General features: G+C 40.5%; 8 protein-coding genes across 19 annotated transcripts; 3 read left to right on the forward strand and 5 right to left on the reverse strand.

The window, feature by feature from the left end:
• Positions 1-1,837: 1,837 nt before the first annotated feature.
• Positions 1,838-27,744, reverse strand: RHOT1 (ras homolog family member T1). 3 transcript variants are annotated; one of them, XM_042032324.1, is made up of 21 exons: positions 27,576-27,744; positions 23,921-23,979; positions 21,991-22,072; positions 21,028-21,071; positions 20,174-20,227; positions 19,762-19,814; positions 19,112-19,220; positions 18,419-18,520; positions 16,934-17,032; positions 16,428-16,536; positions 15,751-15,871; positions 14,968-15,052; positions 14,456-14,601; positions 13,749-13,849; positions 13,400-13,530; positions 12,964-13,047; positions 12,094-12,213; positions 11,549-11,751; positions 10,058-10,180; positions 4,432-4,575; positions 1,838-2,974 (listed from the first exon to the last, which is right to left on the reverse strand). In XM_042032324.1, exons 1-21 carry the CDS (start codon positions 27,610-27,612, stop codon positions 2,857-2,859), a joined length of 2,124 nt encoding a protein of 707 aa, XP_041888258.1. In that variant the 5' UTR covers positions 27,613-27,744; the 3' UTR covers positions 1,838-2,856. The 3 variants fall into 3 exon arrangements, with proteins under 3 accessions (XP_041888258.1, XP_041888256.1, XP_041888257.1); XM_042032322.1 differs by lacking the exon at positions 4,432-4,575 and having other exon boundaries at positions 27,576-27,742; XM_042032323.1 differs by lacking the exons at positions 4,432-4,575; positions 10,058-10,180 and having other exon boundaries at positions 27,576-27,740.
• A 756-nt stretch (positions 27,745-28,500) lies between these two features.
• On the reverse strand, positions 28,501-36,008 carry RNF135 (ring finger protein 135). Its single transcript, XM_042032325.1, has 6 exons — positions 34,388-36,008; positions 33,421-33,507; positions 32,701-32,871; positions 31,322-31,481; positions 30,782-30,883; positions 28,501-29,979 (listed from the first exon to the last, which is right to left on the reverse strand). Exons 1-6 carry the CDS (start codon positions 34,730-34,732, stop codon positions 29,444-29,446), a joined length of 1,401 nt encoding a protein of 466 aa, XP_041888259.1. The 5' UTR covers positions 34,733-36,008; the 3' UTR covers positions 28,501-29,443.
• A 98-nt stretch (positions 36,009-36,106) lies between these two features.
• ADAP2 (ArfGAP with dual PH domains 2) lies at positions 36,107-43,302 on the reverse strand. 7 transcript variants are annotated; one of them, XM_042032329.1, is made up of 10 exons: positions 43,069-43,296; positions 41,864-41,994; positions 41,104-41,195; positions 40,896-40,981; positions 40,448-40,557; positions 39,664-39,756; positions 38,869-38,952; positions 38,399-38,461; positions 37,085-37,162; positions 36,107-36,467 (listed from the first exon to the last, which is right to left on the reverse strand). In XM_042032329.1, the coding sequence occupies exons 1-10, from the start codon at positions 43,157-43,159 to the stop codon at positions 36,258-36,260; spliced, it is 1,038 nt and encodes a 345-aa protein (XP_041888263.1). In that variant the 5' UTR covers positions 43,160-43,296; the 3' UTR covers positions 36,107-36,257. The 7 variants fall into 7 exon arrangements, with proteins under 7 accessions (XP_041888263.1, XP_041888261.1, XP_041888267.1 ...); XM_042032327.1 differs by having other exon boundaries at positions 39,664-39,810; positions 43,069-43,294; XM_042032328.1 differs by having other exon boundaries at positions 36,263-36,467; positions 36,873-37,162; positions 39,664-39,810; positions 43,069-43,302.
• Positions 43,303-45,342: 2,040 nt separating this feature from the next.
• Positions 45,343-61,167, reverse strand: ATAD5 (ATPase family AAA domain containing 5). 2 transcript variants are annotated; one of them, XM_042032334.1, is made up of 23 exons: positions 60,981-61,164; positions 58,363-60,140; positions 57,930-58,017; positions 57,069-57,230; positions 56,746-56,884; positions 56,220-56,304; positions 55,576-55,757; positions 54,993-55,150; positions 54,563-54,716; positions 54,043-54,336; positions 53,774-53,870; positions 53,176-53,258; positions 52,940-53,085; positions 52,672-52,819; positions 52,033-52,203; positions 51,736-51,851; positions 51,560-51,653; positions 51,264-51,328; positions 50,162-50,342; positions 49,282-49,472; positions 48,160-48,986; positions 46,897-47,061; positions 45,343-46,708 (listed from the first exon to the last, which is right to left on the reverse strand). In XM_042032334.1, exons 1-23 carry the CDS (start codon positions 61,050-61,052, stop codon positions 46,630-46,632), a joined length of 5,475 nt encoding a protein of 1,824 aa, XP_041888268.1. In that variant the 5' UTR covers positions 61,053-61,164; the 3' UTR covers positions 45,343-46,629. The 2 variants fall into 2 exon arrangements, with proteins under 2 accessions (XP_041888268.1, XP_041888269.1); XM_042032335.1 differs by lacking the exons at positions 45,343-46,708; positions 46,897-47,061 and having other exon boundaries at positions 48,391-48,871; positions 60,981-61,167.
• Positions 61,168-61,612: 445 nt separating this feature from the next.
• Positions 61,613-75,580, forward strand: CRLF3 (cytokine receptor like factor 3). 2 transcript variants are annotated; one of them, XM_042032339.1, is made up of 8 exons: positions 61,613-61,784; positions 64,337-64,544; positions 66,337-66,424; positions 66,890-67,067; positions 68,144-68,366; positions 69,016-69,148; positions 72,150-72,262; positions 72,550-75,580. In XM_042032339.1, exons 1-8 carry the CDS (start codon positions 61,653-61,655, stop codon positions 72,801-72,803), a joined length of 1,329 nt encoding a protein of 442 aa, XP_041888273.1. In that variant the 5' UTR covers positions 61,613-61,652; the 3' UTR covers positions 72,804-75,580. The 2 variants fall into 2 exon arrangements, with proteins under 2 accessions (XP_041888273.1, XP_041888274.1); XM_042032340.1 differs by lacking the exon at positions 61,613-61,784 and adding an exon at positions 63,447-63,590.
• Positions 75,581-77,504: 1,924 nt separating this feature from the next.
• SUZ12 (SUZ12 polycomb repressive complex 2 subunit) lies at positions 77,505-101,807 on the reverse strand. Its single transcript, XM_042032337.1, has 16 exons — positions 101,358-101,807; positions 98,523-98,569; positions 98,368-98,432; positions 93,534-93,602; positions 91,923-91,972; positions 90,599-90,684; positions 89,020-89,251; positions 88,171-88,273; positions 86,738-86,843; positions 85,833-86,010; positions 82,882-82,973; positions 82,285-82,428; positions 81,534-81,691; positions 80,730-80,928; positions 80,147-80,226; positions 77,505-79,822 (listed from the first exon to the last, which is right to left on the reverse strand). Exons 1-16 carry the CDS (start codon positions 101,653-101,655, stop codon positions 79,477-79,479), a joined length of 2,253 nt encoding a protein of 750 aa, XP_041888271.1. The 5' UTR covers positions 101,656-101,807; the 3' UTR covers positions 77,505-79,476.
• Positions 101,808-112,966: 11,159 nt separating this feature from the next.
• Positions 112,967-123,383, forward strand: UTP6 (UTP6 small subunit processome component). Its single transcript, XM_042032338.1, has 19 exons — positions 112,967-113,152; positions 113,245-113,329; positions 113,739-113,780; positions 113,864-113,956; positions 114,100-114,147; positions 114,948-115,011; positions 115,443-115,561; positions 116,054-116,131; positions 116,555-116,636; positions 117,630-117,711; positions 118,348-118,529; positions 119,168-119,247; positions 119,935-120,012; positions 120,156-120,335; positions 121,121-121,201; positions 121,920-122,029; positions 122,113-122,179; positions 122,463-122,535; positions 123,108-123,383. The coding sequence occupies exons 1-19, from the start codon at positions 113,061-113,063 to the stop codon at positions 123,263-123,265; spliced, it is 1,794 nt and encodes a 597-aa protein (XP_041888272.1). The 5' UTR covers positions 112,967-113,060; the 3' UTR covers positions 123,266-123,383.
• A 1,596-nt stretch (positions 123,384-124,979) lies between these two features.
• On the forward strand, positions 124,980-129,668 carry COPRS (coordinator of PRMT5 and differentiation stimulator). Of its 2 annotated transcripts, none has more exons than XM_042032342.1 (4): positions 124,980-125,289; positions 125,623-125,710; positions 126,311-126,481; positions 128,483-129,668. In XM_042032342.1, exons 2-4 carry the CDS (start codon positions 125,626-125,628, stop codon positions 128,650-128,652), a joined length of 426 nt encoding a protein of 141 aa, XP_041888276.1. In that variant the 5' UTR covers positions 124,980-125,289; positions 125,623-125,625; the 3' UTR covers positions 128,653-129,668. The 2 variants fall into 2 exon arrangements, with proteins under 2 accessions (XP_041888276.1, XP_041888275.1); XM_042032341.1 differs by having other exon boundaries at positions 124,981-125,289; positions 126,230-126,481.
• Positions 129,669-141,066: the final 11,398 nt, after the last annotated feature.

The following is a 141,066-nucleotide window of genomic DNA, read 5'->3' on the forward strand; positions in this document are numbered from 1 at the left end:
GGTCAGGCAATTCACGCATCAGACTGAGCAGCAAGAAATGGAGTCTGGTTGTGAAAAATAAAATGAAAGAAGTTGTTAGAAAACTGACAGCACCAGAGGAAAGAAAACAAATCACTGTTGAGAGTAAGTGGACTGGAGTGCTGCACCTTCTTCCCAGCACTTAACTGCAGTAGCTAACTTTTGGACATTCTTCATCATATACTTCATGAGAAAAATAATTTCCCCTCACGGTAACTCTAATCCTCACGGATTCAGGAGGGCTTGGCCAGTGGTAGGGGGACATCATGACTCTTATCTGGTGGCACCGCGGCTCCCTCAGAGAACACCGACCACCCACCCGGATGGGGCCACAACAGAGCTGGATACTAGGACTTGAGTGCTCTTCCCTAAGAAAATTCCTGTCCGCAAACCACTGTGGAAGGCCTGTTTTATATAAGCAGGCAGTGATCCGCTCCGTCCCTCACCTGCGCTGGCCGCTTCGGGCCGTGAGGGCGGGCGGGCAGCGCCTTAGAGCAGGGGCGCCTCCCTCAGCGGTGCAGCAGAACCCGCTCCCCGCCGCTGCTGGGCTGATGGGGCCGTTCCACCCGGGAACACCGCACCCGCCGGTTCGGGCTGACAGGGCCGTTCCGTGCAGGCTCTCTCGATCCCGCCGGTTCGGGCTGACGGGGCCGTTTCCCGCTCCCGCTGGTCCCGGGCTCAGCGCGGCCCCGTGAGCTCGGTGCCAGCGGCCCCTGGCGGCCGCTCCCGGCCGGGCCGGTGGTCCCTCGAGGGCTGCCCTCAGGAGGATCCCAGGACTCCTCACAGCTCCTCGGGAACGCCGCACTGCTGGAGCTTGTTTAATCAACACGGCAATATTCACCAATTCACTGCCCACAACTCCCTAACCCCACTGAACTATTTGATCTTTTCTCCCACTCTTTGTCCTTGACAATAATAACAAAGTTCATTCTTGACTACTTGCATTTCAGCTTTAAAGTATCATCTGTAGGTTACTGGTGGGTTCGGTCGGGAGATCTCTATAAGCAGATCTTGGGACACAGGCGGTTTATTGCAAAGGGCGTGGGTATAGGGGCACTGCTCAGAGCTGCCAGACTCAGCTCTGAGCAGGCCCAAGAGAGCAAGCGGGTAAGAGAGAGAGAGAGAGAGAGTGTAAGAGCAAGGAGAGTGAAGAAGAAGTAGTAAGAGTAAGAGCAAGAGTGTCTGAAGTCCTGGTTACAATACAATAAATCATCTTCTGTACTGAATATTCTAATTGTCACTAACCAATCTAATACAAGATACAAATCCTATAGCATTTACATACAGCCTATAAGAGTTCTTATATTACCATAGAGTGTTACATCTTAACTTCTAAAAACTACTCTTTGGACCTCTTCTGCTGAGCTAGTAGGGTCTGCTCTGACCCTTGGACCTGCCTGCAAGCAGAGGGTATTGTTCAATCAAGAGGGGATTATCTTCAGTCGGCCATACCATTGTTTTCCAGTTGTTCAGTAACTAAGACTTGGTATTTCAAAAGTGGCTTTCATTTCAATGTTGCCTGTAGTTTTCATATTCCCAAAATCTTTTGTCAGGCAATCATATTTATAAAGCTTTCCTGTTTCATCTTCCCCAACAATCATCGAAGGCACTTCGGTTTTCTGATAGAAATCAGAAATAAACGCCAACTGGAGGCAATGCAGTCATGAGAGAGATCAGAGAAACGGCAACACCAAGGTATGTAACCTCCAACAAGTGAGGGCACCGAAAGCATCCTTTGACATAAAGGACAAAGTTTTGTTAAACTCCACCTTGCAGGGCACAGGCAGGGAAATAAAAAGAAGAAAAAGATAAACACAGACACAGTACACAGTTATTTTATTGAAATACTTGAAAAGGCCAGCAATGGAAAAATAGGTTTGTCATGAGGAATTTAATGTTTGGTTTACCTGATCTTTAAAAAAGCTGTGTCTATAGGTAATTCTAGCCCATTACAGAATGCACTGTGATCCATGCAACTAATATACTACAGTAGAATAGGCACTGTGTACTATTGTAGTTTTCTCTTATACACAGCTTTCAATGGGTATGATTGACAGATGTGAGAAATTAAATTGCAACACTTTCCAAATTATAATATACAAATTTTCTTGTCTGGTTCATGAACAACATAGTGAAAAATGAAAAACAGGGGTTACACACAGCATATAAAGTTGATCTGGCAGTTTTTGAAGTTTACTTTTTTCCTTTTAAAAGAAAGACCAGACTCTAAATATATCACTGGTCATGTAAAATACAAAATCAAAGGCCAGGACAGCAAAGGTGACTCTTTCCTGAAATACATTATTAGAGGGGCAAATTTGTTCATCAGTTAAAAATATGAATGAAAACCACAAATTCTGCCTGGTATAGCTTACAGTCCAAAAAGATGAAGTCACTTCAGATGAATGTGAAATAAATAAGCAGTCCTTGAGGAAGTATGATCCTTGAGTTGAGTCTACGCTACTGAAAATTAATTTCACCTATACACTAGAATGTCACCATGGTGAACATCTAAGAACAGTATTTTGAATAGGTTTTTGGCAAGCAATGTCTTACTTGCTTAAATATGTACAGGTTATTTACAACAAATTCCCTTTTGGCCTCACAAGTTAAGCCATTTCAGCTGGCTGTTAAGATGCAATTCCTTTTTTTCCACACATTATGCAATACTGTAGTTAGAGCTATAATTTAAAATAATCTTATGCATGAATTACAAATATTAATAAAGTAACTCTGCATATATAAATATTTCTAGCAGAATTTAAAGCATTCAGAATGTACATAAAAGTGTTTTATTTATTTATTTATTTGGTAGGGCCAGATGTGCTTCTTCTCAGATCATCGCTGCTTTAGTAGTGCTTTGTACATGGCAAAACCCAACACTGCAAACACAGTAGCACCAAAACTTGCTCGGAGCCAGAATGTTGAGGTCTTGAGGTCTGCTTGTGTCACATGCCTGAAATTTAACACATATACAAAACCAGGTTAATTCCATGACAGGAACTCCAGACAACCTGTGCTAAACTACTCTGCTTTTGGAAATTCATCACTACACTTGTCACAGCTAAACAGTGAACAATTCAGCCTTACGAGCACTTTACAGTCATTTTGCTTTTCTTAAAGCTCTGGATTTGATCTGCAGCCCCTGCTCACATCTGATCTCCTTGAAGTCAGAGCACTCAGACGGCTGAGGAGAAATGCAGGAGCAGATCATTACTCATGGATGTGAGGATGTGTCTCCTTTGAGAGTACCAGCAAGCATTCAGGAAAGGCACACAAAAATAGCTACAAATAATTAATGACTCATAGTGGGAACAACTCTGTCCAGCAAAATCCAGGTTTTTTTTCCTTTTTTTCTAAATGTTGAGTTTAGTATTTCTGCTTTTCCATGAAAAACTTCCCAGTCCTGTTGAATATCTACTTATTCTATCCCTCCCCAAAAAGTTTACTGACAAGTAGCAAGTAATATTTTTCCAAAAGCTAGAATCAAACCATTTGTAAATCCCTTTCTTCCCAGCAGTCACAAGAACAGCAACAGAAACAGTCATCCAACACCAAGCTGAAAGCTAAGAGAGAGTGCGAGTGAAACAAGCAGTGACCATGGCACCAACAGAAAGAGACAGTATGGAGTGACTGTATGACAGAAAAAGCCACATCTCACATGACAGTGGAGACAGGCAATGACCCAACTCTCCCAAATATTGCAAAAGTCTGTGAACATGCTCAGTTAAACATGGCTGGCCACCCTTGACAGCAGTCTCAAGTATGACAGCTTACCAGGAAGCAGGAGCTACCATTTAAAACAAGTTATCATAAATGCCATAATTCAAAGCACAGGAAATTCCTAAACAATAGTAAAGTTGATTTTTTTGTTTGCTTGGTTTAAAGATAGAACTTAGAACAGAACTTCACTAGTCTACATAGTTTAGCCTGTGTTAATCACCACGGGTTACCCAATGAAGCTGCAGGAGGGCTAAGTAAAGGAGCACAGAGATCCTAAGCACACACAGGAGTTCATAGAGTGAGAACTGCAGAGCTGTAGCTCGAGCTGTTTACTGAGAGCTGGAATTGCTACTTGCTATCAAAACACACAAAACCAGTTTTGGATATGCTTTAGTAGACACTTGCAGGAGCCGTATCAGCCACATAGTTAACCAGTGCTCTGTCATACCACATGCTGAAGAACAGGCTCTTTGGTGCACACACAGCTGCTCTTTAGCCTAAAAAATCCTGATCGTATTTAAGAATGTCTTGCTGGGTTATGGAACACACCAAATCCAAGAATTCCTGCAAGCATTAGTTTTTCTACAGCTAGTTTTGACAAAATCTCTGCAAACTAGATGTCAAGTGGCTTGCTGAGGGGAAGACAGGGAAAAGGCAATGGCAAGGTCACCTGGGTTTGGCTGTTGTTACCTGTCTTCAAGCAAACGTGGGCCAAGAGATGACTCCATGAAGATGGAATCTTCTACAGAGTGGACGGCGTGCACCTGCTGCATAATCCTGCTCTCCTCGTCTGCTAACAGCATGGCCCCCACCTCAGCTAGGTAGACTCTTAACCTTTTCACACACATGCACAATGCAGTTCATTGCATGGCTCAACAACAGCAACCCTCTCAAATCACAAAGCCCAGAGAATTTCTGATTTTTAGCCTTCTAGCCCCTGATTCTTGTGCAGTTGTTAAAAACTTAGTGCTTGGGGAAACCAGAAACAAATCGAGTTTGTGCTTTTAATAAGCTAAGCAAAATGTATGATTTCATGTAGCTAAATGCCATTGATTTAAGGACAAAGAAACCTTCTTAAGAAACTGGATTTTTCTCCCCACTTCACCTCCACAGCCTCAGCTTCCATATGTCTGTCTACAGGACACTGCAATACTCCTGCACCATATACAGGAGCACTTGTGCTAAACACTCTGGAATGACTCCAACACATCAACCCTAAAACTGATGAGATCCCACTACTGTTGAGAACTCAAAGACTGTATTTTATCACTACAGTGGTAGTTGGGGTTACTTCTTAGTACAAGGCTATAAAATCCTTGTCTTCTGATCTGTAAATTATAAAACTGATCTGTGTATGCAAAATAAATCACTTGAAGGTAACATGATTTTAACAGATTACATGACAAGCTGTGTTGGATGAGTATTTGTATAACTAACAAGTCTCCAGTTTAATTTGGTTAATTCAAATGCCCAACTATTTGTACAATTTTAAACTCCATTCCTTTAAATATGGAAATCAATGTTTAAGTTGCAAATTAATGCTTATGCATTGCCTCATAAAGCACTATCTCTCACATCTAGATTTTCTGATTCCTATCTATAATTTGCCTTGTTTTGCACATGTCCATATTTAATGGTATGCAGAAACTTGCTGAGCACTGCTTCATTCTTCTAAAAACAATTAATACGTTCTCAGCCATGATAAAATCCTCTTGTAATGTCTAAAGGGAGACTAAATTGGCTTTGATCCCTTTTCTAAGCCTAACAATAGCAGACTCTTTCATTTAAATAAGGAACTAATTTGAGACAGGGACTTACAGCCTCAAGGAAATCTACTCTGAATGTCTCAGCCTGAAAATCTGAAGTTCAAAAATGCTTACTGAAATTCAGAACATTATGGATGTCTAACTGCTTTACAACTTTGTAAAACACCCAATTTTTCTTCTTTCAATGTTCCTTATGCTATCATAAAATCAATTTTTACAACTTTAATCTCTGATATTGTTTAGCTACCATTAACAGAACAAAAAAAATCTGAGATAATAAAAAGATCGATATTTGATTCTAGCACAGGTTCTTTGACATGAAGGTGGCGATAATGCACAAGAAGTTTTTTCAATACACACTGAAAATTTCTACCTTTTCAAAAAATAACATTCGAATTTTATTTCAGTCTAGTTGTGCTTATGGAACTAATTTTCACCAGTGGTGGAAATTATTACTGCCTTGTTATAGACTGCCTTGTTATATACTGCCTTGTAAGAGAGTAACCCTGAATTAGAAAAAAAATTTTCTCCAAGGGTAAAATATCTGTATAAATGTGCACTTATACACACACAGAGCAGAAGTCAGGACTCCATAAATGAAGCTGTATTTGAAATGAAGCCATAATTGGAACTCTTGCTTATTAGTAATAAAAATGATGTTTCAAACTTTCCAGACAGGCTGCGCTGTTTATTTAATCATACAATTAGTTCCACAAATATATGAAAGTCTAGAAATTTTACCTTTGGCACAAAATTCAGATTTTAATGCACATTTTGGGAAAAAAAAGGGGCATATTTTAATTCAACCTACCTTTAAAAGTGAGTCAAGTATCTTGTCACTTTTTGAATAAGATCTTTGAAATCTGAACAGTCTTTTTTTCAAGAGACTTTAACAACTCTCAAGAAGTTAATCACACGCACTTACTAAGAGGTTAACTGAGCATGCCTGCCATGGGTACACACAGAAAACTGCTGAGTTACAGACCAATGCTGACACTTTTCCCTAGGTCAGCAGCAGAATAATTCCCAGGTCTGGGAAGGTTTATCCTTAAATACAGAAGTTCAAAAACATTCTTACAGTAACTTCCAAAGCATTTAAAAAGCACAGTGGTGAGGCCAACAGGCTGCTCACATGGCTACTCACACCAGAACTCTAAGCAAATTCATGCAGCAGCAGCAGCCACCTGCTCTGACAAAGATTCTAACCATTAAATATAAGCAACTGAATTCCGAAAGCATCACGTAACCTGCACGAGCTGCTGCAGCTTCCTTTCAGGCACGTATTTTCCCAGGATGCAAACTAAGTCCAGCAGTTAGAATTTTCTGCCATGCATTAGTCATCTAAAATGTGCAAAGCTCCAAATGCATCTTAGTATCCATAAAACCTAAAAATGCCCACGTAAAATGCCATATGAATATACTCTATTTAGAAAGAAATCAGGCACCACAGCTTTGCAAATTCCTATGCAGTTTGGAGTGTTGAACAGCTTAGAGGAGGCAAATAAATTAGCAATTTCTAATGCCCTAATGTAATGACATTGGGATGTCATTTAGCAATGCCCTAATTTGAGGGACACTTAAGTGTAGAGATAGATTTCTGCAATTAGGTTTAATAGCAATACACAAGTTTTGAAAAGTAAACTGCATACCCTGCACATCCTGGATTACTCTTAGAACTTTCCCATTATTACAGGAAAATCTACTAATAATGTATTGTCTTATCTTTAATTTCACAGAAGGAAGGTTTTCACAGAAAGCAAAACCTTACTAACAATTCCTGAAACAACCAGGTTTCATATGGAACTAGAATTTCACTTCAGTTCTACAATGTTTTAAAAGCTTTAGAAGAAAACCATCCTCTGAGAAGTCTCCTTGCTGAACAACAGAATTCTCATGCATTAGAAGCGTCTTATTTTGAAATTAACTTAGCCAGAAAAATGCCACTACTGTACAAGAAAAAGGTAACATGGATGATTTGAAACCAAGGGGGGAAAAAAGCGCCAAAAAATCCAAGCTCATCATTAAAGAAAGGGTTAGAATGACAAAAGCAGAAATCCTGCTTTTGGTAAAACAATGTAGCAAAAAGAGATTAGGTGCCACCTAGACAAATACAAGTGAACACCTGAAGGAAAGAACAAATTAAAAGTATAAAAATACTTCAGGATATTAGCAAGTCTCATACATGCATGTCCAGTGCTTTGAATGCTGTCCCTCCTTCCTCAAAGAACCACTGAAGTGTGACCCTGGGTAGCTCAAATCAACACAGCAATCTCCAAGCTGAACTTGCCTTTCTGACAGCCTGCAACCCTCAGGGGAGCCTCTGAAGTTTGTCCACAGACGAGAAACTGAGGGGGGGGCATGAACAGGTTTCTCAGTTGCACAGAGGCAGTGTTCTTCCTTTAATTACTATGGTGGGAATATTCAAACATCATTTTATATTATGCCTTGGTAACAGTGTTTAGGTCTTAGGTAGCAACATATTGCACTGCGAGTCCAGTGTGAAAAATTTCAATTTACCTGAAAAGCTTCCACAGCCTAAAGAAATAGGAGGGGATCAGGACAATAAAGTACTCTCAAGAAACCTCCTTCCTTCATCAGTTATCTAACTTTAGCCCAACTATCTAACCTAACGGTAAGCACTTGTGAAGGCAAAATAAGAAAAGTTATAGAAACTAACTGAATCAGAAAGTCCTTCTTGATCCAAATGCTTTCTCTAATCTAATCACCTATCATTAGATGTATGATTTTTATACAAGAAATCCATCTCTACCCTCCTACACCTACAACTGGGAGCTATGCCCTCTTGTTTATAGGTATCCCAGCTCTACCATTTGTGCAGTTATGTAGCAGCTCATGTGCTGAATGGTAAATAACCTGCAGCAAGGTGTTTGGTTAGGGAGTTGGTGAGATGAAGTGAGCATGCTGGAAACCTGCAACAAACCCCAGTGACTGAGAGACAAACGGATTCTAGCGAATAATTCCTCTTTCTGGAGGGAAGTGTCTATGAGGAATTCTTCTTACCCTGAATTAGAGACTTTTTAGTCAGTAGTGGATTCCTATGTTTGTTCCACACTCCCTAGTGATAAGGTGTGGAATGACAGCATCCCAAACCTCATTAAAAGATTTCAGTACCCTGAGACCCTGACAATATTTCAGAGGAATGAAGTTCAATGTCTAATGCACGACTCAAAAAAACCAATACAAGAGAGAAACAAGCCACAACAGCGAATGGAGCAACCCAAAACCATTCCAAAAAATGAAGATGTGTTACAGATGATTTCAGCCTCCATAATGAAGAGCTGGGATCTTCTAGTAGTGACTGCTTAATGAAGTTTTAGAGTGACAATATGCAAGGAGATTGCTGTTTCAAAGGATTTCTGTCTATGGGATGACTGCTGTAGAAGAGATGCAACATGAAGAGCCTCACTCATTCAGTTTTTTCCTAAGCTAGTGAGTTTTTCACCCTTCCTTGAATTCTCACTCTGTGGTTAACACTTGTATCTTGGATTAAAGTGGTATTTCACAAGGAGAATGCTCAGTCCTGTAGGTGGGTGTATCAGCAGACCTCCTACGTGTGTGTAACTTGCATTTAGAGGAGACAGACACTCTTACATGGAGCAGCTAAATCTGAAACCTCTAACAAGTAGTAACATACATGGACCAGCAGCATGTCAGGATATTCCAACCATGGCCTTCAAATAAACACATTTACCATCTAAACCTCCAAGAAGGCTGTGGATGATGGAACCACTGCACTGCAACAGTTGTTTGGTTTGAACTCCCATTTGCTTGTGTGTGATGACAAGCGCTGAAGTGTTAGTAAATCCTGTGTGTCAAAACCAGTGCAGTACACACAGGACAAGCTAGAGTACTGTTTTCAAGGCTGAAAACCAGTTATCTCTCTTTACCAATTGTTTTTCCAAAAGTGTCTGGAAATGCAAATGTTTAAGCATTTACCACTTCAGAGAGGAACTGGACGTTAAAAGATCTGGATTATTTTTTTTAACACAAAACGCTCACTCTTTGTGTAAACCAAGCATAACATACACACACAGAAATTTTAAGAACTCCCAAATGTCCAACTAGCAATTATAAACATGTAATATGTTGCATGATGCTGCTGTAAGTCAAGCTGTGCCTTTATGAAAGTATCTCTGTAACTGATATCTCAAAGGCACTACCTCTAATCAATACTAAACAACCCTGTAATGTCTCAAGTGAGAAACATTACACAGATTTGTAGACACTACTTAATGTCTATTAGCAGTTCCCTAAAAACATAGTCCTAATTCCCGCACAGTATTTCTGCAATCACAAAGAGCCTGAATCAACAACCAAATTGGTAATGTTTCAGAAAAATGACTGAACTAAGCTCAAAAGAATCTTCAAGTTAAACCAAGTTTGATAATTCTATGACAGTTATTAAAGTATCAGCCTATTTAGTGGATATGGAGTGAAAAATCTGCAGTATATAAGGTTACCAATTGCTTTTTCAAAGACACCCTTTATTTTAAAAGCACACCTGGTACCTAGTAAATAAAGTTAAGGACCTGTTAAGAACTGCAGTGAAGAGTTTGTTCTTTACAGATTGCAGCAAGTCTGAGTTGAGGAAGTTCTGACAGATGCAAAATGTACACCTGTTGCAGGCGCACATACAGCGTAACCGGGCATGGCTGCGAAAACACACAGAAGGACAGGAGTTGAAATCTTGCTCATCAAATCAGGTGCACATTAGGACTGTGCCACAACCAAGAGAGAGATTTAGGAATAAAAGGTACATTTGAATGAGTAAGGAGAGGAGAAAAAAAATACACTGGGGAAGAAAGGGTACAACTACAGCTGTGCAGAATTTAAAGGTTAGAGGTTCTATGTCTTTTGGCATTACCACCATATACAGATCTTAACAGCAAAGCACAAACATGAATGAAAATGTTTGTTGAATTTATACAAGTTCCCATAAAAGGGAAGCATTTAAAGGCTTCTGAGTATGTCTGCACAGCAATAGATAACACCCCTTTTTCAAAGGAAAGGAAGCCACATTTTCTACCACTTCGAATGCCCTCTTTACAGGGTGAGCGTTGCCTCTATTTTTCCCACCCTACCAAACACACATGCTTGAAAACTAAAGGAGAAGCGGGAATATTGATATGACAGACATTTGGTCAGTGCTACAGTTTAGTGGTTTCCCAGTATTCCAGTGCTACAAAATGAACAGAAGAGGAAAAAAAAAATCAAAACCAAAACTAAAGCTTTACAGATGTAATTCAGTAAATTCAGTTTCAAATAATTAAAAATACCCTATTATTTTGGGTGAAAGTGACATTAGTTCTATTTATTTTAAAGCAAATGTCAGCTGTCATACTAGACTCCATCTGCTGTAATATTAGTGTAGTTCATCACCATATTAAATAGCTTCACCCACCAAAAAAAGAGATGCAAGGTGAGTTTAGCAACAGTGAGATGTGTAGTGAAGAGGAATCTGAGCTTAACTGTATTGCACCTGAAGTCCAAAGGTGTTTATACAAAAATTCTATTTAAATTATAAGATTTATTAGATGAATGAACTAAAGCACATAGTAATAAACACCCTGAAAACAAAAAGTACTTTGAGCAGTACATTTGGGGAACTGTTGTGCGCTAAGGTGCCATTGCTTGTAATCAGCTGTCAAGTTGAGCTATCAACAACGATTACAGTACAGCTCACTCATGAATATCTCAAAAACACCAAGATATGAAAATTGATACACTTTTTGTATCCCCAATAAGGACCAAACAGAACCCTATTCACTGGAATTTGCATCTTGAGCTGGATGAACTAGGGTATTCTTTAAAAAACACCTTAGCAACAACAGCTGAGACTGATTTCTGTGTTGGATATATGCCAAGTTCCTCAATTTGAAATCAAGATTCTACTCAGGTCATTCATGTCTCTCTGTTGCTAAAGCTCGGTGAGGCACTTCCATCCTGTGGCTAACGATGGCATGCAGTGAGTGGTGCTGTAAGACCATGCACACGGAAAACAGAACAGCTCCGGTACTTACGGATACATTGCCATAGTTGTCAGCTTAACAAAGATATCCTTACTCGGCACATCAGCAGTATTACAAGTAAAGGCTTGGGGTGGAGGCATTTTGTGTTTTTTGCAGAATTCAGCAGGAGAAATACTATATTCCTGTCTAACTTCATGCAAGTCGGACTTGGCAGCTACCACTAAACATGGTATTCTGCTGTCCATGAAGTGCTGCTGCAAATTAAAAGAAAAAAAAAAAGTGAAAGAAACAGTATATGACACATTCAACCTGGAACAGGCTGTACTGAACTGGTTGCAGCAGCATTAAGATATATTCATGGCACTGAAGTCAGGCATTTCTAGAAGCAGAGTAGTTTACATAGGAAAGTAGATGTTTGCTTTGTATGAGTAACAGAACTGCATCACTGCTACTGCATCATGATATATAACCAGCATTTAGAAATAAAATGTCTTTTAAGCACTAGAACCAGTGTACAGGTCAGGTAACTGACACTGCCTATTTAGTCAGTGAGAAGAAATATATTGTAAAGGTTTGTAAATATAAACTCTACAAACCTTAAAAATCCTGGCACAGTATTCAAAGGATTTAGGATTACTGACATCATATACCAGGCAGACAGCATCACATATGGTCTCAGCATCAGTTAAAAACTCTGAGTCACTGACGTCGTGTAGCTGGAAAAGAAGATGGTTGCAGAGGAAGAAAAGCTTGTCATTATGCAGTTAAAGGAATTTAAAACTTGTCTCATAATTTTTATGGCTCATTTTTATGTATCCTTCAAACTAATGGACTGACAATAGGCAGAATTAATGAAAAAGAATAGTAGGAATTTACCATGCAGCCAGCATATGTGAGCTGTTAACATCACATCTGCAGGCAATCACCACCTCAGCATAAAAAGGTGGTATTTACTTTGAAACAAAGGTTTAGACACCCACAGAAATGGGCATTCATCCTACAGAGAAAAACCAGAGCAGAGGACTAGATCTCAGAAAACAAAAAAAGAGATCATATTATCATAAAGGAAAACTAGAATGGAACAAGCCTTAAAGAACTGATTTCTCCCACTGAATACTAATTGTAGCCATTCTAATCACCTCATGTGACAGAAGCTTCTTACTGAATAGGTAGACTGACTTCTGATCATTTATCCCATGTTACAACTTGATACCCTGCAGTGTGATCATAAAAAGACTAGGTTTTGCACAACTCAGGACAAGGTTTCAAAAATAACGGGTCCTGAACAGGTTCAGCTAAATTATCTACATAAAAAACCGGAAGGTATCTGGGACAGAAAATAATTGGGGGGAATTCCCATTAAGAAGAAGAGAGAATTAAAACCAGTTTGTTGCAGAAGGCTCTGAATAATTCACAGAATTTTAACATTAACCAGTCTTAGGCAAACAAGAATGAGGCAACCTTACCAGCAAGTATTTTTCCTGTCCATATACATAGACTGTACTAATGGCATAGTAAGATTTGTGTTCTGCACGTATTTGCCTCTGTCTCTGAAAAGGCAGAATTTCATGTTACATCACAGCAACTTTTCCCTTTAAGTTAGATTTGAACAGCTGGTTTACTCTATTTACTAATGAATGAAAATTATAGTAATCTTCGGCATTTTTTGCAAGGAAATGCACAGCTATAATCTATGATGTACAAGTCATTATTGCATGCAATAGCTACTGCCAGAATAGAACAAAACCAAAAAAACCTGAACTCCTCCTTAGTAATTCTGTATTTCCTCAAAGAACTCTCCAAACTCAGTAACAACCATTAAAGCTCTAAGATCAATCACTTTTGCTGTCTAATCTTAACTCAAGAGCATATATAGGTGAATATAAGCAACATGTTTCTTACTATCAGATTTCTTCCAAGGAGAGCTTGAAGAACTCCACTTTTCCCACAGCCTTTCATTCCAACAACATTGCATCGGAAGACATTTCGCTGAGTCTGTTTTTTCTGGAGGTCTATCTTTTTATCTCTTGTCACTTTCAGAAAACCAAAAATATTTTTCACAAGATATAAATGCATGCATGTATGTGAAAACACAAAAATGCACACAAAACAATCTCTCAAAAATATTAAATCAAAGGTTTCACTTGAGCAGAAAGCGACGGAGTAAATAAAAATAGATGAACTATTAGACAATTTACTCTTTAGTATATTTCTAAATTTAAATTTCTCTGTTGTATCAAATTTTTATTACCTGTAATTGCTGATGCTTGAGATTCTTGTTCTGCAAGTATGGAGTACCCTAAATAACCCAGGTACTCCAGGCAACGCTGAACATCCAGGTATGTGGTTAGTCTGGCAGAGGGGACAAAAGGAACTTTCAATTGTCACCATCTGTGGTACCAATTCTTTATAGTACTGAAACAATCCTTATCTCCTATCTCTAGATTGACATGATAGAAACATTCCTGACACTATGCAGTACTGAAGGACAAAAGTCTCTGAGAATAAATGGTGATAACTTTATCAGTCTTACTGGTCACCAGAACACTACTTGCTGAGGCTTATCAACCCACACTGTATTTTCTTATTTCCCCAAATAATGTTTTTCCCATTTTCTGTATTTTAAATTGGAAAAAAACCCCCTCCTTATTAAGCACCATTTTTCAAACTGTCTCCAAAGAGTAGAAAAATAGCAATAACATTTCAACAGGGATCATAAAGATTTCCACATTTTGAAGGCACACTTCTTCATTCTTAGCACTAAATACTGGCCAAATCCTGAACAGGTTATAACGGTCTGAAGATCAGGCCACTGGATGGCTACAGAAACTTGGCTGCTTGGGTCAATTTTCAACTGTTAAACTTCTACTCTTTCCAGTAGTTTTTTAAGAGGAATCTATAAACACATCATCATACCCATAGTTCTCAACTATTAAAATGTCCTGTTATCACACTTACGTCCACTGCGAGAGAAACCCTTGGTATGTGATCCATCCTCTTTCATTTGTACAAACTGTGTTGTTCACATCAGGTCCCCATGGCATGTAAGGGAAGACTTTGAACAAGTCTTTCAATTCATCAGGAGATAAAGCACAATCTCTATCCTGAAACAAAATACAGTATCAGACATAATTTAATTCATGTCTATTCTAAACTGGTATTTTCTTGCCGTATACTTGCAAGATTCAAGAAACTGAGCTGCTTCCTTTTTAATAATTTTTCTTTCCTTGTTTTTTAGTAAGATTAAACATATGAGCTAGTTAAAAACACTTTGGTACTACAACTATGCCTGCCAACTCTCCTTGCAGACAATCATAAGCAGCAGGTCAGTTCTGACTCCATAGATTAAGCTAAAGCCAGTTTCTGAATAAAATGACATAATGAGAAAAACACGTTTTTGTTAGCAAAACTCCTGGCAAACTAAGGCTCTTAAGTATAAGGACGCATACACACTCGGATTAAACGCTTACCAAATCATGTTTATCAAAAATACTTTGAAGAAACAAGTATGCATGATGATTTAGTTCTGTTGTGCAGTCAGGGGGAATTTTTAGGCTGTTTATTGGAAACAAAAACAAATACAAGAAGCATTAATTGTTTATGAACTATAGAATACTAAAACTCAAAATACATACTTTATGAATTGTAACATTTAGTATCTGACCCTGGCACTTAACTTTAATAATTTATCTTCACATAGATCAAAGCATATACTTTTTATTAGGAATTCTAAATTGATGAGTGAGTGCCTTTATATTATATGATATATAGTTCTATAATAGTTACATTTTTGTTGTTTTGCTTTGTTTTTGTACTTTGGGGTTTGGAGTTTTTTAACAAAAAATGATGCAGTTACATTTTTGAATAGAAGCCACAGAATTGGTCAATCTCTTAACTTTTTAATTTGGGGATTTTCAATAGGTCTCAAATGCTACGAAAACACTGACAAGTCTTTTAGAATTTGATGCCACATACAATAAGCAACTGCTCAGATTTATGTTCCAGTTTTGTATTAAGAATCTCTTCTGCCACCTTTCTTGTGAAGAAAGAGAACAGAACATGATTTGGCACAAGAGAGTTCTTCCTTCATGTTGTTTAGTCACATGAAGGTTTTGGCTGGGTGGTCATAAAGTAAGGGAGGTACTTGATGTAACAACGTGTTAAATAAACACACTACAGTAACCCTTTCCTCCTGCCAAAGCAGGAGCACAGACTGAACTCAAGCTTAGAAAGCTGAAATCAGTGATACATACGGCGGGAACAAGTACTCCGGGGTAAGCTCTAAGTCATCGTCATAGCCAAAGCGACGCAAAACAGTCCAAGTTGTCTCATGCCTTCCTCGCTGAATGAAAAGTGTGTGTAGAAAAAGAAAACCTAAAAATCAAAAATGGTGAAATCTTAAGGCCCTGAAGTGCTTTACCTGCTACAAGTGTTTTCAATAGAATCAGTATCAGCCATGAAAACAAAAAAGCTCAAAATGTACATTAAAACTTTAAACCTCCTGGGTGATATTTACAGCATTATCTACACAGACTGAATGTTCAGAAATCATGTTTCCTTCAAACAATACACTTGGTTTTCTGCTGTTGTTTGCTTTTTTCAGTACCAGCATTTTAGAAGAACTCAGCTGTATGAAAATAAACCCAGTATTTTCAACAGTTTAAACCAGAAAGCTTTAGCTTGGAGTTGCCTAGAGAGGGGTCTCATGGAAGACTGCTTTTAGTTTTCTTGTATCAAAGTAACTGGGTAGGATTTTTGTTTAGCACTTCCCAGGGCTTAAGAACATTGAGATATCACTGTTTAGTAAGCTCAGCTCTTGCAGTCTGAAAGAATCAAGACAGAGATCATATTCCAAAAGACCACCTTTTCCATGTAAGAGTGATTATCAATTGTATAAAGACACATCTTTTAAGAGTTAAATAACACTCACCTTTTAATGTCAATCCATTATCTGCAACTCCATCACTTAGGTTTTTCCTGACTACATTCTTTACGTCTTCCAAAGCTTGAGGTGCCAATGGTGTATTAAAACAAATTCTCTAACACAAAACCCAAAAAAAGCATGTTAGGACCACTGTTTACTGAGCTGGACAAACAGCATATCCTGTATGAAATACAGCCGTAAACATTTTGATAAGCTAGTTAAGGACAATGCAATTTCTTACTGGAAACAAAGGTGTACAAATTGTATTTTATTTTTAAGAACATTAATAGATTTTTAAATTTTGCTCTTGAACTCAAACTTGAATAATGGTTAGAAATAAAAATAATTTCATTTCTGTTTTTACAAATCCATTCTTCTATGCCACAGTTGAGGCTTAGTATTTAGGCCTGATTCCCTTACAGTTTACCTTACTATATTTATTCAAAACCAATCACTTGTTTTTCTAGTTATATAGTTCACCTTTAAGCATGGTGGAAGAATAAGCAAGGTACCTGAAAGAAGTTGAGCTCTGCATCATTGAGAGTACCATCATTATCTTGATCAGAAATTCTAAAAATGCGAGTCAGTGCTTTAATACAGGCAGGTTTCATCTAAGGAATAAAAGGAAATTCAGTATCTCTCCAGGCTTAAATATAAAAAGATTACACTGAATGACACCAGGCAGCTCAATCACATGGTAACACACACTAGTCTTCATTTACAGTTTCAGAACAGAGACATTCATTCACATATACACAAAAGTAAAAAGCAAGAGGAAATAAAAAATTGATTTAGCAAATTTATATCCATAAATTTAAAGCAATTATTCCACATTAAATGTTTTTCTATTCAATTATTAGAAGAATCTCAAGCTCTTCACAAGCTGAAGGTGGCACTACTAAGTTATTAAAAAAAATAAAACTCAGTTCTCTAAATTCAGTCTTATTGATATAGAAAACTTTGAGAAACAACTAAATAATTTTTTTTTTCTCAAAACAATTTTTGGTGGGGAAAAGAAAAACACCTTAAAATCCCAGTGCTTTGCAAAACTAAATGTGTCTAGAACTACAGCCAACTCACTTCAAACATCAAATACTGAAAACCTTCACAGGGCTCATTCATCTACCAGGCAAAGCATTGAGCATATGGACTATCTCTAGGACAAAAGAACTGCTAGGATACCTTCCAAGTGAAGGAAAACAGACACTGGTAATTCTCTCCCAACAACTACTGTGATGATGGACTCTTCTCTTCACAGAGGTCACACAGATTGCATAGAGATTGGTTTGGGAAAACCAAAAAGATTTCAGCACAACAATTTTATCACAACATTACTAACTCATATAGATGATTCTGATGGAAGAAATCAAAACAGGGTTATTCTCTGATTCTCTACTTAACAAAGTACTGCTGAAGCAACTTTCCTACTGCCCAATACTAAATGGATACATTCAGAGATTCTATTTGTATTTGCCCAGGAAATTGTTTTTTTAAAAAAACATACTCCTTCATAATACACTCAGCTAACCACCTGATACCTAAAAACCAGCCACATTACTTGTTTCTAATCCCTTTTGTCAAAGTTTCACAAGATTCTCAGAAAAAAAATTCTCTTAGATCAGGCCAAGTCTAGAGTGCTTTCCCTGAAATAAATGGAGTTACTGTGAAATGTACATCTGAAAGAGAACTGAGTTGAAGACATAATTTGGTTCACATTACATTTGGCTCAAAGCCACTAGCAAAGCTTCTCGCTTTACTCAGCAGTTCACATGGGCAACAAAAAACTGTCTTCACTGCTTTGAACGAAGAGGAAAGACAGGTCAGGTTAATACATCACTGAACAACCCCCATGGTTCTGGGATGCAATGCCTGACATTTGGGGGTGGGGTGCTGGTAACAGAACACACTAAGAGATGCAAAATCCACTGAAAAGGAAAAAACAGAAAAGCGATTCACTCCTCCCAAATTATTTGCTCTGAGAATCTATGGATAAATACCTCTTTCTCCTCTGGGCAATAAAGAGGACCTGTAGGATGTAGAACAGCTTTCTGTGCATAATAAAATAGTTCAGATATATTCTTCAGGTTCTTGGCTGAACACTGAAAGAGAAATCCTCACATTGATGAGCTAGTTTCTTGGCTATTTGGCGATTTCTTCTGAAATTTAAGTAAGCATCACATTTTTAAAGACTTAGTCCCCTCCTGTGGGTACAGGGCTGGTTTGGAAAAAAGACATCCAGCCCCTGTACCTGTTCAATTAATTAACAAATGAAGTTTCACTACAATTTGCTGTCATACCAAGAACAGAAATCAAAAAGCTGTCTCTACTTCGGAAAAAAAAAAAAAAAAAAGGAAAAGAGACATATCCACACATATTAAATCAATTTTGAATACTTTGCAGACAACTGTCTGGCTTAAATTTAAACCCTTGTTAAAGGCAAGGATGTGAGGAGGCTCTAAATATTAGAATTTAACTGTAACATTTGATTATACAATAGTGTAATCTTCCCTAAAGAAAGGTAACATATAAACTTGCTGGTTTTATAATTACTCATGTTTGAAATATTTTATAATTACTCATGTTTGAGTTAGGGAAAAAAAAAATCCCTTTCTCTACTATAAAGTTGCCATACATGCTTGGCACTAATGTATTTTTTGTTACTTGCTTTAACTTCATAAAGTCTTGCATACCTCTACACACGTTTCTATCTCTGTATATTGATTCATAATGGGAAGGATAGTTTCCATACTGCTATACTCCACTAGATCAGACTTGTTTCCAACTAATATAAGAGGCAGCCTAAAAACAAAAAAATATTAAGAGCTTTAAAGACAGATGGATAAAATATCTTAATTTAGCATTTTATCTCCCACCAGAAACTACTGTATTATTTTCATGATGTAATTAAATACCACTGGAGGCAATGGGCAAAACTAAACGACAACAGTTTTAAATAAGTGTTTTGATATACACTTAGACATAAATGTACTTCTTGTTGATTCTATGAAACCCACATATTTAAATACAATGGCAACTAATCACATTGTTATTACCCAAACCAGCATCAGTAGAAAAGCTATACAAGACCACAGAGACAAAGCTAGTTATACCATAGCCAATATAAACACACCTGGTAAAAGCTGGCCATGAAATTCAAAATAAACGACATTGCTGGCACATGTAACAGACCTACATACTTCAAATCTCTTGTTGCTTGGACTTCTTAAATAAACTTTAAGTTTAGAATTTGATTTTCTTAAACAATTAATATCCTCAACACCGTTCATTGACACCCACTGACATGCAGCCTAATTCACATTTCTCATCTTTACTTAAGCACCTGCTATCTTTGTCTGTCCTTTCATTGATGAGAGGAATCCATCGACTCGTTACCTAAAATGGGATTAAAAACAGACATGAAAAATACATACTCAAATTAAATATGACTGAACCGTGTACAAGTTTCACTACAACTTCTACTGCTTCTTTCCCAAAAAGGCACATACTGACCCACAAAGGAGGAAACAAAAATTGGAGTTGATTAATGAGCAACTTTCTCAGACAAGTGAGATGACTAAAAACTCATGTATGTTGGAATGGAGCAGAAGCAAAACCACATCTGTTCAGTCTCTTAACAACTAATCTCAAACTCCATCTCAGGCATTTAAAATGTCTAATCCAGATTTCATCTTGATATCAATGAGCAGTGCACAAGTTACATCTCAATAATGGGATAAACTGTGTTACTGTACCTTATCAATAGAATTCTTGTTATTAACAGCATAGACTATACAAATCACATTTGCCTGCAATGAAGAGAAAGGAAAAGCATGGAATTCCACCATTCAGAAACCCCTGAGCAACAGAGACAATTAAAGACCATACATAATAACATCAGAGTAAACTATAGAATTACGTAACTAGAACTCTGTTCCTGACTTGTTTAAACTACTTGGAGCCTGAACAAGAGATTAAAACAAAGAACTTATATGCTGAGAAGTGCCAAAAAGCCTGTCTTGCAGTGTGATAGTCACAGCTTGTGTCTGCAGAGACCTGTGCCACCAGGAAATCCCAACTGAAGAGTCATGATGTGCAGCCTCCACTGAAGCACTGAACTAAATGCCAGAAATGGAACACAACACCATGACAGACTGCGCAGAAAATGTGCAAAGGTGCTCAGAAAGAACTGAAAATCAGAATCAGAAAACAGGAATCAGAAAGGATGACAAAGTCACCAAAAAGCTTGTGCTATTCATAAATCCAATAGTACCATGTGATAGAAAGAAGCAAAATGGATCTTTTCAGGGTAGAATTATTTATACAAAACTGGCTTGCTGATTAAAGAATATTTAGGTTCTGTCCTTTCACTTGGAAGGACAAAGCTTAAGCTCAATTCACCAACACAGTGCCAGTATCTACTTTCTCTATTTAAGATTTCTTAAATAGAGAAATCTTTCCTATAGCACAAGCAACAAAACAAAACAGAAAATGCCAAGTAAGAAAGGTTTTTTTCTTCAATTCAAACTGAAACCCATCTAATGCAGAGAACTTCGAAGGAAAGATTTTTCCCAAAACTATTTTCTAGCAAACACTAAAATACACTTACCTGTGATATTTCATGGTAAAGCTGCTCATCACTTTGCTCTGCTTCTGCATTCAATAGAGTAAGTTATTCATTAATACTAAAATTTTTGCCAACAAAATAAAAAAACTTCTGAAACTGAACTAGGGTATTTCAGAATGCTTATGAGACAGCTTTGTCAAAGCCTTGATATTTAAACTTCTTTTTAAAAAATACTCTAATGAGTGCTCCTTCAAAAACAATAATGAAATTGGTCCATTAATTTGTAAGACAGAAACAGTCTGTTGCACATCAATTTTTTACAGCTATTTTGAAGAGGAATAATTGTATTTGTAGACAGGTTCTCTTTGGAACAAGTCACAGTTTGCATCCTTCTACGTTTCTCAACAGCCCCTTCCTTCTATAATGTAAATTTTTACATCAGAATATGACATATGTTAATTTTATTACAGTGGTGATGATTTTTTTAGTGATACCAAGCTTCTGTTAACTGAATCTATGAAAAATTCATTCAATAGAAAGAAAAACTCACTCCACATAAATTTAAGGTCAAGTCCAACAACAACAAAGCATTATTTCTTTTTCCAGATGGTTAAACACATCAAAGGCATTTCCTCAGCAGTGATGGGAGAGAGAAGACAGGAAGGTACCTGCTAACATGGCCTAACTCTTGGCTTCCACTGTAAATGGCAGAAGGGCTTTTACAGCTGTGCAACAGTTGCACAGATTTATGATGGCACATGAACCTTCATAGTGAACCTATTCATCTATTCAGTAATAAGATTAAAATGCATGAAAAAAATACAAAAGAATAAACTGACACAAAATTATGAGGTGTCCTAACTTAGAAATTCAGAAAATTTCTACTTTATTGTAGACTTCTCCCACCTGCAACTCTGGTCCCAGACCTGTCTGACTGTTACAGGGGCTGTTGAGTCAGACAAACAATTCCATACCACATCAGTGACAATATTGAGCGGTCCCTACCTGAATAATCTACTATGTGGGTTGGCACTCTTTCAGGAGTGACATCAGCTGGAATGGTGATTTCTTCAGCTCGGGGTGGAACCTGGGGTTGAAAGGAACAGCAAGAAAGAGACTTTCAAGATAATCCTGACAGTGAAAAAAGTCATATACTGTAATACACCTGCCATTTGGTTAGCTTAAAACAGAGCAACTAATATTAGTTGTTCAAGTTGTTTAGTTATTCAAGTACTGTTTGTTTTTCTTTTTTTTTAAGTACTGAAAGTCACTGCTATCTTCTCATTCTTTACTATATACTTACTGCATAAGGAACTTCCTGCAAGCTTTGCAGAAAAGCAGTGCTGTTAAGGGATACATAATGCTTCTATAAAACTTAAATCCACTCTATCCAATGCCTAAACAAGCATGACAGACAAAACACAAGTCTCAATTTTTATACAGTTGTAACCTGACAACATCCTCGCTTCTGACAATGCAAAACATTAAATTCAGAAAACCCTGAAAAGCAAAACATGCTACTAATAAAAGCTTATTCTGAAAAATGCTGTAAACTCTGATAGCCCTTTTTTCCAGAGAACACTAAGCCATATTCAGTAACTTAAACCTAATTTTAATGAAAATCTCCTGCACGTCTATTTATTGCCTTTCACCTGCTGACACTGAATTTTCATGATACTTTACTTTTAGTAAAACAAGGGAAAAAGAAAAGTCAATCACCACTAGAATGTCTCTTTGTAAAGCTTCAGGCTGTGCTGAGATCTTCTTCAAGAGTGATTACTGATAACACCCTGTACATTAAACACTATTTTCAAGCTTGATGTGCCTGTTAGACCCCATAATGTTGCTCTGATCCACCTGACTGGCCTGAGGAACTGGGCAGGTCTCTTTCAGCAGCTTTTATAGGATGCAGTATTTTTCTAAAAGTTATTTTTGTAATTTCAGGGAGGTTTTGTGTTATATATAAATTATGCTTTTTCTCTACACAAGAATTGAGAGAAATATTCTAGGTTATACTGCAGGAAGAAGCTGAGAAGAGAACAGAAGACTACAACTCACTAAATACACTAACAAACAGCCTGCCAAAGGAACGGGTCCCTGAGCACTTTAAGAACAGGAACCAGACCTCCTTTTTACCTGCAAGGTTAGGAACTAAATTCAATTACGTTAACAAAATTCAGTTATGTTTACAATCCAATCTTGACTCCTGAACTGTGGTAACCTACTGATTTGCATTAAACCCAGAGAAGAGCAGACTCAAAGAGCAGCACATGAGGTCTATTTTAAGACCTGTGATCAGAAGAAATAAACATTCATGTTTCTATGTAAAAAGCTTAACTATTTGCAGCAGCTGTGCTTCTTTTTATGGTATAAAGAAAACTATGTGCTGCCTTTTTAAAGGAGTAATATGTACAACTAGCTTTTTCTGCAGTTTTTACTTCAAGAGTCAGTAAAATATTCTTCAAAGACAGAAGTAAAGGCAATGTCTTGCTTAGTTACAAAAAATAGCTACGTATAAGTTATACAATGTGACTTTTTAATTCCTCATTCTCAATCATTTTGCAGTCTATTCGCTCTTTAAATGCAATACCCCCCCGCAAACAATTGATGGTCCTGTCTCTTTCAGCACCTTCCCAATATGCTGAAATATGCTGCCAGTTTGGACCAATTATAGCTCCCTAAAAAACCTACCATTCATCACATATAAAACAATTAGTTTAATTAACAATGTGAAAAATAAGGAACTTACATAAAACTTAAATTTCTAATCTTCATGCAGAGATATATTTAAACTTACCTACATCACTCTTCCTGAAGTCATCTTTGCAGTTTTAAACTTTATTTTATTTTTAAACATTACTTTAAAGCAGAGTCTATTAACTTATTATATGACAGGGTAGAAATAAAACTTAGAAAACAAATGAAAGTGCTCTACCTCTTCTGGGAATTCCTCACTGACAAGAGACATAATTAGTGATGTCTTCCCAACTCTGGCTGCAAAAGCATTAAAAACAGATATTAGGTAATTTGTTTTGTTACACTCAATAGTTGCACCCCATCTTAAAATGGGAAGATTTAAAAAACATTTTCCAATTCACCACATTAAAAGCTTTTATAATCATACTAAATGTGGATGACAGCAATTCTCTCATCATTCTTTTACTGTAAAAACTTGGGATCCATCTCACACTTCTGGATTTCCTCCAGAAGGGAAAGCGAATTCTGCTCTGCCTTATGCAAAAGAATTAGCAGGTTTTAACCTTAGCACAGAATACTTAAACAAACAAATAATCAAAACAAACTAGAAATACTTTAGTAAAACTTCAGAAATAGAAACAAAATGCACAGAAAAGCATGTAGAAATTAACTATTTTTATAGTATTCTTGATATGATGATTGCACTTTAGTCCTAAAATACCAAGGATGAGGCTGGACAAGAGGACATGAATGAAGTCTCCATCACTGTGACTATTTTTAAAGTGCAAGAGCTTACTCCCTTTGATACAAATGATCTGTCCCCCACTAAAAGTGAAAAATACCCCAAATCACCAATGCTTCTAAAGTCACAGTTTTCTTAATGCAAGGTGATCATCTCTGCTTCAATACCCAACACTACTCAATCAAATAAATGACTCTGTCTACCTGCAAAGTTTAGGCTTCTGACAGAACAATTTAATTCCCTGGTTTTGAGAAGCTCTAATGTGACCATTTAAAACCAAGAGCTGTAACTTATCTCAGGGTTCCACTCTCACTAAACCCCTTCATCTGTGAACTTTCTGGTCCTCTGGAAGCCTCATAAGACTATTATTGCTTTATTTGGTTTTCAGACATTTCTTAAAAACCAAAATGTTCAGATTCAAATATCCTTCTGGGACTGTCTATTTCCAACAGCCCCCAATTCAAGCAAAACACTATTTCACCCTGGATTTAACAGCATTTCTGCCAGCAGGAATGTGTTACCAACCAAGGCACTGATCACCACCAGTCAGAGCCTGTGTCACTGTTCCTACTGAAACCAACAGAAAATGTCACCAGGGGACAGAAGGTGTTCAGCTGATATCACTGCATTTACACTGCTCTATGTAATTGCAAACAATTCTGAATATGGAAGAAGAAGAAGAGGTATGATTATACTGCTGGTTGATTTTGTGCAGGAGTTGGTGTTACTGAACTGATGATACAGTCAGAGCACCCTCAACTTATCTAGGTCTATTTTTGGTATAGTAACATGTTCTGACATCCAGAAATAAAACCTTCTCTTCATCATGGTAAGTTAAAGAGCAGTTGTAACAAAATTATGAAAAGCAAAGAAAAGCTATTCTGGGGAGGAAGATTTCTGTTTTCCTTATGAAGAACAGCTGTAAACTTTTCCCCAGTGCAGAGCAGCAGGCTGCAGGTTTCCTAACAGCAATGCAGTTGTGTTTCCATCAAAGATACTCACATGAGCTAAAATCCTAACTTAAACTTCCAGGCATCCTCCTGCATCAAGCGCATCTTAAGTTTCATTCTGACAGAATCAAAAGAGCTTCAGCAGCTCTCCTATTTCCATAGGGAAAAAAAGATGAGTACTTTCCTTACAGGTAAGTAAAGTTACTAACTAGTGAAAATAGTGATGTGTATTTGCACCTGACCAAGACAGTTCCAACTTGAAACAGTGACAAAAGTGGCTTTGCAGATATAGAAACCCACTTCTTATGACTGAAAATAGAAGATTATGTGTTGCTGGTGAGTAAATGTTCAGTATTTAGAAGCTCTTGATACACTTTCTAGTCTCCTTGAGATTTATGAAAATCCATGGGTTCAAGTGTAGAGATTTGGGTTATTTTGTTCAAATCTAGGTCAACCCTCTGTCTTTCCCAATCTGTTTATAGTCTTAGAAGTAACAACCTAAACAGCTGATTGGGATGAAGGAAAGCAGCACAGCACTTTATGACAGTTAATTTGTCTTTTTCCTCATATATATGTCTTTTACATCATGCTACATAACATGCTGAACGTATTCTGAAAATTACTGGCTATTAAAAATTGATGTTTGCACCCTGGCTACGAGGACTAAACCAACTTAAGCCTAAACTGTGGACCACTGGGGATGAAAAAGGCTGAATTTTGGAACAGGCTTACAATGAAGAGTTCTTGGCATATTTCAGATTCCAAACCTGATGGTTGCTGTTACCATCTAACAAGTTTTAGATGGTCTGGACTAACTTGTGGTTTCAGACTAATAAATATACACGAGACACATACACAAAGCAGCACTGACACTATAACTGACAAATTTTACCAATTTGTAAAACAAATTTCTCCCCCCTCCTCACTACAAGTCAAACAAAGTGTAACATAGGGATGCTCACAATCTCTGATGTGTGCCATGTACTACACATTGCTGTATTTAAGAGACCTGTATCTTTAAAATGCCCATTTGGACACATTGTGAACCTTGTTGCCAAAACAAAGCACCTGTTACACCTGTGCTGAAACCACTGCATAGAGCCAGCCCAGAACACAGGCTTGTCAAAGGCAGTGAGGTAAATCAGGCATATATTCTAAAGAGGAACTAAACTGTGTATTCAAAGGCACCAATTCCTAAACACAGTCATGCAAAACTAACCAAATACAGTCTTAATGAGTTAGCTCTTTCTGCACAGTTACAGCTCCCTCAAGATTCCTCTCTAGAAAAGTCACAGAGAGCCTTTCTATGCAGTACAGACAAAGCCAACCTGCACTATAAAACAACTGCATAAACTGCACTATAAATATATATGGGGCATTCAATCCTCAGGAAAGCTTTGTCAGTAGTACCACATTCTTAGTATAACTAGGTAATTTTCTAATAACACTTGGTAATTACTCTGTGTTCTTTCCCCTTGAGCAACTTAAGCTCGCTTTGCAAACTAACAGAACCTCCTTGCTGCTATTTATACCGGTGAGAAGCTGAGCCTCTACAAGCCTTGTCAATTATTTGGGTACCTAAGTGTGAACTTCAGGACGCAATTTTAGGAACACATGAAAAAATCCAGACCCACAGTACCTCTGGCATGCACGTACGTGTGTGCTGTTTATCCCAGGTCACGCAGAAAGTTAAAAGCAGAAAAAGGGATCTGGACTCCCTGGCCCTGTCCTGGCCACAAACTCAAAACACCCGACCTATAACCACTAGGAGCACATCGGGCCACTGATTTCCAAAGTCAGTAAATCGGAAACGTGCAAGTGTGGTTTACACAGGGATATAAAGGAAAAAGGAAAAAAAAAAAGAAAAAAAAGAGGAAAAAAAAAAGAGAAAAAAATAAAAGAAAAGGAAAAAGGAAAAAGAAAACCAAAAGTTTAAACAGGCCGTGGCCAATTATCGGGCAAGAATTTCACCCCGGTGTCGTCTCCAGGGACGTCCAAGCCGTACAACTCCACCAAGTGCCCAGAGCAAGGAGCCGAGCGGCTCCAGGCCAGCGCTCCGATCGGTCACGGCTAGCACACTCCGACCCCTGCCCGCCCCGCCGGGCCGGCGCTGCCCCGGGCTCCCTGCCCGGGCCGGGCAGAGCCCCGCGGCACGGAGGCGGTGTGACAGTCGGCGACCCCCACCCTACCCCGGCACTCACGTTCTCCCACCAGCAGGATCCGCACGTCCTTCTTCATGGCCGCGCTCACTGCCCCCGACGCGGGGCCGCTCACATCGGGCGGGGCGGCGGCGGCACCGCTACGGCCTGGGCTGCCCGGGCTTCCCTCACAGAGCGGGGCGAGCGCGCTACGGCGGCTCGCGAGGGACCGGCCACGAGCGGCGGCTGCGCGGCGGCTGCGCGGGGCGGCGGCAGCCCCTGAGAGCGCGGGCGGGAGGCGGTGGCTCCACGGGACAGCGCGGCCCGGGCCGGCCGTGAGCGCAGCGAGCGCTGAGGGACAGCTCGAGGCACTCGGAGCACACCGGGAATCACAGAACCAATGAGGGTGGAAAAGACCTCGGAGATCATCCAGTCCAACCTGTGACCCAACACCACCGTGTCAACCAGACCGTGGTACCAAATGCCATGTCCAGTCTTTCCTTAAACACCTGTAGAGATGGTGACTCCACCCTGGGCACCCCGTTCCAATGTTTAATCACCTAATCAGGAAGTTCTTCCTAATGTTCAAGTAGTGACACAGTGGGTTACCATCTGCACTGTGTGTTGTTACGTGTGTTGTTGCTGTGATCCAAACCATAACAAATTGCTGCCCCTGGGCACTACGGTGCAACTCGTATGTGGGAAATTAGGGATGTCCAGTGAGTTCATGCTGTAGCTGATGTTTTTCCAGATGAAACAGCAAAGGACACCTCAATCCTAACAAAGTAGTGGCTTTGGCTATCTCAGGAAAGCTACCCCAGCCTTGGAGATGCTGACAGACACACCCCTGTGATCATACAAATGTGCATTTAGTCCATCAGAGTGTTCAGTGACACCAGAGAGTAACTCTGAAGGTGAGCAGCAGTTCTGTCAATGACCTTAAAAGCCAAGGAGCTCCATTCCACTAAATGAGATAGCTGAATCGCACTTTTATTCAAAATAAACTATTTATTTTGTTAACTCTGGAATTCCACAGTCTTCCTGAAAAAGCTTTTGCTTCTTGTGAATGCTGTTTTCAGTTTGCCTGCATGAAGCAGTGGATCTCTCAGAAATCAAGCTGTCCATAGGTTTTGTAGGACCTCAGCTCTGGTCCCTTCACCCCCCCACAGGCAACTGAGAACCTCTTGCTTTGTCTCAGGCTCCCTGACAAGACCAGATGGTCCTTGCCATGACACAGTCCTGTTTGCAGGCCCTTTAAAAGAGCAGTAGTGACCACATGATTTATTAGCTGCTATAAACACACCTGAACATCTGCTTCCACAACCATTCCCATGGTCACACCACCACCAGGATTGACAACCCTTTGGGCAATACTAATATATGGCTCCAGTGAGATTATGTTCTTCTGGGACACCTCCCTGAAGTGCCAGGTCCTCAAATACAAAGCCTATTTCCTAGTTAATGCCTACCCTAAAGGGAAAGATTTTCATACCTAAAATCACTAACATTCTTACCCTCTGAGCATTCTTTAATCAATCAGATCTGTCTAAAAAAAACCTCACTTGACAGAAAGTAATGGCATCATCTGTTCTCCTGTATTTTTTATATCAATGTAGGAGAAATGAGGTCCATTCCCAACATTAGAGCTTCCTTAGTACCTTCTTTCCTATGAATATCCTGGGACTACTTAAAGCTGCTTGAGAAATCCACCTGACTCCCACAGGGGTGGTTACTGCCTTTAGCATAGGCTGGAATCACTTCAATGCAGTATGGCTAGACCAGAGCACAGCAGACAGAAGTATCAGTTGCTGATTCCCAGGAAAGCCTGGGTAGCTATGCATTCATTCCTTGGTACATTCCTGTGTAAAACACTGAGGCTTTTATAGAAACTCCGCAGTCATTGGCAAAATTGTCCCTGTTCTCAACAGGCTTTATCTCCTGTTTGGCTGACTTATAGTTAAAGATCCATTTCCTTCTAGACTGTACAGCCAGAAAGCAGGGTAGAGAGGATTTGAGGTAATAATTTCAAAGGTGTGCAAAAGCATTTCTTTGTCAGCGATTGAGTAAAATGACACGGTCTTCTTTCGTAGCTCCAGGAAAACTCCAACCTTCAGTGGTTTATCCTTGTGTAATAATGTTTCTTGATCCTTATGCCATGCTGACAGCTGTTTTTTAGCACCCAGCCATTCTACACACCAGGAATGCTCAGTTCTTCCCAGTTTGTCCCTTTTACCAATCATTTCGTGAGCAACTCCAACAGCCCATCCATCACTGTCCTTGGTAATTACTTCCCAGTAGTGGCACCCAGTAGAGAAGCCCTGTGAACACATCACTTGGCTGATGCAGAATCTTTTGGGTGAATGTTCATAACTGGTCAGGTGGCTGGAAACCATCACTCTCCTGTTCTGGGCTGTGAGTGTCAAGTGCTTGTGTACTCTTGTGGGGTCAAAAGTCACATCATCTGCCCCTGGAAGACAGAAAGGAAAATATTCTCACCTGCAGGCAACAAGAAAACAGGTGCATTCCTGCTCCAGAACAGAAATGAAAACAAATGATCATACAATAAACCTGAATCAAAGTTCAAGAATCCTCAACCAAGCACTATCGACTGTATCCTGGGCATACTGAAACATATAACAGGCACAACTGTGTAAATATCCATGACAGACTCATATGCACTCCAGTGGGAAGGTGAAAGTACCTTGCACCCTACAAGATGGATTTTATTCCTAGCCACAATATTTTTTTTTAAATTACCTTTTTGTTAATAATAAATGGGATGCTCACCTTAATAAAGCTTACAGTCATCTGTTCACTGAGACAAGTTCTTACATACTTTATCAGTAAAAACATTTGTTTTCTGTGTTAAGCTACAGCTGTAGTACGGTGTGTTGACTGTAAAAATGTTTCTGTCAAAATGATGCAGAACTCAAGTAACAACTGGAGTAATTACAGCTTAACAGCAAAGATCAGTGAGGTGCAGTAACTGCCTGTACACCAGCTCACACTGTAGCCAGCACAAGCTGCCACACAGCTTACACACCTCCATGAAACAGGTTTCTTATCTTTTTTTATCTTGCATCTGCAGTCAGGTACAGTGTTACATTATGTGTCAGTAACTGATTCTTTCATGGCAACTCCATTGTGTTTCCATGCTTCAGTAAACAGCCACATTGCCTGCTGATGTTGGCAAGGACAGTTTTCTTCAGCAAATCCAGTCTCAGAGTGACCTGGATGTTGTTAAGAGTCCTGCTGGCCTGGATACTTACACTGAGAAAACTGCCTGGAAATGGTTGGTTCAGGACTTTCAGTTGCAGACTCTGGAGATGATGAGCAGACACTTGGCTCCTGATATGAGTCTCGAGGCTGCACTAAATACAAAAATAAGTGAAGTGTTAAGGCATTTCTTCAAAATGTACATGGGAAGTATTTAAGCTTCTAAAGGAAAACACACCTTAAATAAACCCAGCTACTGGTTCAAGTACAAAACAAGGACTTGCTTTTTTTTGATTGTATAAATTACAAAGGACGAATAAGCAAACATTTTTACCCAAAATTAACAAAACACTGTATGCTGCTGTGGTCAGACGGGAGCTGTCAGAGGAGTGAGACGGGTAAAGCAGTTGGAGCATTCTATGCAGAAAAAGCAGTTTCTGTCTTAAAAACTTTTACAGTGTTCTTTATTTTTTTGCTATCATATGTTTCTTGTTTTATTTGCACATGCATTTCATAAGCACAAAGTAATTTTTTACTCTATTTGCTAGATCCACTGCCTCTACGAAAAAGATTTCAAAATAAGGAAAACTCACCTGATGGGAGCTGCTGAGCATAATTCTCAAAAAGTAAAATTTCCAACTTTCTCTTAAGATCTTCTACAGCACTTCTGACAACATTAAGCTTCTCATCAAGTGTAATTTTATTAATTGTTGAAGGTGAGCCTTTGTACCTCTGCCTCTCAGGTAAGTTACTCTGATAATGACAAAAGGATCAAGGGAAAGATGTAAACAATAGCAGTTATTTCATCTCGCAGATCAGATTATAATGTAAAGTCCGAGTGGAAAAAGAGCAGTGATCTCTCCAAGAATCTTATTCTTTGCATCAAAAGCTTCCTTTATAGGATAGCTACCTGAGCAAACCAACCTGAAATCTTACAGAAAATAGGGAAGGATATTCTTATTAAAAAAATTTTAAAACTGTGTTTTCCCTAAGAAAACTGAGAATGCAACTAATTTTTCTTTCATATATATATATATATTACAATTTTCATATTTCATTCATATGAATATACAAACTTACTCTTTTTAAACTTTCTTCTTGTTCTAAAACCCAAACCAAAAGTTTCAAAATGTATGCGTGTGAGGAAAGGGCAAACCTAGTTTGCCTAAATTTAGAAATTGTGGGAATCTACATCTGAAGTTGTTCTCTTAGTCTGTGTGTACAGTCTGTAGGAGGAAACAGCCTTTTGGAGGCTGGATTAATCTTCTTTGCAGGTGGATATCTCAAGTAGGCAGATAACTCTGAAAGTGCCCATTCCTCCTCACTGCCTGTAACGGGACACTGGATCAGGTGAATTCCAATGTGGGCACCTGTGCCTGCATCCTGGAAGTCCAATTCTGTCTCATGGCACTGCCACACCCAGTGAGCCGCACTCTAAATTCCTGCTGGCTTACTTATATCACTTGGCACTGTTGTTTTCAACATCAAAATGGGCTCTACAGAATCTGAAGTGATTTAACTGCCTCTTTTGAGGGCCCTTGATATGTTTTCCCCGAGAAAGTTGTTACACAATATTTAATAACTCTGTGAGTTCTTTAACTTGCATCCCTATGTGTATATACAAATTCTGGAAAATAAGAAGATCATGAAGGATCTTGACTTTAGATTTGACTGAGGACTGGATTTCAGTAGTGCAGTTCCCACTTCATTCCAGTTCACCAATATCCTTGGAAAAAAATTTAGTTCTGAATTGCATCCCCAGCCTGTGCCTCTTTTAGTACTTCTCTTCCTCTGAATTTCTCACTCCAAACTCTCCCTGCTAACAGCAATGTCCATGGATTGGCACCATTGTCTCCATGAGAATAGTGCAGTGGGGACCTCAAAGGCGCTCTGTACATATTCAGCTATCCCAGACACTGAGCTTGAGAGTTTCTATTCATATTCTGCCCTGCCACTTCATTTCATCACTTACAGTTTGGCCTTTGATGTCTGTGAGCTGGTGAATAGTCTCTTCAATTTTATGCTGAGCAGCTTTTTGCTCCTGTTCAATGAACATCAGTGTGTTTCTCTCCTGTCTTTCAACATATTCCTTCATGCAACAGAAATCTTTAGTAATCTGGCTTTTGATCTGAGATGTATATTCCTGAAAGGCAGAAAATATGGAGTTCATTGTGTGGTTAGGAAAGATGTATGCAATACGAGAAGCCTACTGCCCCATCTAACATAATCTTTGACTGACCCCTGCAGACCAGAAGACTTTATTCAAAGGAATAAAATATATTTGACACTATCCTGCATTACCTGCAATGAGATTTGGGGCATGGTAAGGATCATGACTATTTTATGGCCAGTGGACTCTGCTTGACAACGCAGAAAGATCAATATTCCCTCTTACGATTTGTAATTTGCATCTGAGTGTACCAGAAACATTCAGGCTACTCCTGGAATAAGCAGAAAAATGCAACCATGCACAACTCCAGTAGCCTTTGTGCCAGCCAAGACACAAATTAGTGCAGCTGATGCCATATATTCATTCTCATCAGTAAAACTAGAATTGTGACAGAAAAGAAGGAAACAAAAAGGCAGATTCCTGCTCTGGGTTGGAAGGCAACCCTGCAGTCAATCACATCTCCGAGGGTCCAGAACAGGGGAAACAGAAGGTAACTGCAGGTGATGAATGTACAGTGTGTACCTTTGTTTTATTGAGATCTTTCCTCAAAAGGTGGACGGTCTCTGCCGTTATTTCTTCTTGCTTGGAGCTCTCCCATATCTCTTCTTCCTTCAAAGTGATACATTGGACTATTTATCTATATAACCCTCAGAGAAAGCATGACTAGGTTAAGCAGCAGGATAATAAAATTCCCTACATCACTGACATTAGTTAAGCATTGGACTGGTTGAGGAGGTGCCTAAAAGACACAATTCTGAGCAGGAGTAATCACAATGAAGTCAACATGCAAGAGTCACCGATTAATTACATGTTCAACTAGAATTGTGAGCTTCAGCTCTTAGCTTGACTGAAGAAGATACATATGTGCTAAAATAATGAAGGTAAACAGATTTTTCTTATCTCCTCCTCTGGGAGTCGTTTTAAGCAGACCTAGATCATGAACCGGTCCCATTTTGTGCCATGACGCTGGGTGGAGCTGTGGCATTGTCTAATAATGTTACGTGTCACCAGTCTCCAATGCAATGCTGATGCAATACGTAACACCCAGCACAAAGTCGTCACTTATTACTATTTTAAGTCAGCTGAATATGTACAGGTATTAGTTCTTCTAATTCAGCTATGCAGCTCTCAATGCATCAGACATTACCAATGAGCCCCAAACACTGCATTAGCTGAACCCATCTGCTCAATGTGTTACGGTGCCGTGGGATGGAACCCCGGGCTACACTGAAGATGCCATGGGATGGGAACCCGGGCTGTCCCGAGGGTGCCGCTGGGTGCTGTCCCACAATGTCGCGGGCAGGAGTCCCTGGGAGTCAGGGGATATCGCCTCGGGATGTCACCCCGGAATGTCCCGGGGTGTCGCGGGGAGGAGCCCCGAGCTGTGGCGGGATAGAGCCCCGGGATGTCGGGGGGTGAAGCTCCCGGGTGTCGGGGGATGGAGCTCTGGGATGTCGGGGATGGAACCCCGGGCTGCCTCCGGCCGTACCTTGTCCCCAGGTCCCCGCCCCACCGAGCTCTGGTCGTTGCAGGCAGCAGCTCCATAGGGTTCCGCCCCATCCTGTGTTTCCAACTTTTCCTTCGTCTCCCGCGGGATGAGGCTGAGCAGCGCGGCCAGTTCGCGGTTGGGCCGCAGGTGGCGGAGCTCGAATCTGCGGCGGCAGAGCGGGCAGGCGGCGCGGGGCCGCCCCGCGCAGTACCGGAGGATGCAACCCCGGCAGAAGCTGTGGCCGCAGCCCGTGAGCCGCACCGGCTCCGCGAAGAACTGCAGGCAGCAGGAGCACTGCAGCTCCAGGACGCGCTGGAGCCGCTCGAACTCGATGACGGCGGCCATGGCCCAGCCCGGGGCGGAGCGGAGCGGCCGGAGAGTTTCGATTTCCCCGGGCGCCTCCTCCGGTGCCGAGAACGCCCCGGGCCGCGCCTGTTCTGCCCCGCTCTGTTCCGCTCAGCTCTTCTCACGTGCCTTGGTCCCCGGATTTGGGTTGCCGGTGGAAATGGACCGTGACGCAGAACTGTCCAAGGCTCGGCCTTGACTTTTATTGAATGTTCAAAAAAGTCTCCGTTATCTCCACTATTTCGTTTCCACCGTGAATTTCCCGATTTTGTAATAGTAAGAGATGCTGACATGGGCAGTCTGCTGAGCCAGCCGGGAGAGAAGTGGCACAGCACAGCACAATGCAGATCCTGTCTGACTGAAGGTCAGGCTGCTGGAAGGACTGAACTGTTCTGAGGTCATCCCGAGCTACTCAGGTCATCTCAAAATAACAACAAATGAAGAATGACATTGTTCCTCGTACAAGTCAAAAGCTGCTTTCTGTTGATTTCAGGAGCTGCAGGATTAGGCTCTTCAACAGAATTGCTGAAGAGCTAGAATGAATAGGGTTGTGTGGGGAGAGAGCTTGGAACACAGGGAAGCTCATGGGAGCGTATCAACAAGTAAAACTACTGCAGATTGCTCAGAGCTGAATGATGAGCTGGCTGAGAAAAGCAGAATGATGATCCAACTCAAAACAATTCCTTTGCACTATTGGGGGGTGGGTGGGGAGAAAGAACCATTAGTGTCACTAATTCCTGCAAGTACTGGCACTTCTCATTTCTGCAAAAGAGAACTATTTCGAGTATCTCAAGACCAACTGGCAATTGTCAGCAAAAGGTGGAAGCCTCACCAGAAACTTGGTCTACAAGACTTCCTCTTGATTTGCAAACTAAGGCTATCTGGAAAGAAGAATTAAATGTGTGAATGATTCGCTGCTTGGTAAAACCAGATCTCAGATTTGGTCTTGAGGCATGGAAACACACAGTGCTCTGTGTCAGCCAGTGCAAGTCTCCATCAGTTCCTGCACACAGTGGTACCTGATGAGAAGGCTCCCCTCCAACACTGAACACCAGTCCTCCTTCATGGAGTGTTTTCAAGCAAGTCACTGAAGAAAACACTTTTAAAACTTGTTTCTGCCTTTCAGTGTTCAGTCGAATCAAACTCATTAAGCTTCATTTGTTCTTAGGTGAGAAAGGTCAGCGTATGTTCATCCTGTACCCTCAATGTGTTCACTGGGGCACTGGGTGGGGTCATGCTATGGAAAAAATTCACTGGATGTTGGATTTGCCACTCATATAAAAGCCAAAGAGTAGAGACTGTTGAAAGCAAGGTGCTAGGAGCATCTGTGTGATTCCTTTAGAGGAGTGATTCCATTACAGTATCCTCCACAACTTAAACCTGGCTTGTATTTTTTTAATTGCGCCAGAAATGTAGTGCCATAAGAGACATTCACCCCACTCTGTTGAAAACAACCCTGTCCCTGTGTGGCCAGAAGCTGCAGCCAGGTGGAATGTAGCAGCCTGACTGCTCCTCCCTGTGGACATCAGAGCTGGGTGATGACTCCGTTCAAGGCATCCATCCACTCCCTCTGCTTCCTGTCGTTCTCACAGAGAAACACAAACTCTCTGACTGGTGTGACCAGAGTGATCGCTGGTTTTGTCTTTTTCACACAGACTCGCTCGGGCAAATCATCTCGTACTTCATATCCCTCATCCCTCCTTCCGATGAAAACCTGGCCCTGTGCAAATGCATCCTGGAGAGAAGGAAGCAGAAGACAGCCATTAGTCGGTGGACAGTGGAGCTCCAGCAGACCAGACGGTGCTCTATCCTTTGACATAGAACAGGATCGGGGGAGGCATGGAGGGGAACTGATGACATGGACTGGTGACAGCAGCAGGGAACACACAAAGGGGTATTCTGCACTCACAGGCATTCTCAAAAAGAGGAGGCAGGGCCCCACCCTTACAGAGCTGGTTGGTGGGTGTTCAGACGAGGCAGGGAAGGACATTCCCATAGCTAAAGCTGTGCTAGGAAGCCGGATACTGGGGCTGTCAAGCCCCTGATACTGGAATATTGCGCATCTTGGCTAAGGTTACAGACACAGAGGCACTAGTGCTGGGGGAGAGGGGGCATGAACACCACAGGCAGTAGCAGTTACTTTTAAAAGACTTGGATCTTCCTCACAGCCTCTGTATGGGCCAGAGTTCCCAACCAGCTCAGCTTCAGAGACATCCACTGGCAAGGGAGATGGGCTCTTGAGGCTGGGCCCACTCCAGTTTGGCACAGCCACTGGAAAAGGTGGATGAGAACAGACCCTTCCTCCCCACCTGCTTCATGAAGGGGCTGTGGAACAAAGAACACTCCTCTTACCAGTGGATTTTTAAAGTATATCAGGTTCCTTTCTTGAGAATCCAAGCAGAACCAGCGTACCTTAAAGGCCTCCTTCTGCTGCGAGGAAATGGTAGAAATTCTTTAAAGACCAAGTCTCAAAGTGGAGTTTGTTCTATTCAAATGCCAGGACTGATTAAATGACTTGGAGCTGGAGTTCAGTTTCCTTCATCCCTGTAACTGGTAACAGGTGAGTGACTGCTGTGTGCAGCCCTCAGCTCTCTTCTCCCTGGGCTCAAACTACAGATTTACATTCAATGACAATCCTTTGGGCAGGGAAGTAATCAAACTAACAGGATTAAGGAAATTGCATGAAATGGATTGAAAGCACTGCACAGAACAACCCCTGAGCCAGTGGTGATAGTGAAGAGAGTGTGCAATCAATTCCAATGAATCCAAAACAATCTGATCAGGGAGGCTGTCCCTAGAATTTTGGGTGTACAATACTAGTTGGTTTTTTTTAAGTGCTAATTCCATCAGCTACACTTATCTGACCATTCCTGAGCTATTAATTGCTCCATGCTGAACTGAAGAGGCCTCTTCTAGGGCTCACCTCAGTTTAAGCAGAATTTAGGCCTCAGGAGAAAAATATAAAATCTTTCATGCTCTGTGCAAGTACCTGAGGAAGAGGTGCTGGAACACTGGCACAAGCTGGGCCAAAACCCAGCATATTCAATATCAGCACTGCACCACTGAACTTTATAATGGGACTTGGCTCATGGCTCACTCAAAGGAGAGCAAGGCACAGAAGTGGCTGTGTTCAAAAAAGACCTCAGATCTTTATCTCCTCCTTCAGCAGTGTCAAAAACCTCACTCTTCTGTTCCCAGAGTACTGGCCCAAACACTTCCTACAATAAAACAAACCAACCGATTGGCTTCACTGTAGAGAAATTTGCTCAAACGACACTTTGCTGCTTTAAGTAGATGTGACTTAAGTGCAACTGACTCTTAAGTGAAACAGAGAAGTAGGAGGGGTCAGCACGGAATGTTCTGCTGTGGCAGGAGCTGCAGTTAGCAGATACAGCAATCCATGTGGGGTTGTGTAACAGCACTTTGCATGTCCATTAACAGCTAATCCATCTTGCTTACTCTTCAAGGATTCTTCTTCCCGATCTTATTTTCCACACAAAATAAAACATGATCCCAAAGAGCATGACAGGCTTGAATATAATGTCTTCTATCAATCCAGGAAGCAGAGAGTCACTGAGCAAATCTTTTATGAGTCAGCATCATTGAACTACTAAATATTCTCTATCTGGAATGATCCTGTTTGTGTAATGCCAAGCATGCACTTACTTTTGGTCCTGTTTTCTTCATATAGCCTTCTCTGACAAAATTTCTTGTGATCCTGGGTATGAGCTAGGAGAACACAAACACAAAAAAGTCTGTGTCTGTCCCAACTGAAACCAGGACAGGTTGCCTCATCCAAGATTGCACTTCTGTTCTGTTTCTGTCAAAGTTAATCACCATCAATTGCGGCTTTTGGGGTCTGGGGTTTTTTTGGCTGCTCGGTAAAAGGAAGTCTGAAGTAAGAAGGAACATAACATTTTTCACAGATTACACTTTATAAGGATCACATGGAGACTTTTAGGCCTTAAAGGCTGACTAAGTTTTTGCCTGTTATTCAGTGTGGCCTTTCCTTCTACCTCTTCTGTCCATTCCCTGGACCCAAGTGCTGCTTTTTGAGCACCTGACTCTCAGTAGTGAGAAAATGTTTTCCCATGATATGTTTGCCTAGACTGCTTCAAGCCCTGTTCAGTTCTCACCTCGGCCTCAGGGACATTTGGGAAGGTTGTTCTGAGATAATGGTAACGTGCAGCCCGAATAGCATTGAACCAGTCAACAATCTCCTGGGAAAACAGCAAACACAAATACAAAAATTAACAAGAAGCGTAAGAGCACTGCTTCTCCAAAATGCCCTTCTCCTTCCTTGTGACCTCTTTGTAAAGAGGTACTTTCTCCCCAAGGGGCAGAGAGAGTCAGTGATTTGTCCCAGACACCTGAAAAACACTGACCCTTGAAAATAATTTAAGAATGGCCCTCCTGGGAGGTCCTAGACATGCTCAGCATGGACAATCACCCAAGTTTGTATACACTTTTACAGGCTTTTTCAGTTGATTCAGTTATGGGTTGGTTAAAAACCTCTGCACCTGGAAAGACATGAGAACTCTGCTGAAGGAAGAAACAGAAGTCTAACAATATCTACAGAGATATTTTTTAAAATTACATTATTGGCTTGGAAATAATATAGAACAATACTCTCTATGCATGTCAAGAATTTAACCATGAAATTGTGTAAAACCAGAGGCAGTTACCTTACAGAGGTTTACATCCATGCACCACTTAAGAGTATCCAAAGGGTGAGATTGAATATATGCCCCAACAGAAAAGGAGCAAGATGCTACTGTTAGGAGTATCAAATTCTGCAACTTCCTATATTCTACAAGTCTTAGTGATGCCAAATAAAACCAGATCTTGTGGACACAGTAACTCTTCCAAAATACGGATCAAACATCTAAGCATCTTGATTCTGCTTACTCCAGAATCTCCATGATATTCACCTTTCCACTTTCGTGATAAACAAAAAGGTTCCTTGTTTGACCATCTGTGGTGTATGTGATCTGCAGCCCATGAATGTGTCCTATTTTGTCCACCTGGAACATTGCATTCAGAGATTCAACGCTGATAACGGCTTTTGGACCTTTGGACTGTGAAATAAAAGCATCACTGTATTAAAGTGCTCTCAGGGAATGTACTGCAGGACAGATCAGTGGTATGAGATGTAGATCCCTACTGAAGAGAAAGCAGACATCCTAAAGTATCTGAATATTGGATATACCTGAAACATAAAGCCTTAATTACATGCAACATAAAACCACTTACAAAGATTCCTTGACAAATGCTGGGTCACTATTTAAGAGGGCTGGGTCTGCACGGCAAGGGATAGGTCTATCTCCAGCCCTGTAGTTAGAGAACAATTAGCTACAGTATCTCACAGAAAGGAGACATGTTGAGGACCCTGCTGCAGGAGCTGATGAGAAGATATTTTGGTAATGTAAGAGGTAACAACCACCAGCGGATCTCTTCTTTGTCTTGCTATTCAACTGCCAGTATCCATTTCCTTTGTTCACTAAGCAAAAGGAGGCTGCAGGGTTGAGATAAAGGATGAGGAAAAGAGCTACATCCAAAATTGTCCAATATACCACATATGTTAATGGGGAAACATGGACTCCTCTAAGCATAGGCTGGCTGCAAAACTAGAGACAAAGCTACTTGTTCTGGGTTTTGCCCACAAAGAGCAAGTTCTGAGGGTAGGTGTTGACCTGCTATCTATGACCAACTCACTTCTTTGGTGAAGTACTTCATCACCCCTTCCCTTGCTGATAGGAGAAATTGCCTCTTCTGGAACTGTCTGCGTCCTTTCCGAAGTTTCCAGAGGCATCCTTCACGGCTGCCTGCAGACCAGACAGATAATTGTCAGGGAACGATAGCACAAGGGCGGGACTGTTTAGCTAAGGGTGATGTGGCACAGTTTCAAGTCTCTTCTCCATCTGAGAATTTTCACCTCATAAGAAAAAATCAGTGGAGAACTAGAGAATGGTAAGATCTGAATATACCCATGCACTCATGTAAGTGCCTTTTCTTAGAGTTCCTTCTCAAAGCTAGACTCAATGCAGTGACTGCACATCCAGCAGCTCAAATGTGACAAGCCAACCTCAGAGATCTCCAAAGCTGCAAACAGAACATTGTGCTGTTGGCCTTGAGGCTGAGACCTCCCTGACAATCCTTTTACCTGCAGAACAAGGATCTTGGCAGACTTGGGTGTCAAGAAATTCCCCACGTTCATATTTAGCTCTAATCCACTGCTCTCTTAAAACCCTGAAAGAGGAAAACATGGATAAAGCTAATCTGTCTCTACTCCAGTTTCACCAGCCAGCCAGGGAGACCTGTAAGGGAAGCAGATGTAAAGGTCTGCAGCAGTGAATACACCATCAACTTACAAGCAGTCACAGGACTTGGGGATGTAATAGTATGGAGGCACCTTCGCCTCATATTTAGCTTTGGCCCAGAGATTCCCATGATTCTTCATAAACTGAAATACAAAATAAACTACAGTTAGGTGTGCCAATATAAATCAACACCATGTCAAGAACATAAAATGAGATGTGTATCGAAGGAAGCACTGCACTTTTGCTGAGTCTCACCATAACTCAGCGTGTACTTATATACATTTATAAATTCCCTTTAGCATTATAGTTTGCTATTTTTAGGTGGATGCACCTTTTTCAGTATTTACAGTTCTGAATCATGTGTGAAGAAATACAAAACTGTGGTTGTTGATGAAAAGAACAAAAGAAAATTAGGAGAAAATTTATGGTCTCCCTATTCCTTCATCTCCTCCCAGATATTAACTGTGAATGTATTATTAACACAGTTCAACTGAACGATGAGAGGCTGAACCAATATTTAAGAAGAGTATGTTGCTTTCTGAATTGAACATACTACCTGGAAATACCTGTGAGCTTCTAAACCACAGTGAGAAGTTACTGTGTATATAAAAATACACATCACAGACAGTTAGGAACATGGTCACCTATCAGTGTAATTTGACTGAGCAGGTCATAAAAAAACCCCTGAAGTTACCCATGGAGTTAACTTGGCTCTGTGTAGCTCTGTTGCTCTGTCCATGGTGGATGGCACAGGAATTACATGGCAGAGGAGGTTATGAAATGTGGAGAATTACTGCTTTTTCCTCTGTACCTCTATTAAATTGCTCTCCCAAAAGTCAAGGCGAAGGGATTTGACTCTGCTGATTTCAGGAAGATTGCGATGAATTCCAGAGCAATTCAAACAAATGAATATTCCAAGTTTGTAAGAAGCCCACTCTGGATCTGGATAAAACCACAAAGAATTAATTAATACACAGGAAAAGGTACAGCCACTGGCAAGGGTGAAAAACCACATCTGATACACAGCCCAGGCTTCATACCTTATAAATACCTCGAACCCCACCCCACTGTTTATGGCTGTCACTTCACTGTGTTCAGGGGAACGACAACTGCTTTCCCCAGTGAACGATGGCCCCTGCATTTGTACATTCTTTTACTGACTATTTGCTTTAAAATTAATGTGACTGTGCAGACAGGTGAGTGGTGATGGAAAAGCTCAGCTAATTATTAGGTCTGCATGAAAAGCTGCTGTTGCTGAATTAACAAGGGAAGGAAGGTGCCGAAAGTGTGCACTACAGAGAGTACAACAGAATACAGCCATCTACAGCGAGGACTCTGTCCGCTGCCCGTGAAGGCTCGTGCTCTTGCCTGCTGCTACATCCCCTGAAACAGCTTTGACAAGTGCATCCCTATAGGCATTGACTGCTCTGGGCAAGACCATTTCCTTGGATTGTGCCACCGTCCACTTCTCCCTGTCACACTAAGCAGAAGCTACTTGACGCCTTCTTCAGCTCCTGCTGGCTCCCGACTGACCCACCCGAACGCTCACTGGCGCCAGTACGGCGCGGGGTCTCCGGCGGGTTTTCCTTGGTGCCTTTCTCTGCCCCAACCCTTGCGCAGAGACATTCCCCGAGCTGGAAATCCACCCCACGCACCCTCCTCCTCCCACCTGCAGCCTCATGCCCTGTCCACAAATAACCCGGGGAAGCACCCGGTGCTGAGGCCGTTTCCTGCCCCCTGCTGCGGTCCCCTGGCCCCGCGGGGCTCCCCGAGAGCCGTGTCCCGGCGCGGGCAGCGCCCCGGGACCGTCCCGCTGCCGCCCTGAGCGACACGGAGCGAGGGGCGCGGCCGGCCCCGCGCAAGGACCGAGCGGACACAGCTGCGGGCCGGGACGAGCAGCACCCAGACAGCACCACAGCCTGAGGGGGGGCCGGCCCCTCGTCACCGCCGCTGTTCGCTCGGAAGCCGGTCCGGGGGCCGAGGGGCGCGGGGCCCCGCCCGGCGGAGCTCCCTTACCTGGGTTTCCGCAGTCGGCGCAGCGATCGTTACCGGTCCCGGCCGCCCTCTGCAGCTCCAGCAGCAGCGCCTTGTTGTGGTCGCGGTCCATCGCCCCCGGTGCCCGGCGCGGAGTCTGCTGGAGGCTCGGCCCCGCCTGGAAATGAGGAACCGGAGCGGCCCCGGCGCCCGGGGCGCCCCGTCCCCTCTCGCGCCCCGGGCCGGGCAGGCGCTGCTGGGCCGCCTCCTACAGGCGGTTCGGGGGGTGCGGCTGCCCTGGCTCGGCCCGCGCCCCGCGGGCACCCGCCCGCCGACCCCGTCCTGTCCCGGTCCCCCGCCCGCGTCAGCTTTCCCGCAACGAGTCGGAAGTTCCTGCGCTGAAAGTTCATTACTAGGTGGCTTGTGCCCAGGAGGGCTCGTCCCCGCAGCTCCAAGTTTGTCTCAACCTCATTTCTCTAAAAAAATTAATTTACAAAGCTTGCTGGATAACAGAACAGCAGTCATGCCCCAGACATCGACCAAAGCACCGGTACCGCCGGGGCAGGTGAGTCCCGCTCTCCCAGCGCAGCTCTGCGCCGCTGCGAGTGCTCAGCACAGGCTCTGAGAGAGCTCGCCGACACCAAGTGGTGCCAGAAAAACGCTGCCCACATAGCTCAGCACAGAGACAATACAGCATTTCAGTCCTACCGAAAATGTTCCTCTTTCATGATAAAGCAAATGCAACAAAGCCTGTGACTTAATATTCTGTTTATCTAAGACAAAAGACAAAGAAAAATTTGAGAAAAAGATTTTCAAGAAAAGTTAATTCACTCAGAAAAAGATTAAGAGGTATTCAAGTATTTTTCTAGTTTCAGATTAAATTTAATTTGCATTACTAATTTGCATTGCTATAGTGAAGTATAATACACAATGCTTCTTTAGTTAAGTTTATCTACAATCTTGTAAAAACACTGTAATTTTGTAGATGACTAAACACTACACTAGACATGTATTATCAATTCCAAATACTGAAACCTTTTTTCCATCTCTAGGTACTAAATAGTATTGTACCTTTTATTTATTGTAAATATTGTGAAGTTACAAAATAAATAGCAGCAGAATATCTGAAAAGTTGTTCAACTACCTACATAGAATCTCTTTTCAGCATTTACCCTCTAGGAACTGTTGCATACTGGAATGTAAGCGTGGATTTAATTTTCCCCAGGGAATTTTCTTGCAAGCCATACACCAAACCTTTTTGCTAGCCTAATTTTTGTAGTGTCCTTACAACTCCTGTAGATAAAAGATGATTTTGTATGACATTTGGGAAGTGGTTATTTATATATATCTTTTACAAAGACTTGAGAAAGTCTTGCTCTTGAAGGGATCCTTCCCTCCTCCCACTTTTGTTCTGCAGTAGCATTAACACAGCCTAAGCCTTTGGCTCGTTCTTGCAACCATAACTGCTTTTTTCTCTATTATTCATGGGATGGTAGAACAATGTCACCCTCACTTATATTCTGGAAACTAATATTGGAATGACAATAAAAAGAAAGAAAACCTTGAAACTTGGTTGAGATTCCACCAAGAAGAACAAGGTTGTTGGTTTTGATTTTAAGTTGCTATACACCTACTAATAACTGCTGCTTAAATGGGGGAGAGTCATTGTGAAACTCCACGGTTGTTTTTACTTCTATTTTCAAGAGACAGAAGTTAGCTCGAGAGGCAGTAGACAAAAGACTAAGCAGGGCCCAAACTATGGCAGGAAAATATTTAGCTTCAAAAGTAGGCAAATTTCACAGTACTGGAATGGAGCTTGTGAAGCATTTCCTTCTAAGCAGAGTTAATCAGAACCAGCCCCAGCTCCCTTTTCCTCAAGCCTATCCCTCCTGGAAACTTGCTTTATTCTAGCCTATAAAAGATGCTCATACCTGATACACAAAAATCCAAAGGTGCTAATTTATCAGAATTCAAATAAATCATCACATGCAGATTATTTTTCATTCAGAATAGCTTGAGGTCATTTCATGTGGTAAATATCTGATCAAGAAGTGAAATACTTGAATTCCACCTTACCTTGTGGACACCACAGGAGATTCTGTAAATTTCTTAAGGCAGTTATTAAAAGCAGAGAGTTGACTTCAAAAGAAGGTAAATTGTCTCTCACTGCTTTTTAATTTGGGTCTTTCAAATTACCCATGAATTTCCTAAAATACTACTACTTTACAGGACTTGTTTCTGATTTATGTAGGTCCTCACTGTAATCTAGTTAGATTGATAGTGCCTTTATAAAGCAGTGAACAGATACACTTTTACTTTATAATTTAAAATGTGTATTTATTTATTTTTACAAATCATACAGGAAAAGCACAGAATGTTAACATAAAAAATCAAGCCATGAAGATTTTAACAGCCACCACTTTAATTTTTTGATAATTCTGGATTATGGAAAGAGTAAACTATAAAGATGATCTACAGTGCAGAAGCTTAAAATAATTTACTGTTTCCATAAATATTTCTTATTCCTGAACATCTTTAAGACATGTAAGATGAGACCAGAACTACTAAATGGCCTTCCTTATTATTACAGAGACACTGAGGTAAGTGGAGCACCACTGCATGGCAGTAGTCTGACTCAGTTTGAGGAACAGGAACAGGAACAGTTCAGTTGCAATAAAAAGGCAGAAAAGTACAAGGTTGAACTAATTCCAGTTTTAAAATCCTTTAAAAAATACGTTTCAGGAGTTTTACTTTTCATGAAACGGAAACATTCTGATTGTAGCAAAGTCTCACAAATTTATTGTCATATAAAAATGGATTCAATCACAAATAATCAGACTCAAGTCTTGTCAAATACAAAAAGAAGCTTAAAAATAGGACACAATATACAAGACTAGAAGTAGTTAAATATTCCTGAATCCAAAGTAACACTGGGATAATTGTTATTTACAAAATCTTGCCTAAATCTCTTGAGACCATGCTGAGCTACAGTAGTAATTTCTCTACCTTTTTAGGAGATTAACATGCAGATCTGATAGCTGTAAACAATGAAAGGAATGTATACAAATATATGTACATTGAGGCATAGTGCTTTGTAAGGACTTTGTTCCCTGCGGTCAAAGTGAGGAGCTGCTTTTAGTCATTTAGACTTTGGAAGACTTGTTGCATCCCCTCTGTGCCCCTCCTACCTCGAGTTATTTATCACTTAACTGCAAATTCAGAAACAAACTTATTTGAACAAAACAGTCTCCTCAGAAAAAAGCAACTTTACTGTGGAAGGTGATAGTTGGTTGTTACAAAAGGACTTCTTGCTATGTGATCCACAAATTAGAAAGAAAGAGAGCAAAAAGTAGTCCCCACTGAATAGTTTGTGCATTTAATATTATGAATGCACTTACTGGACAAGCACCAAACAAACCTACACTTCAGCTGTGGAGAGCAGTATAATGACAATAGATATATACATTATTTTAAATACTTATAAAAATTTAATATACAAATGGATCTGAATATACAATAATGTGGTAATTAAAAAAAATAAAATAACCAAACTATGGCGAGAATACCACCATTAGGCACAAACTATTTCTGGTGTTGGTAATCTTAAGGGAAGTCCAAAGACAGACCATTTATCACTGGTCTGGGTATTTCGAGATGAATCCCTTCAAGATAATGCAAGAACCTATTAAAAAAAAAAAGGAGTAAAAATGACTGTTAAGGGAACAAAGTTATTTCCAAATGTAAGGCAACACTTTTGAGAGACAAATGTCCACCTTTCTTGCCTATAATTATTTGACAAAATATTTTATTAAAATCCTTAACTATCTTCTGCCATGAAATGTAGCAAGATTTAGGAAAACCCAAACCTACCTTCTTTTAGTTTTCCCTTGCTCTTTAAGCTTCTCAGACCTACAGATACTGCGGAGAGTGGGGAGGTATTCGAGGGTACTGGCTTGCTTATTGCCCAGGTTTAAAGGACTTCTGGAAAATACAGTTTTGATGACAGCCAGCCTCTTCTGTGCTTTTTTGTGAGTGCTAAAACAGAGAATGAAGCTTTATTGTTTCTTATTCAAGAATGTGCAGCAATGGTTTTATTTCTTTAGGATCAAAGCCACTGGTTTAAAACTCCATTAAATTGATGGGAATCTGCATCCCAATGGATCAGATGTCTGCAGCTTCTGTGTGCTGCTTACACAGCATCACAAAGCTGCACTTGGACAGAAACAGGAGGGCCAGCAGTTTGTTTGGCCAATGCTCTTGTCTTAATCAGGAGTCTGATCTGGGGAGCTCTTCAGTCGAGATACGGATGTGAGGTTCAGTACAACCACAACCGAAAGCATCTGTGGTCTTCAAAAATAAAAAGCATTATGCAATTGGTATTTGCCAGAATATCAGTGTCAGGTCCAGTGTCTAACCATGATATAACCTGGTCGCAGGATGGATGGTCAGATCCATTCTGACATTGCTCCTCTGGGTACTGACTTACAGAAAAAGGCTTTAACCCATTTTCCTGTTCAGACCCCTGAATAGGCTTTAAGTGCTCATTGTAGCAATTTTACCCATGATGACTTGTTTATGTTAAAAACAATGTTTCATGCCCACACTTGATAGCATTCTTTGGTCTTTTACAATGTATTAAAGGTTATTCTTTGTTAGCATAAGTTACTACAAAGACTTTGCTTTGGATTTTGTTAGGTCTTCATCAAGCAACACCTACCAACACACTTAACACAGGTTCAGTATGAGCAGGTGACAAATTTGCATGTCTGGTACTTGCAGAATCCATTTAACCCCATCTGTCTTGAAAAAGCCATTCCTTTAGGGTTCTGTTATTCTTTTGGGGGTGGTGGTGGTGTTTGTCCATTTTTAAAGTAACTAGACTAAGGCCACCATTCCTTAACAACATTAGAGACAGGCTGTTCAAGAAAAGTCACTCTTTGCAGATTGCCAAGAAGTTAATTTAAGGTTGTAAAAGCACAGTGAACAATATACTGCAGTGTTTTGAGGCACACTTACAACAGTCATAGTGGTATGAATGTGTATACATCAAATCTGAAACAGTCCTACACCCTGCAAAATGCTCTTCTGGACAAATAACTGCACTATACTCCAGAAATATTAACAAAGTCTTACCTTGAATCAGCTGACTGACTGAAGGCTATTCCATTCCTTGTGTTTGAGACAGGCAAAGTAAGTCCCGTCAGCTGATCACTTTCAGGTGTTTTACTGGTACTCAAAAAGGATTCCAAATTTTGTGAAATATTAACAGAACTTTTGGTGAAGCTGAGTGCTTCAATAGCTGCCTTTATTTCACTACAGCTCTGGGAACTCCACCAATCAGTATTTTCTATACTGAACTCATCACAAAGACCATTTCTGATTCTGGCATTTGTCCAATGAAATTCTTCATTTTTAGAAAACTCCAGTGGTTCCCTGGTGTTAGTGTTTACACAGCAATCCAGGAAAGACATGTTTTCCACTAACTCAGTCAGGGAATTCAGACACGGGAAAACAACTGCAGACCTTTTTTCACTTGCTGAGGTTTTAACTTCTTTTTGTTCTTTATGCACCAACAATTTTGATTCCTTTTTATTCATTTCAGCACATGATTTAGGACTATCTGATGGCAAAGTTATGAATTCAGCTGAATAGTTCAGTTCAGTATCAAATAAGTCACTATCATCCAATATCTCAAGTCTTTTCTGAGTCTTTGTCTTTTTAGACCTTTTTCCAGGGCTACTCTTCCCACAGCAAGAACTCTTAGTAGATCTGTTTTTTGGAGAAACTATAGTAGTCTTTTCAAGTATAGGCTTTGAGGCTTCAGACTGGTTTGAAAGAACTTGCACTGGTAAGGGAAGAATAAGGTCAAGATTACTATATACAAAATCCACATGCTTCATCTGGAATTCTGTGAGAAGCTGCATCAATTTATTCAATTCCTCCATGGTTGTGATTTTGTGCTGTAAAATAATAATTGTGAAAGATTTATCAATATATTAAAATATATATTTTTAAAAATAAAAATGTTATTACAGAAAATCTCACACTCCTGGCTTTGTGCTTATGAGGTGAGGGACTGCTTTGCTTGCAGGAGACCATCCCAGTTCAGATTGCACTTAATAACCATGGAATTCTATAATTTCTACAACAAACCTTTTCAAAGATTTGCTTCTAAGATGATGCTATTCCTGGTGATGGTTACACTCAGTTACCTGGCAATCATTAAAAGTATTAACTAGTCAACTACAAAAATACCTTAAGAAATGTAAACAAATCTTCTGAAGGCAACAGGATATTCTTAAGGCCAAGCAACGTCTCTACACAGCCTGTATCACATTTTGGAAACTCCTGAAGATGTGCGTCATCAGCTTGAGAAAAATCCGCCTTGGAATCTTTACACTTTGGAGGATCAATGACATTATCTGCATTCCTTGTCCTTTCTCCTTCTGCACAGAGATAACAGGCTTTACTTGAAAGGGAACAACTGCATCGTGAAATTGATTTCAATTCCTCAATTCCTGTCACAAAGGATGCTGTAACTGTCACCTCTTGCTGTGGTGCTGGAGGAATGGAGCAGCTGAAATGAGTCATCCCCATGCCCAGTTCACTGCTGGCAGTGTTACCAACCCGCTCTTTCGCTTCCCAAGTAACGTTTGAAGGAGGCTGTGCCTCACTTATCTCTCCCTGTCACTCCCTCACACCCCTAAACTCTTCCTGAATCCTTTGGGATCAAGTTCCTACCCTTGCCTGCTTGCCAGCTGTCCCATTTTTACCCCTTTTTCAGCTCTGCTTCTTCTACATGAATTGCCTACAACTCAGCTACATGGATAAAGAACTGCAAACTCTGAAGGAAAATTACTACTGGTTCCCTTCTTTGCCCTGTTTTGCTACTCAGAACATGAAAGGGAGATAGTAAGTACCACAATGATGGGCAATAAAACCCTGAAAATTTAGTTCCTTATGCATTAATACAAGGCTTTGAAGTAGCTAAAAAATACCAGATCCCCTCTCCCTTCCAATATTTAGGAGTCTTATAAGAAGTTACCATTTATTCATACACATCTAAGAATGCTTAGATTGAGTCAAATTCAAATTTAGATGGATATTTTTTTAGGATTAAATTAAATCAACATACCACAAGGTGCCAAACGCTTCTCTTTCAAGCATCCACCTCCACTTCTAACCCAGAATTGTAAGTACAGAACACTTTGTCTGATATCACAGTTATTTGTGGCTAGGAGAGCAGCCAGGTCTTTCACATCTGTCCGTAGGTTCTCAGCCAGGCACAGAGCTTGGAGATAGCTCACAGAGTTTATCTAAACAAGAGTTACACACAGACCACTGAAACAAGTCCTGCCAATCACACTGCAGGAAGTCACACAGGAGCAAATTATTCTATTTATGCTAGCAATGCATTTTGCCTTTTTATACAGAAGATTAGTTTATTAAATTAGATTACAGTTAGATTAAAACCTTTACGGAAAAGCAAAATACCCAATCTATGTAGCTTATGTCAGAGAATTAAGTTCAATTTAGAAATTCAGCTGATTAAAACAAACACACAAACATATTCTGCTCATGGTCCTGAGACTACCTACACCTTGCTTCTCATCACCAGTGATCAGCTTTTACTGAACTATATTAGTTTTAAAGGTTTTTCTTCCATTCTTTCTTTTAATTCTGCAACTGCCTGGAAGTCCAACAGGTTTTCAGTTTCACATTAACCAATTTCCCCTTCTCAAAAATTATGTCCTTCTGATTCTCATTTTTTTAGGTTTTTCATCTAATACATAGCTGCAAATAAAACTATTTGCTACACAGAACACTAGTGTTCACATTAAAGGAATAACCCATAATATTTCTAAAATAACTCCAATACTTTTTAATGAATGAACCAATACTGGCATAACCAACCTTCAGATAAGAACTATCAGATATTTAACCTAACTACATTCTAAAATCTAAATGAAATGATTAAGTGATGCTCTTATTGTACTTCTCAGTACCACTAAACTGTTTGGAAAATAAATCTTCCATGATAGTAAAACAGCTTCTACATGTAAAGATAAATACATCCTACACATGCTTACATAAACCTCAAAGACATGTCTGTCTCTGATCAAACAAAAATATTATATCAGAAATGTATAAACCTACCTGAACATTTAAATTTCAAACTGAAATCAGCTGACAATTACTTGTTTAGGATGTACCTGCATTTCCAGACACAGACTTACCAAGGAAGGGGTTTTAAAGTTGATTTCTTCAAAATAGCCATCAAACATTAAGCTGAATGTTGGATCTATAAAGAAATATCAGTGAACTGTCATGACATTATGTTCAAACCTAGTTATTTCCTTTAATCATTAGAGCAGCCAATAGCTTTATTCAAACACTAAAATACTTGCTTTACAGTCCCCACTCATTTAATTTTGCATTTAGGAGCAGTATTCAACCATCACCATTTACAGCCTCTAATTAAAAGTGGCTCTTCTGTCTGTAAAGCCTAATTACTGTCACAAACACTACTCACCATTGGTGGTAAGAATTACAGGTCGCTTTGCAGTTGCCATGAATGTCTTTATTGCACTTAGAAATCCTGCATCTTCATCAAATATTATATCCACCTACAGAAAACAATGTATCAATAGCTTGAACAGCAGTTACAAGCTGTGAATACAATCACACTACGTTTCATGTGAATTTTACCTCTTCAAAAAGAATGAGAGATGTTGCACTTTTCCTGTTGTGTTCTCCTCCTTCTTCTTTGTTTATTGACTTAATTTGAGCATCTTTCTTTATTTCCAGTGAATTCTGAGTATTTCCTGCAGATGGATGAATAACTGAGCAGGAAGGAAACCATTTAAAGCTTTCCAGGTACTGGCTTCAAAAGTCCCCCATGTATCAAATGCTTAAGAAAATCTATTATTTCCCCACACAGCTCCACATACACAGTGTAGCATTTCCATCTCCAAAGGTAATGAATTATTAAAAAGGGATATCTACCTCTATTTTTTTCTTCAGATGTTGCTTCTTCATTATTACCTTTATGTTTGGCAGAAATTTTGAAGTAGTTTGCAAGTGTTTTAGGGGGCAAGCTTCGTTGTAATCCTACTCCTTTTGGTGACAGTGGCGGTTTTCTTGGAGAAATAACTTTCTTTGGAGAATACATTTTTTCTGCAAGATACATTTAATATTAAACTTCATCTGGAGATACAATGTCAAACTGATATTTCTCAAACAAATTTAAAGTAAAACTCATTTATTATCTAGTAAATGACAGGTTTACTGATACAGTTTACAGCTGATTTCTGCCTAATTTTCTTTTCTCTTGTTATTGGAAAAGCTTTCTGTTCAACTCTCTATTCAAGTGCCACAGCACTTACTCCACCGCTGCAGAAATAATGTAATCAAGAGTCAGTATTTTAATAAAGTCATTATTTAATTTGGTTTGTAGTTGTGTTAACCAACAGAGCATTTCTTACTATTATGGCCAGATAAGGTAGATCTGCTAACTTTTTAAAGACAGCTGGTGTCTAAAATTTGTTTGGGGAATTCAGTCTTTAACAACCTCCTCCCCTCCATAAAACCCACCCCATAATTCAAAGCAAACAAAGAACCCCAGATAAGAACCATGAGACTTACTTGGTGACTTGGTGCTACAACTGTTAAAAAAGCAAGGCTTGTGTGCATTAACACCTTTTTTGTCCACTTGGTGAGACTGAGTAGCTTCTTTCAGCTGGGACAGTATCTGTCTCCCACTACGCTGGCAAGAGGCATTGACTTCAAATATCTGCAATGGTATTTAATTTACAAAAAAAAAAAATTAAAGTGTAGACATCTTGTATTACAAATGCTTTTGTATCATTAGTTATAAATAAGAAAAATGCACTGAGGAAACAACTCCACAAACCTTAAACCCAAGCTCCTGAGCACAAGCATACACTGCAGCAGTCTTCCCCACTCCTGGTGGGCCAGTTATCAGAACTGTATTGCAAAGGGTTATCTCTTCCTCAATATCAGATTTACTATCTTTAAAGTCAAGGCTGCTTAAAGAATCTGTAGAATTATTAAAAAGAAAATAAAGGATTACTGTTATTTTTTTGCCAACTTTTAAGAAAAGATAAGCTGTATTAATTCTATCAGTACCTTCTTGCTCTTTGTCCTCCTTTTCCCTTTTCTGATGTCGTTTTTCTTCCAAATCAGCTCTCTTTTTCCATTCTTTTAACCAACTATAAAAGGAAGGAACGAAACAAGAATAAAAACTGCTGGTGAATTAAGTAAACCAGATTAAGATGGAACAGAATATAAAACTAGTGGACATCAGCCACTTGTTATCCCACAAAAACCTATCAAGTCCTTTCAGATAAAAGCAAAAAAATGTTCAGGATTTGATTCTTTCGTAGAAAATGTTTCCTTTTTCATTCTCCATTCTATTAGCTGATTGGTATAAAAACAAGTCATTTGGTGAACTACTTAATCCCTCATAATTTAGTGTTGTTTTGTCAGATGGATCTTTAAATTCTATGTAAGAACCACACCAGTAACTGAAGCCCACACAGAAAATTTAACTGAAAGCACAATATATTAGGTGGATTTCAGTGCTAAATTCCTGTCAAAAGCAGAGGCAGTACAGCAAGGTCAGACTAGGATGCTTGTAGGGAAGTACAGACAAGTACTTGAGCATTATCAAGTAACATGAGGTTTTGAGTTATTTTAGGAATGGATCCATGTTCCCACTTCTGACCTGTGTAGCCTTTCAATCTCTTTCCTGTTCCCTACAAGTTCACTGGAATCTTGAGGCTGATATTTTTCTGTCCAGAGCATGTCTTCCTTTTCCACACCTACAGAAAAAATATTATCCATTTTTAGACAGTTCTTCATGCAACAGAATCAATCAAGTCTAGCGAAGTACTAGAACTAGATACGATTTTTGCATCACAGTGGAAAGCTGACATACATCACACATACACTTCCCCAGTGCAAAGATTAAAATGAGACAGGAAATGCAGTTACCTGAAGGTGCACTTGGATCTGATAAACACTCAGTGTCTTCTGTCACACCATCTGGTTTCTGGGTCTTGTTTTTTTCCAAATGTGTGGCTTGTCCTGTCTCTGCTTTTTTTTCTCCAGATACGGGAGGAATAAGATTCCTGGGAACTCTTGATTTCATTTCTGTCTCTGTACTTTCAAGTTGTTTTCTTCTTTTTGATTTGCGGTCTTCTGTTTCTTTCCTTTTCCTCTTCATTTCCTTCCAGTTGTCAGGTTGTTTCTGAATTACATCAAGATTTGCAGTGCCATCTCTGCTTTCTAAGAAAAGAAATTGCATCCTTTTAAAATTTCAGGCTATGTCCCTTACTACTGTACATTTGTTTAAGCCATATTTGAAGAATTTGGTCAAAATAACCTAAAATGTGAGGATCAATTTATTTCCAGCAACAGTATTCCTTCAGTAGTGTATTTTTTAAAATTCCCCATTGTTTTTTAATGCCAGTGAGAGTGAGAGTGGTTTTTTTTCCCGACATAGATTCCTAACCTTGTGCACTGTTTTCCAAAGCCAAGTGTTCTGTTTGCTTTTTCAGGAACCTGTAGTAGTATTTTCTCACTGGAAATTGAGAATTAGAAGACACGATCTCATCTAGCAAATCTTTCTTGAATACATCAGGAAAAGCTGGTCGGTGGCCTGAAAGCTGGAATACACGCACAGAGAATTACTCAAAAACTTTACACAGAATGCTTTCCATAATTTAAACTGGCAGTGTCTTGTTAAATTCAGAGATTAACAGAAACTGTTAAGAACTGATGAGAACTGTCTGATGTTAAGATGCAAAATGGGTAACTCACACACAGGGAAATTTAAAAAAAATTAAACAAATTACAGGACTGAAACAGATTCAAACTACAGGGTTTTTTAAAAACATAAATCCAAACAAATATCAAAACAACTTGAATTTTAAAGTACTAACCACAGGTGCAGAACAACTTCCAGTTCGTTTTGAATTCACAGTGGAAAATTCACCAAGTGAGAGAGGGATTTTTGTGATGTTGGTGACTTCAGTACTCAGTTCCCTCAGCTTAGTTAATACAGGGCATGATGGTGATTGCAGTTTCCACATTGGAGAACCTACAAAAGAACCCCCACCAAAAACAAAACAAGAGTTAGCTTCTATTCTAGGGAAAAGAAATAGGCTGGTCTTCTCTCTTTTTGCCTTGTCAGAAGAAAATGTTTTCTGCCCAAATCAGTCCAATACAATCTTTATTCTCCAAATTGGAACTTAACAGATCAACTTCTTTTTACTAAATATTAAGAATTTTGCATCCTTACCCATGTACGTATAGACTACTTTAGCATCAATTTAATTTGTAAATTTTGTATTCAAAAACATCGCACTCGAAGCTTCTAAGTTTTGTTTTCTTACCGAGACACAAAACAAGAGGAAACTCCCACCTATTCCAGTCTTAAGCTGTTCAAGTTTTTTCTTTTTTGCACAAATTCCTCAAATTATTACATACATTTAAACAAAACCCAAAAGCATAAAAAAGGCTTACACTCATCCTTCTGCTGTACATGGACAACAGTCTTAAAACAGGAACTTGCAAGAGAGTATGCTTCCATTGCTGCTGCTTTCTTTGCAATCTGCCTTTTCAGTGATTCTGGCAATCCACTCATCAGGAATTCACGTTTTGCTCTGAACTGATCATCATCTTGAGAATTTTCAGATGCATCTTGGCTTTAATGAAAATAGAAAAAAAAAAAGAAAGAATTATTAGAACTTCCAGCTATGCAAGGCTGAATTTAATCACATTCTCTTCCACCTGAGTTAAAAATAGTCTGTTAGAACTGCTAAAATTTATTTTAATGTAATTAGTTTGAATTTAATTCTCAGTTTTGTGTTAAAAATTTTAATCTAAAAAAATTCTCTTTGTTTTTGTATTTTTACATGCAATTAGAGACTCCTTTTTAATCCGTCATCAACTACATTTCCACACATCTAATATGGCTCTAAAATGGTTGAGGAACTCTCCAAGACACCCCTAAAATTTTGCAAGCAGATTAAAATACTAATCAGTATAAAAGTCATGAATATTTATAGCACATCAGTCAGTGTATTTAAATCTGTCAAATGAGAGAATGGTAAAGTAACCTTGAAATGTATTTTGATTTTTAAGTAACTGCACACTTGACAACTGACCTGCTTTCATCAAAGATCATGACTGGTTCACCTGCAGAGTTTTGAGCATTTTTGCCTAGGCAGGAAGGTGGATATCTCAGTTTCCCTTTAAAAAGGTAAAAAAAAAAAAAAAAATTAGATTAGCACTGATACAAGATTCTAACCTTGCTTCACCACCTGTATGTTCCATTTAACATCAGGGAATCTCCTTTTCTTAAGGGAAAGTTGAGTATTTTAACAAAATTCATTATAGCTTTATTTCTAATTATTTCCTTAGTATGGATGTTATTTTCTAAAATTAGGAAAAAAAAGGAGAGGCAACAAAACATGGTATACTACTGACAGTTTTTCAAACAAATAGTTTTCCCTGAATAAAGAAAAATCAAAACAACACATGTAAATAACCTCTGCACTATTAATCCAGGTAAATCAGAAGAAAAGATGAATGTACTGCAAAAAGGCAGCTTTATAAAATAAAGTTACAATCATCAATAATATTAAATGTTTCTATAATAAAAAATAAACACATTCAGTAAAACCCAATTACCGCTGGAATGCTTCGCAACCTTCAAGTTTTCAGACTTCTTCCCCAAAACATCATTTAAGCTCCGAAGTTTCTTTTCCTTCACACTCTGCTCTGTAGTAGTGACACTATTCACACTTGAATCTAGAATTATTACTGATTCCTAGAAGGAAAGCAAACCAAATAAGAAAAGAAACACAACTTTTCCTCCTTTATTAACAATACATTGCAGATATCTACCTTAGCTTGCAAACATTTCTTGTAAAGAATCAAGTAGGAATCATTTGTGTAGCTTAAATCAATCACAAATATACCAAATATTCCCCCTCCCCCCAGTATAGTCTTACATCACTTTCTTCTAATTTTTTCTTCTCAGCAAGAGCTCGCTGCCGAGACGAGCGCCTTACGGGAGCTGAGTCTTCATTCACTTTTGATCTGTTATGCTGTATAGCCTTTGCTTTTTCAATCAGCTGCTTTGCTTTGGATATGTTTTTAGAAGTGGAATTTATCTGTTAACAAAAAACAAAAGAACTGAAATACCAATTAATAGTGCTATCTTCACTAAGTACTTTGCATATAAACATAATTTTTTTTTTACATTTTTCATGTAAGTATGTAATTGTTGCAAAATTTCATTGGTATCAAAAAGAAAATTAAATAATTGAAAGGAGAAGCAAACCAAGATGATATCAACAGTTTTCAAAAGGGAGTGAGAGCCCTGCAAGCAGATCCTCAATTTGTCCAGGGAACAAATAAAATATGGGCGGTGACATTCTTAAGCCTCAGCTGTTCTGCTGTGCCCAAACACTATCACAAATCACTGGATCATTTAGGTTGGAAAAGACCTCTGAGATCATCAAGTCCAACCTCTGACGAATCACCATCTTGTCAAGTAAACCATGCCACAAATTGCCACGTCCAGTGGTTTCTACATCCCATCCTGAGAACGTGCAGGACAGGAGCATGCTATTTTATGGGATTTTTCTGTTATGAAAGGTGGATTTTTACTAATAAAACATGTTTTAAAATCTAAAGTAAAAGAAACTATCGCAAATTCTATCATAAATCAGAGTAATATTCCCTTTCCACTGAGCAGCTGGGAACTGTCATGCTGTATTACATTAGACTATTACACAAGACTGAATAGACCACAATTATACCCATTTAGGAAATGACAGAAGACTGACACCAATGGTTACATAAATTACCTTTGTGTTTTTGGAGCGAGACTCTTCCTTTCTCATTGCTTCAACTTTATTTGATTTTGTAGTTGCTTTGATACGTGTAAACCTCATTCTAATTAGGGAAAAAAGTATTATGAAATTAGTACTGTTTAATAAAAGGAAATGTTACTCTCAAAATCATTTTCAAAAGCCTCTAAAAATACAGTGCTGTAAACAGAAGCAACCCCCTAACTGGTGGTTGAGGTCTTTTTGTTGTTTGGTTGCTTGGTTGGGGGGTTTTTGGATGTCTTTAGTGCAAACAGATTTATAGTCAGCTTTGGTTCTTCTCTATTTTTACCCACCATGATCAGTATCCATGCAACTTTGGTATACAATCAATTTATAATTATGTCTTATTTTCAAAATATTTGCATACAATTAATGGGCAAAAAGGTAGAATATACTCTAAAACGTTTACCTTATTGGGCTGTTTCCATCAAAGGGCACAATAATCACCTCAGCTCTGTATATGTTGCTTTTCTTGCAGGATTGCCGGCGTGCTTTTGGGGTGGAAGTCTCTAATGGGCAGCCGCCTAATTCATCTGCAGAACAGGCACTTTTAGCCCTGGGCTTTTTAGGTGTAACATTTGTTGATGTTTTGGTTTTCTGCTGCCTTAAACTCCTCCTTAACTCACTCACTTTTGGACTTGATGGAATTATTACATCTAAGATGTTTTCCACAGTAATAACATTAGCACCTGAATCCTCTTCTCCATTATAATTGCTAGTGTTTGAGACATCAGTTTCCTTAGTTTCTGAAGCTTTCTTCCTTCTGTTTCCTTTTTTCTGAACCTTCCTAGGTCTTCTGGGTTTAGTTCTATTGCTTTTAGGTTTAGAATGTGTGTGTTTGTCCACATAATCTTCTCGTATCCCACTTTCCAATCCTTTATTTGAAGGAATGACATCTTCAGATCCTTCTTTTTCTTTTGAAGACTTTGCAGCAGCTTGCTTTTGTTTTCCAGGTGCCTTTTTAACTCCACTTTTTGTTACATCTGCTGTTGGTTGTCTAAAAGCCTTCATAAACTGATGCTTTTCTTCCAGAGTACATTTTGGCTTCAGAGAATCCGATCCTGCAGTCTCCAGTACAGCCAGCTCCAATTCTTCTTCCTCAATAACGACATTGGATTTTCTTTTCTGAGCCACCTGTTCAGTTTGGTCAGTGTCCAAGAGGGGTGGGCTGCTTTCTTTTTCCCCTACACGTCCCTTCTGCTTCAAAAAAATGGAAGCTATTTTCCTAGAGCCTTTTTGCTCCTTATTTAATGGAGATAATTTGGGGGGAATGGAATGAACTTGTGCAAGGACAGTCACTGTTCGGAGTGGCAGCTGTTGAGACTCCTCACACTTTTCTGGGTCACTAATACTATCACTTTTGTCCATTTCATTTGCTGTACCAGAAGTGTCCATTGCTGGCTTTGTGTCTCCTTCAACATTATTTTCTCCCTGACTTCTCAAGAAGTCCTCAAATGACACTGTTATTGTACAATTATTTACCTGGGATGTCCCATCATCCATATCAACCTCAAAACTGGAATCACCAATAGCATCACCACACTCTGCTACTGTATTTGTCTCTTCAGTTTCCTTTTTACACATTTCATTCATCTGGTTTTCTGATGAAGAGCTTTCAGACAAATCAATATTTACTTTGTGCTTCCTTTTCCTTGATTTTCTTACCCTATTTTTTGATCCGTTTGTTTCACAACCAAAGCTTTTTGCATTTTTTCTGGAGGAGACAGTGTTTGGGAAGTTCTCTCTTTGCACATTATCTTCTGCTGATTCTCTTGCACATTTTTGGTCCACTAGAGCACAAGAAGCAATAAAGTCATTACTGTCTCGTTGCAGTCCTGTAGTTATTCCGCTGTCATCACTACTAATTTCTATTTCATGGTCATTCTCAGATTCTTTTGTTTCTTTTAGCGTATTATTTAAATTAACTTTCTTCCCTTTTCTCTTCCGCTTTAAAGTTGGCTTGAAAGATGATTTACACTCTTTGTCATCAGCATCCAACAGTATTTTACTTTCTCCAGCTCCAACTGGGAATGCAGCATTCCCAGTTGCAGATGTCTTTTTAAAATAATCCAAGATATTGTTGGATTTTGGTGATGACAATGCTTTATCCACTGGTTTTGCTAATGGTGAAAAATACCTTGTGATTGTTTTTACAGAAGCATCTTCCTCTCGCCGCTTCTTGCATGGCTGTAAAAGGTACAACATGAATCTTAGTTTTAAAAAAACTTAAGATGACTTATATAGTACTTTTTCAGAAAACAAAAATTCATGTTAATGTGCTCAGACTGTGCACGCCTCAACTTTATCTCCGTGTTTTCAAAGGCCATCTAAGACTGAAATAAAGATTCTGCTGTTTCAAATAAATAGAAATCCTGTTCTGAAACCTTGAGATGGTCAAAACTGAAAGGGACCACAAGGTCTTCAGAACAGCTATGCAGAGATTTCACAATACTGGAAGTCTGAAAGTCTAGTTCAATTCAGATGATCGACCTTGACATGTTCCCCAGAGCATCTGTTGAGCATTTAAGAGGGAATTCCAACATCACTTAAACAGGTCTGATCCTGCTGTAAATATCTGACATATCTTAGGAAGACACTGTATCTTTAAGAGTACTTAAAGAAAATGAACACAAGAGAACTCTTATCTCGTATAGTGATTCAAACCATAAAAGAGCATTTACTCCTACAGCTCCAAGAAAGACTTTGGTTTATTAAGACTTTTATAACTCCTAGTTTACTAGAAACTGAACTCCTCTGAAATCACACCCTCTGAAGCAGAAAACCCCTCTTCCCAAAGCCCTTCGAAAGCGTTTAATGACAGCCCGGGCGGCGGGGCTGCGCGGACCGTCAAAAGCGCCCGGGGGCGGGCGGCACCTAACACCTCCCCTGGTTACACCGGACGGGCCGTGTCAGGGGAGAGCGCCAAAGAGGGCGAACGCCAAAGGGAGTGATCGCCAAAGGAGCGCCACCCGTCAGCTGCACCCCTCCCTCCACCCTCACAGCGCGACCCCGGGCCCGCGTCCCCACCTGAACGTCGCCGTCGTTCCCGGGGAGGAGGGGGGAGGCGGCCGCTGCGGCCACGGTGACCCTGCCCACCATGCCCCGGCTGCTGCGGGCGCGGAGCCCTCCCGGATCGTTCGGGGCGGGGGGGGGGCGCGCGAAGCTCTGGGCCCCAGGCAGTGTCCTCAGGGGCGGGGGCCGCGCAGCGCCGCCATGGCCCCGATGGCGGCGCCTGACGGGCGCGCGCGCCGGGCGGGCGGTAAAAGCGCGCGCGGGACCAGATTCGGATCGTCCGCGCGGAAGGCGGGGGGCGGGGCCTTTGGCCGCTCCCACGTGACCCGCGCGCGCTGCCCAACGGCCGCCCGTCTGTCCCGGTCACGTGACGCGGGCGACCCGGGTCCAGCTCGCCCCGCCTCCTTCCCCGCCGAGGCCACGCCCCCTTCTGATCCCACTCCCGCCTTCAGCGCTGTCAGTCGGGTTTTCGCGCCGCAGCCGTGACGTCACGCGGGCAGCGCGTACCCTGCCCGCCCCTAACGTCACACTTCGCTGACGTCACCGGCCACCGGTCTGTGCCCCGGGGCCACCCCCCGCTCCCAGTCCCGCCGCGCTTCCCGCCCCGCCCCGCGGATGCGCGGCCCTTCCGGGGGCGAGGTCCGCCCGCCCCGCCCCGCCCCCGCCTCGCTGCCGCCGCGGCTGCCCATGGAGGCCGCCGCCGCCGAGGTCGAGGTGCGGCTCCTCTTGCAGGAGGCTCGAGAGAGCATTGAGGCGGCGCGGAGCTACCGGCGGGAGCTGCAGCAGCGGCTGCAGGGGCTGCACCAGGCGCGGGAGCAGGTGGGGAAGTAGGACGGGACGGGGCTCTCCGGAGCTGTCCCGGGACGAGCGGCCAGAGCCCTGCCCGGGCTGCGCCCGGTGCCCACAGGCGGGGCCGGTGGGGGGGGGGGGGGCCCCCCCCCGGGCCCCCCCGGGGGGGGGGGGGGGGGGGGGGGGCCCAGCACCCGGGACCCCTCCGGGGCGGCGGCTGGGCCTGGCCGCTCCGCTCCCGGGGCCCGGTATTTGTCCGTGTTTCCTGTCCGCCGGGAGAGCCGGGATGGGCCTCAGGTGTGGGGAAGGTGGAGGAGGGGGAGCCCCGCCGAATCGAGGGGTTATGAGAGCCCTGGGACCGGCCTGTGGTCTCGGTGGGTGCCGGAGATGGAGGGCGTGGGAGTGGGCAGATGTGGGACATGTCGGAGGAAAGGGATGCGAGCTGAAGTCTGTTACTGAGCTGAGCCTCATTTTCTGGGATGACAGGGAGGTTCCCCAGGCAGGAGTAAAATCTTAAGGAACTACATTTTCCAAAGTAGCTGGGTCGCTAAGTCTAATTTAATAGGGAATGTTATACCCATCTTCGCATCGGATACCTGCCTGGGCAAGCTGCTCCCTGGTTTGGATGATGTGCTGAAGGCTGCTGTCCCCATGCACCACAGTGCCTGGGTCACGTACTCCGTGGGTCAGGCAGGAGGCTTGCCAGCATTCCGGGTTAGCTGGTTTGTCTGCAGCTGTGCACTGGAGCCAGAGGAGAGTTTCCATTGGGACTGTGACCCACCCGCCGGGAGATGCAGGAGGAGATAGGCAAGTGTGGGCAGGGAGAGCCATAGTGCAGGGCTGGCTCCTCTGCTCAGGCAGCCTCTCAGCATTTGGGGTTTTGCAGACTGGAAGTGATGCCTTGCTGTCTTTGATTCAGCTCTGCAACGGATAAATAAAAACCCAAACAAAATCAAACGCAGCGAGTGTTTCTGTGTTGACCTGTTAGTTTTTCTGAAGCAGATCCCGTTAGTGTAGAAACCTGCTGTAAATCTGCTAGGAGAGTGTCCTGCTCCCAAGTGCATGTGGGTGATCACTGGACATTTAATTAGTCAGCATTGAAACCACAGGCTGCTTAAGAAAATAAATTGTTCATGGCTGTCTTTAGTCCAAACCTTGTAATCTCAAAGTGTTGCTTGGCAATTCCAAGTGCAGTGAAAGGCAGCCCATGTGCCTTTGTGCAGTGAGTGTGTAGTTAGCTCACCTTTCCTTTTCCTCTCAGGGGGAATTTCTTTACTGTGTGCATGTTTATGTTTTCTCTCTTTCCATCTTCAGGACCACTTGCTGTTTTGTGCACATCCAAGAGTTCCCTGTGTTCCCAAAGTGCTGAGTGTGCTAGACTGGGGTTCATGTTGTGGCAGCTTTATTATTTGGGGACTGGTGGGCAGATGTGATAGAGCTGGATCACTTACATTGCATCCTTTTCCTTTGGACCAATGGGACATGATTTTCCGCAAACTGCACCGAGCTCTGTGTGTTCAGGGACTTGCATTTCCTCTTTTGCATGATGAGCAGTATCTAATCCTGGAGCTGAGCTGCTGAATTTGTATCTGCCTGTAATGGAGGTAAAGAGCTTGGAGAAGTGACTGTTCTGCCTTCCTTTGCCCCACCCCTTCACAAAGCTAAATACTTCCTCTTTTTTTTTTCCTCAAGCATTGAAATTACAAGAAAAGGGAAGCAGAGCTGTGTGGCAGCTGCAGAGCTTCATGAATATTAGTTGAAGAGGAAATTTATTTTACCTAACCAGAGAACTTCCTGTGTTGGTTGTCTGTACTTCTAAAGATCTAGAAATTACGTGTAAGGCCATGAGTGTGTTGCAGCATTTCCTTGTGTGTGTGACTTAGAAAAGTTGTTCACAGGGAGATGTTCACTTCTGATTTTTGCATCTTTAGCTCAGGGATGTTCAAGTGTGTTTTCTTCCCTAAAAGTCAGATTCAGCAAGTTTGCTGACATTTTAATAAACACTTGTAGAACCTTCCGTGGTCGAGTTCTTCCGGAATCAAAACAGACTTGCTGTTCAGCCTGTCCTGTCACCAAGGGGGGCTGTTTGAACAAAATTGAAAAGAAAGCCGAGGATTTTAAAAATCCAGTGAACTGATAGGGCTTGGAAAACTGCTCCTAGATAGTTTTCAAAAAGTCTGATAGGTTTTTGTTTGCAAGGGGGATTGCCTGTATATGATGCCAGGTGGTTTTTGAGTAGGATTACAGTGGTGGGGGTTTTTTGAGGGGCAGCAGGGAGGAGATCTACAAAGCATTTGGATTTTTCTGACAAGAAAAATTCCTTGATTGAAGCACCCGTAATCCAGTTTGTATTTTGTTTAGTTAATATGCTCTTCCCCTTGTCCAGGCTGGTTTCTTTGCCTCCCTCCCTGCTGTACATGTACTAAAAATGACTTCACTAATTTGTTAACTGCCAGTGGTCATTTTTTAAAGCAGACTCCACTTGCAGCTTTACTGAGCAAATGAGATGCTTCAGAAAAATAAAAGATGTGTATGGCCTTTGCCTTTATCCTAAATCCTTCTTTCCTGTTACCTGAATTCAGATCAAAGAAAGTGCAACATTGACCAGAGATGTGCTTGAGCAGCATTTTAGCGATTTGAAAGGGACCCTAAAGAAGCTTCTGGATGAGCGACTGATGTCCCTACTGCAGGAAGTGGATGTCATAGAGCAAGAGAGCATCAAGCCCCTGGATGAGTGCCAGAAGCTGATAGAGCACGGAGTCAGCACGGCCGATGATCTGCTCCGGGAAGGTGAGGCAGGACCTGGTGCTGAGTCTTAGCTCTGCCTTCCAGTGTGGGTCTGTCAAAAGTCTGGAATTATGAGCAGTGTGTTTGGCTCATTTTGGACTTATCTCAAACTAAATGTTAAGAATTGGGTAGATGTAGTGAAGAGCTGATCAATATTATCTCCTACAAATCCATATTTCAACATTTCACTCCGATCCTAGGTTGTACGTATGTCAGTGTAGGCTCTCCTAAAGGGCAGGAAGTACTTATTTGGGAATTATTTCACTACAGAGAAATTCTGTACCTCTCCAGGGTAGACAGAAAAGTATGTCAGGCTACTTTGAAATAAAATATATGGTGGATACCACCATAGCAAAGTGTCTATTTTGGTGAAGTAAGTTATTTCTGTCTTGCTGAAATAGCAGCTGAAATAAACAAATTGTCCTCCTACGTGTGATTATATTTGCTGTTGGTGGGGAGCATGAGGAATGATATGGCAGCTGTATGGGGAAAGTTTCTCTAAAAAGTCTGAAGATGAGGCAGACAAAAATGGCCATGTGGAATATTACTGTAAGGGCCAGACTATACCCTACTGATGCTAAATACCTCGGCAGAAAGGAATGTCACTCTTGCCTGTTTTCCCCGGGCTGGAGAACCTACTGAGGGCATGTCTGAGCCATGAGTGTGTTGGCAGTTTCCTTGCATTGTTCTCGTGTCTCAACTTTAACTTTCTTTCAGCATGAGCTCAGTTCTGGGAGCTAAAGCACATTGAGCCATGTCCCAGGGGTGGGAAAGCTCCCAGTTCCTCCTCAGCCCTGAGCTTTGTGCTGGCCTGGGAGCTCAGTGCCTCCTGCTCACAGGAGCAGTGACAGTGTTTAAAGGATTAATTTGTTGGGGTTTTTTTCTACCACCACAACTCTAGGACAGCTTGTATTCACCTTGGTTTTATTTTAAGTCTCACCTTACTGAGTCAGGGTGGTGGCAAAGATTGCCTGTGTTTTGTGTGAGATTCTGTGGGGTCTCATGAGAAGCTGACTTGCTGCACTTCCCATCCCCTGGGTGCTCTGAGTAGGAGCATCACTGAGTGCTGTGGGCAGGACAAGCACACATTGCAGCTAAGTCAGAAAGGAGTTAAGCCTCCGTGGTTATTAAATCTCCTGCTGCCAATTATGACGTGTGCTTTCCTTCAGAGATTTGTAATGTGCGTAATCCTCCACTTGGAAAAGGACTGAGCTTGCTGAAGTTGTAAATTATCCTAAAGTCAGGAGACTGGAGCATATGTCTCTGTAAGATGAAGTGTGGGGTGCTACTTTATATGGAAAGCTTAGGAAAATGTTTGTATTTATCTCCACACTTCAATGCATGGATTATTTCCTTCATTGTGACAATAGTGCCATTTTGATTGTAGCAAATAGAACAATGGTTGAAATTATTTCTTGCTTTCAAGTGTCTGCTTTTTTATTTTCTGATCAGTGAAGGTACTTTGCTTTTCTCTTCATTTAAAGCTGATGGAGGAAGGGATTATTAACCCTGACTTTTGGCATCATCTGACCCCAGTTCTGCTCCTGTCTGAGACCTGAGGCAAATTATTACATCTGTTATGGGTGTGTCTACAGGTAGATTCGAGAGCTTCAAAAGTTGCTAGATAGGCTTTATATTGTTACCTGTAATTGTATTTTCTAGCTAAGACTAGCAAAAGTGCTGAGAATGCTTCACATTTAATTGGTTGTTCGTGTCAGAACTGGTTATTCTTTGAAGCAAAGAATGCCTTCTGTGGACGTTGTCTCATTAGAATATTTTTACTGTTTGGTTGCAGGAGAGAGTGCAGTCGATGGAGATGTGGGAACACAGAATGAGAAACTTTGCAACTTTACAAAAAAAGCTTTACATATTCAGCTAGATAGGTAAGACACCAACATTCTGAGGTGATCTGAGGCAGTGGCACATGTGCCCTTCTTTGAAGAGGATCTTTTCTCTTTTGAAACAAATGTTTTCCACTCCATTGCCTCAAAAGATTCATTTGAGGTGCTGCTGTCCTGTTTGTTTCACAGACTCTTATTGGGGCTGGTACTTAGAGAATGGAGGGGATTTTCACCCTCCGTATGTTCTGTGGAAATAAAGGCTGTTTATTTGCGAAGGATGAAGCCACTCCCCATAGAACAGCCTGTGTTTCAGAGTATTTACTGACAAACAGGCAGTCTGGTTAGGGCTGAAAACACAATGTTTTCTGAGTCTTTTAAGTTTGGAGTGCACATGCCAATTTCTGCAGCTGTTCTCTCTTTGCAAATCTGCACAGATTCAAGTGTATGGATGAAATATGAATTTGTAGAAGCTGGCCCCTCTCATTACAGTGAACTTTCCTTTCTCAGCTTACCAGAAGTGCCCTCCTTGGTTGATGTGCCTTGTTTATCTGCCCAGCTGGATGACTGCCTCCTTACTATACTGAAAAATCAAATATTCAGACATGGAACTGTGGCATCTCGCCCACCTGTACAGCTGGAGGAATTTGTGGAAAAGCCTGGAGGTATTTTAGTCCGATGGTGTAAGGTAGGTAAAATATCCTGTTGGAAAATCCTCTAGACTTGAGTTTTTTCTAAAAGAACCCAAGTAATCCACCTTCTTTCTGAATTCTCTACGGCTTTCGAAGGACTAGTCCACTCCAGTGTGGAGTTAGAAACTTGAGAAGAGCTTTTTATGGTAATGGTGTCATTTAAAGGCAAGGTAGCCTGGTGACGGTGTGGTTGGTGCTGGGGTTTGAGTCTGCCTGGCAGTGACACTTGCGTCAGCAGATCCAGGATGAGGCTGCACCTGCTCTCTTATGCTTTTACCCCTAAGCATGTTTGTGTTCCTAGGGAGATGCAGTGGGTTGAAAGAGAAAATATTATTATATTGGTGTTAGCTAGTCCAGTAGCTTTTCTCTTTGACACACAGAGACTATTTTTGAGTAAACCACTGCTGTGATCTGATGTGGTTTAGTTGTTGTTGGACAGTTCTATGCTCCTTGGCAGCATCAAACAAACTTTTGTTGTTCTAGCAACTTCCAGTCGTTGTTGGCCACCCTTCACTTGTAAAGGATGTGGACTCAGGTTATTAAACCATAGGCACTGCTCTCAGGTGGGGTCTGATTTACTGTGGTATAGAGGAATTCCCTGGATTTGGTTGTGCCTGGGGGATATTGAAGGGGGCTTTCTTGAGGGGGTTGTGTGTGTGTGTAAATATCTTTGGACTTAGAAATATCAAAGAACTGGAAATCATTCTTGGAACAGTTTATGAAGGACAACAGTCATTTTCCCTTGCTGTTAAAAACTGGCACAGAATTTCTTCTGCAAAGTTGTTCTCAGCTTTTGGCTGAAGGATTTTTTTATATATCTGCTAGAATGAACAGCCTTCTGTTAAATGTTTCTTCCTCTGTAAATATTTTTTAGCTGTAATAATTCTGATACATCTTTTTATTGGTTCAGACACTGATGTTAGTTCAGACACTGATGTGTCTACAAGGCACATTTTCTGCTCTGAAATACCTTGTGAGTCTGATCACCTGCAGTGCTGTCCTAACATGTGCCCCTTCAGAGACAAAAGGAGAACCAGGGGGATCCTTATTAACGCAGTAAATGTTCCTGCAGGTGGATGATGATTTCATACCCCAGGACTACCGGCTGCAGTACCGCAAGAGCACTGCCAGCCACTTTGAGGATGTGTATGTGGGCTCGGAGACAGAGTTCATAGTGCTGCACATTGATCCCAACGTGGATTACCAGTTCCGGGTGTGCGCCCGCGGGGACGGGCGGCAGGAGTGGAGCCCCTGGAGTGTCCCCCAGATTGGCCACACCACGCTGGTCCCCCACGGTATTGGTCATCCTGAACCCTCAGCTGCTCATCAGCACTCCGGGGGGGCTGCAGCTGGATGGAGCTATGCTTGTGTGATGGGGGGTGTCTCCAGCTATGGGGTGTGCGTGTGACATGTGATGAACTGTTCCTCTGTCCTACAATTCATTCTTTTCTTCCTTGGCATGGGGACACTCAGTGAGCCTTTCACAGGTGGCTCACTGCTTCCTTAGCCTTGGAAAGCATGTGAGCCAGAAGAAAAGCATTATTTTTCCCTTCTCCCTCGCCACAACGTAAGCATTTTTGATGACGTACAGCTCACAACAAGCTCTTATCTTGGAGAGAGAAAAATTTAAATTTTCTCTTCACTTAAAAATTTGTAAGCGCAGTGGGTAATGAAGGGTTTTCTTTGCCTACGATAAGACTTGGCAGGGATTGCAGCAAAGAGTGAACTCCTGGGGAACTCTGAGCTGGAAAATACTTTTTGTAATTGCAATTTATTTGAAAAACAAATCTCTCCATAAGAAAAAGGCAAAACCAGCCCCTGTTATTAACATAGCTTGAGCTGCATGAGGTGGACTGAGTAGACATTGGGATTGGCTTGATTTTGCACAGACAGGAGCGAGTTGAGGTTCACAATTTCTTTCTTTTTTGTTTGTTTTCTTTGAAGAATGGACAACTGGTCTGGAGGGTTACAGCTTGAGCAGCCGAAGAAACATAGCACTTCGGAATGATTCTCAATCGTGTGGTGTGCTCTACTCCAAAGCTCCTACTTATTTCTGTGGGCAAACATTAACATTCAGGCAAGTCCTTTTTGGGTGGCTGGTGGCTGGTGCATCCCCTGTGAGCTGTCACATCTGAATTGTGTGTAAACCTGAGGCATGTTTGAGTTTTAAATCAGCTCAGCTCTAGTCAAGGTAGTGTCTCTATGTGACATCTTTAGTTCTTTAGTTCTGCTTCCTGGCTTTGTAGGAAAACACCTGATGTTTTTGTAGGATCTGCGGTTATATAAAAGAGAGATGAGTGAACTCCTGAGGGATGGTAAAATATAGCCCATGCTGATCAGATCTGTGGAATGTTGAACTTCCTGATGTTTTGTAGCAGCTGTTACTGGCTGAAGTCAGTGGCGCTTTGCCTCTAGTTCCTTTTAACCTTGGGCCAGGGGTTACTTTCCTTCCCAGACTATTCACTGGCTCTGAAGACTTTGGACATGAAAACACCGATGTGCTGTTGGGATGACAGTCTGGCAGCAATGCCTTTAACATCTGAGATAAATAGTGCTGGTCAGACTACTAATGCTGAAACTGGCATTAGAAGATCCAGAGTGGAGAAGGGATCTTGTGAATTTCAAGCTTTCCATTTGACACAGAACATGATTAAAAACCTTGGCAGTTTTTCTGCCTGTAGTCCTATCCCTGAGATGATGCTGTTTAACAGGGTATGAGGAATGTCCTTGTGGATATGTCAGTTTTAATTACAGACCTCAGAGACTCTGAAGTTTTGTTTCATCTTTTCCCTGGTTAAATAAAACTACTTGCTGTACAGCAAGCAACCCCCAAAGGCAATCAAAAAGGGCTGTTCATGACACTTTCATTACTTATTCCATGGTGTTTCATTTAACCCTTCCTGATAACAGATTATGTTAACTTCAGATGGTTGCAGTGCGAGGATGTATTCAGTTGCCCTGTCTGAGATAGGTAAAAAGATCTAAAGCTTTCATTTGAAATCTATTGCTAGATTTTACTTCTCTTGGCTCAGCAATGCCTGTGAAATTAAAGGCAGAACCTTGAGGTTTCCCTTGAGGTTCTCTCTCAGTCCAGTGCCTTTTATCATTTTTTATTGGTAGCATGTGAAAATGTTTTGCTTCACATGTTGGTTATGGACTTCTCTCCAAGAGGAGATTGTTTCAGGATGGCAGAGGATGTGTCCACAAGAGCTATCGTGACACGAATCTTGAGATTGAAGACAGCCTCAAGAATTGGTTGTGTTCCCCTTCCAAGGTCCAGGAGTAGCTTCTTGTTTGGAAGTGTGAGAGATTTTCCTGAGGAGGGAGATGTAGTACTTGGTGCTTGACTTTCTCCAGCTGTTGGAACACAAGTTATTATTCACAAACAGCTCTGGGGGTTCTCTGTGTTCAGGACCCAGGCACAGCTTGTCAGTGAGAAGTGAAGCTGTGATAAACACAGTATTTTGTATCTACATTTTAAAGATAAGCTGTGGCAGTTGTCCTGAGGTGAAGCATTTGGCCAAGCTGTAGGAAAACATCACTGCATTAGGTCAAATCTCCTCGTGTTTCTTTGCAGCCTCCAGGGAGCTGCCCTTAGGGACAGGAACATTTCTCTGCAGTGACCTGCCCTTCATCTCTAAAGCTTTGTTTGCTGTGGGGAGCCACAGTCCTTCTGGCCAGGCTGGTGATTCGGGCTCGCCCAGCAGATGCCCTGTGGTGGTCACGCTGGCTTTATCAGGAACCCAGCACAACTCTGCTGACAGCTGACCGTGAGGCAGTGCCTGTGATCCCACACAGATGGACCTTTCTGTGCTCTGAGGCAAATAGAAACTGGTGGTGGTTCACTGGGGTTCAGTGTTTGGGCTGCAGTGGCAGAGAGGTTTTGTTGTGTGGCATTTTTGTTGTGCACCAAAATCAATTTGAAATTGCCTTTAAAGTTGCTTTGGGAAAACATTGTGGATCCCTTCCAAAGTAAAAGCTTCTTGGAGATTTAAATAATTGTTTTCCCTTCGCTTCACAGTGCAAGGCTACTGCTCTTTTAGTGACATTCCCAGGGGACTGAAAAACCTAATGGAGTGCAAAAGTAAAACATGGTTCCAATTTTATCTTCCCGGTTTGCCTCAAAAGAGTTAACCCATTCTGTGCCAGTCCACTGCCCTCTTTAATTGCTGGTTCTTGAAAGCTTTGCTGAAGTTTTCCCTTGTTTGCCAACAACCATGTATCAGTCTGTTCTTTCTCTCAAGCTGCAATGAAAATAGCTTTACTTTCTAGGAAAGACCATCTGAATTTCCTGAGTCACTCAGGCTCTCTGTAAAGTAGGATTTAGCACCTTTGAGAGGTGGCAGTACTAGAGAAAGGACTCAAGTCCAGAACAGCCCTTCAGCATATGAACTGTGCAGCCTCGCTCCTCTGCTGGGGCCCAAAGGGAACTGAGTCCCTGGTCATTTGCAAAACTTGTTTGCATTTTCTTCAGAGATTCTTTCCCCAGACTAAAACTCCAAATACAGCTGAGCAGAAGCCAGACATGTAAATGCTCTTCTAGGCATTGCTTGGTTTGCACCAAGCTGATTTATTACAAAAGCCTAAACCAAACACACCCCCTAAGCAACACCCCATCCTCATCCCATTACAGCAGAACATGGCAGGGCCCAAAAAACCTATTTTGGTAATGCTTATTAAATCCCTGCTGAAACTACTGCTGTCTTGTCATAATACATGATGCTGACCAGTAATCTGATATAGCTAATTGGCTAGCTGAGCACACTGTCTGCTTCAGACAACTGGAAATCACTTCAAAAGACCATTTCTAAGATGTGACAGTGGAGAATAGTATTAAATACCATTGGAAGTTTGCAGGAAGCACGTTCCTATTTTGTACAGATTAACAGAGTATTGCTCAGTGGAGCTCTTGGGAAAGCTGGTAGGAATTTTGGGGATCTCCCCAAAAGTTTGGATGAATTTGTTGAGAGCCATGGAACACAGTACAGGGGTCTGGTGTGACAGGTTATTACTGTCTGGATTTCATGGTATGTTTTGATTTAAAGCTTCAGGTTTTGACTTAACTTTTTGCTTGTTAGAATTGAGACCGTGGGCCAGCCAGACCGACGGGACAGCCTGGGAGTGTGCGTGGAGCAGCAGAATGGCTACGACTCCCTTCAGCGGGACAAAGCTGTGTGCATCAGCACAAATGGTGAGTCTGAACCACAGAATTCCCCCCCAAACCCCACAGCCCCTGGCTCTTTAGATCCCTGCATAATATATGAGCAACTTTTATGTATGTGCTGCTTGTGCAGTTAAAAATCTTTGGTGAGATCACAGATCTCCTCTTCCTGCTTGCAGTTATTGCAGCCTGTTCCATGTGACAAAAGAAATGCAGCAGCGTTTTTTCCCTATTCGTTTGCAAAAAATGGGGAGATGTGATCTTCCATGTTAGTACATGCAGAAAATGAGAAATGGTAGATCTGCTGACTGTTTCAGGGGCAGTATTTGTAAATGGAAAAGAAATGACAAACCAGCTGCCTGCTGTTACTTCTGGCTCGACTGTGACATTTGACATGGAAGTTGTGCAGTTGGGACCCTGCAGCAACGAGGGAGGAAACTTCAAGCTTCGAGTAACCATCAGCTCCAACAACAGAGAAGTGGTCTTCGACTGGGTACTTGATCAATGCTGTGGATCTTTGTATTTTGGATGTTCATTTTCATACCCAGGCTGGAAGGTTTTGGTGTTTTAGCAGTGAGTAAAGGGATTTTTTTGTTCTTGCTGTAATGTTAAAAGCTGAGTTTCCAGCTGTTTGACAACAATCTTGTAACAAACCCCTGTCTTTATAGTACTTGAACTCCACTATATTGTACTTCATACTGGATTCATTTAAACAATAATTGTGAAACATTTGATTTGTTACTCTGGAAAAAGCTAGACACAAGCATTTGTGTAGGCAAATTAATTTAAGCAGTCCATCAGACCTTTCCCTTTTTTCCTCCAGACTTGATTTTTGTCAGTATTTCATTGTACTCGTCTCAGGGTACGCGCGTTGTGTAGAATTAACTTCGCTTAAAACTGCTGCTCTGTAAGCATTTTAGGGGTGGTAATGGACCAAAGTTGTATTTATACCACTCAGAGCACAGTATTTAGAGTGGCAAGGTCCTGCTCTGCTTCCTTGTGCACAATGCTGCCTTAGGAGTCTGAGTGGACAGTGGGGCCCACCTGTGGCAGCTGCTTCCTCCGCGCACGGTACTGTTTGTCCCTCTGGAGCAGGGACATCTGAGCCAGCCTGTTCCTGTCTCACTTAAGTGCCTTATTTCAATACTTCTTGAACTGTTTTCTGTGTTGTCACTTGGAATGTTTTCTAGAGTAGCTGCATGGTGATACTTACATCAATGGTGCAAGGCTGCCTCAAGCAGACCAACAGCCAGCGCAGGATGTTATCCTGATCGTCTCTGAATGTCTTCCCTGGTTACAATTCACATGGATCCTGTGTCAGAGACAGTCTCAGTGATTTGGTACCTGGCCTCAACCTGTGGATTGGCAGCTGTGGTTCCTCAGAGCCCTCCTACCATGCAGATACAACCTTCTCTTACTGTCTGACAACACAAGGGCTGTTGTGATATGCAGGATTCCTGGCAATCCCAAATTCTGCCTGGGAATGCTGTGCAGTCAGTGCAGGTGTATGGTCCCAGTACTGCAGACAGACTGGGCTGACGCAGCTGTGCCTGCTGCTGGAGCTCCACCTGGAGTAAGGGAGATGGGCTTTGGGAGTGGGCTTCAGGCAGACCCTGCCTGCACAGATTTAACCTGGGGCAGTCAGAATTGAAGAGAGGGTGGTAATTAAGCTGTCTCCATAGAATAGGATGGGATAAAAAATATTGTGAATTAAATGACTTGGAGTTCAGAAATTATATAAAGTTACATATTTTTCCTCTAAGGAGCAACTACAATGGGTAAGCTCAGTCTCAAAAGAGAGCTTATTCCTGGTCAAAAGATTTTAATGCTACTGGATTTAAAGAATATTTAAAAGCAACACTCACTGAGGGGTTTCTTACCTCATGTTCAATTAAAATTAAATATATTTTATCACGTTAGAATAGCATTATTTTTATAAAGCCTAGACAATCATACTGCCTTTCCTTCAGTGGCAATGTGCTACATTAGCCCTCTATATTACCATAATAAGCTTAAAGCATAAAAGCTTATTTTACAATTAATTAACATTGCCCATACTCACACTGTCAGTACATCAGCCATCCTGCCTGAATTTTTCCCCAAGCAGCTGTAGCAGGGGTACAAGAACTTCAGACAAGGAGAATGGCTGTTGGTATTTATACCATTTACAAGAAAAAAAAATGCATGCGGATTTAGATGGGTGCTGCAAAGAACTTGCACGAGGCAGGGTTAGGTTGGAATTGGCTGTAAGACATGAAGTCAGAAAGACTGAACTGCTGCAGGTCAGATCATCCACTGTTAGCGGCAAAGGCCCTGCAGTACTGTCAGTTTTTCAAGCTTCACTAGTTCAGTGTCAGGGAAAAAGAATACTAGCTTATCCTGTGCTTTCAATGTTACTTTAATTCTCCTGTGAAGAGTGTTTTCAGTACTTTTACAATAAGATTCAGTAGATGAAAGTGTCAGTCCTGTTCAGAGGGTCAGGCTGGCACTCCAGATAGCAGCTGACTTAAATCTTGCTCCACATAGTAGTGCTGGCAGTTTTATTTACACACTTCAGGTATCAGGTACTAGTTGTAACTTCGTACTTTTATGATATGGAAACTAAAATTGTGAATATCCACATTTCTGAGGTACCAACGGGTCATGTACCCTTTAATCTGCTTTTGGAGGGGCTGGTCAGACTGTAGATTCTGCAGGATACTTACATATTAGAAAATAAAAAGCTTAAACCTTGAATTCAGGTACTTCCAGAGGTGGCAATGCCGTGTCAGGTTGTCCAGAATATACATAAAAGCAGCTGAAGGTGACTGTGAAGGCCATGGGAGACCCCTACTGCTGCCCAGGAGAGCTGAGGAAGGCAAGAGAAGTTTTTCTGCCTTCAGGCTTTAGCTGTGTGTTGAACGAGGGCAGATTGCCAATCGTTCTTTCATTGTTATTGTGTTTTTGTTTTTTATTTGAACTTGGCACAAGCCTTGCTGTCCAAATTCCAAATGAGGTACTTTCAGCCACCTCTTGGAGCTGCACCTTGTGAATGGGGGAAGAGTGAAGAGTCTCAGGGCAAGAGACCTGAGCACTAAAGGAACAAAGGATGCAAAGAAGTGGAAGAGGCTTGAAGTAAAAAGTGTAAATTCTGTTCTTCTGCAGCAGAGTTCAGCTGGATGGAAAACCTGACACTTCCTGTACAATTTGCACCTATAGCTCTTGGAGCTCTGCAAGTAACAGTGTTAATGGCTTATGAAACCCAATCCTGAAAGTTGTTTTCCTAAGCTAGTACATTCACTTACCTCAACTAAGACTTGCGTGTCAAGAGAAATTTGAATTTTTTTAAATAAAAATTTTATCCCTCAACTGTGTATGGTCTAGGAAATTATTTATTGGGGCATAAAACTGAGAACCACAGCAGTCTAATAATATAAGGAAATGTTTTCTAGACTACTGCAGCCATCTTTAAGAGCTTAGCCCCTTTTTTTTCCCCATTTTTTAAATCTTCTGTCCCTCAGAAGTCCCAAACAATTTATTTCCAGGTTTCACACCTGTGCACTTACCTTTATATCCAGATTTTAACTGACATATCTTACAAAAATATTTTTCCCCTTCTTTTAATAAAATTTGTTAAAGCATCTATGAACTACCCCTCAATATTCCACCACGTCTGATTTGTCTCATCTCCATTTTACTGTTCGCATCTCTTACTGGTGCATTCAGTGGTGCAACTCTTACACATCTGTAGTTTTTGGCCAGCAGCAGAGGTATTTAATCACCTTCAAATGAAGTCCCTGTTGGACTAACACACAGCTTTACTTAGTTCCCTTAGTTCTGCTTTACCTGGAGCCTGTTCCCGTTCTTTGGTCTCTTTTAAAGGAAAAACAGCTTGTGAAACCAGTAAGTGAAGTTGCTGACTTGGCAGCTTTCTCTCATAAATACTCCATTCACATGAACTTTCTTCATGACAAGATGCCAAGTGTTTCTCCTCCAGAGCTGCAGCGTCACTCTCAAATCAAGCAGCCTAAAAACTGCAGGTTAGTCAGGGAGGATTTACCCACTCCAAAGCCTTTGTTTTCTTGGATATGAAACCACAGCCAGATTTGTAACAGGGAACATCTCCACTTGTCAATGATGGCACCAGACTTCTGTGAATTAAGAAGTATTTAACTTGGAACGACACTGTCACAATTGCCCTCACAGAATGGCTCCTGTATTCCCAAAGGTAAAATCAAATTTCTGGTTTGGGGGATTCTATGGTTTGGGAATTTTGTTCTGTTGATTAGATAAATAATCAGAACAGTTCAAATCATGGGTAACTGCCTGGAATGAAGCAGTGAATCTTCACCCCACTCCTCAAAATTCAAGACATACTCCAAGCAATGTGGGCTGAAGGTTAACAATTCACCTACTTTTGAATAGAGTAGTTAATGCATTGAATTAATACTGAAATCATGTTAGGTTCCAAGTTGGGGTTCACAGACCCATTGTGATCACCAACTACAAAACATTAAAACCTGCCATGAGCACGCTGAAGGTCAGATTAGGAGAATCTGGACAATGTTAGAGACAAGAACACACAGCTCAATGGCAGCCTAAGGTAGTTTGCAGAGCCCACCTGGCACATCCTGCATTTCAGGATCTGAATCCTAACATGGAAAAAGGTTTCCACTGGCTGCCATTCCACAGTCACGACTTGGCCAAGCAATGCAATTCCTGATTTGTTTTGTCCCACAGTACCTGGAGCATCCATCCTCTGCAGTCCCAGATGAATGGAGTTTTCAACTGACACCAATTTAAACTTGACTTCATATAAGCCAAATACTTATAAAAATGTCTGAAAAATTAGCCACTTGCATGTAAAACCACATCTTAGTTCTGTTACTGCCAACACAAGTGGTATGTGTCACTTGCACTTCTATAAATTGCAGTTCTGCACAGTAAAGTACAACTTGCACATCTATCTCAGGTATTCAGCTCTACCCCAAGAAAGGAGAATGAAAGTTATTAAAAATCTGGCTAAAACCCTGGAAATTTATGGAGATACCTTAAATAGAGCTGTAACAATCTGACAAAGGAAGAACACATATCCAAATTTTAAAAGTCATGCAAAGAGTTTATAGAGGTGCTGCTTGAGGTCTCTGCACATGGAATGACTGGACACCCATCATGGCAAATTTTGTATTACTGAACTTCATGTACAAAAGCTGATTTCAAATAAAACATTTAATGAAAAACAATGGTTCATTTAAACAGCTTAACTTGTTTTGGGTTTTTTGGGGGGGGTGGGTTTGTTTTTACATCTACTGTACCGTTCAAATTCTTTTTAACCAGCTTACATGGCATCTTCAAAGGTACAAATAGAAAAGGCATCTTTATAAATAGAAAACAAGGGGATTTTTTCAGCTTTTATTATAAATTGACATGACATACAAAGTTTACTGAACAGAAGTAATTTCATTACTATTTTGGGGGGATCACCAACTTTTTGTGCAAACAATGCTAGCCTTCTTTTAAGCATTAAGAGCATAACTGCTTAAGAAATGACATAAGCAATAATTCTAGAACTACTTCTCCCCTAAAATAATCTATTTTTTTACATATGTGCACAGCTTTAGCAAATTAAAGCCAGAGAGAAATGCATGATGTACTATCCAGAGGCATAATTAGAGTTTGCTAAAACTCAGAGAGCTGGCAATTCATGAAGTTTGTAATGAAAAGCTGCAGTTTTCCCTCTTTCCTATTTTGTACACAAAATCAGTGACTAAGAACTTAATACTGGATGACGAATCACATCCACACCATTAGTTAAATAGTCTCACAGTTAAACACATCTTAAGGACCATCAAAATCAGTATTTACATTTTATAAATTTCTGAAGACACCATTAGAAAGCTTATATACCCCTTCAACAAATAGGGAACTGCATCTCATGGTGATGGAATGAAATAAAAAACAAAAAATACCTGTATTTACAGCAGCATTGTTCCTTTATAAATAAAGAATATGAAAAATGAAATATTTTAAGGATAATAAAAAATTGAGGTGATGTCACTCAACCACAGTGCTTGCTGGAATAAAACCCTTCGGTGCTGATACTGTACCAGTAGTGAAACCACTTTCCATTGGAAAAAATCTGTAAACGTATGCATAAAATGTGTTAACAGCAGTGCAAAACTGCTCAAATATAGTTTAGTCAGCATCTTAGTATCTGTATTGAATACAATACATCACAGAATACTTACATAAGAAGTGCAACACATTTTCTGGTCCAATTTTACAGTGCATTTTTCCCTCAAGAGTGGCATCTCGAAAGCCAAAGCTAAACCCATGGCCTGGCCTTGCAGTCTGTGCTGAGGCAAGAACTTCTCGGGAAGTTGGCAACACAGCGCCTGCAGATGGACATGAGGCTCTGGCCTTAGCATGGCACCCCAGGACGGGCGACCCCAGACATGAGGGGCTGCACCCAAATCCTTTCTGTAGCTGTGTAAATGTGTAATAAAAATATAAAGGAGCTAAATGTTCAAGTTTAAAATGGTACACTGGGCGATCAATACATCAGAATTATCCACGAAACCCAAACTGCTGGTTAACCTCAAAAAGCCAAGGTGGTACTTCACTGTGTCTGGAACGTGAAAAGCCAAGATCTTTTCCAAACAGGCACAAGACAAAGGAAGTGCTAAGTTCGCCAACTCTGACAATTTTTAGTGTAAAAAAAATTGATTTGTAACATGATCAATTGATAAATGATTTCAAATACAAGGATCAAGGTTAAACTGTAAATAGTCAGACGCTATTTTCACAAAAAGCTAACTGGAGAATTTCTAAATAAGAAAAGCAGAAACTGTATCCCAATCCCCTTTCCCTAATATTTCACAACTTCATGGTAGGAAAAACAGCCAGATACAGATGCAAAAATCTTAATATAAAAACGGTTTTACATATACTTAAATTATGTAAATTCCATAAAGTTCTTAAGACACTAATTACACTAAAATTACAAAAAGATTTTTATATTGCTCTTCATGCTCAGACTCTTAGAATATTGTCATTACATCACCAAAACCAATATACATGTAGTACTTGCATAAGTAACTGAATAAAAACCCTGTTTAAACAATATCCTTGTTGAAATCATTTATTTCCATCCAGCAGTGCCTGTTTGGAATCTCTGTATTTCTGTGTGTAATTCTTTATAGAGCTCATGCACCCTAGAATGTCACTTCAATGCTTGTCCGTTGAATGACAATTGACTTTTGACTTCAGAGCTTCTGCTTCTTGCTCTGTTTTGTGACACCTGAGATGCTTTCCACTTCTGAAATCCTCTCTCTCATGGTATTTTCACTGTATCCATTTGCTGTCCCACTTTGTTCCTCGGAAGATTCCTCGTCCGTCGGGGAGGCTGATTCTCCTTTCTCCAACTTCTGCTGCATCTCTCGGAGCCTAGCCACAGCTTTGTCTATGGACATGATGCTGATGAGGTTAAAGTCATGCATGCTGACCAGGTGGAGCATAAAGTTTCGACACAAGTTCTTCTTAATGATTTTTTGTCCATAATTTTCAACAAACAGCATACAGGCATGATTCATTTGATTGTCAGCAATAAACCTGTCAAATAAGAAAACTGTCATTACGCAAGTAGAACATCTTCAAAAACAAAAAGATACTCTACAACATGATTTATCAATGTAACTGCAGAGAGCAGCTACTACAGAGTCCAGTATTTTTTCTTTTCAAAACCCAAAGGCAACTAGGCACAAGAACTTCTTTAAAAGCTTAAACTCTGAAAAGCTTTACAAATTATCCTTTAATGACCCTTTCCTAAACAACTGAGACAACTAAATTTTAAGTATTTAGTGAATTGCAATGCAAAATGATCAACCAAATGTATCCTATAATTTATTTGTATCAAAACTAAGCAGAATAACATACCCGTGCTTCATAACATGAAGATTCCATAATTTCATCACTTCTTTCTCTCCTTCGTTAACATCAGAAAATTCTTCAATTTGCTGGAGATTGGGAGGAAGGATAGGAAAAGAAACAAACACACCCATCAGAACTGCATGTCTGCTGCCAAGTAGTGAAAGCATACCCAAAATTCAACTTATACACAAAAATATATAGAAAAAATTCAGGTTCTGCAGTCAAAAAAGTTTAAAAAATGTCTTTTCATGTAGAGATTTGTGATGATAAATTATATCTTTATTATAAATAGCCCAAACTGTGTGCTCCTGATTTCAGCATCTCCTCTTTGAAGGAGAAAAGGAGCCACAAACAACGAAAACTTGTTCGAACACAAGGGGACTGAACCAACTTTGCAAACTGAAGGCATACTTGAAAAAACAAACTTTGATTCCATTTATTTCCATCAACAGTTTTCCAGCAAAATGTTCTGCTTTTAAAATGCAGAAATTTTGCAACATATGCCCCATTGTTCCCTAAAACAACTGCAGATCATCTTTTAAAAACCACAATCCACTTAAAATAACTTTAGTACAAATGGAATAATTACAGTAATGGTTTTCTCCCGAAGCCATTCTGGGTCCTTTTCATCCTCACTGTCCACCTCCATCTCCTGGGGGCGGAGGGGCAGACAGGTGTCGCTGTGGAAGTAGAGCCGATTGTGCCCACTGCTGTACGTCCGCTGCTGCTCCACCTCTCCGTCCTCAGACTCCAGGAACTCGGACATGCTTGCTTTCGTGCGCTTTGGCCTGGCAAAGGAGAAATTACTGCTGTCACCATCACATCAGAGATGCAAATACTGAGAACTGTCAGTGATTAATACAAATTATTTTAAGCTCTAGCTTGCAAAAATGTTGGGAGGGGGGAAGTCTCTAGCAATTAAATAATCCCCATTAAAAACCCAACAGCTCATGACCCAACCCTCCAACTTCACCTTTTGGGGAAGAAAAGATTTAGGGTACAGCAGTTAAAGAGTGCTACATTGTTATGAATAGCTATCTCATCTGGAAAAACATAGAAAAATCATGGGTGACATTATCATCCTTCAGTTACATTTTAGTTAGTCATAACAGTGAAATTTAGCACTGTGTATATGCACCTACAGATTCACAAATCTGGTTTATAGGCTGAAAAATTCTTTGCAGAAAGAGTGGTTGGGCACTGGAATGGGCTGCCCAGGGAAGTGGTGGAGTGACTGTCCCTGGAGGTGTTTAAAGAAGACTGGATGTGGCACGCAGTGCCATGGATTAGTTGATCGTGTTAGGTCATAGGCTGGACTTGATGATCTCCAAGGTCTTTCCCAGCCTAGCTGATTCTGTGATCCCCACACAGAGCTTGCTTCCCAGCTCCCTACCTGCAAACCAGGATGTGTGTGATTGGAGTTCTTTTGACGGGCCCGTTGCGGCTGAAGGCGAAGCCGGGCTGGCGATGGATGTCCTGGGGGTTTCCTGCGTAGGAGCCATCGTAGCACTCATTGATGGACACGTCTATTCGAGCACCTTTTGGATGATACTGAAGCACAATTGCAAATACTCAGACAGTAATGACAATGCATCAAGAGGTTTAAACAAGTAACCTTTAAATTCTGAATACCTTAAATATCACCTGTCAATAACCTGATATAACTCCAAGTTTCCTTTCAGAACACCCAAATAATTTTTAATCTCTAGAAGCAAATTATACTAAAGCTTCCTTGCTCTGTACTATTTTACTGTTTTACATAAAACCACCCAGAACTAATTATAAAATTAAGGAAAATATCAGCAAAAGATTGCTAGCAAGTACACTTCTGAACTTCCTAGAGCTTCAAGAGACTTCCAACCTAATTACATTGCTTTCCACATCAAAGAGCACATTGATGCAAAAGCAGTAGCTACAGTCAGAATTCAGCCTCCAGTGGTCAGCACTTTTATATATATAAAGAAAGAAAATCAAACCCACAATATTTCCCCTCCACGTAACACAAAAACATTCACAGAAAGCAGCTTCTAACCTGTAGATACAGTCCTACAACTTACTAAGATGGAAACAGAATCCCTGCACTTGTAGTATCTGTGACAGACTGTACAGTGCTTCATAGTGCTAAACTACAAAAAATTACTTACAACATAATTAAAGATAAATCTGCTGTGGCAGAGTTTAAGATGTTTGAGTAAACTATAGAGTTTCCGACAGTTCAGTGTGCACCAGGGGCAGTGCAAGTCATCGCGGGCCTCGGTCTGCTGCCTCGTGTTGTTGTTGTAAAGGAACTGATGCAAACAAAGGAACAGGCAGAGCAGAATTAGCACCAAATGAGTTTCATTCATCAACTTCCAACCCTCAAAACCAAGTTGGACATCATTACAAGAGACCTTGACAGCAATAGTTAGATCTTGGGAACACTACATCAGCTCAGTGTACTGAAACACTGGTATTTCAAGAATTTTTTTTCCTATAGGAGACCCACCTGTCTCCCTCCAGATGTCTAACAAGGAATGTCCTTTGTCTTTCGGAACATCAGATGTGCCCCCAGGAAGATTAGTTTCCTAAAATACTTCTGGAAAGAGTAGTCTGTGGAATGGCTTTCGGTCTGTGAATCTAAGACTCTTTAAGGCATCCTCTAAAAGGGCAAATGGAAATTTCCACCCAGCTCCCAAGCAAACATTTTAATTCCACACAATATTTAGATTCTAGTTTTTCCCTCTAATTATTATTTTCAATACCTGGTAAAATATTCGCAACTTCTGTCGAGGTTCATTTAAAACATCTCTCTCTTTTCTTGTTTGAAGGTCTGTCGGCAAGGATTCTTTCACAGCTGAAAAAAACCACATGTAGACACACATTTCTTTGCTGCAGAGGAACAGACAAACATTGTTTCTTACCCAAGTATGGAAGTTCTGAGAAGAGCACTGCTGCTGAAGGAAACAAGCTACTCAATTGTCCTTTGACATAAGTAGCTCCTACCAGCAGCAAGGAAGTCTGGATGCTCAGCTTCCTTCACAAACCTACAGGCAAACCCACTTCTAACACAAGGTTATATCCAGTGTTGGAGAATCCTTCAAAGAACTTAAAAATGGTCAGGTAAAAAGTAACCTTTTTCTTACTCCATTTAAGCAGAGAATTCTTTATATATTGCTAAAAGCAGGTGAGGCTGGGAAATTAAAACCATCCCTGCTTCAGACTGCTGCATTCAAACACATCACTTAAATTCGATTTCAGAAGTTCCACCAGTCTCTTAACAGACAGCAGAAATGTAAGTAAACACACAAAATATTTAACTGAAACTTTAACCCTTGAACACTTACTATTTGCATGTGTAATGGTACTGCTCAGTTGCTTCTGAATCTCTTCTGTACACTTTAATCTATGTAATAGTATTTGATTTCATACAATCAATGAGAAACCCCACATAACTAAGCAGGTTTATAAATCTGCCCTCAAGAGAAACCAAATAATGACCCTGCTTGCTTCTGAGTTGTGAAAAAGATGGGAAAACCTAACTTCTAGAAGATGCACTTATTTTGTATTTAGTATTTTGGAGAAGAATGGAAATTTTATCTTCTTTCTGTATGAAAAAGACAGAAGGTCTGACTCTTTAGCCTGCACCACATCAGAGAAATCCCAATTCCATGGCTCAGTTACTTTCAGAACTTTGTAATTACAGCAAAGTTTAAGCTGCCATATTTAGAAAGTCTTTGATGTCTTTATTCCACTGGTCTGCCTTGGGAAATATGCCAAAGTAAAATGACAACACCAAATTTATGTACCATTGGGAAAGTACTGGGTCTTTATCAGAATCTCTGATAGAAGTTTCCTACTGTTTTCACTCTTGTGGTATTCAGACATTGCAAACAGCAGAACCATAATAAATACCCTACAATGCTGCACATTACAATATGTTTGTGTGTAAGAGTTGGCTGTACTATTTGGGAAGGGTGCTCTGGCTGTAACTTTATCAATTTACTGGAATATTTAGCTTTTCCGATAGAAGAAAAAGTGGGTTCGAGGTTTACATTAGCAATGCAGTCTTGCCACGTTCCTACTGTCTCTACATTTATTACAGTAAACTACCACACGCCTTCTAGAGTTAGTTAACTCAGCTCTCATTTCTTTTGCAAGTCTGAGGATAAAACCTGCCTAACAAATTACAATACAGGTCTCCAAGAAACTCTAAAACACAAGGAAGCCTGGTACAAGGAAGAAAAGAGAAAGCAGAACAATTTCTACAGCGAACGTTTGAAGACCTTGCAGGTTCTGTTGGAACTACTTCATGTTTGTATGCACTGTCAGCCATTCATCCTAATGCAAGAAACCCAAGTGTCTGCAGTCCCTAGCTCAGGTAAAATACTCGGGTCAGGAAACAGAAATCAGTCTTATTTAAATATTCTTGTACTCTTTCCAAAGAGAAAGACGCCTGTAGGTTGGCTGAGGATATTAGGGATCATTCTAGACATTGGTTTCTGCACCGGTAGGGTAAAATTCTTCTTGCTCTCACTTTTTTATCACACTAAAGCTCTAAAAGAATCACCACTCTTAGGAAGTCTCACCATTACGTTTCTCAACATTTACTGCAACAAAACTGCATAAAAACTACATTTGGAAAAGCAGTGCTTTTTTCATAACAGTAATTCCCTTGCTGTCAGTACTCCAGCTCCAAAACTTCACCAAACTCAGACTGAAATGCCATTTTGGACAAGTTCTCCGAAGCACTATCAACTCTTCACTAATAGTGCCTCACTGCAACACCCCAGAGACTAAGCCCGGGGACAGAACCACTGCACTCCAGATAATCACTTCTACAACAGGGACCTAGAAGATTCCTTAATCTGAGTCCCAATCTAGTTACAAGCTTGGAAATGCTGATTACTCTCAAGTGAACTGGCTGCCAATCCAGAGTCTAGATGTGTTCATAGCTGTTGAAACAACAGGTGCAGCCTTTGTTCTCTGTACAACTTAAGTTTTCCAGATGTCCTTGAGCTTTACCTGCCAACACCAGGTTCTAATCCAAAGTCACAAACAACTGGGAGTGAGAAAAAATAAAAATGGCATCTAGGCTAACTTTCCTTCTAGTTTCTATACTGAGCATATACATATATATTCCATATACGTTCTGGAATATCCCTCTGGACAGCTTGGGTCAGCTTTCCCAGCTGTATCTTCTCCCAGCTCCTTGTGTCCCCCAGCCTCCTTGATGGTGGGGTGGTGTGAGAAGCTGCCAAGTCCTTGACTTAGTCTAAACACTGCTTAGCAACAACTAAAACATCAGTGTTATCAAAATTATTCTCATCCTAAATCCAAAACACATCACTATACCAGCCACTGAGAAGAGAATTAACTGTATTCTGCGTGAAACCAGGGCACCTATAAATCCAGAAACTTACAGAACAGTAACTGGAGTGAGTAGGGCAAACCAGATAATCCCAAAAATCCTACTGATGGATTTTTCCCAATGTATTTCACAGCAGGATTTACCAGCATTGTATATAATCACTTCAATATTGTCCTGATGTTTAGTTTTTAACCTTAAAAAATTTACAAAATACAGGATACAACAAAGTCCACTCAGTTTTGCTTTTTCCTGTTGAGAATTACCTGAAGCAGCTGCACCAATGAGCCCTAAGCACACAAGGGCTAAGCAGATGATTATTCAGCAGCAAAACCAAAGTTTGCTTACCTATAGTCTGAGTAGGCTTAACAGAATTGGGCTTGTTTTCTTGAGAGAGGCTTTCAGAATTTCGTGTTGCAAGAGGTTTAGCTATAGGAGCTGTAGACTTATCATTTGTGTCTCCTGTCCAACGAAGAGTAAACTGAAGCGTAGGTCCCTGAGAAAATGTTTCAAATGGAGGCAACCGCTGGAGAGTGGGGGAAATAAAAAAAAAAACCCAGGAGAGTAAGTGTCTTCACAAAAACAATAATGAGAAAATATTCACAAAACGTAGACTGATGTAATTTATTTTAATCCAGTTAAAGGCTAGTCAGGATAATTGAGCCTATAACTGTACTTTTACTATATAATTTGGATCATCTCTGCTTTTTTCATAATTATAAGATCATGGTGAAATACAAATACTCTGCAACTATCTGGAATCCTCTTCTCTTCAATCACTTACAACTCATACTCTCCCAGGACATGTGAGCATGACTATGTAAGTACATAGAGTCACTGACTGTTGATTCACCTCAGTCAACAATTTCTCAACCCTTCCTCCTACACTGATACATCCTCTTCATCACTACATTTTATCAGCATTCTCTTAAGGTATGTACATAAGATCACACCTGTGAAAGGTCTGGGTTCCTCTTTCTTCCCCTTTAAATATTCTGCAGTTTGCTCCTTTTTGATATGTCCAACTTGTTAGAATAGCATTTAAACTGCTTGATTTTCTAGGTCAGAAATTCAGAAGTCACTGAAAAGAAAACAGCTGCCATACTTACAGTAGTTGCCATCTACTTGTATTAAGGATCCAGTGTAGCCAAAGCTTTCTAAACTGAGAGCTAAATTAAAATGTATGTCCATACATTCCAAAGAGAATTATTTCCTGTGAAGACAGGTCTCTTGGCCACTAAAACAATCCATACCTTCCCATCCAGAATCGTTTCCCATGTTGCTCTTTTCTTGCTAATGGGATACTCTTCCATTTCCTGCATGGCCACTTCATATTCCCCATCCAGAAGTTGCAAGCGTCTGTCAAGACAAAACACCCATTATGTGCAAAAAAGCTCTTTTTTATTGTTTGCCTATTAAAATGCACTATTTCACAGTAACTAAATTTCCATGAACCTAAAGGCGTATTTTCAGGCAAATTTATTTGACTAGGTCTGAATCTTAGGCAAACATCATCCATAACAAAGAAAAATGTTAAAGACTAAACCAAACATATAAACATTTTAATGCATGACTTGGTTCTGCTGCAAATCAGTCTCATTTATACAACAGCATGTCTGAGAATGTCCTTGCTTATCATCACTACAAAACCATCTAATGGTTTCTATTGTGTTTAGCATATTCAAGTTCTCCAGTAGAATTAAGTAATAGAAAAGAACAAAATATTGTCAAGACTTCTAAGATATATATTAGAAAAAGGATATTTCTTCAAAACCCAAACTCTTCTCAAAATATACTTCTAAAACCCTATTTGGATAAATAACCATTTTGTCAGAATTAGTTGGAACTGGTTTAAAGCAGCTTTTTCTTCAAGCTCCATTTTTATTGATAAAGAAATCATCTAAATACCTACCTTTACCTGAGACCTGCATTTGCCATGGAAAGAGGTCTTATTTTCATTGTACTGTATTTTGGCTGTTGGCACTATGATCCTTTGCAGCACAACCAACCAACCAACCAAAATGTCCACCCAGGAAATGGTCTGGTCCTTATCTTTTGAACTAGATCTGGAGTGCTCTGAGCTATTGACACAGGAGTTCACCCCACTCCACCTTCTTTGAAATACTTTAAGTAGTATCATGATAATAAATAACTAAACTACATGACAGAGTAAGCCTGTTACAATTTTAACAATTTGTTTGATTGTCCTGTAGTAATGGAGAACTTACGTCCTCTCTAGCTGCTGGCAGAATGAGACCTGTGACTACATCAGCAATGGTCTGGGCATGGAGAAAATTATGGCACGCAACAGAATGTAAGCAGTAAGGGTATTTCAGAGAACTTTTCTTTGTTTTTCTTTTAAATTATGCTGTCACTGATCTTTAACAGAACCCCAGAAAGTACATCTGCCAAAAACTGGCAAGGAACAGACAAACAGATGCAAATTAACAGGACAATATTCAAGTTCACAGATGGGAATTATTTACAATAATCACTGAATGGGTTTCAGTATAAAATGTGTTATGAAACCTGCAGGTTTTTAAAAAAAACATAACAAGCTGAAGTTCTTACTGTAAATAACAACTAAAATGCAGCCAAATACAACCTACACTGTAACAAAGAACATATTAAGTTTATTATCAAACAAACTTCTAATGATTAATAGAATTGTTTTTAATAATATCACCTGTTTTTATCAAAAACAGTCATTTGTGCTACAAATGTCTTTTCCCCATCTTCACGATTTGAAGAGTTTCTTTTTCTTCTAGCTGGAAGCTCCTCATTGACATCTGCACATAAGAAATATGGTATTCAATCATTATATAAGCACAGATTCAAAAGATCAAACAGTCTCTATGCAGTCACAAATATGGCTGTTGATGGTGTCAGATGTGCCATACAATAGAGAAGGACAATGCAATAGAAAGAGCACTTAGCTTAACAGTAATCATATTTTAGGTATGTTCTCATGTATTTATAGTTTCATCCTATTATTCTGTCAGCATAAAGAAGTTGGGATTTGATCTTCCTCCTCTTGTAGCTATAAAATAGTGAGAAAGTTTTTCATCCTACATGCACTTTTCAAGGCTGAAACATTTGTGTTGTAACACATCTCAGTAAGATTAAGAAAATAGCTTTTAAAAATTTGTTATTGGGGTATTTTCTCTATTGGCTTGTCATTTAGTTTTGCTGAGAGATACTGACAGCACCTACAGTGAGTCAGTGTTGGTAGAGGAATAATGACACTCTCAGTGACCACAGGGCTCTCTTGCACTATTCACCTTTTAACAGTGCTGCCTCACACCTTCACCACTACATTAGTAACAACTGGTGTTAAATTTACAAAAACCAGAAGCACAATTTCTAGCTACCAGCTGAATTTCAGCCCCTAAAAAGAGACTGCAAACAAATAAAAGCTCAGTCACTCAGTTATTACTGGCCCTTGTCACAGCGTCACCTACACTGCACATCAAGATGACTCTATACATGCTTACAAGATAAACCTTGCAAAAGCAGATTTAAAGGTTGAAGTTACCAATGTTTTCATTAGTTTCGCCATTGATCAGTCCATTAAATTCTCTCCTTCCTGGGCGAGTGACTCTGAATAACAATGAGTAAGACTTCACCATATGGCTGTTGCTTGGTTCAAACTCATTGCTGGAAACTGCAAGTGATGGGAAGTTGCCTGGTTTTATTTGGCTGAGGTCTGGGTTTAAAGGCACCTGCTTTTTACCTGTAGGAACCTGTCTTATCGGACAACTGACATCCTGCAGCAAAACAAGAAAGATAATGTTTGGGTTTTTAGACTTCAAAGTAAAGACATTATTTAAATTGACGTCATTTATTAATCGTACTTGTTCTGCCAACTTTTGAAAATAAGCCTTGTAACAGATATAAATAAAAAAATCTGGAGCAATCCCAGATTTTAAATGCAAACCCAGATATTTTTAAGTGTAAATAAAATTGGCATTCTATAACCCCTTCTGGCAGCAGCCATCTTTCTCTATGTGATTAAAGTAACACTAACATGAGGCACTTAGATTGTTAAACAGTCACTAATACTAATTTAATTCTGTTTACCTGAAGAAATTAAATGTTTAGGATACATATATATATTTCAAGGGATTCCTATCTTCTCCTTGCAATATTTCAAAGTGCACTTTGTGCTATCTGTGAGATAAAGAAGCACTCATCTGGGATTTATTATATTCAGTACCTCTCAAAGAGATCATCGAACATTGTGTAGAATTGGGAAAACAAGACAAGATGGCCTAAATATGAAGCTTGAAGCAAAACATTTGGAATAACAATCAGCACCTCCTGATCTCACCATATTTATCCATACTATAACAATTAACAAAATTGGCTAGAAACAACATCAATTCTTAAAAACATGTCAAATCAGCCTAGCATTCTTAGGGAAGAACACATAGTTCTGACTGCAAATCTTTCCCTTTCTGGTAAAAACCTAAAGCATTACTAAGCCTCCCATATTCTCATAGTTGGGAAGATAATTTGCCAACTGATGTAAAATAAGCACAGCTAAAACTGCAAGCAAATTCAAAGATGCTTTAAAAATAAATATAAAATTGCTTATGAATCATGGTAGCTAAAACCTGCAATAACTGAAATGATCAAAATAAAAAACACAGGTACAGAAAAAGCAAGGAAAGAGACAAGAGTTGGCAGATGACTGAGGAATTCAAAACAATTACAATTTGTTCCTTTTTACTCCTAAACTCTAAAAGGCATAGACTACTTTATGATTTTGTGATTGCCTGGTTTACTTAAGCCTCTGGACATCACAACAAAATGAACAGTTTAATGACGTGACACACAAAAACTGAGGTAAAACCAGAAGTGGCTGAAATTCACAGTGAGTGGATGTGATTTACAAGCTTAATTCAATCAACAACGTTAAATGCTTTTTAAAACTCATTTCTCATAAAGCTGTGCAAAATCCAATAGAAAACAACTTGAATACACTCGTTCTTAAATTTAAAGACTAATTTCAACTATACAGCATCACTATATGGCAATGTTACCTGGATATTCCAGAAGCAGGTAAACATTTTGCTTTAATGTATATAAATAGTTTGTGAAATAATTTTTACCTTTCGTTTCTTGTGGCAAACTTTCACCAGTAGTACTTCCAGAGTTACAGAATTTTGTTCATTTTCTGAGTTTTGTGATGGCTTATCTAAACAGAAAAGTATTTTAAATTCTGAAAAAGTGAAGATCTATTCAACAATATAAATCCATCTGTAATTACTTTTTAACCACAGGCACCTCCCAGGTACAAAGACCTTTAACCACATTCTTAGTTTCAACTCTCCCCAAACTTACTACAAATTTCCACTTGAGAATATATCCTAATTATTCTCATATTAACAGATTAAAAGGCATAGCTGATCTCTAAAGTTTAAAAGAGCAAGTGTGCTATGTTTTATAACAGAGAAAAATGTTATGGGTAGATTTAAGGACAGTCAGAATACACTAATTACAGATGAGTCAAATTATTTTTTCCAATTTTTTTCTTTACAGGTTGCAAACCTGAAATTTGAGTTTAAGATCCAGATGCTATCAGATAGGAAAATAAAACAAAATTATCCCTCTTCAATCTCAAATATTATGCAAAGTTAAATATATACACAATAGCTGCTAAAGGACTCTCGAAAGAACCTGAAAAAAAAGTCTTAGAAACTAAGACTTGGTTTCAGAGACTGCACAATAAATTTCCTAGAGCCTGGAATCTTCAAGGTAGCTGCTGCCAGCAGTGTGATCAGCAACGCCAACCAAAAAATTAGAAATACTGTTTTATTTTAATGGACAAACAGCTTTTGCTCTCAGAGCAATAGAACTCCTCATTCTGGTCGATGAAATCTGATATTCCGATTTTGAGAGGCAAATTCTTACATGCTTGAAAGACACCATGGAATGACTTGAAGTCACTAAACTATTATTTCCATGGCTTTTATAATCATTGACATGGCCTTCCCTTCATTTCTAGACTTGACAAAATTTTTTCTTACACTTCTATTTTAAACTAGCATGGAATCTTCCAACTATTTGATGGCTGTGGGGTTTTTTAAAGCTACTTCAAACACCAAAGACACACTCCCAGAAAATGACATTCTTCAGGAAAGAATCACTTTCCTCAAGGTCTATTTCAGTTTGAATGGATAATGACAAAGTATTTCTCAAAATCACTGTTCTGACTAAAACCCTGAAGGCTTACCTTCTTAACATCACAATTACAGTACAACATTTTTAAAGCACTACTGAATTATAACTAATGAGACAGGCTGAACAAGTAAATTAAAACCTGCATCCAAACACCAGAGATTAAAAACATTCAAATATTCCCCTCACGTATCTTTACTAATTTCAAAGGTGTTATACAAATTAATAGTGTAATGAATGAATTGGCAAACATACCATTTTTATGGAAGAAGCCAGTAAATGTAAGTTGCAAATGAGCAGACAAGCTAAATAGGGAAAGAAAAAAAAAAAAAAAAAAAAAAAAGGAAATGTTAGAATAAATAAGTGTTTTCTTCTCACAGCTACCACTTCACTAATGTTCAGTACAGAACTCTAATGATTCAGTCCATCCTTTTAACTTGGAAACTGCCTGGATACAGCAGTTGCAGTTGATGCAGAATTGAACACCAGTTTTCTCTTTACAGACTCATTCTCTCTGGGTACTCTATGACTTACTATGTTAAAAAAAAAAATTTAACACTACAGTAGAAAAACACTGCCTGAAGACAGGAGATCTTGCCTTCACAAGCAGGTAAACACATTTGTTGGACATTCATCAGCAACAGAGTTCAGTTTTGGTGGAAATTGTCTAGAATTTCACCCTGAACCATGGGCTTGGTACAGATTAAAACAAAACCAAACCAACAAGTATTTTAATCTTGGTAATGAGAATCTGCAGGGGGAACCTTCATCTTTAGAAATAAAGATTATCAGTTACATCAAGTCCATATAATTCATAACATATGCAATCAAAATAATAATTGCATCTGTTTTGTTTCACAACCTATTCTGCTGACTATAGACCCATCTTACTTCAAATTGCAAAATTCAGAGCACATTTCAGTTTAAAGCAAGTATTTATAAACCTAGATTAAAAACAGTCTCAAAACCACTTAGTAGTTCTGAAATACACATTGAACAAAACATCAACTGTCCCACCACACCACCAGACACAATTTTGCGCACCTTCATTTCTCAGGCAGATACAGCCTGACACTCCACACTTATTTTTTAACGCAAACATTCCCAAGAGCTCTGAGATGATCAATGTAAGTGCCCAACAGCTTGAGCATTCAAAGGACTATAACTACACCAACCTGCATTATTCATCCAGGTTACTTTTCCACACTAAAGCACATTTTGGATAGTTTTGAAAGCACAAAAAACAACACACACAAATCAATACTCTATGTTGTTTCAACAAAGCAACTAACAACAATATAGGGAACAAAATATAATTAAGAAAAATAATACATGGTAAATCCATAAAACCTCTTAGAATACAAAATTTATGTTTGTTTCAGACTACACTGTATCTAGCACAGCTGCCTCTGCAGTAGTCTAATGATTTCCAAACACTGTGGGAAAAGGTTAAAAATAGCAAGTATACAACAACATAAACCCCAAGCAATAAAACTTTGTTGTATTTTCCCAAATCCACCTCATTTTTTTACTTTTAATTCCAATGCACACAGATTAGTTACTGACACAACTGACACTCTTAAAAACAAAGTTAAGGCAAATACCTATTTAAAGTTTCTATACACATTCTAAGAGCTGCCACAACAAATATTGAAAGTTTATCCCAATACTGCTTTTCTCCAAGTTAAGTGACCAGCATATATACACACATTTTAAGATTCTGGAAGCAACATTTCAAACAGTAAGTGCCTTGCTTCTAGTAATAACTCTTTATCACTTGCACTTGATCAGTCGAAAGTACTTTTGATTTAGCCCGTGCATGTGCTCATTTGTGCCCACACACATAAATATACAGCAGGACAGTACCTGTGAGATTCTTGTTCTCCCTTCATTTTCTCTACTTTTGATAACATGTCATCTACTTTGAATGTCTTCCTGCAAGGAAAAAGCAAAAAGAATAGTTTTACACAGCCACTATAACCCACAACTAACAGCAGAAACAATTATTCAGCCTGAACTCTGACTTGGTTTTCCATCTAAAACTGTCTATATATACTATTTTAGCCTTCTCTTCAGGAAACACCCTTTAGACACATATATACTTCTTCAGACCTAGTACCACGGTCATGTTATAAGCGACACAACTGCTTCTCAAGCACTATCAAAAATAACACAAGGAATTAAACCCAGACCTTGTAAACGTAATCCTACTGCTCATAAGAAGTTTCATTTAACAGCAACATATTGAAATCCTTGCAATGAACATGTTTAACCACATTTCAGTTTTGTCAAAGAAAATCTTCCTGTTTTAGTGACACTTATACATACCAGGAATTGACGCAACAGCCCTTCAGTCATTACTATTTTAATCTTGGTCATAATAATAATGAAAAACACTTAAAACTTTGTAGGACAAAAGAGTTAAAAGCCTAATTAAAAACCCAAAACCTCACTTCTCAACACATTTCTATTAAATGGACACAATGCAAAGAGCAATGAATTTTGAAGCTACCTTTGGAGCACACTCACAGGAAACAGGGAACGATGACAACCAATGACAAAAATGTCAGAGAATAATCACTTCAAATCATTCCTCTCTGTAATTCTGACATCAGTCTGTTCATGCTCGTATGTTCAGCTTGTTCTACCATACATACAATTTCACGTTCATTGCTTAATAAAGCTCACTCATGAGCAGAAGTTATTCAACACGTTACAGAACAGTCTTTCTATTTTTCATTAAAGGCAAGTTAATGCTTGGCTCTAGGTGCCCACAAAATTGCACCTGACTACAGTGACAACTCAAGAATCTGACGGCATCTTTCCTTTACATTTATACCTTAGAAAAATGGAGTAAGAACATCATAAACAGTTGCCGAACACTGGGTTTCTTGCAGAGGGAACACCACCACCCTGTTCTGGGGAAGTGGGAAGCATTTGTCTACAGAAATATCCTGACTGAAGAAACACTGATGTCACTCTGTCCACAGTCAGCATGTAATGCTCGTGAATGATTGAGTTACACATCATGTGGTGACTAAACAGCAACATTGGGCAACAAAAACTACAGGGCTGCACTCAGATAACAAGGAGAAAAACAATTATGATTTGTGTAATAAACAATCACTGATTCAAAGCTCTACTCAGCCCAAGATTCACACATATGACAGACTGAAGAACTGACTCACCTACACTAAAACATGGGATTATTAAAATGACCATTGCTGTCCTCAGCTTTAAATCAAGAGACGTTAGGCACAGAGCAATTCATTAAAAGTTTCAGATTCAAAGGTAAAAATGTCTCTGCGTGCACTTTGCTCCAGTTCATCAAAATCAGCCACTGTTCTGCAGAACAGTAAGTTTAGAGGGCTTTCTGCAGACTGAGGAATTGCTTAAAACAGATTTAGAGCAAAGTTATGTCATGACTGGAATACGAGCCAAAAACCAGCTAAGAGACAAACATGATCCCAGAAGGGGGAAAGTTAACAATCTTCCATAAAAGATACTAATATCTGACACAACTTGTATTTAACATGTGACCATTATTGATCCAAAAAAGAATAGTGGCACAACCTTTGCTAAATCCAGACTCAGGTTAGGCAAAACATGGGAGTCCTGCTAATAAAAAAATCTTTCAGAAAAACTAAAAATAGCAACTGATAAAAAACATTTGCCTTTGAAGTTAACTTGTAAGAGCAGAAATTCCTTTAAAATTACTATTTATGTTACCATGTTCCCATGCAAAACAGACAAAATTAAGTTCTTGTAATAACCATTCCTCACACTCAGGATTTTCAAGACAGCATTTACTTGTGTAACAAGTATGTGCATCTTGTGCATTCCTTTCTCCACCCACTCTTATTCCAGACAAGGAAAGTAATAATTAGCAAAGTATTAGAAGTCACATCATAGCATGCCATTGTTTTGCCAATTATTCCTTTATCCAAGTACTGTATGTGAATACTGTCACCAAATACTGTATGTGAAGTAATTTTATTAACAATTAGTAACTTCTTTCCAACACCATCATTTGGTCTAATATACTAACACCTGAAGACAGACCCAGAGACACAAAGCCCAGTTCAGCTCTCCATCAAGTATCAGCTGACCAAAGCCCATCACCTCTCCAATAAGCAACAACTTCAATACCTTTTTAGCCCAGATTGACACATGGCCATTAACTATTCCTTATGACCATTTTCCTATGATCTAAGCATTCTAGGCTTTCTAAACACTTTCTTAGTATTAAACATGTATTAAACATAATTTCCTCATAAAAATGGAGTTTTAGTTCCCTACGTCCAAGCGATAAATTTGTCTGGCATTTTTCTCAGACTATCATAGAGCCGGAGGTAAAAGATGCAGAGTTATAGTTACTGTTGTTCTTTAAGTAAGTTCTATAAAGTTTGGAGATTAGTTCTTTATATTTTATTTATAAACTGTTTACTGAAATGGCAATCAAAATAATTACCAGCAATTTAAAAATGGCAACATTTAGGAGTTCTAGGGGAATAAATTAATATACGTGTATAGTCCACATAAGCAGGCTAATAGTGATGCAGTTCCAGAAGAGACCTCTTTGCAAAAAGAACTCTACTAACATTTTCACTATACTGAAACCAGGAACACAGATTTTTCTTAATATAAACCTCAAGATGATCTTCTCTAGTTCAGATCTTTTCCCTCTTCTAAAGTCTCTTTTTCACCAAAACAAGATCTTAACTAGTTCTATTGAATGAAGAATAGTGATTCAGATCTTGGGGATATCTGTAAGTATTTACCAGCACAGATCAGCAAACATGGATCCTGCTAACCCCCACAGGAAGTGCAGTTCAGACTCTTTTGCCAATCTCTCAGTCCAAACTACCTTTAAATTACAACTTCTCTGGTTTTAACTATGCTGAAAGAGAAGGGCCACAGTACCAACTGAGCATGGAAAGGGTAGAGAGAACCCAGGGGGGAACACACTTCACAATTACTTTCTGGCTTTTTCCCTTTCAACTGTGCTTGCTCACTTCTGTTGCATTATTGTGTTTTTATAGAGAAAACATACCAAAACATTTTACTTGATCTTCCCAGACCTAATTACCAGCATGATTTTAGTAAGTCAGCATTGTCAGAACTATTGAGAGAAACAGCTGTAATCTGTCTGTTATTAGAACATCTCACAGCTAAACTCACAGTTCTAACACAAAACATTAAGGGAACTGGTAAAAATCAGTACATTTCCAACAGAAACCAAGCATTACTTGTGCAGCTGAATCAACTGGAATTTGGAACAGTGGGTAACAGTGCACAGGCAAAGAATTGTCTCTTGCTTCCCAGCCAAGTACAGCAGATATCCAACAGAACACTTTCAAGTAACATACACATTTAAATCAATAATAAATTAATCTAAATTATAAGCAAGAACTTCCTGTAGTTCCATTCTAGTTAGAAAAACCAAACCACAAAAAACAAGACACCCTGAAAATAATTTCTTTGAATTTTGCTCTGACTCACTCTAAAATAAGCAAAAAATTCATTTTGGTAACTTTCGTAAGAAAAAGTAAGCTACAACTTCAATTTTAAAAAAAACCCCAAACCTGATCATTACCTGTCCTAAGTATCTGAAGTTGTATGTTATGGATTCATAAGAAGTAGTTATATTGTGGCATTAAAACTCATAGCAAGAACATTAAACAATATCCAAGAGATCAAACAATGCCATAAATAGCTCCTCTAATTTAAATAAAAATATGCAAATTCTATTGATCTACAGATCATGCAGATATTACTTCCCTTAGATATAAATACAAAGTTTAAATTAGAATTGTCTAAATAATTACATTTTGTTGCATATTTGTTGTACTTAAGTCCCACAGCAACTGTTTCCAAGAGATAAGAACTTTGGTACTAAAATATTTTAAACTAAATGTTCAGGTTACAAAAAAAAATCTAAACTGTAACAAAGGATTTTCAGTGAAGGGGAAGTAACTGGAAGGGCCTTGTGATTCTGCTAATAAATAATGTACACTGCACTTGGCCCTCTGCAGTGTTTCTATGTTTCCAGGTCCACTGACAGGCAGCTGTACCACCTCACACAACAGGAATGACTACTTTGCAGTATCAAAACTGAAGCCCATCTCTCAGGTGTATCCAGTTCAAAGCAACCTTTTTAAAGTATTTGCTGGAGTTCTTGTAAAATACTATAAACAGACCTCCTTTATTTTCCAGCTTTTAAAATAACTACAGAAATAATTACTGGATTCTTTCATGACTAACTAACAAAGCCAATAGTTTTGTATTTGGGTTTTGGTTTTTTCAAAAACAAGTGGTTAGGTTACAGTTTAAAATACAATGTTTCATATGATTATGATTAAGCACCATTGATTACAAGAGTTGGGATGTAATACAGTTTTGTTTGGTTTTTTTTAGTAAGTTCTCTTCCAAAAGAGAAAACCAACATAGGAGAATTAGTTAGGATTCTGCAGATAGTTTTCCACATCTGAACACTTCCAGTATGAACAGCAGTCACATGGATAAAGCTACACATACACTTAACATTGCAAAAAATCTCTTAGGTCTCAGAAATCAACTGTACACTGAAGTATGCATTTTAATGTTTTTCAAAAAGAAAACAGGACATCACCCTCCACTGTTTTTTGGACTTGTGCTACTTGGTGAACATTTTAGGATTACTTTACAAAAACAATTTTACCTTTTGATATTTGTTCGGGAGTTTCTGTGGGACATGTAAGTGAGAGTTCTGTGCAAAAATATTGGCTGCAGGGGGGAAAAAATAGACAATGGTTATCCTTTAATTAGAATTTTCTACAAGTGCAAAGTAAAGGAGTGATAAAACCAATTACTCACTGCTATTAGATTTCGGGTGCGTAGAAATCTGTATATCTGTGTTGGTTCTAAGAAAAAGGAACACATGTTATCCAATGTAACTTACACCTCCAGAAAGACAGTCTTATAATGATAAAAAGTATCTAACTTAGTATGGTGATTACTTTGAAACAATTATCACCAAAGTCATTAAGTGAAGCGTCACAACGTCCAAGTAACTCCAAGTTATTACATTCAAGGTTACTTCACCAACTCTACAACACAAAGCAATTTCTTGTTTAAGGTACTACAAATCTGGGGTCACAACTCAACTCTGACTGCTCTTGCTTTCCACAAAATGTGTTTCTTACAGGCCTTGTATCATGAAAGGGCAGAATAAATACCTCAACGTATCACAACCTATGGTCATACATGCAAGTTTTCTTCATGAACTTAATGAACACATCTGCTATGATACCAAAATAGCACAATACATTTACACAGTCAGACAATTTGGTATCTGCTTTACAGTTCTGGCAAGTACCAAGGTCACTTGCAGCAGGTACTGAAACAAGAATAAGGACTGCCAGTTGACTATGATCCATTATAGATCATTCTAAGGTGGGAAATTAACGTTGTTTTTAGTAAAGCAGCTACTGTTTCCAAGTGCAAAAGGAGGGAAGATAATTCAGCTGTTCACAAAATGGACGCTAAAGCACAGCATCACCTCAAACAGGTCCGAGAACTAATGTTCAAAGGATCAAGACTTGCCTACAGACAAGAAGAGGACCTTTGGTTCAGTTTTAACCAATTCAGTTAAATCATGACAAGAAGGGTTTTGTCTGGATGAGGTTATTTCTAACAAGAATTCCAAACTAAGCTGAAATACACCCTATTTAAACTGAAATAAAAGCCAACTTCACTAAGTAACATCAGCAAGAAACTTATAAATGACTTGGTAATACACATCAAGTGGAGAGAAGTAAGAATGGTCAATGTATTGATGACCATGCTAAGGCTGGTAACACTGCCTCCATTTCCCACAAAAAGAAAACAAAGTTTATTTTTAAAGAATATACAATTTTCTTTTCATATGACTGCAAAACATTTATTTCAAATAGCTGGAAACTTTATTGTGTGGAATTCCGCAATCAGAAGTAGAAAAGGACAGCTTTTTATACCCTTTACCCCTTTTTAAAGATATTATTAAGCCTTATTTCTACAGTTATGAACGTAAGACCCCATAGAACCCATTATTAAAGAGGTATTTTATTGATAGAGAAGGAAATCTTAAAAGGATCACAGTATTTCCTTTAAGAAGGCTGATGAAAGCCAGTAAAATTCTGCTTAATGCAAATTATCATAATAAAATCTGTATTTTTCAAATCAAGGTAAAAGAAAGAAAGAAATTAAGAAATGTGCACTTTGCCACAAAGTGAAAATACGGAGTAGTCACAACTTTGAAAAACACATCCCAGGTTTTTTAGTCTCAAAACCCCCATGACATAATTATAATTTCTTAGTGTATGAAAACATTAAGCTACATTCACAAGGATGTAATTTAATTTAAAGGCAACACATTGCTGCTTCAACTTCAGTTTTCCCAAGTGGAAAAATTCTGAAATACTCTTCAACCTGCAGAGACATACATTTCACAAGTCTGTATTACTCAGCAAAAGCTTAAAATAAATCTTTTATCTTTTCCTAGCATATGACCCTGAAAAAGGACAAAAACAGTCAGGAAGAACGTGATTCAATAGTACACTGTTAGGATTTTTTTAACACAGTATTTACTAACTGCAGTTTTCCCATGATATTTGCATTACAGGGTTAACATATACGTACATAAATACGTACATCTACACTGTAGCTTCCTCCTAACCCCCACCTCCACAGCTCTGTGCTTTTCTTATCTGACACACTGCGCCACGGGCAGAAGAACTTTTTCCACCTCGGGCACTGACACTGAGAAAAGCTCTTAGAACTTAAGTTTGCCACTTGACCCATTTGCAGCACAGTATTTGCTGAACACAGAGTGTTGTTAAAAGGGCTGAGACTCAAATGGCCACACATTATTCGAGACACCATAAACTCCAACACTGTCACTGTCTACAGCAAGTGTGAGCATTGACAGCACTAATCCCAAAACAGGATCATGTCTTCAAGTAGGGCATTAAAAATTCCGTTCAAAGCCTGGCAACTGCACAGAAATCTTTTAGTACAACTTAAGTTTACTTCTCCACTGTGCTTTTACACCAGATTTCCACAAACAACTTTCTAGTGCATTCAAGGGGATTCCCCTCCTATCTGGAACTGCCACAGGGGGGATGCCTGGGTCGCAAAGGTCAATTTCCAATACGAAACCTCGACTACAGGAAAATTATTGCCAGACAAAGAAAAACCAAGTACAGTGAAGTCTTAATCGCGTCATGCCCCTGAAACGAGCTCGAACGGCAGAGGCCAAAGAGGAAAGGGCCCCCTCGCCCCTCATTGCCCAGAGCCTCCAAGGGCTGCTGGAGAAGGGAAGGGAACCAGCCGCCCCGAAAGCCTGATGGGAAGTGCTACTGAGAACCAAGTTCATCGGTGGGCGCGGACACACACACACACACACCCACTCACACCCGCCCTCCGCCCCGCGGGCCCCGGGCGCCTCTCGCCGCCCTCCCGCACACCGGCCCCGCTCCCCGCGCTTCCGTCCAGGCCCCGCCGGCCCCCGCCTCCCCCGGCCCCGCTCCCCCCCTCCGTCCCCCCGACCGTGTTTACCCCCGGAAGCCCCTGCTCCCCAAAGCCCTCCCCTCCTCCTCCCGCCCTTTCCGCGGCGGCCCGGGCCGGTTCCGCCGGCCCGGCCCCCACTTCCTCCGGCGACCCGGTGCTCACTCTCAAAGGCCTGAAGAAAGAGGTCGTGGTCGGCCTGGATCTGCTCCATCTTCGGCTTCTTCACCGGGGGCAGCGCCGCTGCCGCCGCCGCCGCTGCCGAGGAGGCCGAGGAGCCGCCCGAGTACCCACTGCCTCCTCCTCCTCCGCCGCCGCCGCCCGCAGCACCGCCGGATTTGCCGCCGGGAGCCGCCGCCGCGGCGGAACCCCCGAACCCGCCGCCTCCTCCTCCTCCTCCGGCGGCGCCGCCAGCGGAGCCCGAGCTGGGCCCCGCTCCTCCACCGTGCTTCTGAGGAGCCATGGGGGTGGCCCCGGGCGGGCCCCGGCTGGACGGAGACCGAGCGGGGCGGGCAGGGCCGGGAGGGGCGGGTGCGTGAGGCGGGGGGGACGCGCCGCGCTCCAACTCCGCCAAGTCTCCTCCGCCCCGCTCCCCTCAGCGCCGCGGCCGCCGAGCCCGACCGCCGCCGCGCGCCCGCCCCCCGCGCGCGCCCATTGGCCGCGGGAATGGCGCCGCGCCGCCCCATTGGCCAGTATCGGCCCCGCCCCCGCGTGACGCGCGGATGGTTCTGGAAGCGTTTGGTTGGTCCGCGCGCTCGGCGCGCGCCCCCCCACCCCGCGCCTTTGAACTGAATTCGCGGGAAAGCGCCGCTCGCGCTCCGGCGCGGGGCATGATGGGACGGGGGGGGCCCCGCCGGCCTGAGGGGCCGCTCGCCGGACCCCGCCCCCGCCCCCCGCCGCCAGCGCTCCGCCCGAGCCCCCGCGCTGCCCCGACCCCCGCCCCTCCGTGCCGCCCCGGCTCTGCGCGTTCCTCCGGGCTGCCCATGCCGCCTCCCGTTGCCCCCGCGGCCGCACAGGTGGCTGATGCTCCTCTCGCCTGGGGGGCCGCTCCGCTGCCCGCAGAGCTCAAGAGCTAAATTTGTCAACATAGAAGTTCGGGTAGAAATCGGTACCGGTTTTGTGGTAGAAGTGGTTATACTGGGTCGGCTATGAGGTCCTGCTGCTATCCCGTAGCTTTAACCTTAGCTAACCGTGAGGTTTCCTCCGAGGATGGCACAAGAAGTTGCCCATAGGCGCAGGGAGACTTGAATTCTGAGGTAAAGTGTTTCTGGGTTCCTTAGACCTTTCTCTGTCCCCAGGGAAGTGCAGGTTATGCCGCTGTGGCTGCGGCCGGAGCCCTGACAGCTGCGGCAGCGCCGAGCTCGGGGCCGGGGCCGGCCCTCGGGGCAGCACTTCGTGTGTGAGAAAACACCGAGTCCAGCCGCGCCGTGAGGAAATTCAACAGCGGCTCCATTTAATCACGTCCTTATCAGCAGTGCGGCAGCTCATACACAAAAGGCTTCGGCAGCCGTTCCATTCTGTTTGCTTTCCTTTGCAAAACTTCTCCGGGGTGATTGTACAGGGTAGGGTAAGAATGGTCTATGTGTGAAATACAGCCTTGAATTCTGATACAAGATCCAGCTGTCGTACTGGGACTCCACCATCTCCGCTTATCTTCTAATTTCTAGTGTTAACAAAAATGAACTTAGTGATAAATATTAAGAAGAAAACCATGTATCAAAGTCAGTCATGCTGTAAATGTACCTTGCATTATCAATAGAGGGGGATTCTAACGTGATGTCTCAATTGTCCATTATTAACCTTATTATGTTTAAAGAAAATATGTGTATATACACCCCAAACATTAAGATAAACAAGTCTTTGTTGACTTCTATCCCCCTCTTTTTGCTTTTTCTGCTGCACTATTTATCTTCTATATTTGCTCTGGAAAGATCTTCTCTTATCTGTTTTCCCCCTCCTTCCCTCATCAGACATTGATGGTTTACCTGCAAGCTTTTCAGTGTTTTGCTTGAGCCTTAATTTTCTTACATTTTTATAAATTCATTGTTGTCACCATTTTACCTATGTTGTGTTTTCTTCCTCTAAACAATACTGTTACACGTTTTGTCCTGCTTATCATAATTGTCTCTGCTTAGTATTCCAGCTTCTTTATCTTCTAATTCCTACTCAGTTTCTCTACAGCCACTTGTTGTTGCTGAATATTTCATTTCATGCCAGTCTTTCACTCCTGGCAGCAGCTGTGTTAGATGCACTGCACATTTTTGAGGACCTTATGTGTAATTTCTTTGCTCATAATACCTGGGACTTCTTGATGATGTTTCTGATGTTTGGTGTTTGCCAGGCTGGACTTACAGGCTAGAGAGCAGGAGTATCCCAAATTATGGGTATCTTTAGGTGATCAGAGATTGAGCTTGAGGTCAGTGACACCCTGTTATAAATGACAGAATGTATCAATATTGAAGCATGTGTGAGAAAGGCTCCTCAATGTTGTATAACTGCAATTCAGTCCTTGGAAGTTGTTTACTGACTAATTTATTCCTGTTTCCTCCTAACTGCTTCCAAGCCTCTGTTGCTTCTGGTGGCTCATCCTTCTAAATTTCAGAACTGGGAGGAGACAGAGGGCAACCTTCCAAGCAGGATTAACAAAGATAACTCAGCAATTAATCTCTGGCATTGAGTTGGATCTGCTTGTGAACAGAGGAACCAGGGCTGTGACTCCTGCCTTGAGTAAGACAGGGTAGTGCAACACCACATGTACGTCTGAGCCCTCTGGAAATGTAGGACTGGTGGCCAAACAGGAGAGCTTTGGTAGCTTGAGCCTGTTTTTCTTTGCTGGTAATGAGAATTCATTTTTTAACTTGTTTAGATCTGCTGCCCTGGGCTGTTCATATGTCCTTAAGGAGCACAGAGTATTCATGAGGTACAGTCCTTAAAAACTCTGAAATGTCATTCCCCATCCCTGAAAGTGTTCAGTGCCAGGCTGGATGGGGCTCAGAGCAACCTGGTCTAGTGGAAGGCATCCCTGCCCATGGCACAGGTTGGAAGGAGATGATCTTTAAGGTCCCTTCTAACCCAAACCATTCTATGATTCATTCTATGTTTGGAGCTTCACAGAATGCATGGCTAGAAAGAGCACAGGGCACAAAATAGCAAGTAACTTTTATTAATTTTGCACAATTAAAAGCAAGAAAAAGAAATAATTTCTTTTTAGAAAGATTGAAATCATAACAGTGTCTTCAGAAGACATGAGCTATGGCATGAGACTCTTGTGTCCCTGATCTGCCAGGTAATATAGACCCCTATAGATTTTACAGATGCATTTATTAAAACCCAAAAAATTAAAACATTTTTCTTGTGTACATCTATATCAGGTAACAGAAAGTTGGCCGTATTTAGCAAATGACACTGAAAATGTGTTTTCTAATAAAGTAGTCCGAAAAAGATGCAGGGAAATAGAGTGTACCTCACTGAAATTGACATAAATACATTAAATTAAAACAGTAGAAGATTATGATACTGTATCTTTTCCCCATAAAGATAAAAAGTATCCTAACAGAGAAAAAGAAAAAGGCAATTTAGTAAGTTTAAGATGATAAATGGAAGAAACAATCAATTGCAAACCAGGAGTGCTGTTGGAATAAAACCCTGAAATGAAAGCAGAAGTTGGTGGCAGAGGGGCTTTCATGCTATGTCAGATTTTCAGTCTTGAGATGGTCAATCCATTCTTGTTTTCACATCCTGTTAGTGGGATTTGCATTTGATATCCAAAAGATCAGATTTGTTTCCTGCAGATTGAAAGAATATGCTACTTGTAAATCTCTTTTTTCCTACAGCTTTTTGCAGTCTGTGCATGCCCAGCATTCCTGTCATCTTTAATGGATGAACTGCAGCAATTTTTGCCCCTTCAGACATATATGTAAAAGAACATGCATGTTTTATAGCACTTTATGGATTTTTGCTTTGGTTCATAGTTACATGATTTTGTTGGTTGCCTGTAGTACCCCTATGGCCACACTACTTAACTTTCCAGCTTCCAGTCCTCCAAATTACTGTGTCTCAGCACAAGAACATTCACCAAAAATCTTTTCTTTTAAAGCAGAAATAAATACTTGTGTACTTGGAACTCATAAATGAAGGTTCTGTCAGTATATTTATACTGTTTTCCTCACATTTTTAAATATGGATCTGTCTGTGTAGATGGTTAGTAGCTAACTAAATACCACTATAGATCAGTTTATCTTCTGGGAAATTAGTATTACATGTAACTTTGGAACAAAAGAGTGCTTATGAGCTGAATATAAACTTTTAGTCAGTCTTCTTTAAGTATTGATTCCAGATTTGGGCCATCCTGAAAGCCAGGGTCAGTATTTGTTAGGGAGCATTGTTATGCCCCACTGGTAAGGCACTGGAGTTGGGTGTTCAGGGTGTCATTGAGAATAACAAATCCTCAGCGACTGTTGTGGGTACCTGTGTTTTTTTATTTTGGCCTTGAGCTAATGAGCACAGTCAGTGGGATTCAAGGGCATCCACTATGGAAAAGACTTTATACACTCCACTTCTGTGGTTAAATCCAAACTTTGCTTCTTGTTTTCATGGATCCAAGTTCTTCTTCTCGCACCCTGTCCCCAAACCCAAGTTTTCCATGAGAGAAGTGAGGACACACAAATGCTCTAGAACCTTGTGTGTAGATGGGAAGGTCCCATCTATGTCACTGTACTCCAAAACCAGACCCATTTCAGTGGCACCCCTTTCTTTCACTTACATGAATAAACTTCACTAGGTGCTGAGTTAACTTCATCTGCAATAGTTATTAATTCATTTTTCAGTTTATATTCTTTATTTTCAGTCTGATTTGATATAGATCAACAGTAACTGGCCATGGAACTTGTTAGATAAACTACTCTTCCCTACCTACTTGGAAAACAAAAGTCAACTCCCTCTAAGTGTTTTCCCAGACTCTTGTAAACAGAGGCTACATAATATTGCACCTGGAGAAAGGGAGCAATTCTAGCTTTCTGGGTAACAGCACGGGAGCAGTTCCAGCTCTCTGAGTAACAGCACAGGAACGGGTGGAGTACTGGGTGTGTTTGGGATGGCAGGATCATGCTGCTGTTGGAGTGGAAGCTCTCAGTTTCAGTTTGTTTTTCTGCATATTAGTGTACGTGCTGCCCTGCTTTAATAAGGGAACTTTAATGCAGGGAACTCAGCAAAGAGAAAATAAACTTTCCTGTAAGGGAAGCACTGTGGAGCATGGCAAAGGCAAGAGCTCGGATCCTACACAGCAACCCAAGTGTTCTGATGTGTAGCCATGAATGGTGTGTGTGAGATTGACAGAGCAGCCACTTGTGATTCTCATTCACGTGTTTGGCTGGGGACTGCTTTTGTACAGAGCTGCTCAAATGTATTCCAGGAGCACAGCACTCAAGGAACTTGGCCCTCGGGGAATCTTAATGCACCCACAATGCACAACTTTCAGCTAGCAGGTTGCTCGTGTGTCTTGAGTTATTGCAGGGAGTGAAAAGTGAATGCACAGAATGTTTTGCACCAGGGAGTCACCTGCCTTCTGCTTTCACATGGTGAACAATCAGTGATAATTAGTAGTCAGTATTGCTTAGGACTTGTTTCTTGGAGTTCTCTTAGTGATGTTTTACTGTATTCTTCATGACTCTTCTACAGTGAATTTTTTTTCCTGATTTTCAGTTAGTGATTTATTTTTGCTTGGTGGCTTTTTAGCAGAAGTGTTCGTCATTAGAATTGAGATAGTGGACTAAAACTACTTGCTTCAAAAGCATTGTGAAAAGCCTGGGCCCAATATATTGATTCTTTCTAGAAAGGTAGGATATCTCTTAAGATGATTAAACTGTAAAGGCAGAAATATACTAACTACACAGGAAAAATCCATGCTAAATCTTGAAATTTAAATACTTAATACATGGAAATGGACAGGAATCATTCTAGTTCATTCTGTAATTTCAGAGATGCAGTATGTGTAGTATGCAAAACTATGAAAAAATTATTCTAAGTGAACTTTCAGGATTTGTGTTCTCTTAATTGAGTCCCGGAAACTGTGAAAGATATGGCAACTGAAACACTTCGGGTGCAAACTTAATGATTAAACTCAGAAATGCAGAGATCAAAGAGAAACTTGTGGGAAGATCTGAAAATTAAGTCAGTTACAGATGTAAATAGAAGTTTCTGAACAAAAGGTCTGTTGACAGTGCAAGAATGAAATCTTCAATCACTCAAAAAGAAAAATATTGGAGGATCAAAGAACATGTCAGTAGATAGTAAAATAAACCTCAACTGAATTAGTTAGCAAATTAATTTCAGCTTTAAGTAAGGGATAAGTTTTAACAGGGACCAATTCTTTCTTTTGTGACTGAACCAAGTACAGGTTAATAAAGTGAGAATTTGGAATTTTATCATCACCAGTTACTTAAAGGATAAGATCTGTTTTCCTAGTGTTTCCCAGTTAGCACAGAAATACAAAATTCACACATGGGAAAACCTATCTGGGGTTTCATATGCCAGCGGTTGCTTCAGAAGTGTTTTACAAGACTTATCTTGTTTTTGGAATGGTGCTTGGGAGGATATGATTCTGCACACTATAATCTGAATTATCCACACTCCAGAGGTAGTTTTACTGGTTGTTGTCATGACTGTGGTCAAAGTACTTTTACCATGCTAAAAACATCTCTATAGAAGGATGTGAGAAACACAGTAGGAGGCAAATTGTGACCAATCCTAATCCCAGTTTTTGGAAGGAGAAATAAATCTATATGTGGTATAGTTTATGGTTTTTGTTGTACCAGTATAATTGGCACTGACACCAACATGCTTGTGTTTAAAAGATACAAGGCTTTGCTCTGAGGAAGTTCTATCTTTACCTAAATTGCTACTTATGGAATAGGTCACCAAAGGCCATGCCACAATTTCACCTACCCTTCAAACTTAGGTTAGTGAGGTAAATTAAGTTTAGCATGACTCTGCTCTCTTCTCTCTGAAGACCTCTGGCAACAGACAAGAAACAAATTAAAGATAATTAAGCAATATATTTTGTAGTGTTGACATTTTGGGAGTGTGTAGGGGAGATGACAGATAGAGTTTTAAATTGTTGAAATGTGACTGGCATTCCACTGGGTTATGAATTGGCAGCTAGGACATGATGACTGACTAGTTGTAACTGCCCTACTGCATTTAGACAGACTGTCAGCTACTCACCAACCAGCCAAATGACAAAATCAAATTAAAAGGCACACTCATAGCCACTACTGTGCAAGCCCCTGGAGATCCTGAATAAGCAGATGGATCTTATACTGAGTGCCAGATGTGAATTGGCAAGGAAACAATTCCAGAGGCATCATTCCCCTTCATTGGAAATTCCCTTTGTATAGATGTTCAGATCTTGGGGCAAAACAGAATGCCTCAAAATAAGTAGGAAGAAAAATCTGATTAATAAAAATTCAAGTTCAGAGCCAATACAGAGAAGAAAGTAAAGGTTTTGCCTTTTTAAAGAGGTATGTAAAGTATCAGATAATAGTTCTGTTAAGGCATTAAACGAAAATGTTTATATTTGTTGATTTTGTGGTTTTTTTACCACTTTTAGCTGAAAAAAGAGAAGAGTGAGTGAATGAAATTCCAGGAGGGATTCAGATGTAAAGTTGCAGGGTAAGTGCCAGCAAGCTGCAAGAGTAAAGCAATGCATTCACAAAGACAAGCAATTTTCTATCAGAATGGAAAAAATAACATCTGTCTAGGACATGTACCAGGATTAATGCTGGTATGGAACAGTCCAACTGACCAACTGCAAAGACTTAAATCTAAATTTTTGGATGCTCAGAGTGGAATTGCAGTGATGAAACCACTATTTATTCAGATTGACTGCTGGTTTTGGCAGAGGTGAAACCAAATCATCATGTAAATTATTTTAATTACAAAACTAAGGAAGTTAATGTAGTCCAAAGTTTGGGTTAGTTTATTTTTGAGAGTAAATTCCAAACTGTTTTATTAACAGATGTGCTCATATATTTTTAAACCAAAGTCCCACGTGCTCAGTAAATGCTTTGAGGGCTTTGTTAAAAATATATCCCGAGGGGATGAACCACTGGCTCAGCTGAAGCCAGTGGAAGCGTCCCAATTCTTTTCATGAGGTCATAACATGATTTTCATTGTTTAAAAGGCATTTTCATAAAGTACATGTTAATTGTAAAATACTGTATATCTGGGGGCATCTTCTAGAAAGCTATATAATTGTTTCTGCACTCAGGTAGTAAAATAGCAGAAATAAAAAAGATAGATATAAATCAATTTGTAATTTAAATATTTGTCTTATGCACATTAACCATTAAATGTTTTAATATAGACAAAACTTAATGGAAAACCACTGTGATTTTTCCTAATTCATAACGTATCCATTGCTTGCAGACATAATCCATAAACATTAAGTTGTGACAGCTTGCCAGAACTTCTCCGCAAGGACCTACTGATGGAGTTTTTCTAAAGAGACTTCATAAAAGCAGCAAACGGTGGGACCCTACAGTTGCCAGCTGCAGCAGTTGTTTCTCCAGTTTTCCCAATAAGATTTGTTGAAACTCTCTGTATCACAATGTCTTTATTGGTAATGGATCCCTCCTTAATTTGCACTAATGCATTTGGAATGTCAGCTTCCAAAACAAGGCACATGGGAGGCATTTAAAGTAGATTTTATGAAAGGGAAATGAACAAAGAGCATGTCAGGTTCCATTTTGATTTGCATGACAAATCCAGCATGCAGTGTTCTGGTGGGTCGGGCTGGGCTTGCCTGCCACTCACGGCATTTGTCACTTTGGTATGAGCACTTTTGACAGTCCGTTATGTTAATTGTTCTAAGGATTGTTTTGCTGGGGGAAGAAAAGGAAAGGCATTTTTATTTTTGTCCTTGTTCCATCTACAGGAAAGGAAGGATATGTGAAGGAACAGAAAACGTTTTCGATTGGGTTTTGATCTATTTTTTTTTTTTTTTTTGTAAATAATCCTGTGAGGTCATCAATGAAGTTCAGTATTTTAAATCTTATTGTTACTCACTCTGTGTGTTTTTGAGTGGGAAGTATTAGGCCCCTAAACTAGAAACTTGGGGAGTCTATTGTTTTGGTGCACACCATTCTTTGATCCTTTGAGTCCCACAGTGATGGGTCCTGCAGAGTGGTTTGTGCTGTGCCTATGTGCTTCTATGGGATGATATTGTGGTGCTTTGACAAGTGCTAGCAAGAAATTTAATGCCCTCTGAGGCCTTTTTGGACACCCATTGTTATCACTGTGTGGGGAACTCTCAGACCTGTTGGTAGATCTGTGCATGGGACTGAATTCTGCTGGAGACACATTCAAGGTGGAGGTTGCTGTGGCCTCTGAGGGCACACACACTTCTCTACCATCTACATTAGAACACTCATGGATGGTTTGGTGAGCTTCAAAGTCCCTGACTGACTGCAGGTGGCAGAACATTGTAGGTTGATCACAGAACAGTATTTTCAGACTGAGCGAATGACCAAAGTTTCAGAAGACTCTGTTGTTTATGTTGATGTCTCTCTTTTGCAGTTACTGCTGATTTTCAGCTGAATGGTTGAAGAGAGAGGATAGCAAGAAGCTAGAAATAGAATTTTCTTGAGGTTTTTGGGTAATGGCTGACATTTACCTTTTCAATTCATAACTCCTACACTGCATGTGGTGTTCTCATTTACATGTTGGGATCTACATGCACCATGACAGACTAGCTCTAAGTACAGAATGCTTTTATAAAGTATAAAATCATGCAATCAGATGCAAAAATACTCAAACAAAATGAAACAATCCAGTGTAGTAAATCCAATCACACTCTTGCTCAGCAATTCAGTGTGCTAATACTACTTTTGATGCCCGGTGCTGTCTTTCTTAAGGGCTATTTTAGTAAAATCTGTGGACTTGCACAAGTATCAGCTTGAGCTGGTGCATATCAAAATATCAAACCCAATATAATTAATAAGTTACTGGTGATTATGAATAACACTCTTCCACCGCCACTGAGAAGAACTGCTGTGCTGCTTTACTGAAAGCTGAACTCAATGGGAGGTGAACTCACTGAACTTTAGGTCACAAGGGACTGAAGGCTTTGGCTCACCAGTGGGGATGGCCGTGCTGGGACAGCTACACCAATCCCCCTCTGACCTGTGGTGGTTCAGTGTAGGACAAGGGAGTCTCCAAGGAGGACAGTCTCCATCAGGAACTGCCTTTGTCCTTGTGCGGTGGGTAAGGAGTCCCATGACACAAGGCAGCTGCAATCCAGAGCTGCCTAGGCCACCAGCTTCTGAATGTAGCACTAGCCTGTAGTTCGTGGTCTTGTGACTGGATGGTGCCTCTCCATTTCCTGGTAGCTTTCCTGTTTGGTTACTTCTTGGAAAATCATGTCACTATTTCCTGTCAGAGTGAAAGTTGCTAAACCTCTCCCACTAAGAATTAGTTTAGTTTTTTTTTTTTAATTGGTCCCAAAATTGAGAAAAGCCACCACAAATCCAAGTCACGGCAGGTGAAAAAAAAAATTACCACTGCTCTTGATAGTTCCTGTAAAGTGTTACCTGTGTTTTTAACAAAAGTCAATTGCTCAAGTACTCACTCTGTATTTGGCAACACCTGTTAAAACTTTTGACTGTAAAAGGAAAAATCACTCACTTTTTGGTTTTTTTTGCTATTATGTATGAATTCTGTGCCAGAAGCCCTCTTGCCCTTAGTCTGCTGCCTCTTCCCCTTGTACTTGTTTTTACAGAGACAAACTCCTGCCTTTTCCCCCAGGAGGGAACAATGGCTGTGACAGGGTAGGTTTAGAGGTGGGGTTGGCTCTGTGGCTGACCAGCTCAGTGACAGCAGTGACAACTCAAAGCATAAGCAGCAGACACTGCTGTGGATAATATGCATTTAAGCAATTCTCTCAATAAATTATTTCCCATTTCAGTTTTTATTTTCTGGAACATCTCTAAGTTCAGAAACAAAAATTTACTGTTGCCTGGTTATATTGTTAATTTTCTCAGAATCATAGACTCATGGAATGTTTTGGATTGGAACGGGCCTTAATGATCATCTAGTGCCAACCCTCTGCCATGGGCAGGGACACCTTCCACTAGACTGGGTTACTGCAAGCCCTGTCCAATCTGGTCTTGAACACTTCCAGGGATAGGGAATTCACATGTTCTCTGGTGCCAGTATCTCACCACCCTCACAGTAGACGATTTTTTCTTAAAAATCTGGAAGGTGGAAAGAAGGACAGTACCATGTGAGTGACAAAGAGCCATTTGTCTTGGAGGAATCCCACCCAAGAAGCAAAGTGCTGGAGCAGTTCCAGGCTGGTGTCCCATCACTGACCCTGGTGAATGCCATCGTGTTTAGCTCCACGGCTGGTGCCAAGAGGATGGTTCCAAACTCTTTTAGGTGATGCCCAGCGACAGGACGAGGAGCAATGGTCATAAACTAAAACACAAAAAGTTCCACCTCAACATGAGGAAGGATTTCTTTCCGTGGAGGGTGGCAGAGCACTGGAACAGCTGCCCAGGGAGATCATGGAGTCTCCCTCTCTGGAGACATTCCAAACCCACGTCTGTGTCCCCTGCTGCAGGCGACCCTACCTGGGCAGGGGGGTTGGACTGGGCGATCTCCAGAGGTCCCTTCCAAACCCGATCGAGTCTATACAGACTCTGCGGCTCTGGCCCCGCCAGCCGGGCAGGGGGCGGCAGAGCGGCGCAGCAGCCGCGGAAGCGGCGAGGGCAGCGGGCGGAAGCGGCGGCAGCGGCGGCGGCTGTACCGGGCCGTGCCGTGCCGTGCCGCGCCGCGTCGTGCCGGGCCGGACACACCGGAACCCCCGCGGTCATGGCGGAGCGCATCGAGCAGCGGCTGGAGGACCGCGTCCCGGAGCTCGAGCAGCTGGAGCGGGTCGGGCTCTTCACACGCAAAGAGATCCGGTGAGCGGGGCCGGGGCCGGGGCCGGGGCCGGTGGGTGAGCGCACGTGGTGCGGCCAGGAGCGCTCCGGGCGCTGATCTCCCGTTCCCACAGGGCCGTCCTGAGGAAAGCCTCGGCTCTAGAGTACAAAATCCAGCGGAGAGCGCTGCGGAAGGAGGATTTCATTAATTACATCCAGGTAGGCTTCACTGAGAGGCAGAGCGAGGCAGCTCGCGAGGCAGCTCTTGATGCAGACCCAGCTCAGTTAGACCCGGCTAGTTTTGTAGTTACCCACGTTGCAAACAGGTCAGAAAACGGAGAATCCCCCTCACCTGGTCGTTCACCTGTGAGCGGTTGTTGGCACCAGAGCAGGAAGCATAGGCAGGAGTTGGTGCCTGAGTTTGGGGTCAGGCTTCTCTCGTGTTGTGACCTCTTCCTGTAATTTCTTGTCTCTCCAGGGATATAGACCCCCCCCCCATTATGGCTTATGTGTTCCTGACTGTAATGTTTATTGTTCACCTGATCATCTATAACAAACTTGATTTGGGGTTTTTTTTGCCTTACTGTTAGATGCCTCATTATTTGCTTTTAAATGTTTCTTTTTCTAGTATGAAGTTAATCTGCTGGAACTGATCAAGAAAAGAAGAGCAGTAAGTTTGTCACTTATTAAGAGTACAAAATACTTTATGCCAAATTTTCTATTGCAATGAAATTAGTTTTTTTTTCCTCTTAGCGCATTGGATATCCATTTAAGAAGGATGAAATTGAGCACTCTATTCTGCATAGAGTCCACAGCCTGTTCAACCGAGCTACAGGGAAATGGAAAGTAAGTTTATTTGTACTGAGATTCAGAATTCTTTTTTTCTGTACACCAGGTCATTGTACCAAGAGTGTGTTGTTTGCTTGTCAATGTACAAATGATTTTGTACATTGTGAGATTGATTCTCTTCTTCTTTTGATTTCCAACAGGATGATGTCCAGCTGTGGCTTTCGCATGTTGCATTTTGCAAGCAGTGGGTGAGTTTTCAAATCCTGATCTTACCCAGGTTGAGATACTGGATTGGTGCTTACTCACACATCTGAAACTTGATTTAAAGATAGGGGTACAAACTTAACTGCTACATGCTGTAATACTGACATAATTTTGATAGTATTGTTGGAGGTGCTTGGGATTTTCACTGATGTATGTAAATGTAGAGTTTGAGAATGAATTAGTATGACATTTGGTGCTTGCAGGGGCAAAGGTGAGGCTAACTGCATTAAATCTGGTGTACCAGTTGGTTTGTGAGAGCCATAATATTGGTTATACCTTCTCTGGAGTGAGTGACTCACTTGTCTGTGAATTGTGATTCTGTTCCAAATATTTATTGTCGTGGCTATCCTGGAAAGTCTAATTCTGGTGGTTCTGTACTTGATAAACTTACCTGTGCAAGGCTTCATGTTATTACAAGCATTCAAGTGCTGTCATTTCTGTACTGAAGAAGGTGACCTTGCATGGCAGTGAAGGTGGCCAAAAGAAAATACAATCTGTATCTCAGAAAGGGGCAGTGAGACAATGGGTTTGGGACTTAGGCAACATTTGCGTTTGCTGTGTAGTTCAGAAAAGTTGAGTTAGCCATGCTACCCTAATCTGGTGACATTTAAATGCTGGTCACTCTTGAGTAAATATGAGAAACTTTCTACTGAAGATACAGTAGCAGAGAAGCATCTTTTTCAGAGCAATTGTACTACGGCTAGTAACCTTTCCTACTGAAACTTTGGTGCTGGGGGTTCAATTCAGTACCAGAGTGGGTGAAACAAAACTACTTCTTTTACAGAATGCAAAACATCAACTCAGTAAGGTGTTTTCTACCATGTTGGCCATTCATTCCAATAAACCAGGTAAATAAAATAAATGGTGAGTGCTGAATAAATGCCTCAGCATAGATTGTATGGTGTTGGTTTAAGTTCTTGTAGATCTCGGTTCAAGCTGTTGGGCTGAAGTTCCTACCCTCTGTTCTTTGCCTTGCTGCTGCTTCAGAGAGGAGGGCTCTGACAGGGGTTCTGCTGAGCAATGGGAAGAATGTGAAGCAGGTCAGAATGACCAGTTCCCAGGTGGACTGGGGACTCAGTAGATGTATCAGAAGTGAGAGATGTTGAATGCTCATGACTGCTTTTTGGCTTTTGAAGACATCGTTAGATCTGTAGACTCGATTAAACTTCCTGGATCTGCCTGTCTGCTTTACAGTTTTGCATGGGAGATAATCAGTCTTATACTGGTGCTGAGCTCATGTTGAGAGGTTAAATAAATTTATTTGTGTCACCTGTTGCAGCACTGTGGATTATGGCAGCAAAGTGGGAAATGGAGACACGACTGTCATCAGAAAGTGCCAGGCACTTGTTCCTTCGTGCTTTGCGCTTCCATCCAGACTGCCCCAAACTTTATCAAGAAGTGAGTTCCTGTTTTTCTTCTATGACCACTTACTTGATCAATCAGAGCAAATCCATTCAGCATGTTTCCCGGATCCGTCTGACACAACTGGAAAAACTTGTTTTTCCATCAGCAGGAAAATGTCAAAAATATTAATAAAACCAACCCCAAAATTCCTTTCTAAGGTGCTGTTAAGCTCTGCCAGAACATAGTTGTCAGGCTCAGTCTGGCATCCCCAGTCTTTGTTGAGGAACTTGGTTTTCTTTGGGGGCAAGTTAAGGTTTAAAGAATGACTAAAAAATGGTCACTGCTACCTGTTGGAAATTTCTGAGCAAATACACAGGGCAGATAGTGGTAGGTGCACAAGCCTTCAAAAACCAAGGCTCTAGGACATATGTGGGATGTGGCAAAGTCCTTATTTGTAGCTCCTCAGAGCTTGTTTTACCCTGTTTGTGGACTTAGATTTTTATGATTTATCCCCACAGTAATTTCATTTTGTTGTCACTCTTGCAGTATTTCAGAATGGAGCTTATGCATGCTGAGAAACAGAGGAAGGAGAAGAAAGAATTTGAACAAGCAAAGATGGATCTGGTAGGTCAACTAAACTTACTTACAAGATATTGTCTGCTTGTGTATTACATGTTGAATTTCACAGTTTTGAATTAATGGTTAATTTGACAGTGGCTTAGAAAAGGTTTTGTTCCTGTCCTGCACGTGTGTGGAGCTTTTCAAGTATTTGCTGATGCTCAGCTCAAATACTTCATATATCTGTTTTTTCTTTGCCTTTGTAAAATCTTTTATTACATTCCCCAGTCTTAAAATTAACAGTAATTTCTGGAAAGTAAATAGTCAAACTTCCTATCTCATTTCTTTATAGTTGACTTGTGCAAATTACATAAAAATAGACTTGCATGAAGAAAAACATTAATATCTTCCGATTTTTCTTTCCCTGTTTGCAAAAATGTTGGCTGAGAAAGGACAATAATTTCTTCAATGATATGCTTGATATTTCAGGGGGAATTCAATTACTCTGAAGAAATTCTCAATGGGGAAATGGCTCGCATAGTCTATAGGGATGCTTCTCAGAAAATTAAAGGTGAATGAACATTTCTTGTACTTATTCATGAAAAAATTGTAATCTTTAATTCAGTTCTGCAGTAGGCAATGCTGATAGACTTAGCTTCAATGCACACACTAAGAGCCTTTTTTCAAATACACCGTTTCTTCAGGAGAACCTATATAATGCAGAGTATAAATTAATGGTGCTGGTAGTTCTGATTCCATGTCTTTCCTGCAGGCTGACATCTCTTCCAGCACAATGGCTTTAGGGCTGAAGAGGCTTAGTGCTGGGTTACAGTCTCAAAACTTGATTAAAAAAGAAAAACAAAGGACACTTCAGAATTACACACCTTTCTTACTTTGCTGAACATTAGATCACAACTGATCAGCTAACACTAGTGGCAAAGAAGTAAGAATTCAGACTAATAATAAACCAGATTAAATTATTTTAAATTAAGCAGGCTTGATAAAACTCAGCTATTTTATTGAGAGAATTGGGTAAAATAACTGCAAACTAGTAGCAGATATCTTTGAGAAATCATGATAGAGGGACGTATTTTAGAAGACTGGGCAAAATACAATAATGAACATTGAAAATAGGTGGGGAAAAAGGACATTCGAGGAAATTTCAGAAAGATTTGGCTTAATTTAATTTGCTGGAGAAATACTGGAAAAAATAAGCATACGAATGATTTGTAAGCACTTAAGAATAGTAGGGTGTGAGTAATAGCTGATGGGGGTTCACAATGATCTGAGTATGTCAAGTCATGTCACTTGGCATTTCCAAAGGTAAGTTATGGAGATACAAGATAGACACAATTCATGGACATGTATTTTGTGCAGCTTTGGAGAGATCTGTCCTGAGCGTGGAGCATTTTGTGTTTTCATGGCAGAGTCAAGTGAGGGAGTAGAGGAGGTGCTGATTAAATTTGCAAGTGAAATCAAGCTACAGAAATGGAAAGTGCAATTGATGCAATATGTTGAGGAATTTAGCAAATACTCCATAGTTTTTTCTCCTCTTGAAATGTAGGTGTTGAGTTCCAGCTGGCTGTGCTCTCTATTGCAAAGCTCTTTGATTTTACCCAAGATTTGCAAAAAGAAATCCTTGAGAAGTGAGTTGTGGCTTTATGTTGTATTTTTATTTTATTTTGGTTTGGTTATTAAGAAACATGTTCTCATAATGTCTCTGATTTATAGTGGATTGACAGGATTTTAAGAACTGAAGGCTGTTCCTCTAGGGAAATAGTGTTAAGACTTATGTAAAGTCGTTTAAGAAAAACAAAAGATAAGGCAAGCATGATCTTTAGAAAAGGATACTTGTATCTAACTTCAGAAAGGGCTTTAAAAAACTACTAAGAAAAGTTTAGATAAAATACAGTTGTCACTGAATAATTACTGCACTTAGTTTCTGTAAATTCACTGCAGGAACTGTGGATTTTCCTAGTGTACTTTCATAGGGATTTTGCGTCTTTTATTTCTCCAGTTGTTCCTCTCAAAAGAAAGATCTCTCTTAACAGCTCCCTGTTAATGTCTGGGTCATTTTATTTCTGAAAAATATCCATATTAAATAGGATTTTTTTAAAAGCTAATATTTTGTCTTTCTCTTGTGGAAAGGTAAAATGGTTTTTTCTCCAGCATTTGGTTACTTAGCAATTAACTACATTTCTATACCAATATAACAACCTTCTTAAACATACCTGGAGATGAAGAATGGTGACTGTGGGCTGTTACAAGCATGTTGTGTTTAGTTTGCAAACCAGATATGCTGATGATCCCCTGACATGGGACTACATGGCCCGCCGGGAGCTGGAGCTGGGGTCCCTGCAGCCCACAGAACACACCACAAAACAGAAGAAAGTCTCAGAAATGGCCCAGAGAGAGGAACGGTGCTGTGCAGTCTTTGACGAAGCTGTGAGAGTAGTCCCAACAGGTGAAATGTTCTGCCTGCATTTTAACATTTATTTCTGGTACTTGAGTAGCTTGTAAAAGTCTTGAAGAAGGTGATGGCAGGCTCTACCATACCTAAGAGAAGGCAAGCAGTTTTTAGATGCTACCTCTTGGGATCTATTTTATGTGTTATTTGGGTTATTTTCCAATGCATTTATGCTCTTGAAGGAGCTGCTTAATTGAAAGTGCGAGTATATTGCTGGTTAGCTGTAAGTAATGGTTTTGAATTGCCAGTGCAGTGGATATCCAGCTTCAACATCTGGCATTGTCCTTACTCTGAAAAGAGGTTGTTGAGGGGCTATTTGTGGAGTGGTCTCAAACTTGCTCCTGTATAGCCTTTAAAGCCATAGAATAGTTTGGATTGCAAGGGATCTTTAAAAGTCTCAGCTGAACTAAGAGCTTGATGCTCTTTATAGAGAGCTACTGCCTGCGGCTTGGACTGGGGAGCCATTTAAAAATGTTAATGTTATAAATTTAGCACCTCTTTTGTAATACAACATTTTAAAACAAAGCTAGCATTAACACTTTGTATCATTTGTATCTTTGTATTTCTTAAAGACAAATATTTGTGCTTATTCTTGTGGTTCTGTAAAGTGTGATATTATGCCTTTGCTTCTACAGAGGACATGTGGAAATGCTACATCACTTTTTGCTTAGAGAGGTATGACAGAAAAACCAACAGTGAAGAATTAAAGCAAAAGGTAAAAGTTTATTAGGAAATAATACTAAACAAATCATCCCTATTTTTACTGACTTCTGTAATACCTCAGACAAGAAGCAAATATATTTTGACATTTTATCAAAAAATACTTACCTGTGGCCATCATTAAAAATATTCAGTGTCCATCTAGGGGGATCACTGTTACTGCCATGCTCACACGTGGCCTGCCTGAACATGATTAACCTGGGCATAAATCAGTCTTGCCAGTAAAGTGCAGTGACCTCTTTGGATGAAAGCTAAGACTGCAGACTTGTTAGTCATGGAATCATAGAATGTCTTGGGTTGAAAGGGATCTTACAAGTTCACTGACAGGTTCTTCAAACCTGTGCTTGTTCAAAGAAGAGGGTGAATTAAAATGACTTTTGCAAATAAGTCTGAGCAAAGTTTGGTGCTGGCATGTGGGTAATTTAATTATGCATCTCTGCTTAGGTATGACTCAATTAACTAATTATCCTGTGCAGCTTGGTTCCCTAGCATTACACTAAAAGAACAATGCAGTGTTGTTCTTTGCTCCTTAAGGAATAGAAGTAAATATTCAGATTTCCACTTGATCTTGGAATGTTTGCAGGTACCTAAAACATTAGACACATAATGTGTATTTAGATGACATGACACAATCCAGTGGGCTTCTTGAAATGCTGGGATTTTTCTTCTCTGTTGGTTCTAGAGGTTGGAGAGGACACTGAATGTGTTCAGCAAAGCCCATGAGTCCAGTTTGCTGCTAGAAGCTCTCTATAAGCACTGGGTAAGAACGAATACAGAAGAAATAAATGCTGAGACTTTCCTGCATTGTTTGTGTGCCTGTCTTTGCCATTTTGAGTAGACACAGAGGGACAATATTGGTTCAGAGCCCTGCTTTTTAACAAAGCTGTGTCTGCTGTGTTGTAGCTTCAGCTGTTGCTGGACTCCAACCTCTCTGAGAAGGCTGTGGAGGTGGCAGAAGCTGCAACCAGCCACTTCAGCCAGTCTGTGGAAATGTGGCAGATGAGGCTGCAGGTGCTGATCCAGCTGAAGAGGGATGATGTGACCCAGTGTTTTGAAGAAGCCATTAAACATGTGAAATCTAAGGTCTGTGCTGCTTTAATGGACTTGGCATGCATTAGTCTTGGGCCAGAAACCTCTGATGATTGGTTGTTAGGGGTTTTTTTGTTTTGGTTTGGTTTTTTTGTTTGTGTGGGTTTTTTGTTTAGTTTTGTTTGTTTGTTGTTCGTTTTGGTGTGATTTTTTGTTGTTTTTTGTTTACAAGGCATTTACAGTCCTTAACCATTTTTAAGGTCAGAAATAAGAACTTGATGTTTCACATGCAGATTGCACTCCTGAGTATTAGGGAATTGTCAATTCACTTAAAATTCACATGTTTAAAGTTTGAATGCTTACAGGTGACATTTTGCATGTTCTCCTAGCAGTGAGCTGGTATTTGTGTTTTAAGGAAAAATGTGCTTCCCCTTCTTCACTGTCCTGATAACACCATTTGCCTGTGTGGTATTTCAGCCTTGATTAGATGTGTGCTCTCCTACTCTGTTCCATTTCAAACCCCGGACACAATGAGTGAAGAAAGAGGAAGGTTTCTTTCCTTCTTGTTCTTGGAAGTCACCTTTGTGTACTTCAATGCTCAGTGATGCAAAACTTGATTCTCATCCCTTGCAACACGGCTGTCCAGCTAAGGATGATTTGTCCTGTAAGTTAGGAAGGAAATGAGAAGTGATTTCAGTTCAAAGTTGTCTTTCCAAGAGCTGTGTCTAAAGGGTATTTTTCATGGCAGGTAATACAGAACCTCATGTCTTATTGCTGTCTGTTTCTGTAAATCAGTATCACTGTATTTCAGTCATTTGATGTGTTTGCTGACCTTGTAGGGTACTTTGCCATTGTGGACCCTCTGGGTGGAATGGAGTGAGGGCAAAAAGAGCAAGGAGGACACAGAAGCTCTCTACGAGGTACTCGGCTAATCAAAATCTACTTCTATGTCTGTAAATAAAAATGGAACAATGTGGATGGAACATGCAATAAATGCTTTATAATGAAGTTCCTTCATGGATGTATTGATATCAAAGCATTTCAAGCAAAACTGTGTTTGCTAAAAAAACCAGTTGGACATAGACTTACAGGCACAAATATCATTCCCATGCTTCTAAGGCATATGGATGTTTGTAAGCACAACCAATGATGGACTCCTACTTTGTGGTCTAGAATTTTTGCTCTGTTTTCAGATACCTATCTGAACATGGAAAAGAGAATTTTCCAATCTGTGTGAAAACATCAGTCTTGTTACAGAAAAGTCAAGATCAGAACCAGGACTTTAATCTCACTATGTATTTCCTCAGTAGCATAGGGCAAAACGTTTCCTCTTTGCCTGGCATTTTACACTGTGGTTTTTTTCCCTCCCATCTACAACATAGAACATATATTTCAGGTGGAAGCTTGACAGCTGAGAGTATTTGTAGAGTATTTTGAAACCCTCTGCATGAATGGGTTTATGGAAATGCCAGTTCCAGCTGTATGGAATACTGGAGGAGAAATGTATTTTAGACTTAGGAGATCTCCATCTCTCAGATACCTAACTAGGGAGAAGCACTAATTGGGCCATTTAATTATAGGTTATGTGATAGGTTTTTTTTCTGTTTGTTTTGGTTTTTTTTCCTTTTAAACTTGCAGAGATCCTTGCATGCCACAACACCTGCTGAATCTGTGACTATGAAAGAAATGTATCTTGACTGGACTTACAGAAATGGTGGTTATAAGAAAGTTAAAAGACTCTTTACCAGGTAAAAGTTAAAACCTTCAAACTTGATTGTTCTAGAGTATATGTTAAAAGTCCTTAAGTCTAAAGTCACTTACTTTATTTCAGCCTGTGTGAAAATCATCCATTTTCACTTGACTTCTTCAGGAAGATGATCCAAATAGAAAAGGAGCAAGTAAGTTGTTGACTATCCAATTAGTGCCTTGTATTTGTAAAATACAGTTCTAACTTGGGGTTTAAATAGGAAGCAGAGTAGTGATGTTAGTCTGTGGTCAGTTCATGTTTGTTCTCTGCAGCTGATTCACAGGATGTGATACAAACCCAAGTTCCATGGTAACTAAATCTTCAGCAGTGTGTGCATGTAATTGCCATGACTCTCTTCCTTTGTCAGAATCTAATCACACTGCAGATTCACTTCTGTACAAAATAAATGGCCTTTTAATACCTTCCTTTGTTAGGAATCCTGCAAAATGCTTCATCTGAGAGAATACTATGAACGTGCCTTGAGGGAGTTTGGTTCAACAAATACTGGTAAAGGGATTCTATTTTTTATTATTTATTCATTCATTCACTGCTGCCTCTTTTATTTCCATCCATTTCAAAAGGTAACTGTTTGTTCTGCCCTTGTGTGCTTGCCGTCATTCAGAGTGGAGCTTATTTCTTCTGTGCTGTTAAGTGTAGGACACTGCAGAGACCCTCCACTGTCAGCCCAGCGTCATTGGCAGTGGGATGGCTTCAGCACAACTAGGAGCAAATCAGATTCTGATGCTGGCATAAGAGATGTGTATCACTTCTAATTTGGATTTATGAACAGTATGGAGCTATATATTTATAATCAAGATTTCTGCAATATTCCTTTTAAGAAAGTACACAGCTCAGTTATTGTTGGATTATTTCTGAAGACATGACTATTCCAGCTGGGAATAGAACCCGGGGTTTTGCTCCTCAAGGTGCAGAGATTGTAGTTTCACAAAGTAAACCTTACTGCATTAATATCAAGACACTTAGAAAAAGAGAGTTTCTAGTTAGGCTTGGTATTAGGCTTGGTCTGTTAAGTAATATCTAGTCAAAATCTAACCAGAACTTCCATTTTTTTTTTAAAGACCTCTGGCTGGATTATATCAAGGAGGAGCTAAGTCATCCCAAAGGCAAACCACAAAACTGTGGGAGCATTCACTGGCGAGCTATGAAGATGTTGCAGGGAGACCTGGTGGAAGATTTTGTTTCTAAATACACTTTATTGCAAACTGGACATTTATGAAAAACTAGACATAGTTATAACATGACTCTGCATTTTTTCACTTCTTTGTACAAAGGTAAATATGTTCCTGGATTTTATTAAAGTTTACATTCTTCACATTTTATGTGACAAAAAAGAATCATCTTCTCTGTTGCAGTAATTTCTAGTGTTGATTCTGCCAGGGGCAGGTTCAAGTGCAGTCAGAGAACCTCTGAGGGTGTTTTCATCAAGACTTCCGAGAGCAAACTCTTCATCCTGCTTAAACATTCAGATAGTTCTAGTGCATCAGTTTTTACACTCTGGAAAGCTAATATTGCACCTAAATACAAAAAACCAAAACCAAACCCCATGGAAACTACACGTGTGTCTTTTTATCTTATGTTGAATCAGAAAAGTGGAACGCTTTTCATTAGGTAATCAGAAATCAGTAAAAATACAGTATTTATTGCTTCCTAGCCTAGAAATCATCTGTCATCCTCACAACAAAAAGAGAAACTGCCTCTGCAGCCACCTTGCATTGGTGTTTGCATCGTGAGAGTGATGAAGGGGGGCCGAGGGGAGCTGAGATCCGTTAGCAGTGTCCCTGAGGTGAGAGCAGAAAGCAACTTTCTGTCCACCATGAGAAATCAACATAAATGCTATCCTTGGACCGATAGAGAAATGTAGGGAAAGTACAAGAACATGCTGCAAGCGTTCTTTTGTGCAATTTCCCGGTGACAGAAGGGTGACATAATGACAAGACAGCGAAATATGTCTTGATTTTGTACTCAAGTAGAAACTGCAGCTCCTCTCAAGCAATGAATTCCAGTAACTTAACTAGCTGGGAATAAAGTTTGGAGCAGCAGTCTGGTAAGATTGCTCCTTCTTTGACCAGATCTGAAGTACATCCTGCTTTTGTGTTTACCAAGCTTTTAGCCAGGCCATCTCCTTCTCCACTAGTTCCCACCTCATGTCTGACACTGAGATTTTCTTACTGATAATCACTTACACTCTCCCTGCCCCTTACACTGCTACTCCCTCTCCTGAACCACTTCTTGCTTCTTCAGTTGCACAACTAAAAGCTTTTAAATGCAAAATTTGGAGTTTTTAAAGTCCAACAAAGCTGGTAACTCCATCATTTCAGAAAGTGGGCCCTTTTTCTTCAGCTATTCTGGTTCCTTGCAGAACTTTGCTATTCTCCCCAGGGATACGCATTCCCTGCAACCACATGTGCTTGACACCTGCCACAGCTGTTCAGCCAAGGCGCTTCCTGTCTGTTCCTGTTCTGAGCATGCTGCTACCACGAGGCCGGAAGGAAATTGTTACCTTTTGGCAAGGGGAAAACTCCACCCAGCCATGAGAGGTATTGATACCTTATTTACAATTTCTTGAGTGAAAAGGGCCTTTCTCAGAGCTCTTTTGTCTGTATTTCTCCAGGGTGCAGTCTCCACTACATGGTGGTGTTAGGTCATGGTTGCACTCGATGATCTCGGACGTCTTTCCAGCCTAAGTGCGTCTGTGATTCCGAAGCTGTGCACGGTGGGCTCCGCCGGCTGGGCGCTGTGGGCGGTCGCGGCGTTGCAAGCACCGAGGCTGCAGCGGGAGCCGTCCCTCCCAGCCTCTCACCCCGGTGCCGCACCCAGGCCCTCGGGCACAGCCGCGGGCCCGCCCTCCTGACGTCGCCCGGGGGTGCTGAGGGCCGGGCGGTCAATTGTGCCCTCAGGCGGGGTAGCGGCCGTGGCTCCGAAGGTTCGGGGGTCCCGGGGAGCGTGGGGCGGGCAGCGGAGGCGGCGGGGCTGCCGTAAGGGCTCGCCTGGAGTCCGGGCTTGGGCTTCGTCACCGCCGCGGCCCCTGCGGGCCCCGGCTTCCCGCACCCACCCTTGGTTCCCCCTTGTTTCAGTGGAAGTGAGAGAAGGCGCCGTCCCTTTTCCTGTGCGCCCCTCAGAGAAGCTAAGGGTTTCCTTCTGCTCTCCATCCATCTTGGTCCAGCCCCGCAGGGCTGCTGGAGGGTCCGACTCGCTCCTTTCCCCTCGGCGTGTGTGCTCCAACAGAGCGGTTGATTCAGTGTTAGTACTTTTTCCATTCTTTGTGTCTTCATTACCTCTGATGCTTTCACAGTGTGACGTGGTTCCCAAAGGGGCACGTTGTGGGTTGGGGTTGTGGGGGTGAGTGAGGAGATGGGCTGTTCTGTGTTGGCTAATGCTCGGGGTGACCAATGGCAGCAGCAGAATTAGCCATACCTCTGCAGGTTTGCCTTCTAAAGTGAAAGCCTGTTTGTTTTTAAACCTCTGATTCATCAACGGAACAAATGGAGGGGCTTGGGAACACTCAAAATGTGGTAGCAGTTTCGTGAGCAATGAATGAAAGGTGCTACTGCGTTCTTTAAAACTCTCTCGTAGGTGATGGCTGCTGTCACTGAGGCTTCAAACTCTGGGGGGAAACAGCTTCCTAAAAATAGAGAAACTATGATCTGGAAGCCCAGAAAAGGTAGGACAAAACAAAGCAGGTCGTGAATATTGAAACTTGTGCACTACTTGAGACATATACTTAAAACCTTTTGGTGGTGGATGGGAAATGCCTCTTTACTTACTGCACTAAATTATTTCCATGCAGATACTTAATCAATATGAGTTTTTTTTTAAACCAGAACCATGGTTTTTCAATTTTTTTTTTTTTTTAATCCCTGCTGTGAAACAAGACTGCTGGGTCCTTGGCCCTAGTTTAAAGATTTATTTTCCAACAGGAGTCTGTGGAAAATCCTGATTTGGGCTGGTGCTGTGGTGCAAAGCTATGTCTACCCTTCCCAAGCATCTGAAATGTGAAGCAGCTCTGTAGTGATATTACATATAATACATATATTATATCTATAGGAAACTGCATGCATTACAATAAAATTAGCAGTCACAAAGTGCATTTGTGTACCTCTCTGAATTATTGTGTGCTGAGCACGTAATTGTTCTTGTTTAATTTCTGAGTGTATCTGTTGGCACTTTCTACTGGTTTTAGAATGTTTGATGAAGAATGTTCCAAATGTTCCTGATGGCAAGTCTGAAGAAAGTGAATCTGCTTCTACCTTTCCCAATCAAGGTGATGTCAGTGGCTCTACTGATAATGGTTGGTACAATATATATGCTGACCTGGATGTGTGGGATAGTGAAGTCTCCAATGTACCTGAGTCTCCAGGGCAGCAAGGTGCATCTGAGTATGAGGTGGAGGACTGGGATAAAGAATTGGAGGAGGCTACATGTGGTCCTTACGGTGAGTACACACTTACTTGGGCTTCATTTGAGTTTTGGGTAGTAGGTGGTTGGAGGTAGGTGCTTTGCAGGAGAACGTGTTTTAGTAACTCTGTGTTCTATTTTGGGAAGCAATTTCTTCTTGTGTTGATGTCACGGATGTGTAATGCACAATTTTGTTGTCAAATACGGAATTTAGGTGGTGTTGTGGAGTTCACGTGAAACTCTTGCTTCAATTGAATTCTTAGGGAGTGGCATGGTAAGGAGGAGAATTCCATGTTTCTGTTGAGTTTCTCTGGTGAAGCAAGTTCTCAGTGGTGTGTCTTTGTTATTCTGAAGCAGAAGAGAAGGGTACCTGGTGTGCAGGAATGTAACTTTTTTTGTGTAAAAATTCTTCAAGAAAATTTAAGGCTGTTCATTATAATGTCTCTATAGAGCACGGAGTTCTTTGGAACAGTGCTCAGTCTCTGAGTATGGTTTGTTGCTTTTACTGTAGTTTTTTTGAGGGGTTTTTTGTTTGTTTGTTTCACTTTGTTTGGTTTTATTGAAGCTTTATCCTCCTAACTGATTGTGCACATGATCCGTCCCATGGACAAAAGTGGCAATGAATAGAAGGAGTTTCACTCACACCTTTAGAGTTGAATTATTCCTCCAGTTTGTAACTTGTTTTTATGGTGACTCACATGTTAAAGAGTCTCAACTTCCCACTGGCCAGGCTGGTTGTTAGCACAGAACGGGTGGACAGAGTTTAGCCAGCAGTCACTGATAACCTGCTGTGTCTTTGTTGATGCCCAATAGTACAATTTCCATTTTCTTCTCATTAATGTGTATATTTTTGTAATTAATACAATTTTCTTTGCTTAGGAAATATGAATTTTCTGTTTATTTTAATACCATAATTAAAATAAGCTTTTGTATTTAAATTCCATTGTTTGATAATGGAAGAAAGTGGGAAAGTTTTTGCAGTCTTTCTATAAAACCATTCTTATTTAAAAATGGAAATATAGTGTTGGTTTTTTACACTGGGTAATCTGAGAAAAAGACTGTTCCATTTTTGGAGGTTTTCCCCTCTCTTCCATTCTGAGCTTTCATTTTAATCTCTTATATGCTCAAATTTATGGAATGTTTTGAATTTTGTACTGGAACTGTCACAAGTTCTTTTTTTTCCCCTTTATTGAACTTGCTCATCCCACCTGTAGCTCTTTAAATCCTCAAAAATTAAGGCAGCTGTGATTGTTGGATTCAGGTGCTTCTGAAGGATACTGAGTACAAGTGTCTGAGTTGTTAATGGCTACAAATACAAAAATGTGCTTGATTGGTCATCTTACAGCTTTTTAAAGTGTCTTAAGATCTTGCTGTGGTGGCTTGTTTGGCAGTGCTGCTGGAAGGCTGACATGTGGGATATTGTGTTGAGTCCTCTGCTCCTCATGCTCTGGGCTTTTTCTTTGCTCAGTGTCTGCTGGCTAGAAATCTTTATGCTTCTGTTAAAACACTTTGCCCTATTTTTGTGCTAGATTGGTTAAATACAGGCCCATTAGGCTTAATTCTGGCCTAGTGGAAACGTTCAGAGTGAGCTTTTACAGGACCCCACCCTCCCGTTCTGTCCAGTGACCCAGTTCTTAAAGCGTTTCAAGGACTCCTCATTGGGATGGTGTTACGAAAACAGCAGAGAGGGGGAGGGCAAATAAAAGTAATAGGTTTATGAGCCTTTTATTCCCAGGGAAAATGCAAAAAACCTGCGTGCCTTGTAAGAGCTGGTGCCAGACATTCTGAGTCCCAGGTGTATCATTAAACTTTCCGAAAAATTGTTTTGTCTGTGTGGCATGAACCTTCCTTAAAATGAAGATGTTGACAAATTCAGTTTTCTGTTTGCCTTTTTTTTGCCTAATTCATGAATGCTGGCAGATCAAATTGAAATAGTGAACTGGAAGATGCCATAGACCTCCATAATAACCTGCAGCACTACACCACTACTTTCCTGCGTATCTCCCATGGTTTAAACCTTTTATTTTATCTTCTTTAGATGCTGATGATCTCTCCTGTGGAAGCTTTGAGGAAAATAATCTTTTCGGCTCTTATGTATGGGAAGAGGATTGGTTTTACAACCCAGGCTGTCACCACACACCTTGCTTTGCTTTTCCACCACAAGTTAGAACAGTTGAGAAGGGCCAGTTTGATGATGCTGATGAATGAGGTTGACCCTGGTCAGAAATAAATTTGGCTTCTGAGCTGGATTATGTTCCTCACCCATTGAGCTGTGTCAAGTCCCTTGGCTTTTTTGCAGAGTTGGGCCTGAGGCCAGAAATGCGACACCATTTCCAAGGTTTTGCTTAGACTGTTTCTGAGCTGTTCACAAACTGACCACCCTTGCCCTGGAGACAAGAGTGCGGGTGCTGGCTGTAAGGAGTCACTGCATTTCTGGAGGTTTTGTTTGTATTGTATGTTACTAGTTAATTGCCTGAGGAGAAATATTTAATTTCTAAACTTCAGCTTGTTTGCCAGGCTTCTGTCAGTTTTGTCATGCTGATCCCTGTGTTTTTGTGTAACTTGTAGTTTTCTTTCCTTTTCATTTTATGCTGTCAGATTGGTTTGGATAGCTTTAAAAACTCTCCCTCCTTCAAGCTTCTCTGTTGTATTTCCGTATGGTTCTAATGTCCATTTGTGATTCTGATACTGCTGTTTAACAAAATCAGCTGTGGCAAGTACAGAAGGAGTTGTTTTGTGTTTTTTGTGTATTTCAGCATAAAGGAATTACAAACAATGATACACATTTTGCAAATACACGTGTTGATTTATAGGGAGGCCTGCTCCATCTAGTAGGAATGCTGGGTGCTTAAGGCTGCCTCCCAACAAAGATTTCTCCACATCAGACCTTCTTGTGTATGGGCATATTACCCTAGAATCCTACAGTTCTCTTTCTTACATTCTCATGCAACATCAAGTGTGCAGTGACAAAGAAAATATCTCTGCTTATATATATATATATTGCAGTATATAATCTCTGTGTCCTGCAGCCAGTATTGAATTAAGGTTCCTGATGCTGTTCTGCTGTTTGTGTTGTGGCAAATGAGGATATGGGAACACAAAATACCTCCACAGAGTCCCTAAGAGAATAGCTGGAACGAGAACCACATCCTTCTCACCTTTGGAGTTAAAGGAAATGTTCTCAAATGAAGTATATAAGTGGATTGAGTGGCTGGTCACCTGAGTAACAATAACCTTCATCATGCTCATGTTTCATTAATCGCTTTTATCTCAAAAATGTTTTCATGGCTTTGTGCTGAACTGGAGCACAGTACAATGTTTGGGTTTTTTGGTTTGGGTTATTTTTTTCAATCATCCAGTGTATGGGACCAAAATAATTCATGCACTAGTTAAGAAAGAGGAAGTGAATGTCACAGTGATGTTTCCTTAATATTTTCCTAGAGAGCACAGGAGGACAAGAACTTGTAAGACAAGAGCTTTTCTTTGGCTAGCTTTCAATTCCTGGTTGTATTCTGGTACCTAGCAGTCAAAGCAGAGTGGAAGCGTAGTGTTAAGGTTGCAAAAAAGAGGGCCTGGTCTTTTACTCCCATATGATGGAGTAATCTAGGGATTAGTATGTCTATCAACACTTCCTCGGTTATGCCAGTAACTGGCTCATCATCTCAAGTGAAAAGGTTGATTTGCAATTATAAATGCAGTATTCATAAAGATAAATTGAGTGCAGATTACTTTTGAAGTAACAATACACCAGTGAATAATAAAAATTCCTCTGAAAACTCCCTGGTTCTTTAGTGAGCCGATTTATCCAGTGCAGGCCCAACTGTGGGTGACAAGGCCCAAGACTTCCCTGCAGAGGGCAGCAGAAAATTGTCTGCCCTGCTCGGTGTGTGCTTAGCAGCGTGAGTTCCCCGGGCTGGATTTCTAACACTGACAGCAATTTAGATCAGAGTTCTGCATAGCCCTGTTGTTCCCCAGTGAGGTTGATTCATGGCCCTGATTAGTTTCTCTTTTTTTTTTTTTTTTATTTCACTCTGAAGTTACACTTACTGGACTGAAAAATTTCTCCCATGGCTGAGTGAAGAACATCACTTGACTTCAGGCTTAATATATTTTTTTTTTTACTATGCTTGTGGGAGATATCCCACTGTATTCAATAAAGATGAAACTAATAGAATTCTGTGGAAGCAAACCCATCCTTTGTAGAATTGTTTTATAAGGATAACCAAAAAGTCTTTATAACACCGATTAGGATGATTTTTCTTCCTGTACAGTTCCAAAATTCTGTCAGTCCTGACTCTTCAAGCCATTTTCCATGCACTTTATAAATCAAGGTGGTTTTTTACCCTGTACCTTTAATTGCAATCAGTCTTGTCTGTCTCAAAGTTCTTACTATTTGAGGAGAAATTGTACTGAATGGGTGCCTTGCTAAGCTGTTTGTATTTTAAATGACAGTAAACTTTAAAGATTTGTTTTCAGTTTCCATTTAAAGGTAAAACTGGCACCACCCCCTCCAGCTTTGGACAACCAGGATTTTGCAGCAGAAGTGCACTGTTCTCTCTAGGGGTATGTTGGCAAATACAGCTTTGATCAACTTGGCCCTGCGTGTTAGGGCACGGGCTTGATGTAAAGCTTGATCTGAACACTCTCAAACTTCAGGGGGATTAGAAAACCAGATGCAGGCTTCTCAGAAAGCATCTGCCTGGAAGGATTTGAAACCAAGCTCATGGATTCCCATGTTTCTGCACTACAGAGTGTTTCAAATTCCATTGTGAGTCTTGCACCAAGCCTGTTTTGTGTTGACACAAGCATGTCATTCTAGGCAGGAACACTTGCAATTAAAAACAGCTTAAGGTAACACATGAGCCCACAGTTCACACCAACAGTCAACCCTTCAGCCTGCTCAAATGATTAGAAGGAACAGAGTGCCTATCACAGGGCCAAGATAGTAAATCTTGGATGTACACAAGAAACACATTAGCAGTACATCAGTTGGAAAACTTACCAGAAGTGTGAGAAGTTAAATGCTCACACATCTCTAACAAGATTTCCCCTTTCTGTACCCACAGTGTAAGATGCCATTCAAAGGACTGAGGCCCTGCTGCAGGTTAATAGTTTTGCTGCGTTTATGTTGTGGGGGCAGCTTAGGAGTGTGGCATAATAGGTGTCTCACAAGAACAGGGTACAACTTTGAAGCTGCCCTTGCTTTTCTTCTCATTACCCCACTTTGTAGGTAAAGATTATGATACCAGCCAGTAAAGTACTTCAAATTTGCTGAGCAAGGAGTTTTGTCTAAATAGTGAGGTGCTAAGAAACAAAAACAAAGCAGGTTTTGCATTTTCTTTGAACAGCCAGCAAAGAAATGAAAACTTGTTTTGGGTGCATCTGTTGTTTCCTTTGAGACCTACAGGGAATGATTTGCAAGAGGAAGTAGTTGTAGGAAGTGTGTTCATATTTCCTGTTGATAAGGTAGAGCACTTAATTCATACATCAGATTGAGACAGTGTTTATTGCTTTTATGTAACCACAAAATCCAGCCCATTTTAAAGTCACTACTGCTTCACTTGCTGGTTTGTCCCATCTTTTAACTGGTCTGCTTTCACTTTTAGACAGAGAAAACGCCTTCACTGTTTGGGGGGACTACGTGAATAATTTCACAGACTAAAGCAAAAATGCTGATGGCAGCAGCTCATCCTGACCATCTGTTGCTTCTGAGGACACCAGTGTAAATCCCTGTGTAACAAAGGTCATTTTGTGAAGCTGGGTAAGTCTCCATAGGCATGGGGAAGGAACTTGTGATACTTCACCCTCTGTGGTTCTGTGTTGCAAACAGAGACATTGGAATCTTGAATGTTAGAGGATAAATTAGTGGTGGAGTTTTTAGTCCTGGAGTACCAGCTGTTCATAGCATAGCTTCCTAGCTTGGCAGGAGAAACTGGAACCTACTAAAAAAAGCTGCAAAGCACACAATCCCAATAATTGGGTTTAGTGATGAAACCACTTCCTTTAAGCATTTGGAGTAGATCTTCAGCTGGTACAAACTTTTGCAGCTCATTACCCATGCAGAGCCTCTGTCCCTGTATGTCCCTCTATGCAATACCTGTGTCATCTCTCAGTGAAAGCTCATGTTCAGTGTTTTGTTATTGCTGTGTTCTTAATATAGTGGGCTTTCTTTATGTTACTTTTAGCTCTGTTGGCCTTTACAGAGCAAAACCTGTGAATATGGCTCAATGGCCACATTTATTTCTTAGCAGGTTGTATGGGGGGAGGTTTCCGTGTTGGTGTTAGCTAGTTTCAGGAGGAGTAGCTGAAATCAGCCTTGGAAAGTTAACTTCTGTGATTCAGCAAGTCTTGATTCTTTGGCCTGAATTTTTTTAATCAAACGTTTTCTGATCGACCTGCATTTTCTGCAACTTCTGCATTTAAGACCTGGAAACTCTTTTCATTGTATGACTCAGGAATTTAAGAGTGAGTTGTATATATAAATTGTATATATTTGTGAGCCTGAAGTCTCAATTTATTGTTTTATTTCCCTCAGAGGGAAATACTCAGTCCTCTTTGAGCTATTGGTCCTTAGTAAAACTTCCATTGAGCAACACATTTTCTGTGATATCTGGGGTAGCAGAGGATGCCAAGTTCTCATTGTGCTGCTTTGCAATTTTCATCAGTGTAGCTACTGTGGACTCCTGTTCCAACATTGAACAAGTTATTTAGTATTTCTACATCTACCTCAGGATCTACTCCAAAACATTCCCTTTCTCACTGAGGAATTCCTTCAGTTGCTTAACTCATTCTGGAAAATACAAAAATTATTTTACCTCAGATAAAGTAATATAATTTCACCTGAAATCTTCATCCAGACACCAGAGTAAATATGCCACATTGTAATATAGTTCTGGCTGACTACAGTTGGTTGGGAATTGTGTAACTCCCTGTTCCATGTTACATGCTCATATGTTTCTGGGGAAGTAAATAGGTGTGACAGTGACATTAAACAGAACCTGTACCCTACATCAGACAGTACAGCCTCCTACTATGCAACTGGAGATCCATTTAGCAGGGAAGGTCTTCTAGCTGAGCAGGTCTTCACAGTGTAGCTGACAATAGTATGGTAGAATTAGATTAGCAAGGTCAGAGGAGAAACTGATAGTTCTACCAGGAGCATGGGCAACAAATAAAAATAATTTGGTACAGGAATCTCAGTTGCTGCATTCTCCTTAGAACAGGAGAAGAACATGTAAGGGAAGTTTGCAAAGTCTGTTTCAACTGTAGTTAACTCCTTAAATCACAGACTGAAGCAGGACAAGTAATCTGAAATGAATGCACCACGGTGGAGTTGCAAATAGCCACATGCTGATTCAGCAATCATCGTCTTGTCTACTGTCCCTACTGGATTTGCTGGAACACCAGACCCCTCCTTGTTCTCAGTGTTATTTTTATCAGTACCTTCAGTTCCGTGTTCTTCAAACAGGTCATTATTTTCCAGGTCTAAAACACCTTTTACCTTCTGTTTTGTTTAGTCATGGCTTATCTGTGTCATTCAGGCTTGATTTGTTCAATTGGGCCTCCAACTCTGCAGCTTGCCAGACATCTGCTCTTTTTAGTGGGATTGGTCAGACAATATCAAGACAGATAAATATTTCTCAGGCTGAGACTGCCTGTCTGCTAGATAAGAACTACATTTAGTTCTATTATCTGCACTTGTGTTAGTAAGTGGATTAGGTTTAATTTGGTCCTTTGGAGAGAAGTGGGTGAACTGTTCCTCAGACAGATCTGGGATTTGGTTTAAGGACAGGCTTTGTGATGTGGTCTGTAAAGTGCCTTGCAGCCCTGTAGGAATACTTTGTGTGTCTGGTTCCTGACAGCAATTTGGAACACTAACTTTAATGTTTGTGCTTCTAATTATGTACAGAGGTAAATTCTCAGATGAAAGAATGAGGAGTTTCATCATCTGTCCCATTAAGTGCAGCAGGGTTTCTGTTGTGCAGAGGAGTGACTGCCTGAAACTAGCACCTGATAGCTGCAGCAAGGGGAAGGGTTTCTCAGGCTGCACAAGGCACCTTCTATCTCTCTACAGTGTGCAACTTTGGTTAAAGAATGCATTGATTTCTTAAATGAGCCATGTCTCTGTCATGTCCCTTCAATGTCATTTTTGTCCCCCCCCAGCAAGGGGGTAGATGTGGACATTTGTCCAGCATGTAGCTGGGTGGCTGGTCATTGTTAGAGGACTGGGGAAATTGGTAACACCCAGCCTTTGTGATCCTGACAGCCTCCAAACAAAAGGGCAAAGTTCAGTGTCCTGCTAATGGATTTAACTGTTCCATAATTGAGACTCCAGGTATTTGGGAAATGACCTCTTTTGCTACATATCCTGTCAAGTTTGGGTTAGTTATTCCCATTCAGCTTACCTAGGTATTGGATATTGCTAAGGCTTTAATGCTAGCTTCCACCACAGTTCAGTCCTCCAGGCTTGGCAATAGGATTTCTTTGGTTTCAGGGCTTATTTCTATGGGTTTGTGTTTCACTCTCTGCTTGAATTTTCCATTTTGGAAGGATTTTTTTCCTTTTTTTACCCATTTTTTTACCTAGTGTCTGCTTCTGCCTGGGGTTAAATTTAGTTTTTGTTTCTGCCTGTAGTACTAAGACCCAGCAACTGGTGCCAGGTGAAGGAAAGAAAAATGTTCTCTATTACGGCAGCATCCACCTTGTGTAACAACTCGAGGACTGTATCAGCAGTGAGTGTGGGAGGAGGCTGAAATGAAGTAAATATGAGAGAACACAGAGGGTGCAGTAACTGTGCTGATTTGTACAATGCGAATGTGCTTCAAGTTTCACTTGATTGCTTCTTCTTTAATTGAAGCCTTGCCTAATTGAGCTGAGGGCTTTCCCTTCTCTGGTTCAGAATGCCATGTGTCTTTTTTTTTTTTTTCTTTATTTGCTGTTTTACCTTAGACATGACACTGATGGGAGAGGAATATTTATTTTTAGCACTTCTTCCCCTCGTTAATCCATGCAAGTTCTGCTTGACGGTTCAATGCTATTCTAAAGATGTAGGCAACAGCTGTTTTCTCCATGTCTTATCAAATATCCTCCATGTTCTAATAATAACAAAGAAGTTTCTTTATTCTTGAATTTCCACACAAGGGATCTCATTGCATCTTTTCAGGGGGACTGCAGTCTAGGAATAGGTACTTGTGGCTGGCTCGGTAGATTCTGCTTTAAACAAATAAGTATGATCGAGGATTTAATATCCATTTTATATGGATTCTGTTGTTACACTTAGGATGGCAGGGCTAATATTTTTAACAGCTCAGTAGTTTTAACTGTTGTCTTGTTGCTTTGGTAAAATAATGAGTATACCAATCTGCTTTGCCATGAGATGCTGTAGGGATGATTTAATTAGACTAATTTCTGTTTTCATTAACACTTCTATTAACTGTGTTTTAATGCTACTGTTTACAGATTCTTATTTTGGGAATTTTTTTCTACGTTTTTTCTCATCTTTTTTGTTGCCTGTTTACTATCACAAAATTGATACTATAGCATTGTATCACTTGTAAAATTGATACAATTGTAATCAAATTGTAAAATTGTCTAATTTTACAGGAGGTCTCTCAGTGATATTATCTGACAAGATGTGGTACCTGCACTACTGGCAATGGTGTCCTCTTATCTCCATGGTCCCTCCCAAAGCTGGGTAGCCTGAACTAGTACTCTACTAGAAAACTAGGACAAAATCATGTGAATTATGGCAGTGTTGGCATATCTTGAGAGACCAGAACTGTCATAATGGCACATATCCCAAATTCTTTCTGACTTCATGTTTTCTGTGCTGATTTTTAAGATCTGTCAGAGATGTGGTTTTCAGTGGAGTCTGTCATGTTTAAGAGTTACCATAATTATCCTGAAAAAGTTCTGGATTTGTGAAATAGATGCTTGCTTTCAAGCTTTTTACAGTCTGCAGTATACAAACTGCAGAGGGATGCAGTTTATTCTTAGGCCTAGAAACTTATTCTACTACTTAAGTGCTTAATCAAATTCACTAGTAATACATAGCATGTTTTTCTTGCTTAGCATTCAGCAGTGGATTTAAGAAATCCTTTTGCATGTGGATTTCATTCTGATATAACTTTCTACTATAGCTCAGTGCCACGTTTATTCTTTAACTTTCTATCCATACAGCTGCATGCTTTTAAAATAACTTGGATATTGTACAGGATTTGAAAGACAAAGTGTTTCAGCTACTCCTGACAACTTATGAGAAAGTCACCACAGAACATTGCCTTCTCTGTCTTCTAAAAAAAATGAACATTTGCAAACACTTGGTTTATAAAAAAATGAAGTTGTCGAGGACAATGACAGCAGAAGTAGAAACCACTTAGCAATTTTTTTTGTCAAGGCTCATACGAAAATTATATTTGGAAGAGAACTATGTTGTAAAGCACCTGAGAGGCCACTGCTAGTAAGTGTGAATAACTTCATGTATTGAAAAGCATGGATCTGCTGGAAAAAAGATGGTTTGAATGCCGGTCTGCAATTTGACAAATTAAATATCTGTCAAAATGTATATTGAAAATTACAGTGTTGCTATGGTTACCAAAGCTTCCTTAGTTCCAGGACTGCAGTGCATTTCACTTCAAAGAAGAATCTCTTATTTTCCCCTCTTCTTTAAGTATAATTGAATAGAACTTTCAGAAGTGCTTTTAATTTGCGTGCATTAGTTGGTGAAACTTGTTGCCAGAAAGGATCAAAAACCCAGAAATATAGCTGTTTCCAAAACATATACTTCTCTTTCACAGCATCTATGAATTAAATCTCATAAAATCATATTCTTTGGTTCTGAACTGTAGAGCAGAAGTGACCATACCTTGGTTAGGAGGACACTGGGACCCACAGCAACCCACTGAGTGTGGGTAAAACTCTTAACAGATGCTATTGTGGGCATCCTGTGTGTGTTTATATGAGTGGCTGATGCCCAGCTGTTCTTCAAATTGCTGTCACACTTTTGAATATTTTTGCTGTAACGTACTGCTTTGAGTAGTAAATGAGAAAGATTAAGGAGGAATGACTTTTATGATCAAACTCTGCCATTATTGTTCCATTAAGGCTCATTTCCTCTGAAGCTGCAGGTGCTGCCACCAACCATGTCATTGTGGCCAATTCATGAGTTTTTGGAAAATACAACCTGTTACTTGTAATGTGGAGAGATGATCATAAGCCCTGTGGTGAGATGCTGTTAGACAATACCTGTGCAGCTTTCCTCATGGAACTCAGTAAATGACATTATTAAATAATATTAGCAAGGTTGTAAAAACAGTACACAGTGAAGGAAATAAAACCAAGGGATTTTTGCTCTGTCATCCTGGAATCTGCCCCACACCAACAGCACATCTGCCCAGCAAAGGTCAAAGATCAAGTGCTTCTGACACTGCTTACTTCTGTCAGGGATTGTTCCCTTTATATGGAGCACAAAAGAGCCTGTGTTGAGGCGTTTCCCATCGTGCCCTCTATGGTTATTATGTAAAGTTGACTCTCTTCTTGTGGCCATACATTTTCTGCATATTATCAAACATTTTTTATCCCATGTGAAGTTTCTGCTTATGGTTTTAACATGTACATTTGCGTCTGTATAAATAAGTAATGGAGGAAAACTGTGTGCTGCGTTAAATCTGTTTGCTTTAGAGCTGCAAAGCTTTGTCCCTCAGGAAAACAATCTGTCAGGATACAGGAAAGCATTCAGTTGTTTGCTGTGAGTGTGTACATCTGGCCAAACCACAGCAATCCTAGTGACACTATTCCCCATTCCCTTCCTTGCTGCCCTCTCAGATGTGGCTGATCCAGCTGGAGGGGTGTGCCTTTCATCCTGCTGCATCCACAGGGGAGAAGGAGGAGGAGGGTGTGGGTCTGTAATGTAGCACTCAATGGCCTGATTCATCGGTGACTTGAGCAGGCTTCGGCAGTGCCTGAAGTGAAGGTGAAAACCAAGGGATGAAGTAACACCAACTGTGACTTCTGGTGCAGCTCTGACATGTACATAAAATCTTCTAGTCCTTATATCAAACTACTTGTTTATTTCAGGGTGGTTACTGTACTAGTCTTCCTGAGGTTTATGAGTTGAATGGAAGATGCTTGTTTTAGGTCTTTGTTATCCTTAGGTCCATCTGTTCTGTAAGAGTTGGAGTTGCGTGCTCTTGAGTTGGAGTAAGAAAAAAAACCATATAATTTTGTACACAGAGAAGAAAGGAATTAAATTTTGAAATTGCCACAATAGCCATATCCTCTTTTTAATATTAAATGAATAGGGAACTGCTTATTTAACAGTTTTGAAAATAGCTGAAAACCCTCACAGATCTGCAACATGCACTCTAGATAGATTGTTGTGAAAACAAAATGCTTCCCATAATATGTACCTTTACAAGTACATACTTGGGTCCATCCAGGGCATATTTCTAAATGGGCTTGTTCACCAATACCAGTGTGTTTGAAAGTTCCATTTTCTGGCACTTTTGAATCTGCTCCCTAAACACATTCTGAGGGTTGGAAACATCATGTGGTTTGTATAAATAAAACCACCAAATTGCCTGGGGTGCATCTGTGCCCCTTGCTGTGCAGGCTGGCTGTTTCTCCGCCATCAGCCTGACATTTTCAATCAAGTTTTTAATGGACTCCTGGGGCTCCCCCAGTTTCTGTTCAAGCAGAATCTGGCACCAGTCTACCCAAGTCCATAGCAATGAAAAGCTTTATTTTAGCTTTTGATTGTACAGAAATTTAGTGACGGTAGGAAAGAAATAAACTGGTTGGAGGAGTGCCAGAATAGCAGGAAAGAGCTGTCTTTAGAAAAAATTCATAACCTACATTTTGTTTTGTCAAATTAGGAACTGCAAAGTGTAGGGTAACCATAGATCAGACTTCTCTGTAATCTTTTTCAGATTTTGACAGATTGACAGTTTTAATTAAGAGTGTTTTGTTTAATTCATTTTGCCTTTACACCTGAGAGTGTTCACAGGCCTGTGCAGGTTTGGACTGTAATTCTGCAGGGTTTTTTTGAAATATAATTGTTGGTCATTAAAAGAAATTGAAGTAAATGTTGTGAAGGCTTTTAATTTTCATTCCTGTTCAGGAAGTTCCCAGATCCCCTCTTATGCTTACATAAGTTATTTTAAGCAGTTTATTGTATTTCAAAACTTCTTGTTTTAAAGGAAGAGTGAACCATAAAACCATAGTAGTTGCCACTTTGCTGTAATTATGGACACCTCAGTTCTAAGTAAAGAAAGCCATTGTGATTGTCTCTCAGGTTTGTAACAGCAGCTGTTGTAATAACTGGTAAAAGTTGAAGTCCTGTGATCTGTGTGGAATAGATGTTGGGATTTTATATCGAGAAAGGTGTCAATTAACTTCCTCTGTATCCTTCTGAGAGTTACAATTATTATTTCTCCATACAGTAGGTGGAGACAAAGACCTCATGAATTTTATCATATCTCCTCACACTGATTTTATTAGTTATGCTTGTGCTCTCCTGCTTTTTGGTACTATTAAATCCCTTTATAAAAATAAAAACTATCAAACAGTTTTGTTCTAAAGATTGTTAATTTATGTTTACATTAATGCTGTAATTATTTTGCTGGCTACTGTTGATAAATTGGTTATTTCGAATATAAGGGGTGATTTGGAGATTGATCTGTGAAACCTTTCTGTTCAAGTTCAGATCTGTCTTAGGCCCAGAAATTCAGAGGTCAAAGCATGCCTGTGATAGACTTCAAGTTTGAACGTATCGTGAAATTCCCAGTGGTATGGGAGTTGGAGTTCTGTGCAGGCTGGAAGATTGAGGTGTGGTCTGCCTCTGTTTATAAAGTGAATTTATATGTGTATGTATGTTTACATAAATCCAGTGCCTGTTTACAGGTGGGTGTTTACGTGCTTACAGCATGTTTGGCTGTACACAGAATATGGCCTTGGCATCTCTGCCTAAACTTACCCGAAAACTTACAATGTAATTTGGAGTAGTGAGAGCAAATGGGGTGTAATACATAAAGTAGGAGAGATGGTTTTATTCACTTTTCAGAGGGAAAATGAAGTTTTCAAATTTTTCAAATCCATTGGTTGACTATTTCAAGTCATCTGTAGATACATTTTTATTTTAATCTTCTTAAAATCATTTGCACTAGGCTGTTGATGCTCTATAATAGAGGAAGTCTCTGCCATAGGCAGAATGTGTACTGGTTTTGTGTACTGAATGCTGTGTGTACTGAAGTTGACTGAAATAGTCATGCCAGAGAAGGATTTCCAATAGTATGACAGTTCAGGGTAGGTTTCCCATTATTTTGGATGCCAAGCAGGTTGCCTTAGGGAGAGATGGTTTTGTCAAATCTGTTCCTCATGCTCAGCTAAAACTACAATTTAACAAAGCCCTGTGACTTCAGCAGATCATGGTAGGAGTCCCTCTTTCATTGATCTCAGACTGGTCTGATCAAAGTTTCTGTGGTTCTTAAAACAGAGAGTTTACCTAGTGAGGTGTGCTTGTGACAGCGTAGATTCAAGAATGCAAAGTGGAGTTTGATCCAGTAAGGAGGATAGAAGAAGAGAAGAGCAGAGCCCATATGTCGGGGTAAGACCAGACACCTGAAC

The sequence above is a fragment of the Corvus kubaryi genome, unplaced genomic scaffold (assembly GCF_017639235.1).
Source record: "Corvus kubaryi isolate FWS band 111438036 unplaced genomic scaffold, C.kubaryi_AGA036_p1.0 37353, whole genome shotgun sequence".
In the NCBI taxonomy this organism is placed as follows: Eukaryota; Metazoa; Chordata; class Aves; order Passeriformes; family Corvidae; genus Corvus; species Corvus kubaryi.

Bases quoted from the DNA above. Each gene is read 5' to 3' on its own strand.
- ATAD5 (XM_042032334.1), bottom strand. From the start codon at position 61,052: ATGGTGGGCAGGGTCACCGTGGCCGCAGCGGCCGCCTCCCCCCTCCTC. The intron at 54,717-54,992 runs GTTAGTACTTTA...CGTGTATTCCAG, and splicing joins GAAGTTGTTCTGCACCTGTG to CTTTCAGGCCACCGACCAGC. The intron at 50,343-51,263 runs GTAAGTCTGTGT...ACTCTTGTTTAG, and splicing joins ACTTTAAAACCCCTTCCTTG to ATAAACTCTGTGAGCTATCT.
- SUZ12 (XM_042032337.1), bottom strand. From the start codon at position 101,655: ATGGCTCCTCAGAAGCACGGTGGAGGAGCGGGGCCCAGCTCGGGCTCC. The intron at 89,252-90,598 runs GTAAAAATTATT...GTTTTGCTGCAG, and splicing joins TTTGCCACAAGAAACGAAAG to GATGTCAGTTGTCCGATAAG. The intron at 80,929-81,533 runs GTAGGGAGCTGG...CTCCTTTGCCAG, and splicing joins ACACACATCCTGGTTTGCAG to GCCAAAGCGCACGAAAGCAA.
- RNF135 (XM_042032325.1), bottom strand. From the start codon at position 34,732: ATGGCCGCCGTCATCGAGTTCGAGCGGCTCCAGCGCGTCCTGGAGCTG. The intron at 30,884-31,321 runs GTGAGTTTTCCT...TTTTGTATTTAG, and splicing joins TGCTCAGCAGCTCCCATCAG to TGCAGCCTCGAGACTCATAT. The intron at 29,980-30,781 runs GTAAGTATCCAG...TCTGTCTTCCAG, and splicing joins TTCCAGGCAGTTTTCTCAGT to GGGCAGATGATGTGACTTTT.
- CRLF3 (XM_042032339.1), top strand. From the start codon at position 61,653: ATGGAGGCCGCCGCCGCCGAGGTCGAGGTGCGGCTCCTCTTGCAGGAG. The intron at 64,545-66,336 runs GTGAGGCAGGAC...GTTTGGTTGCAG, and splicing joins CGATGATCTGCTCCGGGAAG to GAGAGAGTGCAGTCGATGGA. The intron at 69,149-72,149 runs GCAAGTCCTTTT...TTTGCTTGTTAG, and splicing joins GGGCAAACATTAACATTCAG to AATTGAGACCGTGGGCCAGC.
- COPRS (XM_042032341.1), top strand. From the start codon at position 125,626: ATGGCTGCTGTCACTGAGGCTTCAAACTCTGGGGGGAAACAGCTTCCT. The intron at 125,711-126,229 runs GTAGGACAAAAC...TACTGGTTTTAG, and splicing joins GATCTGGAAGCCCAGAAAAG to AATGTTTGATGAAGAATGTT. The intron at 126,482-128,482 runs GTGAGTACACAC...TATCTTCTTTAG, and splicing joins GGCTACATGTGGTCCTTACG to ATGCTGATGATCTCTCCTGT.
- UTP6 (XM_042032338.1), top strand. From the start codon at position 113,061: ATGGCGGAGCGCATCGAGCAGCGGCTGGAGGACCGCGTCCCGGAGCTC. The intron at 113,330-113,738 runs GTAGGCTTCACT...TTCTTTTTCTAG, and splicing joins ATTTCATTAATTACATCCAG to TATGAAGTTAATCTGCTGGA. The intron at 115,562-116,053 runs GTGAGTTCCTGT...TCACTCTTGCAG, and splicing joins GCCCCAAACTTTATCAAGAA to TATTTCAGAATGGAGCTTAT.
- RHOT1 (XM_042032324.1), bottom strand. From the start codon at position 27,612: ATGAAGAAGGACGTGCGGATCCTGCTGGTGGGAGAAC. The intron at 21,072-21,990 runs GTAGGGACCGCT...TATTGAATGCAG, and splicing joins CCACATAGTAGATTATTCAG to AAGCAGAGCAAAGTGATGAG. The intron at 11,752-12,093 runs GTTTGTAGAGTT...TTTAATTTGCAG, and splicing joins ACTGTGCCAGGATTTTTAAG to CAGCACTTCATGGACAGCAG.
- ADAP2 (XM_042032327.1), bottom strand. From the start codon at position 43,159: ATGGACCGCGACCACAACAAGGCGCTGCTGCTGGAGCTGCAGAGGGCG. The intron at 38,462-38,868 runs GTGAGAACTGAA...GTGTTCTCCTAG, and splicing joins CAAATGTCCCTGAGGCCGAG to CTCATACCCAGGATCACAAG. The intron at 37,163-38,398 runs GTAAGTGCATGC...ATTTCCTCGCAG, and splicing joins TGAAGAAAACAGGACCAAAA to CAGAAGGAGGCCTTTAAGGT.